The sequence below is a fragment of the Phasianus colchicus genome, chromosome 13, assembly GCF_987193195.1.
Source record: "Phasianus colchicus chromosome 13, bPhaCol1.hap1.1, whole genome shotgun sequence".
Classification (NCBI taxonomy): Eukaryota; Metazoa; Chordata; class Aves; order Galliformes; family Phasianidae; genus Phasianus; species Phasianus colchicus.
In genome coordinates this window covers 50,574-189,410 of record NC_143448.1, presented here as the reverse complement: position 1 = coordinate 189,410, position 138,837 = coordinate 50,574, and the positions used below count along the sequence as shown (strand labels likewise).

Here is a 138,837-nt window from a genome sequence, read left to right as displayed (position 1 = left end):
CTACTTTTCTATCCTTCAGAGATGGGTCCATAGAGTTAGAATCACAGAGCTCATGCTGATATGCTGGGAAAGGGAGAGAGAGATGCTCATGAGATCAGCACTGAACGAAACCTCTTCACATTTTGCGATTTTGATACGGGAAAAACCTGACTTCAAATCAATTTGCAGAATGCAGATTCTTCAAATTCTATATGAGTAATAGGATGAAAAACCTTTGTTGTGTGCAGTCTCCAAATGATTAAACTTCACACCTGTTTTTGGATTAGGATTCCCCACAAAATAAATTGTGAAATTGTTAAATCAGTTTGCTTTCCAGGTGTAAGCATAAGTCAGTGCACAGATGTAAAACCCCCTCACTGTCACTAAGAGAAGAGTCAAGCTGCTCTGTCCATCAGGCTTGTTCCTACCTGCCCCGTGCTGCCCCTTGCTCAGCTGGAGGATGGCTGCACACACAGGTTGCTCTGGAGAAGAGCCCGGGCTGTGCAGAGGGCCAGTGCCAAACTGCTGTCTCTCAGCTCAGCTCTGTGGGGGAGGAGGAAAGGGAGATGGTGAGGCTTCTGATTCACATCATAGGAGCAAAGGCTCTCAGACTGGAGGATGGGAACACAGGAGCTGTGCCCATCTTGGGGCTTGCGGCAGCTTTCCAGGGCACCGCCACAGTGGTAGCCTCGAGCTGATGTCTCCTGCGGAGAACAAGCTCATTCCTTAATCAGAAAAAATCTCACTGCACCAATCGTCAGAAGTGTTAAGGGGAGGGGCAACATGGTCTTAAGACAACTCCCCTAGGACAGGATCTGTAGCAGAACTGGAGCTTAACATCCCCCATCAGCAGTGCGGTTACAGGGGGCACTCCAGGAAGCCTGCTCCTTACCCAGCTGCACACACACCTCCCAAGCAGCACAGTCCAAAACCGCATTGCAGAGCCTTACTTCAAAAGTTCCCTATCTGTCTGTGCCCATATTTACATTCTGAAGCTGTTCCTTACAGGAGCTGCTTCAAGTATCTCCTTCTTGATGCAAGAGCCTCGGTGATTAATTCAAACACATTTGTGCTTTCATTTAGGTGAAAAATAAAACTCATACTCTGCAAGGTCCTTATGTGAAAGATGGATACATGGAAAGTCTCCACAGAAGTGTCAAGAGCCCCTACCTCAGGCAGCAGCTGTGGCAGCAGAAGGCTCCTGCCCTGCCCTGCCCTGCCGGGGGCTCCTTCCCCCCCACGTCTCCCCACAGCACCCTGGGCAGCTCCCCGGGCAGGCTGAGTGCTGAGTGCTGAGTGCTGAGTGCTGAGTGCTGAGCCTGGCAGGCGGCAGAGTCCCTGCCCCGGCACACAGTCCCTGGGGCACAGCAGGGACCTGCTCTGCAGGACAGCCCTGGGCACCCGGCTGCAGCCCCGGCTGCACAGCCTGCAGCCGTCCTGGGACACGCAGCCCTCAGGGCTGTGCTCTGATGCTGCAGCACCGAAGCCCTCAGCTGGGCAGGTCCTGCTCTGCAATAAAGAAGCATGGAGTGCCTCCTGACTGATATGCTGGTCTAACAGGACCAGGAGAGATTGCATGGTCTTGTGTACTTTGCCCTGCCAATGTAGACTTACTGTGTTAAGGTCTGCGAGCATTGATCCTTCCGTGAACTCAGCCTTCTCCCTTCTACACAGCGTGTTGCATTTCTCTCCCTTCTGTCTCCTCATTGTCACCTACAGGTCATGTCTTCAAAGTCCTGCACTGTGCAGAGAAGCTGCTCCTGTACCAGCAGCTGTATGAGCTCCCTGTGTCCCAGAAGCCCAGCCCAGCTCAGCAGCAGAGGCATAAGGGATCCCTTTCTCCATCCCTGTGGGCTCCCTGCAGATGTCCCTAGGGCTCCACAGGATGATATGTGGAAAAATACTGAAGGAGTCCTTGATGTTCCTTTCCTCTGTGTGGGAGAACACTTTCCTTCCCAGCAGTGTCACTGCTCCTGTCAGAGACAGAGTTAAGTGGAAAAGCCACCTTCCCTTGTCCCAACACAGACAGGACACCTGGGCAGTGACAGGCAGGGATCACAGGTGCCCAAGCAGAAGAAAATTACTCAGATGAGTTGACTGAGGTACCTCGTTCTGAATCTGGAGATATTCTTTTGGTGGGAAATCTCTATAAGTTAAGTGAAAGATACCTATGTGGAGTCAATTGAACCTCTTCTCTACTCATTTTGTGCAAAACAGCACCCAGAAATACAGAGCTGAGAAAATGGATTCATGTGCCATAAGGAGAACTACGTCTCTCTCTCTCTTCAGCCCAAGCTGTATTCCCCAGCTGCCCTGGGGGTAAAATGGTCTCTGTCTCATGTACATCCTTCATTGCCTAGCCATATTCAGGGTGGCTGAGTATAACACACATGCCTAAATACTGTTCCATATTGCCCCTCTGACTAAAAGCCAAATATGGCCTGCACTCTACTGCCAGACGGGTGGAGAAAAATGCACTGCCATTGTCATTGTGACATATCACTTGGCTGCCTTTGACTCCAGTTCATACTGGAATTCTAGCATGCCTGGCACAGCAGTGCTTAGCAAGGGCGTGACTTCATTCCGGCCATGATAGTCCTCTCATCCTCTACTACCCATTAGACTTTTGGGCCAAATAGGACATTAGTGAGTCTAGAGGACCAAATGGGTGAGTGAATCTTGCTGATTACTCCTTGATTCTGCAGTTGGTGAATCAGATGATGAATGAGAAACAGGGAGTCCCTGTTGATGCAATATTGACGTCAATATGCCATTTCAGCAGCGATCAGCACCTGCTGTTTTTCTGCTCTTAGCAATCCTGCAACAGAAGGGTCCTCTGAGAGACCAGACAAGCTATACAGCTGTTTAATGCCCTCCATCTCCAAGGCAGCTGTACTGAAAGCCCACCAATACTCTTTTTGGGTCCTTGAAGTGCTATCTCCCAAAGCAATCTGGAGCAGGGATGCACAGAGCCTCTGGGCCAGTCACAATGGTAATCATAAACATTCTTTTGCCACTCATTTAGTTAGGCTCACTTTGGCCTCTAGCAGAGTTAACTCTTGTGTTCCCCTGTCACTCCTGAAATACAAATCGGTTTTGTTCCTTTATAACTTGATGGCATTAGAGTACATTGTGCACCAGTGTCAGCTGGAGCCTCCTATTTCCGTGGCCCTGATGTGCCAGGCCATTGAATCCATGCAGTCCAATAAACCCAATTGCCCCTTTCCTCTACCTAGCCGCAGGCAGGGCTCCTCGAGTTCTGATTTATGTATTCATAACTCATCTTTTGTGTGTAGAAACCAGAAGGCGCACTGACAACCTCAGAGATAAGATCAGTCCATCAGGCTCACTGGAAAGTGGAGCTGCCATTTTCCTGGAAGGAGCCTTTCTTGTGATTGTTTTCCTTTGCACTTCACATACCCATGCCTGTAGGGCTGAGGTGGGTTTTGCCATCCCACATCCTCATACCCTCTCCATGGTCACGCAGGTAAAACCACAGGATGGTACATAGCTGTTACCTTGAAGCATGGGGCGAGTGACACTCTGCACAGTTCCAACGCCATTTGTGCTATCCTTTTTTTTTTTTTTTTTTTTGTCAATCATGAAATCCCAAGCTGTGAGGTGTGGTTGACACGACCATGGATGGGAAGCTGGACGTGAGCCAGCAATGTGCCCTCACAGCCCAGAAAGCCAGCCGTACTCTGGGTTGCTTCAGAAGAAGCGTGGCCAGCAGGGTAAGATAGGTGATCCTGCACCTCTACTGTGTGCTGCTGAGAATTTACCTGGAGTACTGCATCCAGATGTGGAGTCCTCAGTACAGGGGAGACATGGAGCTGTTGCAGCACATACAAAGAAGGGCCACAAAACTGATCCACAGAATGGAACACCTCTCTTACGAGGACAGGCAGAGAGGTGAGGCTGTGCAGCCTGTAGAAGAGAAGGCTGCAAGGCAACCTGAGAGCAGCCTGTCAGTATCTAAAGGGGAGCTACAGGAAAGAAGGGGACACAATCCTTAGTAGCTTCTGTGGCAAGGGCAAAGGGAAATGGCTTCAAACTCAAAGAGGGTAGATTTAGGTTAGATATAAGGAAGAAGTATTTTACAGTGAGGCTGGTGAGGCACAGGCAGACATGGACCACTGATGTGGTTGATGCCCTGCCCCTGGAGATTTTCCAAGTGAGGCTGGATCAGGCCCTGGGCAGCCTGATGGAGCTGTGGTGACCTTGTGCACTGCAGGGGAGTTGGGCTAGATGACCTTCAGAGGTCCCTTCCAACTCTAAGGATTCTATGATTCTACAATTCTAAGACTGGGCCAAGTAGGAAGGGGTTTGTTGGGTATGCCACACTCCCTGCTATTCTCAGGCTAAGGGCATCGCTGAACACACCAACTAGTTGGTTAAGTTTCTTTCAGAAATACTTGAATCTGGGTGGTGTTTGCAATTGTATAATGCTGCCAACCAATTAACTAATAGATGAAGTAGGGGTGGCTGCCTCAACATGAAAGCCATTTGTCTATCTGTGAATACAACCATCCTAGAAGTTCATACCAAGCCAGGAAAAGATCCTATGGGATTTTGCAACAACCTGTACTGCTGAAAATGCCTCAGATTGGAGCAATATCAGTGGTACTATCTATACCCAAAAATCGCTAAGTGTGAGAAGCAAGAAAGTGTTTGGTAAAGTTATCCTGAATAAGCACCTGATAGATGTCACCTTTTTAATGCTTGCAATCAAATGTGACTGAGTGCATTTTCTTTCCTTTTGTGTCTACAGGAGACTTGAATTACCCACATGTGGACAGACGGACCTAGATTTCAGGATGACCCAGCAGGTTGAATAATGATATTAATAATCATAATAATGATACTATGTTTTACCATGGTGCAAATACAATCCTCTTTCATTTGTGTCCAGAAGGGCCCAGAATGGCCATGGGCCTGTGAGAGGCAGTTTGTTTTTTTTTGCGGTGGAAGTTTCAGTATTTTCAGTATATAGCATAGGATAAGAAACCTTTTACAAAGAAAACTCCTGAACAGAGTCAAGTTGTGTACCAATTCTTCCTAGGTCGAAACGCCCCAGTCTCAACTTGACTCTGTTCAGGAGTCAATGGCCATGAATGGCCATGGGCCTGTGAGAGGCAGTTTGTTTTTTTTTGCGGGACTCCTGAACAGAGTCAAGTTGAGACTGGGGCGTTTCGACCTAGGAAGAATTGGTACACAACTTGACTCTGTTCAGGAGTTTTCTTTGTAAAAGGTTTCTTATCCTATGCTATATACTGAAAATACTGAAACTTCCACCGCAAAAAAAAACAAACTGCCTCTCACAGGCCCATGGCCATTCTGGGCCCTTCTGGACACAAATGAAAGAGGATTGTATTTGCACCATGGTAAAACATAGTATCATTATTATGATTATTAATATCATTATTCAACCTGCTGGGTCATCCTGAAATCTAGGTCCGTCTGTCCACATGTGGGTAATTCAAGTCTCCTGTAGACACAAAAGGAAAGAAAATGCACTCAGTCACATTTGATTGCAAGCATTAAAAAGGTGACATCTATCAGGTGCTTATTCAGGATAACTTTACCAAACACTTTCTTGCTTCTCACACTTAGCGATTTTTGGGTATAGATAGTACCACTGATATTGCTCCAATCTGAGGCATTTTCAGCAGTACAGGTTGTTGCAAAATCCCATAGGATCTTTTCCTGGCTTGGTATGAACTTCTAGGATGGTTGTATTCACAGATAGACAAATGGCTTTCATGTTGAGGCAGCCACCCCTACTTCATCTATTAGTTAATTGGTTGGCAGCATTATACAATTGCAAACACCACCCAGATTCAAGTATTTCTGAAAGAAACTTAACCAACTAGTTGGTGTGTTCAGCGATGCCCTTAGCCTGAGAATAGCAGGGAGTGTGGCATACCCAACAAACCCCTTCCTACTTGGCCCAGTCTTAGAATTGTAGAATCATAGAATCCTTAGAGTTGGAAGGGACCTCTGAAGGTCATCTAGCCCAACTCCCCTGCAGTGCACAAGGTCACCACAGCTCCATCAGGCTGCCCAGGGCCTGATCCAGCCTCACTTGGAAAATCTCCAGGGGCAGGGCATCAACCACATCAGTGGTCCATGTCTGCCTGTGCCTCACCAGCCTCACTGTAAAATACTTCTTCCTTATATCTAACCTAAATCTACCCTCTTTGAGTTTGAAGCCATTTCCCTTTGCCCTTGCCACAGAAGCTACTAAGGATTGTGTCCCCTTCTTTCCTGTAGCTCCCCTTTAGATACTGACAGGCTGCTCTCAGGTTGCCTTGCAGCCTTCTCTTCTACAGGCTGCACAGCCTCACCTCTCTGCCTGTCCTCGTAAGAGAGGTGTTCCATTCTGTGGATCAGTTTTGTGGCCCTTCTTTGTATGTGCTGCAACAGCTCCATGTCTCCCCTGTACTGAGGACTCCACATCTGGATGCAGTACTCCAGGTAAATTCTCAGCAGCACACAGTAGAGGTGCAGGATCACCTATCTTACCCTGCTGGCCACGCTTCTTCTGAAGCAACCCAGAGTACGGCTGGCTTTCTGGGCTGTGAGGGCACATTGCTGGCTCACGTCCAGCTTCCCATCCATGGTCGTGTCAACCACACCTCACAGCTTGGGATTTCATGATTGACAAAAAAAAAAAAAAAAAAGGATAGCACAAATGGCGTTGGAACTGTGCAGAGTGTCACTCGCCCCATGCTTCAAGGTAACAGCTATGTACCATCCTGTGGTTTTACCTGCGTGACCATGGAGAGGGTATGAGGATGTGGGATGGCAAAACCCACCTCAGCCCTACAGGCATGGGTATGTGAAGTGCAAAGGAAAACAATCACAAGAAAGGCTCCTTCCAGGAAAATGGCAGCTCCACTTTCCAGTGAGCCTGATGGACTGATCTTATCTCTGAGGTTGTCAGTGCGCCTTCTGGTTTCTACACACAAAAGATGAGTTATGAATACATAAATCAGAACTCGAGGAGCCCTGCCTGCGGCTAGGTAGAGGAAAGGGGCAATTGGGTTTATTGGACTGCATGGATTCAATGGCCTGGCACATCAGGGCCACGGAAATAGGAGGCTCCAGCTGACACTGGTGCACAATGTACTCTAATGCCATCAAGTTATAAAGGAACAAAACCGATTTGTATTTCAGGAGTGACAGGGGAACACAAGAGTTAACTCTGCTAGAGGCCAAAGTGAGCCTAACTAAATGAGTGGCAAAAGAATGTTTATGATTACCATTGTGACTGGCCCAGAGGCTCTGTGCATCCCTGCTCCAGATTGCTTTGGGAGATAGCACTTCAAGGACCCAAAAAGAGTATTGGTGGGCTTTCAGTACAGCTGCCTTGGAGATGGAGGGCATTAAACAGCTGTATAGCTTGTCTGGTCTCTCAGAGGACCCTTCTGTTGCAGGATTGCTAAGAGCAGAAAAACAGCAGGTGCTGATCGCTGCTGAAATGGCATATTGACGTCAATATTGCATCAACAGGGACTCCCTGTTTCTCATTCATCATCTGATTCACCAACTGCAGAATCAAGGAGTAATCAGCAAGATTCACTCACCCATTTGGTCCTCTAGACTCACTAATGTCCTATTTGGCCCAAAAGTCTAATGGGTAGTAGAGGATGAGAGGACTATCATGGCCGGAATGAAGTCACGCCCTTGCTAAGCACTGCTGTGCCAGGCATGCTAGAATTCCAGTATGAACTGGAGTCAAAGGCAGCCAAGTGATATGTCACAATGACAATGGCAGTGCATTTTTCTCCACCCGTCTGGCAGTAGAGTGCAGGCCATATTTGGCTTTTAGTCAGAGGGGCAATATGGAACAGTATTTAGGCATGTGTGTTATACTCAGCCACCCTGAATATGGCTAGGCAATGAAGGATGTACATGAGACAGAGACCATTTTACCCCCAGGGCAGCTGGGGAATACAGCTTGGGCTGAAGAGAGAGAGAGACGTAGTTCTCCTTATGGCACATGAATCCATTTTCTCAGCTCTGTATTTCTGGGTGCTGTTTTGCACAAAATGAGTAGAGAAGAGGTTCAATTGACTCCACATAGGTATCTTTCACTTAACTTATAGAGATTTCCCACCAAAAGAATATCTCCAGATTCAGAACGAGGTACCTCAGTCAACTCATCTGAGTAATTTTCTTCTGCTTGGGCACCTGTGATCCCTGCCTGTCACTGCCCAGGTGTCCTGTCTGTGTTGGGACAAGGGAAGGTGGCTTTTCCACTTAACTCTGTCTCTGACAGGAGCAGTGACACTGCTGGGAAGGAAAGTGTTCTCCCACACAGAGGAAAGGAACATCAAGGACTCCTTCAGTATTTTTCCACATATCATCCTGTGGAGCCCTAGGGACATCTGCAGGGAGCCCACAGGGATGGAGAAAGGGATCCCTTATGCCTCTGCTGCTGAGCTGGGCTGGGCTTCTGGGACACAGGGAGCTCATACAGCTGCTGGTACAGGAGCAGCTTCTCTGCACAGTGCAGGACTTTGAAGACATGACCTGTAGGTGACAATGAGGAGACAGAAGGGAGAGAAATGCAACACGCTGTGTAGAAGGGAGAAGGCTGAGTTCACGGAAGGATCAATGCTCGCAGACCTTAACACAGTAAGTCTACATTGGCAGGGCAAAGTACACAAGACCATGCAATCTCTCCTGGTCCTGTTAGACCAGCATATCAGTCAGGAGGCACTCCATGCTTCTTTATTGCAGAGCAGGACCTGCCCAGCTGAGGGCTTCGGTGCTGCAGCATCAGAGCACAGCCCTGAGGGCTGCGTGTCCCAGGACGGCTGCAGGCTGTGCAGCCGGGGCTGCAGCCGGGTGCCCAGGGCTGTCCTGCAGAGCAGGTCCCTGCTGTGCCCCAGGGACTGTGTGCCGGGGCAGGGACTCTGCCGCCTGCCAGGCTCAGCACTCAGCACTCAGCACTCAGCACTCAGCACTCAGCCTGCCCGGGGAGCTGCCCAGGGTGCTGTGGGGAGACGTGGGGGGGAAGGAGCCCCCGGCAGGGCAGGGCAGGGCAGGAGCCTTCTGCTGCCACAGCTGCTGCCTGAGGTAGGGGCTCTTGACACTTCTGTGGAGACTTTCCATGTATCCATCTTTCACATAAGGACCTTGCAGAGTATGAGTTTTATTTTTCACCTAAATGAAAGCACAAATGTGTTTGAATTAATCACCGAGGCTCTTGCATCAAGAAGGAGATACTTGAAGCAGCTCCTGTAAGGAACAGCTTCAGAATGTAAATATGGGCACAGACAGATAGGGAACTTTTGAAGTAAGGCTCTGCAATGCGGTTTTGGACTGTGCTGCTTGGGAGGTGTGTGTGCAGCTGGGTAAGGAGCAGGCTTCCTGGAGTGCCCCCTGTAACCGCACTGCTGATGGGGGATGTTAAGCTCCAGTTCTGCTACAGATCCTGTCCTAGGGGAGTTGTCTTAAGACCATGTTGCCCCTCCCCTTAACACTTCTGACGATTGGTGCAGTGAGATTTTTTCTGATTAAGGAATGAGCTTGTTCTCCGCAGGAGACATCAGCTCGAGGCTACCACTGTGGCGGTGCCCTGGAAAGCTGCCGCAAGCCCCAAGATGGGCACAGCTCCTGTGTTCCCATCCTCCAGTCTGAGAGCCTTTGCTCCTATGATGTGAATCAGAAGCCTCACCATCTCCCTTTCCTCCTCCCCCACAGAGCTGAGCTGAGAGACAGCAGTTTGGCACTGGCCCTCTGCACAGCCCGGGCTCTTCTCCAGAGCAACCTGTGTGTGCAGCCATCCTCCAGCTGAGCAAGGGGCAGCACGGGGCAGGTAGGAACAAGCCTGATGGACAGAGCAGCTTGACTCTTCTCTTAGTGACAGTGAGGGGGTTTTACATCTGTGCACTGACTTATGCTTACACCTGGAAAGCAAACTGATTTAACAATTTCACAATTTATTTTGTGGGGAATCCTAATCCAAAAACAGGTGTGAAGTTTAATCATTTGGAGACTGCACACAACAAAGGTTTTTCATCCTATTACTCATATAGAATTTGAAGAATCTGCATTCTGCAAATTGATTTGAAGTCAGGTTTTTCCCGTATCAAAATCGCAAAATGTGAAGAGGTTTCGTTCAGTGCTGATCTCATGAGCATCTCTCTCTCCCTTTCCCAGACTATCAGCATGAGCTCTGTGATTCTAACTCTATGGACCCATCTCTGAAGGATAGAAAAGTAGGATAAGAAGAATCCCATCTCATTTTCTTACGCAGACTGATGGACAATGTGCCAATTTCATGACTCGTGATAAACAGAGCCACTGGAGAGAAACTGAATAATTCAAAGCAGGGATCCAGGTGCAGAAAACATCCCCTTCAAATCTAGAAGACTCTGGTGGAAACCTCCAGGTCCCGAGAGATTTAGAAAAGAGTGACTCTTCTGAAGACTTTTTCCACAATCTTCATGTCTTATCCTTGCACAGAACTACATCCCAAGAGGCAGCAGATGCCGAACAGCAGCTCCATCAGTGAATTCCTCCTGCTGGCATTGGCAGACACGCGGCAGCTGCAGCTCCTGCACTTCTGACTCTTGCTGGGCATCTACCTGGCTGCCCTCCTGGGCAACGGCCTCATCAGCACAGCTGTAGCCTGCCACCACCGCCTGCACACCCCCATGGACTTCTTCCTCGTCAACCTTGCCCTCCTCGACCTGGGCTGCATCTCCACCACTCTGCCCAAAGCCATGGCCAATGCCCTCTGGGACACCAGACACATCTCCTATGCTGGATGTGCTACACAGACCTTTATGTTTGTCTTTCTGATATCGGCAGAATACTGCATTCTCACCATCATGTCCTATGACCGCTACGTTGCCATCTGCAAGCCCCTGCACTACGGGACCTTGATGGACAGCAGAGCTTGTGCCACCTTGACAGCAGCTACCTGGGGCACTGGGGTTCTCTATTCCCTGCTGCACACTGCCAATACATTTTCCCTGCCTCTTTGCCAAGGCAGTGCCATCAATCAGTTCTTCTGTGAAATCCCCCAGATTCTCAAGCTCTCCTGCTCAGAATCAGACATCCTCAGGGAAACTGGGATTCTTGCTTTTATTTTTTCTGTAGTCCTTGAATGTTTTGTTTTTATTGTTGTGTCATATGCACAGATCTTCAGAGTTGTGCTGAGGATGCCCTCTGAGCAGGGACGGCACAAAGCCTTCTCCATGTGCCTCCCTCACCTGGCTGTTGTCACCTTGTTTGTCAGCACTGTGATTTTTGCCTACCTAAAGCCCTCTTCTATTTCCTCCCAATCCCTTGACCTGATGGTTTCATTTCTGTACTCAGTGTTACCTCCCACTGTGAATCCCTTCATCTACAGCATGAGGAACCAGGAGTTCAAGGACGCTTTGCGGACTCTTAGAAGAATCCCACAGTAGCTCAGAAACTATTATAACAATATTTTGTTATTTTTCTTTGTTGCTATTTCTTAAAACTTGGATTTTGAATTTAAGCCTCCCACTTGTTAGTTGTTTATTTTGACCCAGTCATCTCATGTACCTACAGAGGTAGGGTTCCTCTGTAGATAAACACTATAACTGAGAGTGTGGAGACTCAGACTGAGGCCCCAACGCGAGATGCTAGTACACAGGTCGCTGGCTGTCATGAGTGCCAGAGCCTGGCCTTTGCAGTGCTGGGTGATGACAGTGGTATGTATAAGATATGACCAGATGTATAAGACAGATGTATAAGATGTGACCAACTGCATGACTTACTCAGCCTTGTGGTTGACCTGAAAGAGGAGGTAGAGAGGCTGAGGACCATAAAAGAGTGTGAGAAGGAGATTGACTGGTGGTGCCAGTCCCTATCGGCCCCGAGATCTGGGTGCATAACTGAGGCATCATGTGGAGCACGTCACCCCCCCCTGCCTCGTAAACAGGTGGGAGAGGGGAAGCGGCACATGGGTGAGGGGAGCCGGCGGGCTGACGGTGCTGCAGTGAGCCTCCTGTCCTCTCCTCCTCCTATGAACAATTCAAGAAAGGGGGAGGAGTGGAAACATATACCGGCTCGACAAAGTAGGCATCCCCCATCCCGACCATCCTCGGCTCCCCAGGTGCCTCTGAGTAATAGGTTTGAGGCCCTGGAACTCGAGGGAGAGGTGAGTGGGGATGTAGGGGGAGGTCAACCTGTGAGGTTGCCTTGGGAAAAGCACTTGACCCCACACCTCAAGACTGCCTCTGCCCGGAAGGACAGAAGGGTGGTTGTTGTAGGAGACTCCCTGCTGAGAGGAACGGAAGGTCCTATATGTCGGCCGCAGGGAGGTGTGCTGCCTCCCTGGGGCACGGGTCAGAGACATTTCTAGGAGACTTCCTGGTCTGATTCGCCCTTCCGATTATTACCCGTTATTGATAATCCAGGCTGGCAGTGACGAAGTTGCAGAGAGAAGTCTCAGAGCTATCAAGAAAGACTTCAGGGGACTGGGGCGGGTAGTCGAGGGAGCGAGTGTGCAGGTCGTGTTTTCTTCCATACCTTCAGTGGCAGGGCGGGATACCGAGAGATACCAAAAAACACACCTCATAAATAAATGGCTCAAAAGTTGGTGCAAATCCAGGGATTTTGGGTTTTTCGACCATGGGGAAACTTACTCAGCACCTGGCATGATGGCAGCAAATGAAAGTAGTCTGTCTCTGAGGGGGAGGAGGATCTTAGCTGAGGAACTAGCAGGACTCATTGACAGGTCTTTAAACTAGGTATGAAGGGGGAAGGGAGCAAAATCAGGGATGTCGAGCTTGAGCGGGTCATTCCAGGGCTCGTACCGAACCTGCTGGGCGACGACAGTCAAGTACGAAGGGATGGACTGGGGCAGGGGGGTGTTGGGGATGCTGCTGTTCTAGGGGAACCTAGACCATCTATAAAGGCAGTGCGACAGAAAGCCGAGCTGAAGTGCCTTTATACTAATGCACGCAGCCTGGGAAACAAGCAGGATGAGTTGGAAACCGTGATGTGCTTAGAAAATTACGACCTTGTTGCTATCACGGAAACGTGGTGGGATGATTCCCATAACTGGAATACCACCATTGAGGGCTATCAGCTCTTTAGAAGAGAGAGGCTAGGTAGGAAGGGTGGGGGAGTAGCCCTCTATGTCAAAGAGTGGATAGACTGTGAGGAGCTTCCTCTGAGAAACAGTCATGATCAGGTTGAGAGCCTGTGGGTTAGAATTAGGAATGGGTCTAACAAAGGCCAGCTGGTGATAGGAGTATACTATAGGCCACCTGATCAAGGGGAGACTGTTGACGAGGCTTTCTTTCTTCAGATGCGGGAGGCTTCGTGCTCACGGGCTCTTGTCCTGATGGGGGACTTCAACCATCCGGATATCTCCTGGATAGATCACACGGCGAGTTGCAAGAGGTCCAGGAGGCTCCTGGAATGTGTTGATGATAACTTTCTGGTCCAGGTGTTGGACAGACCGACCAGAGGTGAAGCGCTGCTGGACCTGCTGCTCACCAATGTGGAGGAAATAATTAATGGTGTTAAGGTTGGAGGCAGCCTGGGTTGCAGTGACCACGCTCTGGTTGAGTTTGTGATCTCGAGAACTGTGGGCCTGGTGAAGAGTGGCATCAGGACCCTGAACTTTGGGAGAGCAAACTTTAAGCTGTTCAATAGACTGTTGGCCGAGATCCCCTGGGATGCTCTCTTTAAAAACAAAAATGCTGAAGAGAGCTGGTTACTCTTCAAGGACGCCTTCCTAAGAGCGCAAGAACTCTCTGTCCCACTGAACAAGAAAGCGGGCAGAGGAGGGAGGATGCCGGTGTGGCTCAGTAAGGACCTGGTGAGGGAGCTGAGGGCGAAGAAAGGTGTGTACAAACTCTGGAAACAAGGGCATGCCACCTGGGAAGAATACAGGGATGTTGTCCGGACTTGCAGATGTGGGATCAGGAAAGCCAAGGCGCAGGTGGAACTGAACTTGGCGAGGGACGTGAAAAACAACAGGAAGACTTTCTATAGGTACATTAGCCAGAAGAGACAGGCCAAAGCGAGTGTACCTCCTTTGGTAAATGTAAAAGGAGAACTGGTTTCAACGGACGAAGAGAAGGCCGAGGTACTGAATGAGTTCTTTGCCTCGGTCTTCACTGGCAGCCAGGACTCCAGTACTCCTTCCGTCCCTGAGCCCTGCATCCCTACACCTCTGGGTGGGGACTGGGGTGGTAAATCCCCCCCCGCTGTGTTTATTTTGACCCAGTCATCTCATGTACCTACAGAGGTAGGGTTCCTCTGTAGATAAACACTATAACTGAGCCAGAAGAAGTTCATTTCTTCCAGCAGCCATTTCTCTCCTTCTGCTCTGGACCTGGTGGAACAAAGTTGTTATGCAGGAGGATTTCAGGGACCAGAAGCCCAGCTGCCAAATGGAACAGCAGCCCTGGTGTCCCTGGGTGATGCTCCTCACTGCCTGGTTGTCTCCCGCTATCTGTGCCCACTGAGCTGGGGCTGCTTCTTTGCTGGGGCCATGGCGATGGGCAGGGGCAGGAGGTGGTCTTTTGAGTGCTGCTCTTTCCACTCCCATGCTTTCCTACACTCCTGTACCCATGCTGTACCTCTACACTCCTGGTAGCCCTCGGGTCTCATGTCATTTCACAACAGTCCTGTTGCATCTCACAGTGGCAGTCCTGTGGTTGCAGAGTTGCTCTTTTCTTTTTTATTTGCTGGCGTTCTCCACAGACTGAAGGACACAGGCTGAGAGGCCCAGGTGATCTGGAAGTGATTGAGTGCTGAACCAAGAGCTCCTTTCTTGGTGGCATTTATTCTGGTATTATAAAACCATAGAATGTCTTGGGTTGAAAGGGGCCTTAACAATTCCTTCCTAACTACCCGTCAAGAGAAGGGTTGCCTCCCACTAGATCAGGTTGCCCAGGGCTGAATCCAGCCGGGCCTTGAGGACCTCCAGATTGCCCTCTTTCTCTGTACCAGTGCCTTCCCACTCCCTGAGTAACTACGTTCCTGCTATTGTATAATCCAAATGTCTTGTCTCTTGGTTTAAAATGTTGCCCCATTTTGTATCACGTTCTTCCTAAGCAAAAAGTTGGTCTCTCTCCTGTTTATAAGCTCTCTTTAATTATTTAAATGCTGCAGTGAGGCTTCTCTAGAACTCTCTCCAGACTGACCTCAACCTATCTTCACATGAGAGGTGCTCCAGCACTCTGGTGGTGCTGCTCTGGACCCACTCCAACAGTTTCACATCCTTCTTGTGCTGGCAACCTCAGAGCTGGATGCACTACTCCAGCTGGGGCATTACAAGGGCAGAGTAGAGGGGGACAATTCCTTCCCTCCACTGCTGGGCACTCCTATCTGATGCAGCCTGGAACACAGTTGACCTTCTGGGCTGCGAGAGCACATTGCTGACTCACGTCCAGCTTTTCACTCATCAGGATTCCCAAGTCCTTCTCTGCAGGGCTGCTCTCTACGAGATCTTCTCCCACTCTGTACAAATATCTGAGATTGCCCTGACCCATGTGCAGTGCATTGTGCTTGACGTTGTTGAATCTTATTAGGTTCACGTGGGCCACCTTCTCAAATCCAACCAGGTCTCTCTGAATGGTGTCCCTTCCTTCTGCTGTGTCAATTGCACCCTTCAGCTTGGTGTGATCACCAAACTTGCTAAGGGAACACTTGATCCCATTGTCTATGCCATTCATAAAGATGTTACAGATCACCTGTCCCAAGGACAACATTCGTCACAGGCCTCCATCTGGACATAGGGCTGTAGATTTGACTTGAATATCCAGGAGTGTGTCTACACATCTTTTGGTTACATCTTTTGATTTTGATTTTCATTGCAGGGAAAGAAATTCTCTGGGCAGCCAGTTCCAGTGATCAGCAGCCTCCAGTAAATAAATTCTTCCCTGGACTTGGACGAAATGTTATGTGTTTCATCTGGATCCATTTGCCCCTTGTCCTTTTGCTAGGCATCACTGAGAAGAGCCTGGCTCCCACTTCTTCTGGCCTCCCCTCAGATGTTTATATACACTGTCAAGGTACGTCTCCTTGGAGCTTCTCATCTCCAGGCTGGACATGCCCTGCTCTCATAGCCTCACCTGTTAGGAAGGTGAACCCAGTCCACTTTTTGAAGCTCTTTGTTGGTCCTGTTTCATTAAGCCAGTGCTCCATGTGTACTGGTGAGTGAGTGATGTTAGCAGTGCTGAACAGAGAGGAACAATCCCCTGCCTTGATCTGCTGGCTATGTTAGCCCTACTGCTGCCCAGCAGCTTTCAACCTCCTTTGCAGAAACAGCACATTGCTAGCTCATGGTGAGCTCGTTGTCCACAAGGAGCCCAAGTTCCTTCTGACAAAGCTGCAGGGAAGATCACAGTCAATCAATCCCCCTCCTGCACTGATGCAGGGTGTTTGTTCTCCCTGTGTACTGAGTCTCCTGTTCCCATAAAATAAAGCCCTGTTGCTGATAACCGCTGCACAAACAATAGCTGACATGCAGGACCTGTCCAGTGCCCAAGCCACTCCTCCTTACCAGCAGGACTGAGAAGAATATGACACTGGTCACTGTGATGTTTGGAATCAAACTCTGTAACCCAAGTAAGATTACAAAGCAGGTCTGGTTTATTCAGCGGTGTGTGTACACTGGGTGCAAGGGGGATAGATCCACATAACTTGCACACCATCTGGAAAAATTGTGCTACAGATATAGGTCAAACTAATACATAATCAATTGTTTTCCCGGAATTTGCATGCGTACTCGTTACACCCTCAAGAGTTCATTAGCATGCAGACCCACCCCTGTTGTGCGCATGCGGTGGGTTGTGGGATGAAGATTTGTTGTCTTCCTCATGAAGGCTTCTGACCTTTCTTGCTGTAAACTTCTGACCTTTCGGGGGGAATCCCTCCAAAGTGGTTTCTTCTAGCTCTGTGGACATCTCATCACCTCCCTGACAAATGTCTCTGTGTTGTACTCAAACCTTATCGGTGTGGCTTCATCCCCCTCACTATCCCAGACCCAGTGTCTGCCATCCCTTATTTTTCTAACAAGCTCTACATTCTTACTTCTATAAACTATCTCTAACTATTGTCCCTTCATCCCCCCTTGTTCTCAGTCACTGTGAAGCTTTCTTACATTTTTATGTTCACTTATGGGGCCCTTCTCACCTTTCAGGACCTGCCCAGGAAATTCCATTCCTAGATGGATATTGTCACATCCCGACAGATGTGATCAACAAAATCTCCATGTTTCTGTCCATGTCTAAGAAAGAGACACAGTCTTTTCTGGGTGTAGTGGTTTTTTGGAGAATGCATGTTCCAGACTGTAGCCTCACTGTAAGCCCCCTGTAGCAGGTGACTCCGAAGAAGAATAATTTTGCATGGGGTCCTGAGCAGCAGCAGGCTTTTGAACAGATAAAAGAGAAGATTGTGGTAAATCCCCCCTCGCTGTGAGGACAGAGCAGGTCCGAGACCGCCTCATGAGACTGAATGTGTACAAGTCTATGGGGCCGGATGGCGTGCATCCCAGGGTTCTGAAGGAGCTGGCTGAGGTGGTTGCCGAGCCGCTCTCCATCATATTTGAGAAGTCGTGGCTGTCTGGTGTGGTCCCGGATGACTGGAGGAAGGGTCACGTCACTCCCATTTACAAGAAAGGGAGCAAGGAGGACCCCGGGAACTACAGGCCGGTGAGTCTCAGCTCTGTGCCTGGGAAGATCATGGAACAGATCATCCTAGATGACATGCTTGATCACATGAGGAAAGGGCGTGTGATCCGTGACAGCCAGCACGGCTTCACCAGAGGAAGGTCATGCTTGACCAATCTGGTGGCCTTTTATGATGGAGTGACGGCATCGGTGGACAAGGGAAAGGCGACCAATGTCATTTACCTGGACTTGAGCAAGGCCTTTGACATGGTCCCCCACCACATCCTTCTCTCCAAACTGGAGGGATGTGGATTTGATGGGTGGACCACTCGATGGATAAGAAACTGGTTGAAAGGCCGCAGACAGAGGGTGGTCATCAATGGCTCTATGTCCAGGTGGAGGCCAGTAACGAGCGGCGTCCCCCAGGGGTCTGTCTTGGGACCGGTGCTCTTTAACATCTTTATCAATGACATCGATGACGGAATCGAGTGCACCCTCAGCAAGTTTGCTGACGACACCAAGCTGAGTGGTGTGGTCGACACGGTTGAAGGATGGGATGCCATTCAGAGGGACCTTGAGAGGCTAGAAAGGTGGGCCCGGGTGAACCTGATGAGGTTCAACTCAGCAAAGTGCAGAGTTTTGCACTTGGGCCGGAAGAATCCCAAGCATCCCTACAGATTGGAAGGAGCGGTCCTTGAGAGCAGCCCTGTGGAGAAGGACCTGGGGGTCTTGATAGATGAAAAACTTAACATGAGCCAGCAGTGTGCCCTTGCGGCTCGGAAGGCAAATGGGATCCTGGGCTCCATCAGAAGAGGGGTGGCCAGCAGGGACAGAGAGGTGATTGTTCCCCTCTACTCTGCTCTTGTGAGGCCCCATCTGGAATACTGCGTCCAGGTCTGGAGCCCCCAGTACAAGAAAGACAGGGAGCTGTTGGAGAGGGTCCAGAGGAGGGCCACGAAGATGATCAGGGGACTGGAGCACCTCCCCTACGAGGACAGGCTGAAAGAGCTGGGCTTGTTCAGCCTGGAGAAAAGAAGGTTGCGGGGTGACCTCATTGCAGCCTTTCAGTACCTAAAGGGAGCCTACAAAGAGGAGGGGAATCAACTCTTTGAAAGGGTGAGTGACAGCAGGACAAGGGGAAATGGTTTTAAGCTGAGGGAAGGGAGATTTAGGTTGGACGTCAGGGGGAAATTCTTTACGGAGAGAGTGGTGAGGTACTGGAACAGGCTGCCCAGAGAGGTTGTGGATGCCCCGTCCCTGGAGGTGTTCAAAGCCAGATTGGATGGGGCCCTGGGCAGCCTGTTCTAGCATTAGGTGGAATGGTTGGTGGCCCTGCGTGTGGCAGGGGGGTTGGAGATTCATGATCCTTGAGGTCCCTTCCAACCCTGGCAATTCTGTGATTCTGTGAAATCGCTAAATGGTGCTGCAAAAGAAGGCTGCAACTAGGGGCACAGCAATGGAGGGGTTGTGCACGAAGGAAGCAAAGCCTCATGCAAACTGGAGGGCTGCGGGGGGTGGCACGCTACTGGGGCCAAAGCAATGGGGGGGCGGGGTGGGGAAGGTGAAGCAGGAATGGGATCTGGTGGGGGGAGGAGGAGGAAAGCCATGTGGCTGAAGTGTGCAAGATGGGATGGTGCGTTTGCATGGCAGGTGGAAGGGTGGTGGGCTGCACTCGTGTGTGTGGCACAGGGGGTGGAGCAGAGTGCAGTGGCCAAGTCCTCCCTAGGCAACGTCAGGTGTCAGCAACAGCAGGAGAACCTCCAAGTTCCACTGCCTCCAAGAAGAACAATGCCAGGATGGCAGCTTGGTGGTCCGAAGCTGCATAGTTTCTACTCTGGACCAGCAGTAGTGCAGCAGCTCATGGAATGCCACTGGACAAATCAGGCCGTGCGCTCTTTGTCAATCTCTAATTGTGACTATTTTTTATTGACTACAACCAAACATGGAGTGCCAAGTTGGGTGGCACTCAGAACGCTGCCCTGTAACTCTGCGTGCTGCAGCCGCTGCCTTCTGATGCTCTTCCTCTCAGTCCTTCAGCTGCAGCTTCTGCATCATCTCCACAAGGGTGTTCATTGCGGATGACTGGAAAGAAATAAGGCAAGTATAGAGATAGGACAGAAACAATCTAGGGCGATCTCATTAAGAAAGTCTGATCAGTAAACCTTCCAGAACGGCCCCATGCAGCACAGCACGTTCCTGCCATTCAGGTCACTGACATTCCTTCCCATAACACTCTGCCTATGGTAAGATTCATGCTCTGCTGGGGGAACGAGGTCCCAAAGGTCGCAGTGCCCGACATGGCAAGGCTCTTTATCACAGAAAAACCCTCCAGCCGTTACCAACAGTGTCCTTCTCAAGCCAGAGGAAGGCATCCAAGCTCCCCTAGGCAGCTGTCACTGACAGTGTGATTTCCTTAAACATACAGCTGGGTGTTTTTCTATTACATTGCTTGCCTTGGGATTCTGCAATATCTTTCATGTCTGACAGGCAGAGGCACTGAGAACAACAAGAGCCGTGTCTGTGCTCACCAAGGACTCACCTCTGCACGTGCAGCGGCAGCTCTCAGAGAAGCCTTCTTCAATTCCACTCTTCTCTCTTTTCGTTGTCTTCTTGCTATAAAGCAAGAATAAAACTGAATTCGTTCTGTCAGCAGCAAAACTGCAGAAACATGGGTACCATAAAAACAGATGGCAGAAAAAAGACAAAGGAAATTGGAAGCCTCTCAGTGAATGACATTTCCAGTGGAAAGGTGCAGAAGACTACCATGGAGTTAATGGAGTCGGGGTTACATACTGTGGCACCTCACCGCCTTTGGACTTTGTAGGCTTCAACTCTTTTCCCCTCTGCAGAGAAGGAAAAAGCAAAGCAAACCCTATGCAACTTCAGTGTGCTTGATAAGGGCAGCACCTACCCTACAGGGTGGGTACCACAGCACCTTCTTACCTCTTAGCTTGGAGCTCCGTGCTGCAGCAGGCCCAGGCTGTGCTGCTGGAGCCGGCACGCTGTCTCCGCTCTGACCCCTCGCTCTTTTGGTAGCAGGCAACTGCGCTGCTGTTTGCTGCTCTTCTTCCAAGCCCTTGCGTTTACATCCAGCCAGGGACTTGGAGACAGAGCGGGGGCACGCTGCAGGGGAAGGTCTTCTCCCTGAGCTGGGACCTGCTGTTGTAGGAAGCCCTCCAGCCTGGAGATGAGCTCTCTCAGAAAGGACTTCCTGCACCGCTTTCGTGTAGATCTTTCCATTGGGCTCAGCACCTATCTCTGGCAAGAAAGAAGAAGCAAGAAGATATAACAAGAGTCCAATACTACTTTCGGTCTGCAAAATGGGTCACAATGCTAGCACATCTCATCTGCAGTGTTCACAGTCACGGATCTTAGGATCGTGGATGAACTGTGGGTTTGTATTTCAAATCAGCACAGGAAAGGTAACTATAAGTCCTGGGGATTAAGACCCCAAGCAACACGCAGTGAGAACAGTCCCAGGAAGAACAGACAGAAAGCCTAGTTAGAAAGACAGTGCACCAAACCCAGATGCCTGTTGTGCGTCTGTACCTCTCGTGGTTGCCATGTCATGGTCTGTAGCTTCCCCCTGCCTTTCTGCAAGGCTGCGCTTCAGAGGAAGGTCACTGGCATCAGCTTCTGACAGAAAGGAAACAAGAAAGACATGAAGAGCATCTCTTTGGAGGAAGACTTTAGCACAGTCAGACACAAATTTCTGGTCTTCAAGCATAGTTTCTTCCATTTGCCTTTCTGCTGATTCAACACTGTGCCATTTCTGCAGTCAACACAGATCTGCAGTGTCCTTTCCTCTCCATCACACACAGCCCTGCATGCAGCCCTATTTAGAGGCAGATACGCACACCACAGCTCACAAGAGCTGCTTACCTGCGGAGGCTTTCCGCTTTCCCCCTTGCCCAGCACCATTCCACAGACGCGCAGGCTCCGTCCCTACAACAAAATACAATTTGCTGATTTAACAGAAACCAGTAGCCTGTAGAAGTATTGTCCTGTCAGACCAAATCCACCCCCAAAACAACAAAAAAACAAAAGTCTCATTCTTGCTCAGATGACAGCAGAAGAACCCCAGCCTCCCTGACAGCTCTACATTTGACAGAGCAGAGGTGCATCACCAAACAAAACAGTATCAGGTGCAAAAGTTGAGACACATTTTGTGGCTCTAAAAGGAATTCACTCGACATTTATATGCAGACTTCTGCCTCACTGCTGCCACCAACTGCCGCTGTCGGTCTCTCCAACACTTCCACAGTGGCTTATTTGACATCCCCTGCAGCACTGCACCCACTCAGAAGTAATACTCAAAATTCATTCCTCCATCCTTCATAACAGAGGCCTCAAGAAACTCACTTTTGCGTGGCAGTAAGGACGCTCTGTTCCCATCGCGTCCCTCTGCGCGCTGCAAGATGCGGTTGGATCTCCGGCAGCCTGCTGGCTGCTGCTCCCAAACACGGGGAATCGTGCCACGCTGCTTCTGGGGAGAGAAAGGAAGAAACGTCAGTGGGAACGGGCAGCCAAGGTTTGCAGAGAGGTTCCAGATTGTGCCAGAGATAGATTATCAGAGTGCTGAGAGATTAATTATCACTAAGGGAAAATACAGCCTAAGCCATGTCCATGTCATTAGCCCAGACTGTCAGCAGGGAGCGCAAAATCCAAGTGGTTTTTGAGGTGACAAAGGACCAGTAGGGCTCCTCCTGCTCCACCCCTTCCCTTAAACATGGGAAAAAGAAAGAAACATCAAGCAAAGGAAACCCAGCCATACCTTTCCTCTCACAGAGCAGGAATTAGAACCACGGTCATCTCCTTGCTGAGCCATGATGGCTGAAGTGTCAGAGGAAGACTTGCAAGGTCTGAGGGTTCTCTCCACAGGAACCTCCTTCGCTCTTAGAAGGAGCTGGCTTCACTCGTTCTTCAACTGCCTTGATCTCCGAGTTCTCCTTTTGGACAGGAACCCTTACAGAAAGTATCAGCAAGTGAAAAATCATGAGGAAGAAGCATTTTCCCAGCTTTCTTCTGCTACGCAATGTAGTCTCTTGAGGAGGGCAATGCATGGACATCAGCTGTCTGCAAGAATTGCCCATCACTAGCTGCAGCTTGTGTCTGACTGCCATGGCTTCTGTCAGCAAGTGCCCCCAGGTCCCCTTTTCCCCCACAGGTGTGCTGACCGTCCATGTGCCCAGCTGAGCACCCGGCTCTCTGCCGTGACTTCAGCGCGGTTTGCTGAAACACCTGCTGGGTATGGCACACCAAGCAATCCATGGAGCAGCAATGCCTGGCAGCAATTTTCCAGGGGAGGAATGACATTTCGTCATCCTCACCGAAACATGGGATGGAATCTCAAGAAGAACATGTTTCCTCTGGAAACAGCCATTCAGAAGGGCAGCGCTGGAGCTGAGAACTCCTCCCCAGCCCAGCTTTTCTGCTGAGATACCACTGGCAACCACCCAGCACCAAACCCAGCTCACCTGGTCAGCCTGCTCAGTCTGTGCTGTGCTCAGCTCACACACACCGCAGTGGTGCTTCCAATGGGCTCTCACAGGGTGATCTCTCTCAAGAAAAGCACAGAGCTCAGTCTCCGTGTGCAGCACGCTCACGAGAGCACCAGCTCTGCTCACCAGCTGTGGCACAAACGCTCCCACCCCAGAAACCATTGTGACCTCAGAGAGTGTCTGCATCACTTCTGTGCTTTCATCATAAGCAAAGGGAGTGGTCACCTCCTAGATCCAAATTTTAGGAAATCAACACCAGGGTCACCCAGTGGGGTGAATGGGGTTAACTGAATGGGGGTTAATTGAAGTAAAGCAACAGAGAAGTGAACATGACTCTTATGCAGCCCAATAAAAACTCAATATGGCCTCGTTGTGGTCAGTAGAGTCCCAGAGGAACTAGTAGGAACTGGGAGGAGTGCACACCAGTATAGACCAGAAAAGTCCAGTATGGCTAAGTAAAAACCAGTAAGGACCAGTATGGCCTCAGAGTAGTCAATGGAGTCCTATAGGAATCAGTAGAAACCAATAGGAAGGCACATCTGTGTGCCCTGGGGCCGGAGCTGGCCTGTGCCTCTGGCTTTGGGCCCCAGGGCTGGTGCCGGCCTCTCGGGCTGCAGATGTGGCTTTAGGCCCTTGGCCTGGTTCCGGCCTCTCGGGCTGTGGCTGCACCTTCAGGCCCCGGGGCCGGCGTAGGCCTTTGTGGCTGTGGTTTAGACCCGAAGCTGGTGCTGGCCTCTTGTGCCTGGCTTTAGGCCCTGGAGCCGGTGTCAGCCTTTCAGGCTGTGGATTGAAGTCCTGGGGACAGTGCCGGCTTCTCCAGCTTCGGCTTTAGGCCACAGCAGTGGTGCCAGCCTCTCTGGCTGTGGTTGTGGCTTTAGGACCTGGGGCCAGTGCAGGCCTCTCCAGCTGTGGCTTTGTCTTTAGGCCCTTGGCCTGGTTCCGGCTTCTCTGGCTGTGCTTCAGGCGCAGGGGCTGGTGCCGACCTTTCAGGATTTGGCTTTAGGCTCCACAGCTGGTGCCAGCCTGTTCGGCTGTAGATGTGGCTTTAAGCCCCATCTGGTCTGGTGCTGGCCTCTGTGGCTATAACTGTGGCATTATGGCCCAGGGCTGGTGCTGGGCTCTCTGGCTGGAGCTTCAGACTTCAGGGCCAGCGCAGACCTCTCTGGCTGTGGCTTTATACCCCAGGACTTGTGCCAGCCTCTCTGGCTGGGGCTGTGGCTTTATGCCCCAGAGTTGGTGCTGGCCACTCTGGCTGTGGCTTCAGGTCCTGTGGCCACTGCCAGTCTCTCTGGCTCTGTTTTTAGGCCTCAGGGCCAGTCCTGGCTTCTCTAGCAGCATCTTTAGGCCCCAGGACGTGTGTCAGCCTCTCTAACTGGACTGTGGCTTTAAGCATTTGGACTGGAAAGCACTCTATGGCCAGGCGCTGCTCAAATACTGGGCCTCCATTTCCTCCTGGGCATCCACACGTGCTCTGAGTCTCCTGCAGCTTTCTGCAGGGTTTGTAGCTTCCTGCTGAGGAGCTCCTCGTGTTCTTCTGCAACTGCCCCCCAACATCACTACTGCCTCCCCTGGTACCGTACTGGGAGATGCTTCAGAGTCCATTAGCCTGCACTTCCTTCCTCCCATCAGCAGCTGCTCCTACACAAACCTTCATTCACACTGGGATGCCGTCCACTTCTAGCACCAGCTGACCTGCAAGACAGAGGATTAGCACAAATGCAGAAGCCCAAGGCTGTGCCACCACCATGTGCTGCAGCCTTGGGAAGTCAGCTGCAACTGCAAACTTTGTTAAAATTAAAACAGGCACCGTAAATTAAGTATGACTTCTGAACTGAAGTAATTGCCACAATCAGAAATAAATACTGAAATCGCTTACTTAACTGTAGGTGGTTACTTTTGAATTCTTTTGTTTTGGGGAAAATATGAACTTGGAATTGAAGGATACAAGAAAAATGAGGAGCACTTGGCAACTCAGGCAAACTGAGCAGTGCAGGGAAGATTGTTGCATTTCTTCTTCTCCTGGCCCAGAAATGAATTTTCCTAGCTTAAAATGAAAAGAGAAGAAGAGCCTGACATAGAGTAGACACAATACAGTCTCACATCACAGGTAGAAACTGGAGAGCTCTTGTGGCACAAAGCTCAGGACTGTAGAAATTAAGGTTGCCTCTAAGCTTTAAAAGAAGATGAAAGACAAGGTTAAATGCAAAACATTAGCAATTCCTGCAGAGCACATCACACAGCTGTAGGCACCACCTGAGAGGTAACAGTCAGGTGAGAAAGGAAAACCTTACTATGTGAACACAGGGACAAGCTACTCTCTTCTTCTGGGCCTTTGTTCCCAGTGAGGATTTCCCTCAAGAGCGCTGCTCAAGCTGCTGCTGTCTCCAGCTGTTGGTCACTTCTACCTGCTGGACGCTGTGCCCACAGGTCATTCTGCTTTGGGCAAAGCCTGCTGGCTTAACTCCAAACCAAGGTCACAGGCCACGTTAATCCAGCTGGTTTATCTGAAAGGGCTCAGAAGCCATGCATGGGATCCTTTCTGCTGGTGGTTCTTTCCAGGCAAGAACCTCCGCTCTCAGATCAACAGCCAAGAGCTGGAAGGCAGAAAAAGCTTTCCAATCCCCATGGATGTGGCTGTCTGCAAAGACAACAGCTGCCTACTCTTCAGCAGGGTGATGCCCACCCAGCAAAGCACTCAGCCAGCAGATGCCTTTCCTTACACTGACAGAACTGTCCCACATTTGTGCAGTCCTTGGTATTGCATTTCCAATCCAAGTTCACATATACCTCAACCATTCCTGCTGTGTTACTTTACTTGGATCCCCAGTTGGGGCTGCAGCTCAAGAGTTCAACGCAACAGAAATAACACAACATGCAACTGGAAAACACATCTCAAAGCCGAGAAGAGCCAACTCTCTGACCTTGGGCACAACTGGGCACCAAGAGCCAGGCCTTGCAAACTTGGCTGATCTGAGCATGCGGGAGGGGGCTGGCAATCAGACCAGGAGTCTCCATTTCAATTGCAGTTCCATGTAGAGAAGAACACCAAACAGTAACAGGTGTGAATGAATTCATTCAAAAGCTGCACAATGAGTTTGTTCTTTATTAAAAAAAGCATGCATTCCAAGTCAAAAAGTAACCGCGGGAGTTGATATCAATGGAAGCTGTTCTTATTCCTACACCTCATCCTCTTACCACAACTTTCCTTGCCTCATCCCTTACCCCAGCTCCTGGAAAATGCCCACAGACTTAAAGTCAACTCTCAAATCCATAGGACTCCCTTCACATTACTCCATTAATAAAAGATTGCAGACTTGTTTCATGCACTCAAACTGATCGAGCAGTGGTATCACCATCACTCGTAATACACGGAAGCATCCAAACCCTGAGGATTTTTTTCCCCTCCACCACCAGGTTCTTCTTAGCACACAAGACTTCTCTTGCTCCTATCAAACAACAGCCAGCAGTACAAAGCAAGCAGCCACCGAGGACTTTAAAAACAAAGCCTGATCCACATAGCACATCTGAACCTCACAAGAGGCCGACTGTAGGCAGACCTGGAGGGGTGACAAAGGACAGCAAGAGGCTCAGTGACAGCATGGTGACAACGCAGGGCTTGCGGGGCCGGATGACAGTCGAGTCCCACCCTCTGTGTGGTGCTCAGTGTACAGGGAATAGTGTCATCCAAGAGATGGTGACACACAAGTGATGGTGACACCAGATGACGATAACAACAGTGACAGCCAGCGATGGGGACACTGCGTCATGGCTGTTCCACATCGAGGTCACCTTGTGTCATGGTGTCACCTGAAGACAGTGACACTCAGTGACATCCAATGGCATCCAGTGAAGGTGACACCCAATGATAGTACCACCGATGATACCACCAACCCCATGTCACACCCCATGTGTCCCCCCACTGTCCCCAGCTCCCTCCCTGTAATCCTCCTCGTCACCTCTTCAATGAGGATGTCACCATGCTGCAGTTGTGCCACCAAGGCAGGGGGGACAGCTTGGGACAGTCATGGACAGCCAGGGTGACAGCGTCACCAGGCTCCAGGAGCTGTAGGACGCTGATGGGGCTCTCGAGGTAGACGGGTTGGTATGGCCCCAGGTTCCACGGTTACAGTGACAGTGAGAACTTCGGGGACAGGTGGTTGTCCCGGTGCTGACACTGCTGACGGTTGTCCTGGTGTCACCTGGTGGCCTGTGGGGAGTTGTTTCTTTGGAGCTTTGCACGGAGATTAGGCGAGAACCATCCATTTCTGAAAGGAAGTGGCGAAAAAAATACAACAAAATTGACATAGTATTTATTTTAATGGAAACAGATATTTTTGGGGACAATCCCATGGGGACAGAGCAGCATAAGAACGTGTCACTATGTGAGGTAGTCCTCAAAATCCCCATTCGAGAACTCTGGAGCACTCCAGGAAACCCTGGGCACCCTCTGGTCACCCCAACAAACCCTCTGGGACATCTCCAGACCCTTCTGGATGAGTCCAGGATCCACTAGACACCCCAAGACACTTCAGGAACATTTCCAGACCCTTCCAGAAGACTACAGGACCATCTGAACCCACCTGAGGATGCCCCCAAAGCGTGTTCCAAGAAGGGCAACACAGCTGGTGAGGGGTCTGGAGCACAGGCCTGATGGGGGGGGGCTGAAGGAGCTGGGAGTGTTCATTGTGGAGAAGAGGAGGCTCAGGGCAGACCATATTGCTCTCTATAACTACCTGAAGGGAGGCTGTAGTGAGCTGGGCTTCGGCCTCTTCTCTCATGTAACTGGTGACAGAACTAGAGGGAATGGCTTCAAGCTGCACCAGGGGAGATTTAGGCTGGACATTAGGAAATACTACTTCTCTCAAAGAGTGGTCAGGCAGTGGAATGGGCTGCCCAGGGAGGTAGTAGAGTCACCAACCCTGGAGTTGTTCAAGGAACGTTCGGATTTTGTGTTGAGGGATATGGTTTAGTGAGAACTATTGGTGATAGGTGGATGATTGGACTGGATGATCTTGTAGGTCTTCTCTAACCTTGGTTTTTCTGTGATCTTCTGTGATCTTCCCAGTCCCCAGTCCTGCCCTGTGCTGGTGTTCTGCAACAAACAGCAATCCAACACACTGTGTCCCTGTAGAATCACAGAATCGCTCACGTTGGAAAAGACCTTCAAAAGCATCGAGTCCAACCACAACCTGAAGTACCCCAACTCTAACAACCCTCCTCTAAATCATGTCCCGGAGCACCACATCCAAACGGTTTTTAAACACGTTTGGGGATGGTGAGTCAACCACCTCCCTGGGCAGCCCATTCCAGTGCTTAAGAACCTTCCTGTAGAGAAGTTTGTCCTGATATCCAACCTAAACTTACCCCATGTCTGTGTGTTCTGTGGAACCCCACAGATGTGACAGTGGAGTCTGGTTCTGCACTGGCTTCTCAAAGAAAACCAGCGCACGGTATCAGGAGCGGAGGAGGAAGCAGATGATTCTGCCACTGATGTTGTCATTGTGCATCCCCCCCGAGGACTCCCACAGCTTCCTCTCCCCAGCCCAGCTCAGCTCCTCGCGGGCTGCAGACGCTGCTGAGACTCTCGCACTCCACGGCCATCATCTTCTTCTCGTGCTGCCGGACCGCTCTCTGCAGGGCTGCGCTGAGTTCCTGCCGCTGCAGCCAGAACCGCAGCTCCCGTGCTGACGGATGGAGGAGCTCTGTGCCGGCACCCACAGCACGTGGTCCCCGGGCTGCCGGTGGCAGGGCAGGATGCTCCCCTCCCTGTCTCCCATCGCCCCTCAGCTACGGCATCCTCCTATAATCTGCCTAAGGACCCTGCAGAGGGCTACAGACAGGCCGATCGATGGCTGATGCCAACGGCACGAGGTTCAACACCACTCAATGCCGGGTCCCGCACTTTGTTCACAACAAGCCCAGGCACCGCTGCAGGCTTGGGGCAGAGCGGCCGGAAGGCCGCGTGGAGTAAAAGGCTCTGGAGCTGCGGGCCGACGCTCGGCTGAACGCGAGCCAGCAGCGCGCCTTGTGCAGGCGGCCGAGAAGCCTGCTTTACCGGCAGCAGCGAAGGCAGCAGGAGCAGGAGGTGATCACCCCGCGCTCAGCCCCGCCCCGCACAGCGCCGGCCTCGGGCCGGCACCGCGACCGCCTGGAGCGGAACGTCAAGGTGCCCGCGGAGCCGCTCGTCTCCAGCGGGTTCCCCAGCGCCACCGCCGGGCCGCGCCGCCCGCCCGGACGCCCCGCTCCCCCACCTGCCGGCGGCCGCCAGCCCGCGCTCGCCGCTCTCCAGCAAGGCCCGCACGGAGCGGGGCGGGGCGGCGCGGGTCCAGCCCCGCTGAGGTCCCCCACATCCCCGCCCTTCTCCTCCCGCAGCCGCAGCCGGGGCCCCGGAAGCGGAGCGGGCGCACGACGGCAGGCATCGCCGAGGGCAGCGGGGCCGGGGCCACGGGGACGCGCGCGGTGATGTCGCAATGACGGCGCGCCCGCGGACAGAAAGGACCCCGCGCGGAGCGCCCGCCCCACTCGGCGAACCGACCAATGACAGAGCGGAGGAGGCGGGGCCGAGCGCGAGCTCTCCGCCAATGGCGGCTGCGGACGCGGGGCCGCCGCCATGGAGATGCTGATGGCGACGGCGGGATGGCGGAGCCACGGGGCTCCGCGCGGGGAAAGCGGCGGTCCGCCGCCCCGCGTCGCCGCCGCCGCCCTCCCCGTGCCTCAGGGACGCCGGGCGGTCAGGGGAAGGCGGCGCGGGGGCACCGTCCCGTCCGTCCCCCGTCAGAATCCGGCTGCCCTCGGAGGAGGAACCGAGCCGTCCTCCGTCGTTGCGGCGAGGCGCTGCCGGGCTGCGAGAAGCGGCGGCTGACCGCGAGAGGTGGGACCCGCCCGGTGTCCGGGAGCGGCTCCTGGCTGAGCCGGGCAGCCCCAAAATAGAGGGAGCGATCGCGCGGATCGAGGCGCGTTCGAGCCCGGCACGGAGTCCGGCCAGCGCCTTCGCTTCTCGCTCGGCTCCAGTCATCGGCAGCGCTGTGCTGAGCTGCTGCCCCGCAGCTGCAGTCTCCAAGCGCCGTTTTCCATCTGATGCCGTGGCGACGGTGCGCCCTCCCTCGTTGCAGCGCGTGAAGCCATCCTCGTGACGACAGCGCATGCGTGATGGCGTCCCCATGGCGACAGCGCCTCAGCGCGCCTGCGCCGCTCCGTCGCTGTGGCGCCGCGCCGTCCCCGCTGGGTGACGTCACCAGCCCCGCGACTGAGGAGGAGGCGGAAGTGGGGCGGGGCACCCCGGGGCTCCGAGCGCCGCCTCAGCTTCTACAGGTGGGTGTTCCGGGGGGGGGCCCGGGGTTAAGGGGGCTGGGGGCCACGTGCCGCTCTGCGTTGGCCCCGCGGGGTCTCTGTGGCGCTCGGGGCTTCCGCTCGGCGGGGGCAGCTGCCCTGTGTCTCCCCGCCTCCCCCGCCCCGTGTATTTCACTGCTCTCCTCCCCTCCTCCTGCCACTGGTCGCCCACAACCTCCCCCGTCGCTCTGTGTGACCCCTGGGGTTGCGCCTCCCCTCCCCTTTTTCCCCCTTTCAGTTCCTCCATTCTGATCACTGTAGTCCTCTTCCACCCCTCCTGTCTGTGCCTCCCCCGTTCTGACCCCCGGGGTCCACCTGTCTGCCCCCTCCCCCTCCCGATCCCTCATTGCCATGTGAGCTCAGGTGCATCACCAACTGCCCCAGTACTTTACCATCACCCAGACCCGCAGTCACTGCGGAGCCCCGTTTGCAATGAGGATCTGGAGAACCTCTCCCAGCCATGGGCAAGTTGCACAGCAATGCATCCATCCCACGGTGAGGCGTCCAGAGCCGCTGCAAGCAGCTCCAGCCTTTCTCGCACGGAATAAACCAACGTACGGAGCGGTGCGGGGGGACAGCCGCTGCCCTCTTTCTCCTCGTGGCTTTCTCCCCGCAGCCTGGCCAGGGCTCAAGGGGAACGAAAGGAGTCGTGCTGTCAATCCTGCTGTAGCACGGGCCTCTTTAGCAAGACTGTCTGCCCAGCCCCTCTGCGTCGGGCTTCATCGGGTAACGAACACAGCAGCAAAGCCGCCCTCGGCTCCTCGGGGAGGGCCCGCCGTCCTCATGGAAACGCAGCGTGACAGCACGCGGGTTCCAGCAGCACCGGCGCTGTGACTTCCTCTGCCCGCCCTGGAGCCGCAGCCCGCGAGCTTTCCCGGCCTCGCACACTGAGCAGCCGAACTTGCCGTGCTGCACGCGGTCCCTCCGGGCAGAGGCCTGCCAGCTCTGAGCCTCGCCCGGCCGCCGCTTCAGCCGTGGGGAACGGCGGCACACAGGCTGAGCCGGCCGCCATCGGCGCGGGGCGACGGCGAAGACCCGGCCTCTCATTGGTCAGCGCCGGCGCCGCCCCGCCACCGGCCTCCCTCTCATTGGTCAGTGCCGGCACCGCCGGCTCTCTTCTCGCTCCCCTTCCCTTCAGCTCCCTTGCGGCGTCTCTCCCCTGCCCCGTTCCCGTCCCCTGCCGTTACCTTGCAGCATCTCCCACCAGTTTCCTTCCCTTCCCCTCCCTTGCGGCGTTTCCCCCCAGTCCCCTTCCCTTCCCGCATCTCCCTCTGGTCTCCTTCCCTTCCCTTGCATCATCACCACGGTTTCCTTCCCTTCTCTTCCCTTGCGGCATCTCATACCGGTCCCCTTCCCTTTCGTTCCAGCCTTTCCCCCTGGTCCCCTTCCCTTGTAATGTCTCACCCTGGTTTCCTTCTCTTCCCTTCCCATGTGGCAAATTCTCCCAGTCCCAATCCCATTCCCTTCTCTTCCCTTACACAATTTCCCCTGTCCCCCTCCCTTCCTATACGGCATTTCCCCACAGTTGCCTTCCCATGCCTTTCCTTCCCTTATGTCATCTCTCCCATTTCCATCCTTTCCCTTCCCTTCCCATGGGGTGTCTCCTCCTGGTCTCCTTTCTCTTCCATTACCTTGTGGCATCTCCCACCAGTTTCTTTCTCTTCCCTTCCCTTCCCGTTGCCCCTTGTGCAAGTCATGGAATCGTGCACCACTAAGTTTCATTATTACCATCAGAACACGCTGGATGTGAGAGTCACCTTTTTTGCCCCGTTAGTAGGCCATGACAGAATTGGATCTCCTCTGAAAGGACTCTGGGTTCCTACTGCTGCTGTGTGTGTGTCCCTGCATGATCCCTGCTGGATCACAGAACCCACAGGGTAGGAGGAGAGAAGCTTCAGACAAGACAAGGGGCATCGAGGTCAGCTCCTGGACATCAAATCACGTGCCTCAGAGCGTATTCCTCCAGCATCTCTGGATGCTGCCTTCTGACTGAGAGAACCACCAGGGAGTGTGTCATCAGTGACAAAAAATACAAAATGAATGTCTTCTGGTATTGCTGGAATACAAAAAAAGCCAGAAGAGGCAAGACAAGAAGCGAGACGAGGTAAGGGGAGGCCAGAAGAGGATGGCAAAAGAGGTGAGGTGAGATGAGGGGATGCCAGAAGGAGAATCCAAAAGAGGTGAGACAAAAGGCTAGAGGAGACAAAGGGGGATGAGAAGGGGATGGGAGAAGGGGGTGCCAGAATGGGACACCAGAAGGGGGTCAATAAGAAGTGAGATGAGATGACACCAGATAGGGATTCCAGAAGGGGACACCAGATAGGGCAAGATGAAAGGTGAGATGTGATGAGGGGAGGACAGAAGGGGGCGCCAGAAGGGGCGAAACAAAAGGCAAGACAAGACAGGAGGTGAGGCGAGATGAGGGGACTCGAGAAGAGGAGTTGGCAGCAAGGCTCAGCTTGAAAAAAGGACCATGAGCCCAGGTCCTTTTTTCAGCCGTAGTTAATTAACTCTTGAATAACTTCCCAAATGCCCCTGGGCTTGGCAGAGTCCCCTGGCACAGGCTGAGCCTGGTTTGCAGCCAGCTCGTACTTCGGCCCCAGGGCATGGGAAGGAGCCGTGGATCAGGGGACAGGCACTGAGTGCTGGGAACCCAATGGCACCAAGCCCCAAGCCACCAAATCAAGCATCTGGTACTTGCCTTCTGTCTTCCAGGACCACCTGGAGATGGTCCCTATATCAGGGATTTGTCCAAGTAGGTATGCCAGAGTCCTCTTAAGTCCTGTGAGGCACCAAGGTGAGAGACCGATCCCTTGGGGCCCTAGGAACATGACATCTGGAGACACTGAGAAGTGAGAGGCCAATGGGGACATGGACAGTGGGGACATCATGGTGATACGGGGACATCGTGGTGACATGAGGACAGGGGGACACATAGAAGCAGGTGGGTGACAGGGACATCAGAATACAGGGCAACAAAGACACGCGTCCCTGGCAGTGTCCACTCAGCGCCCTTGTTGCCAAGCAGGAGATCAGGAGTGAATAAAAATCTGGCAGTGGCAGCTGGGTTTCCTTGTCATTTACTGCTGCAAAACCCAAAGACCATGACTTTTAGATCTTTGAAATCTCAGAATCGTGGGGTCTTAGACTCATAGAATGAACAAATCATGGAACCACAGAATCACAGAATCACAGTATTGTAGAACTATAAAGTCAAGGAGTCACTTGGGTGTGACAAGACCCCTACAGTCTCATCAGGAGACACGTCATGTATTTTCTGCTCATAACCAACATCAGGAGTCACCACGTTACATCCAGAAATCTGCATCGTGAATCTGAAACGGCAGTAGTGCTGCCTCTGTCCATGAGGACAATTTGTCCTTAGGACACGCAGTCAGGCAACCAAAAATTTGTGTTGGGGTTTGGAGTCACTGGGCCGTGTGCCTGAGTTTCAGCAGAACAAAAGGTGTCCTACTGGTTTTGTTCCCGTGATGGTCCAGCCTCCTGTCATGGCTTCAAAGAAAGTGACTCTTGTTTTATCCAGATGAAAAGAAATAATAAAACACTGATAAATGGCTCAGAACTGTAAATGGCTCAACGGTTCCTCAAGGAAAAGCGGTGTGCTAATTTTAAGTGTTATGTCTGGCAGAATGGATAGCTGGTCACGGCCTTGTGGGACGTTTCCCATAGATAAGAGAGCTGCTGTGCTCTGAAAAGATCACTTGAATGTCTGCTTTGGAAATTGCCCAGAGAGCAGTCAGCTGGAAGAGTTTCCTTTGGGCTGCTTCTGCTCTTCAGCGTTTGTCAGGGAGCTTATCAGTGCTGTGTTATTTGCTGTATTTAAATACAGACTGACATCACACTTAGGTGAGGTGAAGACTGTTTTTAAGATAAAGGCAAAGCAGGTGGGTGATACTTGGTAGTAACTTCACATTAAAGGTTCCACTCAGGAAAACCCTCTTTGCTGGTTTGATGATATCTAAAAAGGAATCCTAAGTTCTTTGTGACTGTACAATGCTGAAACGTAAAGTGTGATGGGGTCCGAGGTTCTCAGGCTGCTCAGCCAGCAGCTGAGCATGGAATCATGGCTTCTTTTAACTTGGAAAAGACCTCTCAGGTCATCCAACCATTAACTCAGTGCTGCCAATTCCACCGCTAAACCCACAACCTGTGACATGTCACCATATCTGCATCATGTCACCCTGCTGGGCCCCGGGCTTGTGGTGCTGGGGAGTAGGTGCGGGGACAATGGCATGGCACATCCTTGGTTGGGCTTGATGTTCTTAGAGGTCTTCTCCAACTTAGTTCTTCTGGGATTCTAGGACAATAGGACTCTGGGATTCGGGCATGATATTAGGATTCCCCCCTTTGGGGCTCGGTGCCATTGGGTTCCCAGCACTTAGTGCCCTTCCCCTGATCCCTGGCTCCTTCCCATGCCCTGGAGCCAAGGTACGGGCTGGCTGCATGCCAGGCTCAGCCTGTGCCAGGGGACTCTGCCAAGCCCAGGGGCATTTTGGAACGTGAGGGGGGTCCCAAGAGAATAAATGCAGTCCTGGCTTCTTGCAGCCTCACCCAGCTCCCAGCGTACAGTGGAAGATGAAAGCAGTTGCTGTCATCCTGCTCCTGCTCCTCGCCTCCATGTGCCTCCAGGCACAGGCTAGGGTGTGCAGACGGGTTCTTGGTAACGGGCTGGCTTGCAACCACTTTCTCCTTGGGTTCCCTTGCTTCCTGCTCTTTGGGTCCCCTCTGTCCCCTTGGTTTCCTCACTTTGGGTTCCTTTGGTTCCTTCTCTTTGGGTCCCTGGGTTCACTTGGTTTCCTCTTTGTGAGTCCTATTGATTCCCTTTCTTTGGGTCTTCTTGGTTTCTTCTCTTTGGGTTTCCTCTTTAGGTCCCCTCTGTCCCCTCTCCTTGGATCCTCTCGGCCCCCCTTCTTGGGTCCCCTTGTTTCCTTCTTTGGATCTCCACCTTCTGGTCTCCACCCCCAGCCGATCCCCACATTCCAGGGACTCCAGATGACATGTGGAAGCAATTGGGTCTGTGGGAACCAGTAGGGATTTTCCCTTTAAGACCAAGGGGAGGCCATATGGGGTTGTTGCGAAGGCATCACCTGCTGCCATATGCTTTCCTATTAACTCCAACCCAAACTGTCCCTCATCCTCCTTCCTCAGCTCCTGGATGACTTCGAGGTGGGAGCAAGCGGAGCTTTTGATTTAGGAGTGAGTACTACGGTGCCCTCAGGAGGTGCCTCCCATTTGGGGAGCCCCAGGTCCTCAGTGGTTTTTGAGGAGGTTCTGGTGCCCACTGGGATCTCCTCATTTCTCCCACTGCAGCTTAAGTTGCTACGAGGAAAGTGGAACTCCCATTCCCTTCCCCCTCTGCTGGCGCTCCCAGATCCCGTGGTTGTGAATCTTCCTATCAAGGTGAGTGACACTGGGGGACCCCTGTATCCTGCAGGGTCCTGGGCTGTGGGGGGACCCCAAATCCCTCTGGACTGGGAGGTGTGGAGGAGATCAAAAAGGATCCAAGAAGAACAGTGCCATCCCTGTAAGGTGCAGGTGATCGTCGTGGTACCATAAGGACCCCATAAGGTCACCCAAAGAACACAAAGGGTTCTGGTGCCATACAGACCAAATAAAGTGACCATAAGGTCACCGCCTGCACTTTGACTTTCAGGATGAAACACTGGTGCTGTCCCCACCATGTTCCATAAGGACTTGATCATCCCTGCATATCGCCACCAGATCTTTGAAAGAACACAGTCCGTTTTCCCATAAAGAAACACCAATAAACACCCCCAGCAAAGCTCCTGCGTCTGTGTGTCCCTCTATTCTTGCATCCATCAGTCCCTTTGTCCTTTTGTCCATGTGTACCCATTATCACTGCAGTAACTCCATTATTCCACGATTCTGTGATATCCAGTGGGTTGAACACAGTACTGAAGTCAAGGAGATGGCACTGAGTGACGCTGGGGGGGACAGCCCACCAGAGGTAGCACCCAGTGTCCTCTGGAGCCCTCAGCACAATTTCTGACTCCTTTTGGTGCCGTTTGGATGCATTCTGTCCCTCCTGCACTCTCCCTGTGGGGCAGCTGCAGCCCCTGCCCTCTGCTTCCCTCTCCCTCCATCTCTTCTTCCCTCCATCCCTCCCTCCATTCTTCCTTCAATTCCTCCTCACTTGGCCTTGCCTTCTACCCGCCCTCCCAGCCAGTGGCAGGGCACCCAGTGCATTTGAATTGAAGCCATAAGAGGGTGCTGTAGTCCTGGTGCTTTATAATCCTAACAAAGCTTTTTCATTTTCCCCTTGATGTAGCCCACCAAAATCTTTCTCCATTGCAATTAATGATCCCTTTAAAGGCTGTGATCTGGGGAGGTCAGCCAAAATTTCCTGGTGTATCCGTTGTTTCATACCTACAGAAAAGGAGCACCTTTTACTAAGTCAAGCTTATGCAAAAAATAAAGAAGTGTTTTTGAGGTTGCTTACATTCATTTTCTTCCCGACTAATATATATATTCTATATATTATCTATATTATCTATCTATATTATCTATATTATCTATATTATCTATCTATATCTATATATTATCTATCTATCTATATATTCTATATATTCTAATATATTTAGCTTTTTATTCCCTTCAATCCTTTCTACAATATGGCAATCAATGCAGAAGAGAGAAAAAAACACATTTGAAATAAACAGAGAAAGACAAGCTCATTGTCACTGATGTGTCGTTTTGCTGTTGTGGCATGCCTTCTGGTATTCTGCCTTCTCTGTTATCTGTCTATACTATTAGCTTTTTGGATCAAAGCCATTTTCTCTACACATAGAGTTATATGAACGATATTGTAGAGCCTTTGGTTTCTCAGCACTGGCATTTGTGAAGGGATAAATGGCTACTGCCCCGTTGCAAAAAGGAACTACTAATACCAAGATGCATTTGTTGCTCTGAGCTGTCGTGGGCTGGAGTCCTGCAAAGTCAATCTGCAGTCATTCCCCTGGGCCTTCAGTACACTGGTGCTGGCCTGAGGCTTTTACTCCAGCATAATCAGCACTGGTCAGGGCACAAGCATGACAGTTCTTACATCAGCAATCTACTGTCTTCCTCATGTTACGTCACAAATCAGTGTCCTTCACTCCGCTTAGACCATTTGTTTTTGCTCATGGGTTAAGTGGATTAGACAGCTTTTAGTAAATTGAGGCACAGTCCAATAATGTTTGCCTTCTGCCACTATAGCACAATACATTTGATTTTCCCTTACTCAGAGGATTGGCCGGATGGATCTTTTCACACTGTTCCACTTAACTTCCCTAGCTGGAAGGAGATGTTCTCCCCAAATAATGGATTCTACCACAGTTACTTGGCGTGACCTGCACTCGACTCTTTCAGTCTGAGTTTGCCACAGATAATCCAGGACGTTTCGTGGATATCTGGATATCTACTAAGAACCAGGAAGAGTTTCTTGGATTCCAGTGGCCACTTCAACTGTGGATCATCCCCAACGATCCACTGTCTTATTGTGGGGGGGAGGATTTAGTGTGCTGGGCTGGGCTGCAGTACAGGGACAAAGACAACTGCTAGCAATCAGATCCCTTGGGGCTCTCCTTCCAGGCTCCATCTGCAGTCCCAAAGGGCTCTGGTCTCCTGCAGGTTCTCTCTGACAACTGTTAGTCCCAGGCAGGTACCTCAGGAACACCAGGGCCTCTCGAGATGGCACCGGCTGCTTGTGGTCACACGGTGGAGCTCTGCTTGAAAACCTGAAGTCATCTTCAGTGTTTTTCAAACACTCAGCACCTCCTCATGAGCTGCCCTGGTTCAATCCTGTCAGTGAAACACGCGCACAATAAGTGGAATTTCTATCATGAGAAAACGTGACCTTTCAGGATGGATATTCACTGTATGGAAAGAAATACCAATCTTCCGCTGTTCTTGCAATGACAACATTCTCATTCTGTGCATGTAACTGCCCTCATTTTACAGGTATTTCCACCTGTCCTGATTAGGCTGACCACGTTGGAAGCCACTTTTCCAGCTGCCTGTCTCAACCTTTGCAGTTTCTATTGTTATCCCAATTTCCTCTCCCCTTAATCTCTGATCATTTATAGCCCTTTTAATGAGTGCAGTTCTTTGAGTTTCAGGGAGCTAATGTTTGTCCCTCCTTAGCAGTTTGTCTCACTGTGTCCTTAGCCAGCTTACTGTTTAATTAATATGCCTTTCATATTAATATTTATCATTTCCTATCTATGTACGTGACATATTTCTTGTACAGTCATCTTTTGGGAAGGAGAACTTCAGTGGAGGCATACAGCTGAGGAGTACGTTCTATTTCTTGGTAACCTGTGTTACGCTTTGTTACGCTTACTGTTCTTTGTTTAAACGTAAGAGAAACCCTTCTGCACCCGTGTTCTCTGAGGAGAGCAGGTGGCAGCTGCTACAAAGGATCTGAAACATTCAGTGCAGACTTTAGAAGAGAAGTCTGATATAAGGAAAAGCAAGGCAAGTGCCAGGTGGCATTAAGCAGACAGGGCTGGGGAGATGGGCAGTCACGTTGTCCATGCAGTGTCAGATTAAGCAACTGCTCTTCCTGCCTATGCAGGTCTCCTTAAGGGACACCCTGGATCCACCCTGGATCCACATCAATTGGAGAACGATGCTCCAGAGCCAATGGAAGAACATTATGGAACAGACACAGCTCACTGTAACCTTCTGCACTTTAGAAAGATCCACAGTATATTTAGTGCTACTTCTGCGAACGTAAGGTACTGAGAGGAGAATCACGGAATCATTAAGGTTGGAAAGCTCATCCAGTCTAACCATCCACCTGCCACCAACACTGCCCAACAAACCCTGTCCTGAAGTACCACAGCTACCCTTTCCTTACGCACCTCCAGAGACTCCACCGCTTCCCTGGGCAGCCTGTGCCAATGCCTCGCCACCCCTTCTGGGAGAAACTTTTCTTAATATCCAATCTGAACCTCCCATGGTGCAATGTGAGGCCATTCCCCGTAGTCCTATTGCTATTTACCTGGGAGAAGAGGTCCCATCTCACTGTAACCTCCCTCCAGGTAGCTGGACGGAGCGATAAGGTCTGCCCTGAGCCTCCTCTTCTCCACACGGAACCATCCCAGCTCCCTCTCCCATTCCCCGTTGAGTCTTGCGCTCCAGACCCCTCCCAGCTTTGGTGCCCCTCTGTGGATACACTCCAGGGCCGCCATGTCTTCTTGTAGGGAGCGGCTGGGCTGGGCTGGGCTGCAGTTGATGGGACAAGGACAACCGCTAGCAATTTAGATCCCCTGGGGCCACTGGCAAATCACAGCGACGATCGCATCCCCGCTCGTGACTGCCCCATTTCAGGCTGCCATTGGGCTCCTAGGCCACTGGAGGGCACTGCCGGCTGTCACCAGCACCCCAGACCCTTTTCGTCCGTGCAGCCTTACAGCCGCTCTGCCCCAAGTCTGTAGTGACGGTGCCTGGGGTTTCTGTAGCCGAAAAGCAGCACTCAGCTCTTGACGTTCTTAAAGCTCATGCAGTTGCAGTCAGCCCAGTCATTCAGCTTATCTCAGTCCGTCTGTGGGACGCTTCCTCCTAACTTGGTGTCATCTGCAAACTTACTGAGGGTGCACCCAATTCCCTCATCCGACTCGTCAGTGAATACACTGAACAGGACAGGCTGCAGCGCCGACCCCTGAGGAACGCCTCTCAGAACTGGACTCCATCTGGATCTCTCTGGGCCTGGCCCTCCTAGCAGTTTTTTACTCAGCAAAGAGTGTACCCATCCCAGCCATGGACTGCCAGCTTCTCCAGGAGAATGCTACAGGAGGCGGTGTCAGAGGCTTTGCTCCAGTCCAGGTAGCTTCCACCCACAGCATCTCATCCACCAGGTGGGCATGTAGTCATAGGAGGACATCAGGATGATCCTTCTCGTAGATGGGCACCACATTAGCAAGTATTCAGTCACCTGGGAACTCCCTGATTGATTAGGGCTGCTAGGATGCCACGTCCACCAACTCCCTCAGTACCCTCAGGTGGATCCAGTCCAATCCCACGGATGTGTGACAGCCCGGGTGGAGCAGCAGGTCACGTGCTGTTTTATTCTGAATTGTGGAGGGTTTATTCTGCTCCCCACCCTGTCTTCCAGTTCAGGGGGCTGAGTACCCTGAGAATAACAGGCCTGACTATTAAAGACAGATGTAAAAAAGGCGTTGAGAACCTGTCTGCTTTTCCTCATCCTTTCTCCTTGCACTGGGGTGGAAGGGGATCCATCCTGTGCCAGCCACGTGCACTTGTGTTAGGCTGTTTGGGTGACTTGGCATGTTTATACAGATATTTATTTGGGTCCCAGATTGACCAACTGAACCGAGTTAGATTCAGAGAATCATAGACTGGTTTAGGTTGGAGCGATATTAAAGATCATACAGTTCCAACCCCTCTGCCATGGGAAGGGTTGTCATGCAGTAGATCAGGTTGCCCAGAGCCACATCCACCCTGGCCCTGAATGCCTCAAAGGATGGGGCAATCCAAAACCTTTCTGGGGGACCTCTTCCTGTGCCTGACAGCCCCCACAGTGAAGAATTTATTTGATCACCAACAAAGATATTAAAAACAGCAGTCCCAAGATGGAACCCTGAGGGATTCCGTAATATAACCACTTATTGTTAGCCTCCACCTGGACACAGAGCTGCTGACCACAACCCTCAGGCTGCAATCATACAGCCAGCTACTAATCCACTTTTCAAATCCACGTATCTCCAAATCAGAGATAAGGATGTGGAGTGAGACCATATCAAAGCCTTGCACAAGTCCAGGTAGATTACTTCAGTGTATGGGAACTGCTGAGTCACGGCCTGAACCTCTGATTAGTCACCTGAGGCGAGTAATGAGGCAGCCCTGGGAGCACAGGTGAAAGCAATTCACCTGTGCTGCAGGAAGGGGTGGAGCCTGGCTGCACCTCTCCTAGACCCATTTAAGAGCTGACTACCAGTGGGGAAGGATCTCTCTCTCTCTCTTCGGAAGATCCACTCCACTGGTCTTTCCTGAGCGAGCCCACGACACGGGTGAGCCTTCTATTTATTCTCTTTGTCTCGCTGTGCCTAACTCTCTTGCTTATTTCATTACTATAACATCTTAATATTATTAAATTATATAATATTCCTTTATATAACTTTCATTGATTATACACTTGGCAAGCCAGGCAGGCAAGCCGAATATACTGTCCTTTCTTTGGAATTTCTGTAAATGGTTCAAGGGGGAGAACACTACCCCCCTAGATAAGATAATTCCAGGGCAGATCCCAGGATTTGCGGGATTCCCTTATTATGAATTGGCAACTATCATTGAAAAATGGGGTCCCCTAAGTGTTGTGGGAAACGTTTCCCCATATCGCCTAGCGGATTACTTTCAGGGACTAGGCAAAGATATATTAGTCACTAGAGAAAGACAATTAGCTGCTTCTACAGTGGCATGGCCACTATTAAATGCTTTAAACAATGCCGAAATAAGGAATAATACTTCAGTGAATGAAAATGAACTTTTAAAAGATCGTATTGAAAAGTTAGAACAGGAACTTGGCCTATTAACAGGAAAAAAAAACAATTCTACGTCTTCCAATAGGTCAAGTTTGTAGTATTTCAATAAACAATGACCAGGCTCCTGAATCAACGGACTGTGTTGATCAGGAAAATAAACCATCTAAATCGGATCTTGAATCCCCAATTTTGACGGACGCACTAGAAGTCCGTCCTGTTATATCTCAAAAAACAAAAAAGGTACAGGACAGACCAGCAGGGGTGCCGCCTGATCAGTGGCCCCCCGCTCAAACCCACTTGCACGTAACAGCCCAACCGTACACGGCAACAGAACTGATGGACCTAGTCCAATGATTCAGGCAGAAACCTAGAGAAAGTGTGCCGGCTTGGTTATTAAGACTATGGGATTCTGGGGCAGAAAGTGTTCTGGTGAATGGCCTGGAAATAGCCAAATTGGCCACAATGACCGTCCATCCTGCTCTTAGACAGAGATTATATGCAGGTAATCAATATAATGATGAAAACCGTTCAATAATAGAATGGTTAATGGCGGCCTGCCGTATGGTATGGCCCAATAAATCTGATGTTCCTTTACATACAGGGATGTGGTCCTCCATAAAACCAGGTAACGGTCACAGGATGTGCATTTTCAGTAGCCTAAGCGTAGCCTAAGTTGCTTAAATATTGCAACATATTGGCATTGTGTGTTTATTGTTGTCTGTTTTTCAGGGCTTGCAAGAGTCAAAATGGAGCATGAAAACTGTAGTTAGAGAGTTTATTCTGCTAGGATTGTCTCAATCCCACAAAGTCCAGTCAATTCCCTTCTTCTTCTTCCTCCTGTTCTACATCATAATTCTCCCAAGCAACATCCTTATCATTCTCACAATTCAGGGGGATTCCCAGCTGGGATCACCCATGCATTTTTTTCCTGGCTAATCTGGCATTCTTGGATATCTGCTACTGTTCTGTGACCCCACCCAAAATGCTGGCTGACTTTTTCTCAAATCCTAAGATCAACTCCTACAAGGCCTGATTGACCCAGCCTTTGTTTCTTCACTTCCTGGGAGCAGCAGCAGCTTTCCTGCTGTTGGCCATAGCCTGTGACCGTTACGTTGCTATTTGCAAGCCTCTCCACTACACCATGCATGTGAACAGGACTGTATGCTGTGCCCTGGCTGGAGCTTCGTGGGGCGGTGGCTTCATTCATGGCATCATTCTATTTGCTCTCACCATCAAGCTCCCCTTCTGTGGCCCCAACGTCCTGGACGACTTTGTCTGTGATGTGCGTCAGTTGGCAAACATGGCCTGTGCTGACCTTACACGGCGGAACTTCTGATGTTCCTCAACAATGGAGTTGTCATTGTCATGTGCTTTGCACTTCTCCTCATCTCCTACATAATCCTCTTGCTGAAGCTCCAGACACACCAAAACAAAGAACAAAATAACCTCCACCTGCATTTCCCACATCATCGTAGTTTTTGTCATGCTTGGCCCAGCTGTCTACATATATGTCCTACCCTCTGAGGCTGTCCCAATGGAAAAGGTTTCCATTGGGAAACCTTTCTTTTCCATACTGTTGTCTTCCCTTGACTAATCCCATGATCTACATGCTGTAACAAGGAGATCAAAAGCTCCGTGTGGAAGTTGGTCGGCAAATACATATTTAAAAAAAAAAAATTTGAAAGAAATAAATGAAAGTTTATTTGTTCCTCGTTTTGTTCATGCAATTTTCTTAGGAACAAATCCACACTGTACGTTATGTAAAAGCATAATGTACAAGTGATAACCTTCAAGAAGTCCTTTTCTATCAAAAAAAATCCCTAGAGTGATACTAAAACCTGTATGGAATAAGTTAAGGAAGAACCAACCTGTGTAAAGGAACCAACTCATGCAGTATGAAGTTAGCATTAAGAATCTTTTAAATTCATTAGAAAGTATCTGGTAGGTGTTGAGACTTCATAGAACTATTACTGGACTACTGGTTCAGCTTCAACCATGGTAATTCATTATTTCAGTTTATAGTCAAACTTTCACTGTTGATGCTGCCTTCTCATTGGACTCATTCATGATCCCACTATTGAATGAGTTGATTACATTTCCGCAAAGGGAGAGTGTGAAAGCTGCTGGATGATCCAGCTTGCAGGCAAGCTTTGCAATTCATATAGCATAGGTAAGACATTGCAATCTTTTAAGTAAAAATCAAAGACAATGTAGCTATAGCTTTACAGGACGTGCAGATCATAAACTTCATCCATACAGTTACAGACATTTGCAGCACAGATGTCTGTCTGAATTAGTCACTAAGGATTCCAGCAAAACTAACAGGCATTTCTAGGGAGAAGTTCAGCTAACCCTTTCTTAATTTCTACTTTGAGAAGTAATAAACCATGCCTTAGGCGTTTTTGTCTCGCCCCTTGTACTTGCCCTGTAATCCGCTTTATAGTTTGACCCCAAGGTGGTCAGCCAAATAATTCTTCTCAATGGGAAACTGTGCTTTCAGAAAGCATGGTTTTCTTACTGCAGTGTAACTTCCTTAGGCAGTGTAGATGATGCAGAGTGAGCTAAACACGTCTCCGTCCACAAAGTCCTCCAATAATCTCTCAGAAGACATTGCATCCTACAGGTCACGGAGTTCTTGGTTCTCACATAACGCTCTAGCATGCTGTAAATATCCAAATGCAGTTGCCCTTGCAGTAGGGTATTTTTGTTCTTGTTGCTCCTTTCTTCACTAACTTTCTACATATCACTAGGTGAAAGAAAACGCCATAAAGTCAAGAGTGCCTTTCTCAGGAATGCACTCAGCTCTGAGCACCACCACTTATACACGGCCTTCTGTCACACTGCTGCCATCAGCTGCCGCTGTCGGCCTCCCCAGTGCTTCCACCATGGTTACCTGACATCCCTACAGTCCTGCACCCGCTCAGAAGTAATACTTAAAATGCATTCTTCCATACTTCATGACAGAGGACTGAAGAGACTCACTTTTGCGTGGTGCTAAGGATGGTCCATCCCCAACACGTCCCTTTGCGCGCTGCAAGGCCCAGCTGGCATTCTGGCAGCCTGCTGGCTGCTGCTCCCTAACGCAGGAACCGCACTGTGCTGCTTCTGAGGAGAGAAAGAAAGGAGGGTCCATGGAAATGGGCACCCAACATCTGCAAAGAGATGCAGCGTTCCAGATCGTGCCAGAGACAGGATATCACAGTGCTGAGTCATTAGCTACCACTAAAGGAAACAAACATTTGGGAGAGTATTCACAGCAACTGCTGCAATTTCTGGGCATATCCCAGCTTTCTTACTGTTCAGGTGGAGAAGACTGGCGCTCACAGACATCAGTTCAGTGGGTTAAACCAACACACCTGCAAAATGCCAGCATTATTCAGGAAACAGTCTTCAGGTGCCACAGTTCAATCCACGCAAAGTTATTGTGCAGAGCCTTAGCTCTTGACTTCCATTTCTTCCCTAAATTTTACTACTGCAAGCAGCTAGAACACCTTTCAGGTGAAATTCAGGGCAGCAGGGACCTGGCAAACCATAACTAGGTGCAGCTGGCAGGAGGGCAGTTCACGCTCTTTGCTCCCACCCTGCCCCAGAAGGTTAAGGAGCCTGGCAATGCTGTCCTGTTGCAGCACATGCAGAATCCAACCAGTTATGGAGGTAACAAAGGACCAGTAGTGCTCCCCCTGCTCCAGCTTTTCCCCTTCAAAATGAGAGAAAGGAAGAAAACCCAAACAAATAAATCCAGCCATACTTTTCCATATGCAGAGCAGGAATGGGAACTGCGTCTGTCTTCTCATTGAGACAGTGGTGGGGAAGCTCAGTTCCTGGGGTCCTCTCCACAGGGACTGCCCCCTGGCTTCACTCTTTCTTCAACTGCCTCAATCCCCAAAATCTCCTTTTGGAAAGAATCCCTAAAGAAAGAACCTGCAAGTGAAAAATAGTAAGGAGAAGCATTTTCCCAGCTTTCTTCTATCATGCACTTTAGACTCTTGAGTAGGACAGCGTCTTAAAATCAACTGGTTACAAGAACCATCCCCAAAATACAACTAGATTCTGTACAGCTGCCATGATTTCTGACAGCAAGTGTTCTCCATCTCCTCAACATTTATACACCTTGAAGCAAGTGGCTGGTGTTGCTGTCATGAAGAAAACTCCCTTTGTCTTCCACTCCTACTGGTATATAGCTGCACTGGTACGATCCACGTGTTCAACAGACCTCAGCTCTGCCTCAGCCAGGCACAGTGGCTGTCCTTCTCCCTCCCAGCTCACACACCAGAGCACTGCTGTGCCACATGGTAAGAGCAGCAGTGACAGTGGGCAGCACCCATCAGCCTCCACCCTGCTCTCACCACCAGCTGGGACAAGGGCTGACACAGCGGGCCCACCCCAGCCCAGCTTTTCTTCTGAGACACCTCCCAGCAACCACCCAGCACCAAACCCAGTTCACCCACTCGGCCTGCTCAGCCTGAGCTGTGCCCAGCTCATGCACGTGCTGCAGCAGTGCTTCTGACGGGTTCTCACAGGGCAATCTCTCTCAAGGAAGGCCCAGAGCCCAGTCTCTGCGTGCAGCACCAGCTCTGCTCACCAGCTGTGGGACAAACGCTCCCACCCCAGCAACAGTTGTGACCTCTGTGAGTGCCCACATCACTTCTGGGCCTCCATCAGACGTAATCCAAATTTTAAGAAACCAACAGCAGGGTCACCCAATGGAGTTATCTGAAGTAAAATAACAAAGAAGTTAAGATGACTCTTGTGTAGCCAGCTCAGGTCCCCCTCTTGCTCAGGTGCTGCATGATCGGACAAAGGAGATGTTGCCTCTGAGGTGGAGGCTGGAAGGGTCTGGGCTTTCAAACTGTCAGCAAGCATTTGGATGAGCCACCTTCCTGCTGAGGAGCTCCTTAACAGCATTCCTGCCTCCTCCGGTACCGTACTGGGAGATGCTCCAGAGTTCATTAGCCTGGACTCCCATCAACAGCTGCTCCTGCACTGACCTTCACTCACACTCTGATACTGTCCACTTCCAGCACAAGCTGACCTGCAAGGAAATGTGGGATTAATGCAAATGCAGGAGCCCACGGCTGTGTCACCACCACGTATTGCAGCCTTGGGAAGTCAGCTACAACTACAACCTTGGTCAGAATTAAAACAGGCACAGTACATTAACTGTGACCTCTAAACTGAAGTAATTGTCACGATCAGAAATACATACTGAAATCACTCACTTAACTATTGGTGGTTACCTCCAAACTCTTTTGCTTTTGGGAGAATATGGACTCAGAATTGAAGGATACAAGAAAAATGACATCTGCTTCACTGGAGGTGGTTAAGCTTGGAAGTAGGATTCCAAAATGAAAAGGTTTTCAACTCCTTATAAGGCAGAAAGCGATGGGATGATTGCTGACGCCTGCAGAAAGCCTGATCTGCTCTGCCACAGGTGGCTGAATGACACAAAAGCTGTGCTGCTCATTCAGAAGTGCGTGGGGCATGGGGTGGGCATGGGGCACCAACACACGGGATGTCAACACTCCTCGGGCACTTTCCCATCAGAAGGGAATTCCCTTCTCCCTGCCATGCCATGTCCACACCACTCCTAAGGGCTGTACTGACACAGTCAGCACAGAATCCATGCAAACGTTCTTTTCTCATCGTGGTGGTTTTTAACAGACGCAAGCAATGAGACATCAGGTCACTGTGTGGGCTGCTGGGTGACACTGCCATCATTTCCAAGCCATTGCTTCCTAGGGGCAAATAAAGTAAAATACTTTAAGAAAATTTCACACAGAGATTGCATACTATACTATTCTTTTACACAAAGCAGAAGGACAAAACAGGAGATACGTGCAGCTGCATCAACACCCCAGTTGCTGAAGGAATGGAAAGACAGATCAAATGACAATACATTATTCTCATACAAGGACTGCTCATCAGCACCCACTGCCCAAGGAGCAATGCAGGGAAGACTTGCATTTCTTCTTCTCCTAGCCAGAAACTGTTTTTCCTACCTTAAAAAGGAAAGGAAAAAAAGCCTGACATAGTGCTGACAGGGCAGGCAGATGTGGCACACCAAGGCATACTGAATCTGCAGAACATTTGAAACTTTCACCTTTCCTCCAAGAGCAGTCTAAACCTTCCATACCCACTCCTACTTTCACCACTATTCTTACCAAAGCTGCTTTTTCAGCTGGGGCTCCTCTCTGTCCTCAGCAGTATGACTCAGCACACAGATGCACCTCAGCTCCATTTCGTTTCCACGCCCACTTTGTGGGACTGTGGGTTTCCCATCAGAAGGCTTCACACACACCGTGCGTTCAGCTCAGTGAAAGGAGACACAACTGATACAGGCTTGTTCTGCAAGAGAAATTCAGGTTCTCTTCTCATTCCCACAATCCTTCCAGTAGTTCAGTCCATTTGGTACATTACCATGTCCCGGATTCTCAGCTGTGTTTTCCACACACTAGTCTGTCTACCAACAATGCATACACAGGAACCAAGAAACCAATAGCTACACTCAATCATAACCCAGGGCAAGGAAATCTCAGAGCAATCCTAAGTGAAATCACCACTTTTCTGAAACTCTGCCTCAAGCTCCTCATGCTCCCCCTCAACTCTTTTCTCAGAAGCCCACTCCTCTGCTTTTTCCTTTTCCTCTGAATGCTTGCATTTTTGTGCAGCCAGGACTTGGGAGAAAGCTGGGATGCAAACTGCAGAGAACTGTCCCAGCAATGAACAAACAGAAAGCCTGGGCAGAAAGACAGTGCATCAAGTCCAGATGCCTGTTATGTTTCTGTACCTCTCTTTGGTGCTTTCTCCAGCTCTGTCTTCTTCTCCAGCCTTTCCACACGGCCATGCTGCAGTGGAAGGCCACTGGCGTCAGTTTCTCGCAGAGAGAAAGCAGGAAATACTTGAAGAGCAACTCTTTGGAAGAAGATTTTAGCACAGCCAGCCACTAACTTCAAGTTTTCAAGCACAGTTTCTTAAATTTGCCTTTCCACTGCTCTAACATTATGCCTTCCTTACAGTCAACACGAGGCACTTTTCTCTCCTCCATCACACACACCCTTTCACACAGTCCTATTTAGATGAAAGTACCCAAACTACAGCTCACAAAACATTCTTACCCACAGAGGCTTTCCATTTCCCCCTTTCTCAATAAGAGTCAATAGAATCCCATGCTCCATCCCTAAAATAAAGTACAGCCTTTCCATGTCACAGAAAGCAGTTGCCAATAGAATCCTTGTCCTGTTAGCCCACATCCACCAAAATCCCTCCAATACACCATTTCTACACCCAAAACAAACTCATTTTTTCAACTGAAATGCATTTACAGAAAGTATTACTAGTCTCATTCCTGCTGAGTGAGTGGCAAATGAATCCACATCTGTCAGACAGCTCTACAATGCACAAAGCAAAGCTGCACAAGCAAACACAACACTGTCAGGTGCATGAGCTGAGAAACACTTCATTCCTAAGTCAAACAACTGTGAGTACAAGTACCTCCACACTGTTTGGCCTTTCCAAGGAACAGACACAGCTCTAAGAACCATTTAGACACAGACTCGGATCGCTCTACTGCCACCGACAGCCACTGTCAGCCTCTCTATTGCTTCCAGTACAGCGCTGCCATCAGTCACTCTTTCTTCTCAAGACTCTCTTGTTTTCTCACTTACCTCCTTAGTTGCACTAAGGAAATGGTTTTGTCATTAGCTACGGCATCCACCCCCAACCAAACCAACACATCTATCAGTCAGCAGGGTTGTGCCCCATGAGGCCAGGCCTCATGCCATGACAGGAGAGGAGCAAGGTCCAAGGCTGCAGCAAGGGAGAATTTGCTCAAAGGCAACAGCCGTGGGCACAGAAATCAAGGCAAGAAGCTGCTTATCTTCAGAAGGATTCAGGTAGGCAGGGATCTCCTTTGCCTACACTGCCAACCCTTCAATGAGGGCTGGGAAGAGGTGGATCCTGGCTCCACCCCTTCTGTCATTCTGGAACATTGCATGCTCTGGGTTGGCCCTGCCTTTCTACCAGGTGAAAAATCAGGTTTCAAGCCATGTCTCAGCATTTACACTACAGCATCCCTTAGCATTAACTCCACAGGACAACCCTTAACCCTTTACCTTAACCTAAAACGCTAATCCTTAACACTCACCCCAAAAGATACTCCTCAGCCCTAATCCAAAATGCTAACGCTTAACCCTCATTCCCATCTCAAAAGTGCTGCTGTTGTCCCTAACAAAAAGGACAAGCCATAAACCCCCAACCAGGTGGGCACACCCCCACCATCACTAACATCAAGTGTTAAGCCTTAACCTTTAAACCTAACAGAAAACAGTAACATGAAACCCTAACCCCAAAGGGTTACCCTCAGCACTTAGCTCTAGCACTAAACACTAACACTTCATCACAATCCACAAGTGTAAACCTTAGGATCATAGGATCACCACGGTTGGAAACAACATCTAAGATCATCTAGTCCAACATTTCCCACTAAATCACATCCCTCGGTACAACACCTAAACACTCCTTGAACACCTCTGGGGATGGTGATTCCACCATTTCCTCTTCCATAAAAACCTAACCCAAAAGGGTATATCCCATCACCATCACCCACAAGGGTAACTGCAGACAAAGGCAATAGCAAATACAGCTGCTTTAAACCAGTCCTAAATTACCCAAGAAAAGTAAAGGACACAAACCTGTAAATACAGAATGAGCCAGCAGGATGAGGAAATGAGCAGAGATTTCAGAAACGCGTCTGCTGTCAGGGAGGGGAGTTCAGGCCTGCCCCAGCACCACAGATCTCCATGACACGACACAACATGGGGAGGTGGCAAAGGTGACAGGGCTAGGAGGAGAGCTGGTGGAGGAGGAAGGTTGGATGCCTGGCAGTTTGAGAGGGACTGAGGTAGCCTCACCCATCACAGACATGGTCAGCGCAGACACTTTGGTGTCTGACATGATGTAAAGTGTCTTCGTAGGGCTGGACATGGTCACTGCAGAGAAGGAAAGAACGTGGTCAGCAGTTGTGGGGACAGGGTGCCTACCCTGGGCTGCAGCCCTGGCAGCAGAGTTGCAGGGCTTCAAACTGCACAGAAAACACCCTTGTCTCATTTTGTTTTCAGACTGACTCCAAAATAAACCCCAGCACTGCCACAGCCTGCGCAGAGCACAGCAAGGGAGCCCCAAACCTTTCAGCTCCCTTTCTAGACCCCTCAGAGTCTAAGAATCCTCCCTCCCTTTAGTGATCTCACTCTCTCCCCAGGGGGCTAGGACCATAGGCTTCTTCCTTGGCCATCCCACTCTCAGAGCTGTCACACAGCTCGTGCATCTTCAACTCTGACCCACCAGCACTGAAGCGCACACACCACCTGACATGGCTTCACAAGCAACCATCTGCCTTCGCATCACATGCCTCTACCTGCCTTTGCTAAGCAAGCACGCACCTACCTGCCTTTGCTTTGGAAGCATGCACACGCTTCCCTTTGCTAAGCAAGACCACAGTCCCTTTTAATCTCAGGAGGGAATAAAACAGCCCGAACAAAAAGGGTATGGCGAGGCTCTCTCTAGGATGCCTGTTGTCTCAGCAGAGTTGACAGTTACTTAAAATGCACAAAGTACCTACAAAACCATCACGCTCAAACAAGGAAAGTAAACAAGTCCAGGATGCCGTGAAGGGTTCCTAGCTCTTTGTAGGTAATACCTGCTCCGTGGGCACAGGATGCGCACAAATTGCCCCTCATCTCTTCCCCATCCCCTTGCCCTCCCCACCCCCCCGTGATTTCCACAGGCATTTAGAGACTCTGTGGAAAGGCAACATAAGGCTCATGGAGAAGACTGGATGTACATGAGGTTTTTCCCTTCCCTGGTGCTAGAGCACTGCTTGTCTAGATGATGAATGTTTTTCATACAAGCACCAACCAAGCGTGGCAACAAACAGCTGAAATGGCATTTCCCCTGCAAAACAACCAGCCTGTCTAAAGACCTCACCTCAGAGACTTGCCAAAAAGGCCAGAACTCCCTTTTGGCAGGCTTACTCACAGAACAGCAGGCTTCTCTTCACCGTGCATCACATGGACACAAACAGGCTGTTTGTGCAAGGAGGGCAATTTCACCCGAGCACCTCACCATATCCACCCTGCTTTTCTGCAGAGATACAAGGATAAAAACCTCAGTTCCTCTGAGCAACGACTGGAAGGAACTCTGGAAAATTCTCCATTCAAAAGCAGCTCCTTTGTGGTCCTGGTTCCTGAGGGCTCCTTTGGATCACCTTTCAGGCAAAGTGTAAGAGGTTCTACTGTACAAACCTATGTATCTGGGTACCTTTTTCCACCCCAAAACTAATTCTGACAGAGTTGTGATGCAGACATTGGACACGGAGAAGAAGAGAAAAAGAACAGAAGAGAGGATAAAATTAAGGATACCGGTAAGGAAGAAGCGCAGAAGATGAAAAGCACAATAGGATACAGGCAAGACAGCAAAAGAGATGAGCAGTAGCGGAGAGAATAAAGGGAAGACACGCTGAGAAGGATAAGAGCAGAAGGAGAACAGACAAGAAAGAAAGAAGAGCAGAGAAGAAGAAAAAGGATGTAGGTAAGAAAAACAAGCAGACAAGGAGAAAAGCAAAAGAGGTATTAGCGTATACAGAGCGTATACAGAGAAGACAAAAGCAGAAGTGGAGAGAAGCTGAAGAGGAAAAGCGAGAAAGGAAGTCTGGCAGAAGTACAAGAGACAGTAAGAGAGGAAAGTGGCAAATGAGAAGAGCAGAAGAGAAGTGAGTACAGAAGAGCAGAAAACGAAAAGAGCAGTAAAGAAGAGCAGTAAAGAAGAGCAGATCGTGCTATGAAGAGAACAGTAAAAGGAGAGCACATGAAGAAAGAGGAGAGAGGACAGTGAAGAAGGAACTGCAGAAGAGGACAGTAGAAGAAGGTGTGAGGACTGGAAAGAAACAAAGTGAGTGTAGTAACAGGACACCATTTCCCTTGGGACTCTGCAATCTCTTTCACTTCTGACAGACGGAGGCGCTGAGAAGAACAAGAGCCATGTCTGTGTTCACCAAGGACTCACCTCTGCACGTGCAGCGGCAGCTCTCAGAGAAGCCTTCTTTAGTCCCACTTTCCTCTCTTCAGGTCCTGGCAGGCATGGGGAGGAGCCTGACCACCAATGAAGACCGAGGCAAGACACTTACTGAGCACCTCAGCTCAGCTTTTTCCATGTCTGAGGAAGCCAGTTGTCTGTCCTCATTTATCAGAGGGGGAACGCTCTCCTTGGCCTGTCTTCTGCCTGCGTACCTGTAGAACCCCTTCTTGTTATTTTTCACATCCCACACCAAGTTCAGCTCCACCTGTGCCTTGGCTTTCCTAATCCTATCCCTGCACACAGACAGCAGCCCTGGCAGGAACGCAGCGCTGTGGCAATTTGCAGAGCTTAACATGCAGTTCCATCAGCGCATTGTGTTTTCGCACTCAGACGTTACTGGCTGCCGAGCAGAGTGGCTGATAAGGCCATAGTGAGCCACTTTTTCCTAGCAGTGTATGTGGGACCCGAGGAAAATGTCCTCGCGCGTGTTGAGGCAAAAGATAAAAGTATTCTACTGGGACTCTGGTGCTTCTCGTGAGGCACAGTCATGGAGGCAGAAGGTAGAAGTATTCATTTGTGGAAAGTTATTGAGGAGGAACGAGGCTGTTCTCCCACTAAAGCTGAAATGAAAGTTTGAGAACGATCACTCATGGATTCCTTTTGCTAAACTCATACACTGGTTCTTAAACTGATGTGCTAATCCCTACTGCTGAACAGAGCACCCCACATCAATCCCCCCTTTTCCTTTGAGGATTACGATGTTCACATCCTAATCCTCACCACCTTTGACCTTTCATACTTAGAGATACATCTCCACAGTCCAATCACACTACAAGGAAGGATGCATACATACAGCGATTACACACACCATCCCCACAAATAACTTCTTAAACCAGTGCAATTTGGGAAGCCAGGAAGTCACGTTGGTTTCAGCTCACATCGTCTTATGTTGTGCAGTATTTCACTTTGGTGCCATATCTTATCTCCATCTGCTTCAATTCTACCACTGTGACCTACATGAACACAACAATATCATTTATTGCTGCATGAACTCCTTCTTGTGCACCTAACAAGATACCTGAAGCCCTTCTACATTGCAATACCACCCAGACCAAGCTCTGGACTTTTTCCCTTTTCTTCTTCCTTTCTGCCCCTCTTCCCCTCTCTCCTTCTTCCTTTCCTTTCCTTCTTTTCCCTTGTCCCCTTTTTTTCCCCTTTTTCCATTTCCCTCCCTCCCTCCCTCCCTTTCTTCCCATTCCTCCCTCCCTCGCTCCCTCCCTATCAGCCTGGCTCTAACGCTGTTGTCCAGATGCCCGTCTTCCTTTTCCCACACCTCCATGCTCTGCCCACATCCCCCTGTTTGGCTGCATCTCCCTGCGGATGTCCCACCCCACAGCCCCACTCACAGCCGCCATCCCCGGAGCTCTGCCCTCCCCCAGTCGCTCCCCCACCTCCCCAGGAGATCCCTGAGGGCTCTCCGTTCCCCCCCCACCCTTCTTCGCCCCCCGCTGCCCCTCGAGCCCCACTCGGGCTTCAGGCCGTGCGTGCAGGCCGCGCTGCCACGGCGACAGCGCGCCCTCCCTCCTTGCGGCGCGGGAAGCCGTCCCCGCGGCGACAGCGCATGCGCGGCGGCGTCTCCATAGCGACAGCGCCCCGGCGCCGTCCCCGCTCCCCGCGGGGGGACGCAGACTTGACTCTAGGTTTTACGCTTTACTCTGTTTTTTTTTTCTGACACTTTACTTAGGGTTTATTCACACTTTACTCAGTGTTTACCCCAAATTTACAACTTTTACTGACTCTTTACTCCGGGCTTTACTTGCACTTCACTCCTGGTCTACTCACACTTTCATGCAGATTTCTTTTCCCCGCGGTCAGTGGTGGGGTCGGAGCTGCGGACCGAATGCGGAATGCGGACCAGGGCTGCTTTCTGCACCGAGGGGTAGCGACGGGGGTGGGAGGGAGGGCGATGGGGAATAATCGGAAGAAATTCTTCCTTGTCGAATTTGTTTAAGCCCTTCCATTATTTGGTTCCAAACAGATAAAAGTTTAGCAGCTGTGCTGTCATAGTAATAAAAACCTCCCGGAGTTTTGCACCAATTTTGCCCCAAAACTCTCCATAGAAAGAGAATCCAGTTTTCGGAAATTCAGGAACATTTTTGCTTTACCATTTGAGAAAAGTAACTAATGCTAAGGTAACTACAGGCTGATTCTGAAACGTCAACTAACAGTAACGCTGCAAGATTTACCGGCTGCTCCCTCACCAGTGATGAACTCCGCACAGATCCCGACCGCTCAGCCCCTGTCCCGCAGAACGGTGCGGGCGCGCGCGAAACGAGCTCTCCGTAGTTCAGTCGGGCGGCGCTGCCGGATGAGTCGGTGGAGCAAAAGGCACTGTCGGTAGGTCAGGACCCGTAGAAGGCACTAGTTGAGAGCCTCGGTCAGGCCCCGTATCTTTTTTTTGCCACATACAGATTTCCAGATTACATAATCGCTCTGTTAATATTTTAACCTTGCAATCCAGTTTTTCTAATCCCTCACCCTCACCGACGCTCTCTGATTCGGCAGGAGGCTGCTCCTGGCAGTGTCCATCAGGGGTGATGTCAGATATAGTCCTTTTTTCCTGCTGCACTACTGCAGATGACTCAGTAGCAGTGTCATTTGAAAGATCAGGAGCTGCAGCCCCTACCAATGCTTTTACTTGACCCGCCGAGGAACACACAGGGTGTGTGATACCCCGAACAGGCACGTCAAACTCTGAAGCCAAATTAGTTGTTGTACCGGCCAGTGCCTGCATAGCTGCAGCGGCTGTCTGTCGCTTGGCTTGCATAGCTTTCAAAGAGTTAATAACAGACCTCCACAAGGGGTCAAGGGGCCGCAATAGTTTTTCTTCCTTTCCACCATTAATGACTGATTCCCACATGCAGTCCCCAATATCACACCATTTGTCGACGCTGAATATCAGCGCCACTTCTGACAAATGTCCCTTCTTCCGAGCCCAGTGCACCAGGGTCTCGGCCATGCCTTTAGGAGATGACTGCTCCCCTCTCTTAGAGAGAATATTTAACGGCAGTTTCTCCGCAGCTTCCCACTCCATCGTGGATACAGAGGGCGGGTCGCGACCCCGCTTCCAGCTAACCGCAGCACTTACGTCGGCGCCTAACCCAGCTACCGCAACACGGTGCCAACCTCTGTCGCGACCGTCCTGCCGTTGTCCATTTCCCCGAATCGTCCCACGAAGGGTCCCTGTTCGGGCGCCAAATGTGGGGAAATCTCAGGACTCTCAGGACGCGCTAGAGACATAACAGCACACCAATGTGGTTAAAGGCTATTAGTCTGCTTTATTGTTAAGCACTACTCTATTTATACATGTTAACAGAGCATTCTGCAAAACACTCCTCAACCGTTCACACAGGTGCTTAGCCAATCAGAGCTGTGAGATGTTCTTTCTTCTGGTGTCCTTGGTTCTCATGCCACTTATCTTGCTCCGCAGCTGCTGCTCCGTGCAGTTTTTTTCTTACATTCCCACACGCAGACGCTTCGGGGGGGACGTCAGAGGGGGGGTTGACTCACCCTTCCTAGCAGCAGCCTGGAGAAGGGAGAGGTGAGCCGAGGAACGCATCTCTCGCACCGCTCCAGGCACTCGTGCTCACTTACTGGTTCCTTGCTGTGCCACTACAGCAAGGAATAAGAGCTGCAAGCCACAGTAACTCAGCAGTTGGGGTGGAGAATATTATAACTTCTTGGAACCAGTGAATATCTCCTCCTATACTAAGGGTAATATCAGAATAATCTACACCTCCTTTCTTAGAATCAATCGTAATATCCTCTCCTATTCTTGCATATGTGTAACTGATCTCCATAAATGTCCTTAAACTGTCCTTTTACGGTGTGCATGTTAGGAGAGGCTACTCCCTCAGTACCCAGCGTGTGTGTGCAGTGCTGTAACTCAAAATATACCTGCTTTATAACCACTTTGTGCTTATGGAGTTTGATTTTCCACAAGTCATCCTGTTCAGGCCATGATCTGTGTTCTTCCACACACATGGAAGTTCTGTTTAGCCTTGAGTGAGACAGAAGTGAGAACACTTGGAAGAATCTGGTGAACCATGTCCCAGACTAGACTAGGGTGGGCTTCTTTGTTAGCTTCCTTGTTTGTTTTCTTTTTCTTTTTCTTTTTTCTTCTCAAGAGCAGAGTCAGAAGAGGATGTGTTGACCTCCTCTGCCATAGGGATACTGGCCCTTTTGTTACAAAACCATTGCTTTCTAGAAGACTTTGATGTGAGCGGAGGAAATAATTTTGCTCATGTGTGCAGCTGGGTTATCAGCACAAAGGAAAGAGATGCGGCTGTGATCATGGCAAAGTTCAGAGGAACATCCCCTGCAGAAAGATGCGTAGAGTTTAAACATTGCCAAGTGAAACTTGGAGCCACTTTTGCCCCACAGAAAATGCAATAGAAAAAGAAGCAGTCTTCTCCGGACACAAACCCTGTTTACCTACACTAAGTTGTTAAGGGTTAAGAAAGTAAACTTCCTCACTTTTGCCAGTGTCTTCCCTTACGGTTACAAATTCACCACTCACTGGAGTATTTAACACCCAATTAGATGCTCCAGTTACTACAAATTCCACACTTTGCTGCAATTCCTTCCTCAGCTTAATCTTCTCTACCCTTGACTGTTACTGCATCTGTTACCAAATCCAGCACCTCTTTTTGCACTAACTGCTTTCCCGTTCAATGGGGGCAGAACCCTCTTGGGCCCTTCCAGCTCTCCCCCTTCAGCTCTTCCTGAGGAGATCTCTGGGTCCTAGAGCCCTGCTCTCAGCTCCTCCCTTCCTAAGGCTTCCCATGCTAACACTGGGATATCAAGTTTCCCAGGTCTCTGCAGATGAAGGCTATTCACTCCCAGCATCTCATCTCCTGCCTTCGCAAAAACAATATTAACTGCTAAATGGTCATCGCTTTCCAACCACCACTGATTACAATTTTTAATTAAAGTTTTCTTGCTCACGGGGCCCCCAGGCTCTCCAGCAACATCTCAGGTGGAATTTGCCTGGGAACTTCCTTTCCCCGTGTTCCTCCATACTAAATTTCATTGATTCTTTATTGTTCCCCAAAGTCCACACCTTATAGCTAGTAAGTTACTGTGACCAAATACATATTCCTCTTTAAACCCCAGTCCACAACGCCAACCAAAATGCCAGTTTCCTCTATTCCACTGTAATTCCTGGACAGTACTACAGGTCAAGGCTCTGACAAATACAGGGTTAAACAAATATCCAACTAAACTCGATTCCCACGTTCACACCACTCACACCTTGGATCCAAAGGTTAGCATTCACACTAGATAGCAGCCGCTTATAAAGTCTCGTTGCTGGGTAATGGAGTCTGCCTACTTCCCCAGGGCACAGGAACACCAAATTCCCTGGGCACGAGCTATAACCAATGTCTCCCAGCAACAAGAGCACTTGTATTGTAAATGGAATTCCACAAGCAATAATTTTATAACAGAAACACTTAACAATCACAAAGATAACGACAATGAAAAACCAGTTTGGACATTTACTCGTTACATGATCCTACCAGGCCCCTTCCTGGCAGCTAACTGCAAATGCCCCCCAGCGCATTTTTGCTGCGATGATTTCTCCAAAGTATTACAAAGCTTACATTCCCGAGCGCATTATAGCCTCAATCTCAGGGTGCCTTGCAAGATTTCACCTCAGAGATACCTCCCCAAGTGGGACCCTGCTCTCAAGGGTTGTGCTCCCACACCGATCTGCATCACACAGCCTATAGCTGTGGATCCACCCTCTGGGGGAGCACCCTCGCTCCTTCACCCAAATGGAGGACATCTCCTTAAGACATACGGGTCCCTGTACCTGTAATGTACCTGGTGCATACCAGGGCTTTCTCTGCCCCACAGTGGATGATGTGTGGGCCTCGAGAGTTATAGCATAGCCAGCCCTCGTAAAACAGAGAGCTTAACCATGCTCATGCCTTGCGGAGAAGACCGAATTGAGAAAGCAGGATAGGAAGTTGTTAGCAATAGAAGTCACTCGCTCAGTGAGGAGAAACGTGCCATGAGTGCCATGGGCAGCGCTCAGTGAGGAAGTGAGCCAGCTGCAGGGAGATGCTGGCCTCGAGAGCAGGGCAGCCGGAGATTGCCTCTTCTGGGACCTGCTCACGGGTGAGAGGAGTTAAAGGAGCGCCAGGACAGCAACGTGGGGATGTGCGACCGCAAGGATGTGCGAATGTCCCCAGCAAAGGAAGCAAAGGGACGGAGCAGAGAGCGACGCTTCATTAGCGTGACAAAACACAGCCCCCATCCTCCCCTCTCTCCCACGGGTGCAGATGTGCCACGAGAACGAGCTGTGAAACTGCCCACGGCCTGGCAGCCGGCTCGGGGCGTGCTCGCTGTGGGAATTGCTGCCCGGCACCTGAGGCTGTGCCGAAGCGGCCAGAGCCTGGCTGGAAGCCATCCGGGCAGCACCGCGGCGGCAGGAGGTGCAGCAAGGCCGTCCTGCGGCCAGCTCCGGGCTGCGGGCACTCGGCATCCCCTGCTCTCCCAGGAGCGACTCCCAGGAGCCCGGTTGCCTGCACCAGAGGTGGGAGCAGCCTGCTCCGCACCCAAGGTAGGAGCCCTTCGTGCCTCGTGCAGAGGAGCGCACGCTTCCTGCCCCCTGCCAGCAGCGGCGGGAGGGCAGCGGGGAGCGGCACCGGGCGGGGCGGAACCGGCGCTGCTGTAGCCCAGGCGGGAGCCCGGTCCCGGCCCCAGCTCCTGCCCAGCACGGCAGGTTTGCTGGGCCAGACGGGCTGCAACGAGGGGAGCAGCGGTTGCCAGGCGTGTTGCAGCCCGGCTTGGGCTCCGAGAGGCACAGGAAGGGGTTGGAGCTGGGACAGTGAGGAAGTGAGCAGAGGAGCTCAGCGTGCTCTGCTGCCCGGTTGGCTCTGTGTAACGCAGCCCAGCCGGGAGTGCGTTTCTCCCTCTGGGCCACGGCAGACACGAGATGATCCCGCTCCACAGCTCTGCACGCATGGATTGATGGCAGCTTTCAACTCCTCCTCTGGAGTGTCTGAATGTGAAGCCTCCAACGGGGGAATTTCCACTCCCCTCTCTCTCCCCGGCAGCCCGCAGTTTCCCTTCGGGGACCCAGCAGGCAACATCTGCCTCTAGCGGCCCTTCCAGCGTTCCCTTCTGTGCGCTTAGCGCCGGGCTGACGGCTCACCTGGGGTCGTGCAAACCCCTCCCGAGGCTTTTCTTCAGGCTGTCCCGGCAGCTGCAGGTGCCTTTAGCGCACACCAGCTCCGGCACTGGGCTGTGTAATAGACGCTGAAAAGCCGACAGCCTGCGGGCTGACTGGAGCACACGTTGTGAACGCGGCCGAGCAGCACGTCAGTAAAGCGCAGCCCGGGCTGCCCGGTGCAAAGGGCGCACGCTGCTGAGAACGCCCCCTGGAAGTGAGCGCAGGGTGCGTGCTGAGCTGGATGGGGAGCAGCGCCCCCTGGTGGGGGACGAGGGAAATGCAGCCGCCGAGGTCCAGCCCAGTCCCCAAGTGTGGGGAAAGCGCATTTCTGGAACGTAGGTTTCACCCTATATGACTACATGACCCACATGACTATGAGCTACTTTATGGCTCCTTTTGTATACCAGAGGCTTCCTCCCGCTTTGAGAATGGATTTGGCCTAGGTGAGGCTAAGACGTGTATTACAGTGTTAGGTGAGGGAGCTGTAGAGCTAGGGACAAAATAACGTGGCATGACGCACGTGAAATGATTTGCCTTAGGGCATTTCATCATTGATGACAGTCCAAAAAGCCCACCAAACAATCTCTCCTCCTCAAAATTAAGACACTTGCACTTATGCCTTTGCAGGACAGATCTTTCCAGGTACAATCCCTTCCTGGTTTTGTGCAATTATCATCAGCCTCTGTTTTCAAAAGACAGGTGCCTGTGACAGATAGGTGAATATCTCCAAGAACCAAACTGAAACAATAGAAGCTAGGCACTTAATAAAAAATAATCCCTCACAAAGCCCACCTAAATTGTTCAGTATCTAAATATTTTACAAATCTGGGTCATGGATCCCTAAGTTCATTTGGGGAGATGCCTATGTGGTCACCCTCACAGCGGTATGTGTCCCTTTTTAAAGCCGGTGGGGCAGGAAGCCTCCTCTGCATCTCCCAGCATCTCTGGCCTTTGGTTATTACTAAAAGGTTTCTCTTTAGCTCCTGTTTCATCTTCCATCATCACAAAATAGCTGCTGTAAGCTCTTCTGCCCATTTGGCCTCTGACTAATCACATCTATCCTGATGTCTGATAGAGAGAATGCCTCTTTGCAGTCTAATGGGAGCAGTGAGGGATTCAACAAAGGACCTTCCTTCCACTTTTAGAAAGAACTTTCATCAAAACGTAACTAAGCTAAGAAAACAGCTAGAGAACTGCTTACCATCTCCTTCAATCACGACTGCAGTGGAAACAAAACAGCTGAAGAGGAAGGAGAAACAACAAAGTTTTCAAGCAATGACTTTATTGACGGTAATTTCTCAAATGTATCTCAATAGCTTTCCTGTTTTATTTAAACTGAAATAAAAGGAGAAGGATGGCAAGTCTGATTTGGGTTTCCAATTGAATCTTGCGTCATCTAATTACAAATGTCTTCATGATATTAAAAATGAAAATATTTCTCTACATCTGCTCCACCCTCTACAAATATGGTTTTGTTTTGCTGCTTCCCTAATCCTGAACATCTGAGCATTTGAAATCCAGCAATGAAGAGTCACATACGCATTTTTAGTAAACATCCAGCTGAACATCTGTACATCCACTCAACACACAACTCTTCCCTGGTGTATGTTCTTGCTCTATCCTGACTGCAATACTGTTGCTAATCATGTCATGGCATTTATTGTCTGCAGGGATGCCAGCATATTTCAATCACCTGCCCTTCATCGCTGACAAATTTAGGATCCACCTGCAAATTTGCAGAACTCCCAAATGTAATCCTCCTTTATTTATCCAAGCAGAGATGTGTACACAACACCTTGCACCTGGCTTCTAAAGAATAAAGGTCTATCCATTATGGTGCTGGACTGCACAGTCAAGGGAGTCTGGAGGGAAACGGTACAACTACATATACCTCTTCTTTAAATGCTAGGTGCTGTCCTCTGACAAATTTAGTCTTTGTTAGTCTTCAGCAACCGGATGAAAGAGCTGCTTGATGCAGCTTATCTTAACACACAGTCATCTTAGAATTGCAGCTGTAAGGAAGACCACGCCATTCAAAAGCTGTGTGTTAAACCACTACTCCTGAGTGGCAAGTCGTCTTTATGTTCTTCGGGAAAACTGGGTGTCATTAGCTGCTCTCATTTAAACATCTGTAAAAGCTTGAAACAGCTCAACATAAGCAACACAAAGCTTGAAGAGCAACTAGATTCTGATTAGCCCAGCTATCCTGAAAATAAGAATTACAACTATTGTTTTGTACTTTTAGATCACTAAAATAACATTCCTTTTACTGTCTTTAACATTTCAACCCAAAAGTTACAAAAAAAATGCACTGAAGTGATTCTGATACGTTATTAATGACAAAGACTACATTTTCAGCACCACTGCATCTTGTGAAGAAAGTACATGCTACAGGATATTTTCACAACAAAAGGACTAGACTGCTTATCTTTATAACTTAAATGGAAGATAAAGAAGTAAATCTTGTACAGAGACTTGAAATATGAACTGTCACCCAAACTGCTTTAGAGATACTTACGTGGCAAGTAACTGGAAGCCATAGAAACGTTATAATGCCCACTAGCACTACGTTTGTCACAGAACTTTACTGCCTTTCCATATATCCTGCTTCTCACTTGGTGACATTTTCTTCTGCAAGGACCTCGCAATGCTTCCTGGGACATCTCCTGATTTTAGCTCCGCAGGCAGAGGTCTTTTCTCAGTGGAAGATCAGGCACATCAAGGTTGAAAATGGGATTAGGAGATGCATTTGCTGATCACTGCTGCACACTTTTCTAACCCTTTCATGGAAGCTGATCAGCGATATTCCAGGTAAGTACGTTAACCTTTACACTTGTGAAAGACAACGTGTCAGCTGATGCTTACCTCCACGTGCCACTGTTTGCCCATAGCGTTCACCACACGTCCTTCAACTGGTCTTCTATGTGCTCCACAGATGGGGACGCCCATTTTGTCACAGCAGGTAAACCATGTAATTATTCTCTCTTTGGTTTGTGAGCATCAGCAGTGAGTTCCTTCCTGTTCAAAAATTCATTAATTGAGAGCATGAATAGAACAATTTCAACTTCAGAGCTTCCGTAGAGATCATTTAATTTTTAGCACTTGTTTCAGTAACAGGATTTATACTATAATAATGTCTTTAGCAGCAACAAATACGACAGTTCAATATGATTATTTTTTTAAACAAGCTTGATTGATTCTGAGAAAAGCCTGCTAAGTAGGATGCATCAAATCTCTATGAAAATAGCTACGGAGCTTGTCTCAAACAGGTTAGAAAGCTGTAGTCATGCCTGGCTTACATTCTGGCTCTCTTAGCACAGGTTTCTTTTAGATTTACTTAAATGTAATTGAAGGAAAGAAAAATGCACTCCTCTGCATTTTCCCCGTGATATCAAACATCAGAGAAAGAAAAATATAAGCTGACAATACCGCTGACACAACACTACAGGTTGTTCTTCAAATCAGCCTCTGCCATAATAATGAAATGATAGCTTCCTTTGTACTAAAAAGCAAACAACTAGTAACGTGTGTTATATCCTACAATGCCCCCTCATCCATGCATCACTGGGGGATGTAAAAACATGCAGCTATGTATTCTGCAGCTGCAGAAGCTGATGAAACGAGATGAAGGAAATCTGAAAAGAAAAACACACTTTGTGCAACTCAACTAAAAGCAAAGAACATAGGCAAGATAATGACTGAAGCAGCTGAAGACAACCAATTTTCTGCCCTTTGTATTAGAAAAATAATGTCAATCATTTTGCTGCTATAAGCAAGTTTGCACCCAGATTTCCTATTTCCTATGGTACCACCCTGTGCTGCAAATTGCCCCACTCCCATGCTTTACCCTCAGACTCTTCAGAAATTTACATTGGAAGCTGGATGGCAAAACGGGCCCTAACTCTCTACATAACCACGTGTATTGCATTAAAAGCATGAAATCAATGGCTACAGAGTTTACTTAAAAAAAAAAAAAACGTGAAGGATCCCACTGAAATGAGCGCATTTATTAGTGAAAAAGGTGATAAACTGGACTCAAATTGGGGAACCCATGTTGGGAAAATAAAAACCTATTTAAAAATGACAAAACTTCTGCATCTGATTTGTTTTTAAGTGTCTACCACAGTGTATCCTACTGATCTTGAAACATCACCAGGTACAAAACACACTTGACAGGAAATCTGGTGTCAAAGTAGACAAGTAGTTAATATTTTATGCACACATTTTAAGATATCCACTCTCAGTTTTGTGATGCATTCTTAGACCTTTTTCTCATAAAAGACACTTTGGTTACTCCATCTCAGCAGGAAAGCCTTAGGAACCATAACCATCCCTCCCAACTGTCATTCCATTTTCATCATTATCGGTGATAGAAGGAAGGGTGAAGACCCACCTGCCGTCATTCTTGACGAATCCAACTCCTGCCAATATTTGTTGGCAGATATCACAGCAGAAACACTTCCAGTGGTTGTTCACAGCTTTAGTAACGCAACCAATAACGAACTCACCTGTAGGAAACATAGTAACAGGATGTAAAATGCCATGCTACACAAAGTTAAAAGAAGCCTGCAACTGAATCGCTAGAATTACATCACCGTTTTTGCCTTGCTCCTCTTCTAGAAAAGGACACTTTTCAACTGTTGTTCACACAGTGTTGGCTTCTACTCCACTAGGCCTAGAATCAAGGCTTGAAAGAGCTCCATACTCAAAGCACAACAGAACTGAGTTTGGATGGCCCTGACCCTCCTGCGAGAAAACTCCTGCAGTCAAAGTACAGTAGAATACAAAGACACACAGAGATACAGCAGGAGAATGCACTTGCTAAACAGCAAATCCAACACGCACAGCAATTTCTGATCTACCACAGAGTCCTGTGCTGGGAGGCACTGAGGAAGTGAGAAAACTACCATTTCATATTCTCTGCTGCACAGCCATGCCAAACACTCACGCTGTTCTCTGCACGCACGCTGCAGCCAAGGCCCTGAGCAGCGCAAACGCTGCCTGCAATACGTCGGGAGCTCCGCCTCCTGCTGCTGCCAAAGGCTGACACCCGGCTCTGAAGAGCCTACAGATCAAACAGCTGCCAAAGAGAAGTGATCAGGCAGATAACAGGTATGAACAAAACGAAGTCTAACATGCAAGTCTGTGGCATTCCCATGAAGTCATAGCTTTCCAAGAATAAAATGCGATGGTCTCTAGAAGTGTCGGGAAAGCTTGAGGCATCGCTGCTGACTGCAGCCCTGCTGATTTCGGCTACTCTCACCACATTCAAGAACTGGAAAAGCCCACTTTCAGGCAGGATTCATGGAGTGCTGCAGCCCAGATGGGTTTTTTCTCTCAATGAAAAGCCTTCACATTAAGCTTACCTGACATCGAAGTCACTAACTATTCTGTGAAATGTGGTATTCTTGAACCCACAAGCCTTTCTCCCCTGTGCACAGGGCCCTGAAATTTTCAGCTGTTCGAGGGACAATATTTGAAAGCAGCTCCGTGGTTGTGTGTCCTACAGGTTCGTCACTGGCAGAAACAAAATACACAACAACAGGGTTGGTGTGCTTTGACAGCTCTGCTGCCAGAGAGAGGTGGCCCTTCTGCAGCTCTGACAAGCTTTGCTGGCATTCTTCAAATCTCCTTTCAAAAGAATTAGCCAGTTCTTGAACTTTAGCTCTGACCCCAAATTGCTCTACTTTCACTTCACCATCTGAAAACAAATCCGAGATTTCCTTAGCTCTAGTCACTGCAGCCAGAGATCAGCAGCTTTTGTTCTGTATAATCTCCAGGGTAAAACAAAGCCAAACAAACTACAGAAGATACTGAAAAGAACTGTAAAAACCACTCAACCGACTAACCAGCATCACCTGTAGCTGTCCAAATTAAAACACTGTTTGATGTTTCAGAGGGCACTAAGTTCATTTCTTTAGCGATGACATGCTTTGCACACACCTCAAGAACTTGGTCCCTTCTCATAAGGATCCTGTAACACTTCTTCTGTGTATGGAAGAGGACCCTGAGCTCTCCAACACCGCGTTCCTTCCACTGAGCAGCATCTCTGGCCCAATTGTAAAATTTCGCCCTCTCTTTGAAGGGAATTCCTTCATCTTCTTCTCCAGACTACCTCCACCTAAAACACAGCACAGTAATGTGTGATTTCCCCAGAAGTTGTTGTCACCAACAACACTGTTACAATTCTGACATCATAATCCAAAATTATTCAATGTTTTCCTTTCTTCAGTGGCTTTGTACCCACAGCTCTATACTCATCATGCACTGAAGTGACCGAACAGCCCTGCCTTCTCAAAAGGAGAGAGCCCAACAGATTTCAGCCTTTGAAATTCATTTTTAAGCTATAAAGTGTGCCGGCATATTTCCCAGTGAAATTTCAGGTCTGCTGAATGATGTGCTGAGTGATAACCCAGCACTGTTAGCATTCCAGGTGTTCCCCTTATGAAGGCTGCTAAGTAACTTAATACTGGCATTTGATCAGAATAAGAATCAACTGAAAATAATAAATGGAGGCCTCACAGCTGCGTATCCTCCTCACTTTATATGTGCACATTACTGCCTTTTAACATCCTTCAATTAACACATCTTCCACAGTTAAAGAAAAGCTTGAAAGAACTGGAGAAACATGTGACAGACAAGCATTTCTGAAGGAGAAAAAGAGCAGGCAAGGCAAGAAAGAAAACAACAGACGTCGTAATATGATTAACGGATGAGGAAAGGCAGACAAGATATTGCAGAAAGAGGAAGACAACATTTTGCAGACTTCATCAGATTAACTGTTCCAATTAAAGGACACTACATACTGTTTTTTTGTGCTCTATCAGTCTTGCTTAGTCATTATACTAACCTGCAATTAAGTTCTATTCTTTACAGGAAGCCAAACTAGAAGACTACAGTCATTGCAAGCTTCTCCTCTTATTAGGCATACTAAGGTTAAACACGAAATCCAGACATGAACAACTGAGTTAAGCCTTACAAAGCTACATCAGGCTTCTTCAAGCAAGTTGTTCTACTTCCTAAAAAGCTGTATCACCACCTCCTGGTAAATTCTCTGACACACGAGCAGTTTCTGTGGATTCTGCTTCTCCGCTGCTGGCAGCTGACTGCACAAATACTGTTGCTGTTGCTTCACTGGTTGATGGAGTATGTAATTCTTCCTTACTTGTAGAGACTGAGTCAGTACGATTAATAAAACAGTAAGCAAATAAGCCATAAGAGCCTAAAATACGAACTCCAAACTACATTAAGTCTGGACACTAAGAATAACGACTCCCTCCAAAAAAGCCACATTTTCTCTCTCCCCTCCCTCCCTTCCAGAAATTGATAAATTTCTTCATTTAATTACAACAGCAGTACAGTAAAAACATGATAGTAAGTTCTCAGTCTCCAACTTTCCTATAGTGCTACTAATGTTTCAGAACAGCTAACTAACAGGGATTAAGGGAAGTGAACAACTGGGGAAAAACAAAAAAAACAAACAAGAATTGTTGTTGGAAGGTTTCAGACATTCTTCATCACTCTCAAAACACACACAGCTTTGACTCAACAAGAGACTGAAGTACCTTTGAAGCAGTACGATTCCAAAACAAGCACCATTTCCCTTGGAAACTGCTCTGAAATCACTTAACTCTTACATACCTGCTAGGAGGAATTCTACTAGCCAAAGCTGTTTCTACTTTAGGAGGCAAAGCTGTTTCCTTTCTCTCCCGGAGAAACTTAAGTTCTTAGTAGTACCATAGTTCCAGTGCCAGAACAGACTTGAGACACAGTCAAACAAGCCAAGTAGTTTTTAATCTGCTGGACGCTTTATTTCTCACTAAGTGAAAATAGTCTAAGAATAATACTGCAAATTTATTGCCTAAACTTTCGTAAAGACTTGACTCATACTTTTTCTTTGAGTTTTTACTTCTTTCTGAGAGCCTTCTGGACTGGCATCCTCCGCACTGCTACTAAAGCCACAGACAGACGTAGAAGGGACCTGTGGAGTTTCTCCTTTAGCCTTCTGCTCAGAAGATTTAGTTTCCCAAGCAGTAACACATTCACGTTTGACTGGGGGGTCTGCTGCAAAGCACAAAAATTAGTGGAAAACAGCTGATAAGACAGCTAAATACCGTGATCATTTTTGGCACATACATTATAAAGTAACCTAACGATACTCAGAACATCTTAATGTAGAGCTTTTGAAATAACATCATTATGTAAAAAGACACTCATTCAGGATAACCAAGGAACTGTAAATCCGTCATACTTGGGTTTTCTGCTGCTATCAAAGAACCTCCATGCAATAATGAAGACTTCAATCTTGCAACTGCCACTACAAATACTAGCTTCCTTTGACATTTACTTATACTTCTGGAAGCTCAATACATGCCACCTTTTATTAGTACACAGGCACTCACAGCCTCAGAAAGAGTGACTGGCCAAATGGAAGATGACAGTTTTTCTCAATTTAAATACTGTAAACATATTGTAAATGTTGTCTGCTGGTTCTAGTAGCACTATACACTTTCCTTTTGAAATTCAAGTCTCAGACCAAGAACAGGTCAGCATTTTCATATTGTTACAAGAATTATTGATGGCCATACGCCAAACAAAATACAACTACACAGAAGAGCCATATGGGTATCATCTACAGAGGAAAAGCAAAACCAAGGACTGAAAAAGAAAGTAAGAAACGGAAAGCAGTCAGCAGCAGCATGTGCTACCGATGAACTTTGAGCATTTGGAACTCCAGATGATATTAACCAGAGACTGAATAGAGCTTATTTCACAATACTTCTGGGAAGTACAAGAAGAAAAACCATGACAAACAAAGGCTCCAGCTAAAGATGAGAAGTTACTGGAAAGGAATGGAAGCAGACAAGAAGGATGCCTCCTAGTTGAAGGGATAATTCGAGTTGAAGCTTAAGCACAAGTGCTGTTTTCGGAGTTTACCAGTCAGAGCGAGGCCTGAGCACAAACACTGCCAGTTCAACACAAAAAATGCACTGTCAGCACTTCACCCTGACATTTTAAACAACGCCTTGTTGTTTAAACAATATTAGCATCTCCTGGTTCTAGCAGTACCATACTCCTTCTCTACAAAAAAAAGCAACACTAAGATCAACTCTGATGCCCCGGACAGATTCCAAAATCCTACCTGCAACTCCCTTTCTCACTACAGAGTTGCACTGAGTCCTGCATAAGGCACACTTCTGTTCTTACGTGCAAAGAACTACAACTTCATATTTACTCAAGTTGAACATCTAGGATTTGAAGATTCACAGACGTGCATTAGAACTGAAAGAAACAACATACTATTAAGACAGAAGAAGTAATACACAATGACCAGCATTAACAAGTGACTGACTAATGAGCTGCACACTTGAATAAATTACTGGTTCAATTAACACTCACCTTTCTCCAGGATTTTAAACGAGAAGTTGGAGGGCCCACCCTGTGCCGAAGGAGCCGGCTGGGATGCCTCGCTCTCCCAAGGTTTCTGAGCAGCACTACAGCTTTTGGGGGGTTCAGCTACTCCCGCTTTTTCCTGCTCTGCTTTCCGAGATGCTGAAGTTCCTTCATCGCTCTTTCTTGGACGATTCAAGCTGAATCCAAAGAGGGAGCCGGGGGCTGAAGTATTCCCAAACGGGAATGTCTCTTTGTTACTGAAAACGCTCCTGACAGATTCAGATCTAAATACAAACTTTGGAGCAGAAACCTCCGTTTTTGCTGGCGTTTCAGAGGTGCTTGATACCTCTAAAGCTTCTACGGTGGCATCAGAAGCATCACCACCATGGCCGAGGTCGCTTCTCACCCTGGTAGCTTCCTCCAGCACAGCTACAGCGTTGTTACCACAAGGAGATGCTTTGGCTGCATTCATACAAGAAACATGAGATGTTACCAACGTGCCTTTCTCACGGGTGTGCTCACTCTTGTCCCTGTCTGCTGTTTCTTCAGACTGGAGTGTAACTCCACTACTTGAAGGCAGTTCGTTTTTGTCTTTTTCATCCATGTTTGTCAAGTCAGTTGTACACTCTTTGGATGGATCATCTTTCTTAGCAGTATTTTTACTGGACTCCTGTATACCAAATTTAAATCCAACGAGAGGCATCCACATTGAAAAATTACATCCTTCCTCTGCAGGCTTTGCTTCACCATCTGCAAGATTCTGAGAGGTACATGCTGATGTTTTCCCTTCAAGTTTCAAGGAAAATTCTTGTAGAGATACTTCTGAATTAGTTTTGCTTGTATTCTGGCAAGTAACAAATTTTGGGGCAGTGGGTTCATTTCTTACTAAACAGATGTCACAGTTCCACTGGCCTTCCTTTTTAGCAAAGGCAGATCCCAATTTGTCCTGTGCGGCACTAACACTGGATTCTAGAGGTTTTAAAACCACACGTTTTGTGAAATAGCCTGGTTCAGGCAGTGGTGGATTTGTGGTTGCCTGTGGAAGGCTGTAGTTGTAGCAATCATCACCACCACGAGGCGAAATGATTCCAGCAGATGAAGCATCAAAATGCAAAGGTGCACCATACATGTCTTGAGGAAACACAGCAGCACAAGTGTTTCGCAGAGGTGGCGTGCGGATTGCTTGTTGATGAGCATATCTACGCTGCTGAGGTGCAAGTCCATCCATGCCACAGACAGGTGCCTAAAGAAAAAGCACCGTTACTTCCTTGTGGAAAAGGAGGAAAAGGGATTAGGGTGCTAAAGCCCATGCAACACGTACTCTTAATAGCAAGGCGTACCGTAAAATTACATTTCAACTCTAATCAGTTTTAACTAAAATCATACGTTCAAAACTTGAGTGGTATCTGAAAACACAGACTGGGGAGAAGCGTAAGCTGAATAGACTCATTTTTCTTTAGTATTAAAAAAAAAAAAAAAAAAATCAAGCCCCCATACTATTTTGGGGAAAAGAACATTGCAGACAACGAGCAGAGGACATATGTTAGCAGGTTAAAAACATGCTTTGCTGGCTGTTTCTCCCAAACCCAATATCCCAAAGCTTAGCTGATTACGGAACTTTCTGCCTGTCTCCAGCAGACCTCAAGTTTAGTAAACGCTCTCTAGGGAACCGCAGTTATATCCTGCTACACACAGAATCAAAACCAGTTCAACACATCAGTAGAAATGGCTTGAGCAGATTCGTACGTCCTCACCTTTGTTGGTGTTACACTGGTTGCAGCAGTTCTTTGAAGATACTGCGAGTTACAAGCAGGTGACTGGCTACAGTGAACAGATGGGCCAGAGGTAGCAAATGAAAAGGAACACCAAGAAAAGAGTTTATATCCAGTTTTTGTGATTACTGACTTGAGTGAACTTTCCCAGGGGACCAGTTTTACTCATTCATCTCAGAACACTACAGAAACATTTTAAGAAGTCTTACTCTGTTTAGCTAAGTGTTCAATTAAAAATTCAGCATCAACTTACCCCTTAAAGGAGCTTCATGAAGATTTTGTGCTCTCCGATAACCATCTGACACTGTACCTGTTTCATAGCTTCCAGCAGGCCAGCAGTGAGATGATACATTTACATTGGAACTATTACGTTTCATTTCCCGTATTTCATTCTATTAAAGACAGTGTTTCAATTAAGAGCATGTAAACGTATTACATCGGTATTTGGAGGAAACCTAAGGAATGATCCCTACGCTCCTCTGCTATTTAAAAGCATGTTCAAGGTCTGAGACACACACAAAAAAAAGATGAGTTAAGTGCTGCAATAATCTATGATCTTCCTATGCTTTACGAAACTGAGACTGTTCCCTGAAGCTAGAAATAAACCCAGAACAAAGTAGCTAAGCTGAAGAAAGCACAACTTTCTGCACGCACAATCCTCAGGATTACTTCCCATATCTGAGTACCAAATCAGAGTTTGTAGGCAACAAAGTTTTACTCTTGAACTCAGTTTAAGCAGGTGTTTATAGCAGTTCTCTTCACTGAGTTAAGAGGTAGCCTGGTAAGTGATGTTCAATGCTTGGGTCACAAAGTACTTACCAGAACAAAAAGATCAACTGTTCTGCATCGAATATAGTGACTCAAGTTGTTTACCGTTAAAGCTTCCACTTGCTGACACAGCTTTTGAAGTAAGGACTTGTGATCTTCTGCCCACTGAGAGTCAGTCTTAGGAGAAAACTGGAAAGAAAAGAAAAAAACTAATTGAACTTGGATTTTTTTTATACAAATGTAACACTTCCCTAGAAGAGTAACCGGCTAATGTACCTGGTAGGTATTTGTTGGCAAGAAAGAGAACTTCTTGGGTGATGGAATTGAATATTTTACTTCCACATGTGCAGCTGGTGAGATATTTCCGGAGGCAAGACTTCCCTCTTCACCATTCTCTCCAAGCTCCTGGATCACTGCATTCAGCATTTCCATTACAGCTTTAACAGATACCGGCAGCTAGAAATGTATTTGAAATGCAAGTCATGATCGCAATTCTTCCTCAGAGCAAGAGGCTGTGCTCTGATCTACGGCTGAACAGTTTGCAAGGCTTTCTGCACAGAAATTCTGGGTGTTTTTTGTTGTTTTTGTTCCCCCAGGAAAGCCCTATATCTGTTAACATTAACGTAAGACGACAACTCACACAAGCATTAATTCTTTTACTTACTTTGTCAGCTACTGACGGGTCAGAGGAGCTTTAGTCAATGATCTTCATCAGGTAATGCTTTCTTTTAACAAGATAGGCTTTGCGTTCTTCTGGTAACGTATCATCACTCTCAACCTCTTCTGCCTTTCTTTGATAAAGCTAAGTAACAGCATATGGATTAGGAATAATCAGTCAGAATGTAAGTAATAGAAAAGCATTTTGAGGTAATGCAATTTACAAACTTACAATGGCAAGATTCCAGTACGAAACCACTTTCTTAATAGCTTCAAACGCTAGTAAAGCATCATCAATTTTGCCTTCAGCTGCATCCAGCATTGCAAAAACTACACGTGCCTCTTCTTCATAGGCTGCAACCTGGAAGACCTACAACCAAAGCAAAAGACATGTCACACATGACACAGTGTGGACACTTGGAACAGTCAGTGACTGTAAGCATCTAGTAAGTAGTTGTATAATCAATGAAAATTATATAAAGGAATATTATATAATCAAATAATATTAAGATGTTATAACAATGAAATAAGCAAGAGAGTTAGGCACAGTGAGACAAAGAGAATAAATAGGAGGCTTACCCATATCGTGGGCTCACTCAGGAAACTCCAGTGGAGTGGATCTTCTGAAGAGAGAGAGAGAGAGAGAGAGCGCCTTCCCCACTGGTAGTCAGCTCTTAAATGGGTCTAGGAGAGGTGGAGCCAGGCTCCACCCCTTCCTGCAGCACAGCTGAATTGCTTTCACCTGTGCTCCCAGGGCTGACTCATTGCTCACCTCAGGTGATTAATCAGAGGTTCAGGCCGTGACTCAGCAGTTCCCATACAGTAGTCAAATAGGAGGAGGTACTAAGGCAGTTCAGTATCTTCCAATCAGAGTTTTAAAACTCAGAAGTTCAACAGAAAGATACTACCAAATCTCAGTAGTAGCAGTACAATGACAAAAACAAAAAAACAAAAAAAATAAAACCAACCACAACCCATCAACACACAAAGCCAACTGAAACAAAAAACAAACCAACCAGCTAACAATTCATATGTAAGCCTCTGACATACAACCCCTCTTACTCTCATCTTTGAATAATCCATCAGTACCTGGATGTCCACACTATGGAAATGTCTGAAGAGAGGATACGCAGGTTCGGGAATACTTCTGTGCTTTTTGATAGTTCTCAAGCTAAGCAAAATTTTCTTCCAGTAGTAGACGCTTCTTCCAATATATTCTTTCTGGTCGTGGGAGTTAAGGCTAACGCCCTGTTGAAGAAAGAGAAATTCAAACTATCGCAGAATATTTAAATAGAGTGTTATTCATACTTATTCTTCTCTGATGCAGTTGAGAGTAGTGAGGTAAGAGTATTTGACTAGAGCAACTGCCTTGCATGACATCCCATCAAAATTAGTAGCAGCAGTTCTCAATACTACATTCTCATCTGATTTTATTTAGTCTATTAAGTTTGCAAAATTAGAGAAAAACAGATGATACTTATTTACAGATAATCTTAACGTACTGTTTTTTGCAGACTTCTTGCCCAATGTATAATTAAGGCAGGCTGAAGGCCGTGTTTCTCCAGGGCTCGCACAGTACTTAATCCGTGCTGTACAAGAAGCTTCAGTTTGGTTGCCGAGTCTGGTCTGAATATCAAAAGAAATATTCCTCAATTAGTATTCCCTCTTTTTCATCTGTTCACACGTCATTTGTTTGATGAACATAACAAGCAGCTTCAGTCCTAAGCTAGCTCTTCTTTACAAATGCACTGTCAGAAATGTAAAGCCCATTTTTATAACGTTCTTCAGCATCTCACACCCCTACAGCAAAAAACATTTAACATTTAAAGGACGTCAAACAAAAGGAACTAGTTTTACGCAACCTATGGGAATCAATTCAGAAGCCATCTAGAAGGTTGGTTCCAATATTTCCAAACTGAAGAAGCCTTGCTTTGTTTTTTTCTGCATAATAGCACAAACAGCATCCCACCAGGATCTTTGCTTCTCAGTACAGAACTGTTTGCACAGCAGCAATGGTAAGAACAGAGGTTGATGTGTGCCACGCTGAGTATTAAACTTCTCTTGCAGTTCTAAGTTGCTAGTGAACACCATCCCGAGTAAAAAAACCTGTTTTGGTGAAAATAAACAAACAGAAGGTATTAGGTAGCAAAAAACAGGCATTTAAATGCATTTAAGAACTTAGGAAGCTTGCTTACTTCAAGGTCCAACAGGCAAATGGACTCAGGAGCATCTGTTTCCAGTCTCGATGTCCCTTGGGGCAAGTGGAAAAGTTGTTGTAATGATCTGCGCAGCGGGAATAACAATGACATGGAATTCCACTGCAAGCCAAGCCATGCAAGGTGCTGGAGACTACCACTGTGCATCCGAACAGCACCTATGCAAAAACAAGGGTTGCAAGAAGCTAGGATCTGCGTCCTCGTTAGGAAAGGTATCATTCTATTCCTGTTATGCTCAAATTCAAAGCCAGACTTCATCATCAAGTTAAGCCTAAAAAATGGGAAGATATCATTAGTTCACAATTCATCCTGGAATTATTTCATTTTTATGCCTGTCACCTGTGTTCATAGATTACACATAAATAATGTGGGCCTTCCTATCAGCACTCACCAGCATACAAGCACTTTCCAGCTTCAATTGGAAATGAGTCAGAGCAGACCAGAAGACAACAGTGTGGAAGCAGGAAGTATGTGAGAAATTCTTCAGAACCTGGCATGATGATACTGCCCCTCAGCTACAGCTGAAAGTGAAACTTCTTGCAAAGCACCCTCTGAGTAGGGCAACCACAAGCAGCTATTACAGATACTTGTCTTTTGTTGCAGATGAAGCACTTGTAGAAGAACCTCTAATACAGAGTCATGCTTACGTTGAGTTTAAGTAGCATCTCTTACCAATATCGTATTTACTCAGTTCTCCCTGCTCTGGTGCTTGGGGACTGACATCTCCCATATCATCTGTGCTGAGAAAAGACCTCTCTTTAGAAGCTCCACTCCCAAACAGGCTTTCAAACAATGTAAATAAACCACTTCTGTTTGCAAAAGTTTCCACAATCTCTCAAGAAGTCTTCCTTGCCGTGGCTTAAGTTCAGCAACATATGACCTAGAAAAACGTAATGTCACATAAGAACACTCAACTTAAACAAGGACTACAATATTTGATGCAGTGGGCTGTTCCTGCTGCTTTAGGCTGGGAATCTAGATTTCCCCTTATGATATTTACAAATCAAATTTACAAATACAAATTTCTAACTTACACTCTCCCTATAATTAAGTCACCCTTTTAGCATATGGGCTGACAGCAGTCCCAAGGCATTTTCAAATCCAGTTCTCCAGAATTACTGTGTATTTTTATTATAATGACACTGCAATTGTCTTCAAAATAAGTAGCTGTCAGTCTCATCTATTCAGGAACAATTCAGCCTGATGCCTGGTGTTTTCTTTGTTTTCATCTAGAGCCCACAGGATAGTGAAGACTGAAAACAACTACCTCGGCTTCACCAAAAAAATTTTTAAAAAAAATGCACCAAACCAAACCTGTTGGAACAAAGAAGGGAACAAAAGTGACAGGAAAGGAGCAATATTTTCTTTTATACTTGGGACTAGCAATGCTTACAAATAGTATATTAGTAGGCAGAAACCAGCAGACTAGGAGACACTGAAAGTTAAATTCTATCTTAATGTCCTGGAGATAAAAAGAAAAAGCCCGTTACGTGTCAGGATCAAACCGCTCTTTTGTATTTCATACGTAGCCAAAATACAGAACGTTTGATAGCATGTTCCAAGACGCCAAGTGTGCTCTTTAACAAGCCATTAACTCTGACATTAACTGCTCATAAAATGGAACTACGGAACATTTATAATTCTTAGTTTTTATTACCAGACTGGCTTTTTCGGTCACAGGCCAACATTTCCAGCGCATCTTGCCCAGCACGATCTCCTCTTATTAGTTTTGACTTTGGTTTAGGAATCTGGCAAAGAAAGAAAAGAATTGCTACAGCTTCTTCTCAACAAAAAACAACTCACCCTCATTTAGTCTTAAAAGTTAGGAAACAAGCTTGTTTCTTTCCTGAAAAGGACACAAGGTGAGTAACTGAACAATTGCAAATAGCTGTAAGAGCGCACAAGAGAAAGCAATGTTTTGAACGCAAGCACTTGTGCAAAAGGGAAAACTGATTTTATTCCATAAAGCAAAGAATTAAGCTTGATCAAGCTCTGCTGCTTACGCAATTAGTATGTGAGAGCTACTCAGGTCATTCCCCTCCCCCCCATACCACTAACCTTAATATTAGTTATTTTAGCTGCACTACAGAGAAGGGAATAGTCTACAGGAAACACACTCATTAGCCCTTAAGAGTCATTTTACTTCTGACAAGTGAAACAGATGAGATTTTCTTCACAATACTTGAAATCTTTTAAACAAGTATGGAAGGGTAAGATTTGGCCAGGAGACAGCCTTAAAAACAGTAGTTAGTTTTTGGAATGCAGGCGTTCAGTGCGCATACAGTGAGAGCATTCAAGAACTGCAACAATTACAGGCACAAACTGAAGAGTGACTTACATGGAAACTTTTCAGACAACACAATGCTGCGAGTTGACAATGAAGCACAGCATCTCTTAATCTATTATTTGAACAGTAGAGAGCAACCAGTCTGATGTTAAGGTAGGGATCGTCTGGTCTCGCATAGAGCTCGGTTTGAGTCATATCAAAGAGCTGATTCCAGCCATCTTCGCCTTTACACTCCAGTAACTGCTCCTATCGCATACGAAGGCAACACGTTAAAATTTCATTCTCTACGAGAGCCTCTTCAGCAACTACGTTACCTGACTGTTTTCTCATTGCCATTACAGACTACATTACTCAAACTGCTCTGGAAAGCTGGTAGGTGCTACAGAGAGTTTGACAAACATTTTAGAAGTGAGGGGAAAAAAAAAAAACAAAACCAAAACCCAAAGCTTTAGAGTTTGCATCTTGTAGATGCTAAGTTAGATGCTAAGTTAAGACTGTCAAACCATCTGGTTCAAAGATGCCACACGTCAATACAGAACAGCTTGTCTAAAAAAATAAAATAAAATAACATAACCACACAAAAAATCCCAAAGCACAAGCCTCTCAAGACTTCAATTTCATTGCAGTTGTGCTCCAGAAAACTAACACCTGTACAAAAGTGAGATTGTATGACTGAAAGCATTTACACAGTATTAGGGAATAACAGCATCTCCTACACTTGACAGTTTTCAACTCAAATTAAAAAAAACTAGAAAGCAGTGTAGTCATGTAATAGAGACAATACTTAACCTATCTAATCTTGACCTCTTGGATAATATTACTACCATGGTTTTCCCATCGCTTGACGCAACTGAAGTTTCTTCTAGGCACAGAACAGAGATCAGAAGCTGGAATTTACCTTCAATCTGTAAGCAGCAGGATTCCCAGGGAAGAGCCTGGCAGCTTTCTCAACCCAGTACTCTGCTCTTCCATCAGCGATGTCGTTACTGCATAGTAACTCTGCAATCTTCAGTACAAGATCTTTCTGCATTGGATTCAGCTCCACAGAACGCTGGTTTTCCCCATGCATACACATAAGAAAAAAGGTTACTAGTAACTTGATCTTGCAGTCAACATAGAACAAGAAAGAAAACATGTCAAACATGTCCCCCATTAAACAGACCCAGCAAGTCAAATTAGAACTATCAATAAATACTTTCTCACTGCTTTAAGAAAAGCCTCCCTTTTGAAAGGCCACCATTGGTTTGTAACACCCAGACAACTGCTGGAATTCAGAACACCGTAAGAGAAACAATGTCAAAACCAGCTCCTCTACCACCCGCTGCTGCTCTACTCAGACAGACAGACCAGGGGTATCTCTAGCCTAACCTAATACGGAGGCTTCCGGAAAACAGAATTAAGTCACAAAGGCTGATGGCACTCAGTCACTGTGCTGGCAACAAGACTTTTGTGTGTATCCTCTCCCTCCCCGGTGCCCGAATAATGAAACACAGACTGTGAAGTTCACATTTATGCGCTTACCTAATCGGAACTGTATTTGCCCCGTTCCCTCTACCTCTGAGGAAACAAACAAACAAAAAGCCCACCGCTAACAAGAAAACAAACAATGCAACTGAAAAACACTCTCAGCCCAGTCTTTCAGTAGCAGCCGGATTACTGCTGTCACCATAATCCCTACTGCAGAATTCTACAGGGCTCACATATTCTTAGTCCAAAGGGCAGCGGGAAGAAGACTATCAGAGCAGGAAGCACAAAGATCAAGTCCATTTACAAAGGAATAAAGCAGGACATCAGGGAGGTGAGTGAGGTGCTTACCTTGTAACACCCAAAAGCTTTTTCCGTGTTATCCTGAGCCTCGTAGATCTGTGAGCTTTGGGATCTCTCTCTCGGACACTGAGATAAATAGATGTATATCTACAGAGTAAATAAATAAAGAAAGAAAAACCAGAAGGATCAGTATTCCTCAGTATTACAAGTCCCCCCACACCTTGCAGCTAACGTGGGACTTTAATCTGTCACACAGGACAGTTAGCTGTATTTAGTTCAAGGGGCTTGATCTAGATCTTCAAGTGAGGCACAACATTATTGCTACACGTACAGATGTTGCATATTTGCCTGCAAGCACTGGCCTTCATTAAATAAAGCAGTAGCTCACAGAAACTGTAGGAAGGACGTAACACGATGGCATACAAGACATTTCTACCGGATGGGTTTTTACAGCACCACGTAACTACCCATGCTTTAAGTTGCTGTTTTAGGAAGATTTAAATGGCACCACATTCTCCCATTTGCTGCTACCTTAAAACAGCATGACAACGGTCTTCATTTCTCCACTCTACTTCATTTAGCTTTCCCATCACACTTTAAAGAACAGAACAACATACGTAACGTTTATTACCTCTTAGCAAGTTCGTATTCTTTTATCTCAAAGTACAGCTTAGCAAAAAAGAATCCTTTTAACGATCTCTGAAGAAAAAAAAACAAAAGGTACATTTTAAATATACAGTACTTTTGAAGTAATTGAGTAGGGAGACCCTTCTTTCCAGGGGTGCATAATACTTCCAAAAGTGTCTTCACAGTTATCAGCTCCAGTTCACTCCTTGTACTCTGGGCTTTGTTTTTGAAAGACACAGGAGTAAGAAAATAACATTTCTTCCCAGTAACTGGCAAAGGCTACCAAAGCGAAACTGAGGTTAGTAGCAAAGCAAGTCCTCACACTTGTTACTTTTCACAAGCACACTTCCGACTAAAGAGAGGAGAATGGGGTCAGCTACATACAAGCTGTTTCTCTTGCAACCTATCTACGTTGCAGAAGAAAACAAATGCCACAAATCAAGCTCCTCCTGTCCATGCTTCTGTCACCTTCCTCTCTCGCCTGCCCCGCCTCCTCGTAAACGGGGCTGGAAAGGAACTTCAAAAGAAACGCCGGCAGCCTCGCACAACCCTCCTCTCCAAAATCAACGCAACAGGAAGACCAGCAGCTACTTCCATCACCGACCGCGCTCCACAGCCAGTCGTTCCAGAGAGCAGGGGATCACCCGGCTGCCCAGCCACCAACGCAGGCAGCAGAGCTATTTCCCCCCGCCTCTCCCTCTCTTCCTGCCGGCGTTTCACAACGCCGTCGCACCCACGGCAACAGCAGCCGCACAGCGGCCAAACGAGCCCAAAGCCGAACGGCACGCGTTCCCTATTCCGGCTCCTCGAGAGAGGGAAGGCCGGAAGCCCGGGGACCGTGCCCACGGAACGGGAGGGAGCCGAACTCCGCCCCGCCGCCGGGCTCCTTCCGAAGCCGCCGAGGGCTCAGCGGCTTTCCGAGGCGCGCAGCTGCGGCGAACCGCGTTTCCGAGGAGGCGACTCCGCGCCCGCCCGCCGGCAGCCTCCCTCGGCTTCGACTCCCCGCCGGAGGAGCCCGCCCTCGGGCCCGGCACCCGCGGGAGGGGCGGAGGGACGGGGCGGGCGGGGAGCGGCCCCCACCGCGGCCCGGGGAAGGCCGAGTGAGCGGCGCCGGCCGGGCCGCAGCACTCACCGCTCTGGGAGAGGAGGCGGCGGCCTGCACGGAGGCGACGTACCGCTCCACCTCGGGCCTCGTGCGCCGTGCCATGGCCGGGAGAGGGAGCGAGGGAGAGGGAGCGGCGGAAGGCCGGCGCTCGCGCGCCGCTAAGGGAGCTCCCCGCCGCACGCGGCGGAACGCCCTCCCTGCCGACCGCGGCGACGCGCGACGTCACAGCGCGGGGCGGGGCGGGGCGGCGCATGCGCGGCGCCGAGCGGCCGGTTCGCGCTTCGCGCGGCGGCGCTTTGAGCCGCGGGACGTCGGGCCGCTCGGCGCGGGCTGCCGGGCGCCGCGAGGGGCTGCGCGCGCCGCCGGTCCCGTCCTCGGCCGGCCTGCCCTCGCGCGTCTTACGGAGCTCGGCGCGGTGAGGCGTACCGAGCCGCTCTCCTCACCCGTAGCGACGCGCCGCGGAGAGCGGAAGCGTCGTTTCTGCGTCGGGTATTGGAAAGGGCGGTTGATCTGAAGAAGCGCGCTGTGGCGCATCCTTAGAAACAGCTGATGTGAAAAGTAGAAGTTCCGTGCGCACATTAGTAACGTGTTTTAGAAACGCAGTTACCGAGTTACGTGAGAAATCCTTTCTCACAAAGCTGCGGTAGGCTCTAGATGTCCTAAGCGATGTGGGTGTAGTGTTCTGAACCGGGAAACCCGCTGTGAGGTGGTTCGTTAGGCCAGCAGAAGTGAAACACATTGAACACGCTTTCAAGGAGCCAGGGCCTTTGCACGAAGCAGAGCTGTCCCACTCTGTGGGAACCTCAGGGTGCCGCAGGCGGGCTCCAAGACACTCCCCTCTGTCCTCCTTCCCAGCTTATCTCTGTGCGAGGACAGAGGGATGACCAGAACAGTGACCAGTGTAAAGGGCACAAATGCTAGGGGTAATTAAACAACTAAGAGCTTATGTTTCTGTGCTATCTCGGTGCCTGCCTGTCACGTCCCAACTCCTCACGGAGTGAGACAGTCCGGCCTTGTGTAGAGGCCCTGGCTTCTCTGATGTTTGCTACATCTGTTTTTCTCTTGCTGGCAGTTTCTTATCTAACAGAACAACTCTACAGTATGTTTTCTAATCCCTAACATGCTATACTCGCATTGTTTGGACCATTTAACAACTATTCAGTTTTGCAAGAAAGAATTAATCACATAATTCAGTAATAATGTTTTAAAACATACCGCTAACATATACAGAATTTTACTTCTTAGATCACTATTTCTAAGGATAAGTTACAGAATACAAATGCATGATGTTCTACTTCTTCAAACCAGTTGCTCTTTGTAATGTCAAATGCAGAAACAACATTCCATTCCTACACAAGCGTCAGTTATTTTATGCAAAATCTTGTTCAGGAGCAATAAGGAGATGTTCAAATTGCTTCAACTCCACGAACCGATCCGAGCACAACAGAAGAACACGGACCCGGTTCTTCCATCCGAAAGGACGGCACTCGTGCCGCCCTGCAGACGCGGGTCAGTGCAGCACGTGTCAGCGCGACAGCTGCTGTGCATCACTGCCCGAATCGCCGCAGCGCTGCTGGCAGTTACTGGCAGACACAAGCCGTTCCACTCCTCAGTACCAGCACAGACTTTATCGTAACGTGACCGTGCACATAACAGACGGCGGTGAGAGCCAATGAGAGGGCCGGATGGGGCAGGGCTGGCCAATAGGAGAGCCGGAGGGGTGGGGTGTGCGGGCCGCGATGCCGGGTTGGAGCCGGGGCCCGCCTGGTACCGCGGTGCCGCCCGGTGAGCGCAGCTCCTCGAGGCCCGTGCACTCGCACGCATCCCTGTGTGCGTGTAAATGTGAGCAGTACCACGCGGCCGCATGCAAAGACCTCAGTGCACACGGCCGTGTTCAGGGCTACCCGTGTAAAGCTCACAGAGTGACGTCAGGCTGCAGCTCAGCAGCTGTCACCTACATCAATGCTCTCAGCTCCCTGGGGTCACCCGAGCTGAGAACTGACACTGCCCTGATGGTGCAGCCTCCCAAAACCCTGGATTGCAACCGCTCTTCCTCTCCTAACCCCAGAGCTGTGCAGTCACCACCGTCTGTGACACCAAAATGCATCCTCAGACACACTGTGGATCTTGCCCCTCAGTCCCCAGCCCTCAGAATGCCTTGCATGCTGACCTCTACCTCTGTGTGCTCCAGCACCCAATAGAAGAGACTCCAGGACTAAACACTGCTCACCTCTGCATGTCTCCAGGTCAGGACAACCCTATTGAGCCAGCTTTTCAATTAACTTGGCCCTTCGCACATCCTTCTGCCACCAACCACCCCAAGGCTATCCCTCTCCTTGCCCTTGTTGGAAATATACGAATAATTTATCAGGACAGTATCTCTGATAAAGCAGATTTTATTTGCAATTGCAATGGCGGGCTTCTTGCAAGCAGGAGAGTGCCCAGAAAAACAGCGTTACATCCTTTATGCCCTATTATTCAATGCTTATCTCTTTCTCCCCTGGTTCCTCATTGGCTGAGTACTTCAGGTTCACAATTTTCCTAATGCTCAACTAAACATATGGATACTGGATAAACATAAATTGCTGCTAGCTAAGCATATATCGCTAATTAGTTAACTTCTCACACTTGCTCACTCAACACTTGGTCACTGTTTCTGCACATCTGCTCGTCCTTGCATAGAGATAAGCTTGGAAGGAGGACAGGGGGGAGTATCTTGATGCCTGCCTGTTGCATCCCAACCTACCCACAGAGCAAGGCAAGCCAGTCTTGTGTGGAGGCCCTGCCTGCTTTGATGTTTGTTAAGTTTGTTTTTCTTTTGCTGAGGGTCTCTTATCCAAACAGAACAGCCCTACAATATGCTTTCTAGTCCATAATACTATATCTATACTATTTGGAACATTTAAAAACTATTGCAGTTTTGCAAGCAAAAATTAAACACACAATTCAGCAATTATATTTCCAAAGCATGTTACTAACAATACGGTATTTCTACTTTTTTACATCAGCTATTTCTAAGGACAAGTTGCAAAATACAAATACATTGTGCTCTACTTCTTCAGATCAATTCCCCCTTTTTCACATCTAATGCAGAAACAACATTCCATTCCTACACACCCACAAACACACAGCTACCCCAGCTCTGTACCCTGTTCCTGCAGCAGGACAAGTCTTCAAACCCCGCAGCTGCTCCGAGGCTTCAGGAGCTCGGCATGTGCCCGGTGCCCAGAGACACCGCCCAGCTCCGGGGAGCTGCAGCCCCGCACCCCTGCAGTGAGCCGAGTAACCACGGCTCCGAGAGCTGCTGCCACCTACAGCTGCTGCCACGGCACGGCCACGGTGTCTCGAAGCTGGGCCGCCACCTGCTCCCTGCTCCCTGCCCGGTGGGTGTGCTTCCTTCGTGCGACTGAAGCAAACCGCAGCGAGTCCAATCTGTTTAACTCCAAAAAGAGCAATTCCAATATCCCTCCAAAGCCACAGGAGAGCTTTGATCCCGCTGGGGGACAGGGCAAGGGCTTTTGCCCTGGGCCAGCTGCTAAATCATAGGTATTATTTCACATCCTTATTACTGTTTCGCGTTGAGGACCAGCGGAGCTCCCAGCGCCAGCATCCATACATGCATCCACCCATCCCTTTATAAAAAGAAAACGAATCACAGCACTCACCGGGCACCTCCGGAGGCTGGGACCAGGACGGGAGCGTCGGTGCCGGGGCCGCTCTCCCGGGACACCCAGGGACAGCCGGAGCCCAACGTCGGACACGGCCCCTCGCAGGGAGAGAGCAGCGCGGCGGCAGCGAGGACCGGGGCTGCAGCTCCGCGCTTTCCGTGCCTTCGCGGAGGCTCCCAGAGCTCAGCCTAATATTACACAGTGGGCAGATATCGCGGCGGACGGGCCGGAGAAGTGCAAGCGGGGCGCGGCGGGGGGGAGCGCTGCCATCCCCGGCACCGACCGAAGACGAGCGGGGGCACAAAGTCAACCCCGCACACGTCGTGCGGAGCGGGATCCTCGCTACGAGGAGAGGGGAGAAACAAAACGGCACACTGCCAACATACGCGAAGAGCGGATCGGCTGCGGGATGCGAAAGCCCTGGGAAAGGAGAGAAGCGGGAGAAAGGGGAGAACGCAGGGAGCGATGGGGAAAGGGGCGACCGGGGCAGGGGCGCGCAGCACCCCTCCCGCCGGGGCTGCCCCGCTCGGCGCAGTGGGGAAGGGAACCCGGGGGGACGGCGGAGCGGAGCGGCTCTTCGTCTGCCGCTGCCGGGGACGGGAAGAAGCGCGGCGCGCAGCGCGGGACGGGCTGAGCCGCTCCGCCGCTCCCGGCTCCGCCGCCGTTACGTAAAGCCCCGAGAGGCGCCCGGCGACGGGCACGGCGCGCCGTCGCTCTCCCGAACGCCGCCAAATCTCCGCACCGCGGCACCCCGCAACTTCCTCGCGGCTCCCCGCAGCTCCGGAGCCGCCCTCCCCTCGCGCCACCGCGGCTCCCGCTCCAACTTCCCGGCCCGCCCAGCCGCGCACCCACCCGCCGCATCGCACTGCCGCCGCGCGGCCCAATGGGGCGGCCGCAGGGAGCGGAGCGGAGCGCCGAGCTCCAGCGGCGTCGGCCGGAGGAGCGGCGGGAGGTGGGCCCACCCCCCCGTCCTACCTCTGCTGAGAGGGGGAGGGAAAAAGCACAGCAGAAGGGGCCGCGCCGGCTTCGGAAAGTCCGCGTGGGACCGCGCGTGCGTCCGCCGTGCTGGCAGGAAGCGGCTCGTCGGGGGCGGGTGTGTGGGGCGCGCGTGGCTGCGTGCCGAGAGCAAACTTTCCCCGCACGGACGCCTCCGAGTGCTGGAGGGGCGCCTCCTGGGGGTGAGGGCGGCGCAAAGGCACCGACGTCGCCTCACGCGGTGCGAGGCCCCGAAGTCAGAGCGGAAAGCGGCGGAGCGCCGCGGGGCTGCGGCGCGCTGAGAGCCCGGCGCGGCGGGAGGGCCCGCGCAGCGCATCTCGCTGGGAGCGGAGCGCTGCGGGGATCTGCCCGGCACCGCTGCCCTCCCGGCCCCCCAGCGCTCGCGGTGCGATGTGACACTGAGCAACGGTGACAGCCGGCGGCTGGTGGGTGCGTGTCGAGCACCGCTCCTGCGCTTTTAGGACCTTGCCGTCCCCCAGACTCGCACGTTCCTGCCTGGAACATCTCTCTCCCCCCGCCTCCCTCCCTAAATACATCCCCCTTATGGCACAGCTGTCGCTTTTACTAATTGTTTGTGGGATTCAATTTTTTCCCGAAGTCTTATTTCCCCTGAGAAGATGAATTAGAAACGATTATGAATTATAAACGGTTTCCAAGACGAATTAATAAAAACAGAAGCACTAATTGGGCAATACATTTCAATACATGTGCCTGTCCAGCCCCGTATTTCTCTGAGAGCAGCCAGCTTCTCTATTCCCCAGAAAAGCAGCAGGGTGGTAGGCAAAGAACGGGATGGGGAAACTTCAGCACGTGCACAAAGGTGTGGTGGGAGGGCAGAGCTCACTGCTGCCCACGCTGTTCTCAGCTCTGGGGGCAGGCGGGCACCTCGCTCCTTCATGCCCACAGAACACCCTTGAGCCCTAACCCAATTAGTGCCCAGCTAATTGCCTCTGTGTCAGGCAGCTGTTGAGGGACAAAGCACGGCTTTCCCTCGCTCCTGCCCCAGTGCTTTGCCGGTGAGCACTCACGCAGGATGCTGCCTTTAGACAGTATTGTATTTTCTACCTATTATTTTTGAAATTTCACGTGTATAGCCTAATTTTAAGCAGTTATTAAATAACTGTATTAAAGGCCGCAGTATTAAATAAGCAGTTATTGCGAGCACAGAGACCCACCATCAAGATAACAAACACGGAAGGGTTGAGGAGGGAGAGAAGGATAAGTGAGAGGTCTGGCTGAGCAGACATTGTGTGTGGATGCTGCATTAGACTCTGGTGCAAAGAAACACCTACACACCTGCCTTTCTGTACAAGGACAAGGAAAAATATTGCTGCATCTTATATGGAGGTGAGGAGCAGGGAGACCCAGGAGAGAGCTGTGGGATGTGGGTGAGGCCCTTGGAAAGGCAGGGTGCCCGAGGGGTCAGTAAATGCAGGGGCACTAAAGGTGCCTAAATTGGAGAGGACCTCACAGCCCCACGCCGGGTCTTCTTAAGGTGAGAGCACTTCAATGTTTTTGTTATGAGTGAGACACAAACCGCACTGAAAATCAAGCATGGCCTAAAAGGCTTTCCTGAGCTGAGCCCTTAGTTCCAGAAAATACGGTTATGAATTTATTCGGTTATGAATTTATACGGTTATTGTATTTTCTACCTATTATTTTTGAAATTTCACGTGTATAGCCTAATTTTTAAAACAGCCTAAGAGGCTGGACTCATTCAGGTTCCCATAACACACTTCATGTTCTAGGGGAATTTTTCTTCCCCCCCCCAAGCAATAACTGCTTATTTAATACTGCGGCCTTTAATACAGTTATTTAATAACTGCTTAAAATTAGGCTATACACGTGAAATTTCAAAAATAATAGGTAGAAAATACAATACTGTCTAAAGGCAGCATCCTGCGTGAGTGCTCACCGGCAAAGCACTGGGGCAGGAGCGAGGGAAAGCCGTGCTTTGTCCCTCAACAGCTGCCTGACACAGAGGCAATTAGCTGGGCACTAATTGGGTTAGGGCTCAAGGGTGTTCTGTGGGCATGAAGGAGCGAGGTGCCCGCCTGCCCCCAGAGCTGAGAACAGCGTGGGCAGCAGTGAGCTCTGCCCTCCCACCACACCTTTGTGCACGTGCTGAAGTTTCCCCATCCCGTTCTTTGCCTACCACCCTGCTGCTTTTCTGGGGAATAGAGAAGCTGGCTGCTCTCAGAGAAATACGGGGCTGGACAGGCACATGTATTGAAATGTATTGCCCAATTAGTGCTTCTGTTTTTATTAATTCGTCTTGGAAACCGTTTATAATTCATAATCGTTTCTAATTCATCTTCTCAGGGGAAATAAGACTTCGGGAAAAAATTGAATCCCACAAACAATTAGTAAAAGCGACAGCTGTGCCATAAGGGGGATGTATTTAGGGAGGGAGGCGGGGGGAGAGAGATGTTCCAGGCAGGAACGTGCGAGTCTGGGGGACGGCAAGGTCCTAAAAGCGCAGGAGCGGTGCTCGACACGCACCCACCAGCCGCCGGCTGTCACCGTTGCTCAGTGTCACATCGCACCGCGAGCGCTGGGGGGCCGGGAGGGCAGCGGTGCCGGGCAGATCCCCGCAGCGCTCCGCTCCCAGCGAGATGCGCTGCGCGGGCCCTCCCGCCGCGCCGGGCTCTCAGCGCGCCGCAGCCCCGCGGCGCTCCGCCGCTTTCCGCTCTGACTTCGGGGCCTCGCACCGCGTGAGGCGACGTCGGTGCCTTTGCGCCGCCCTCACCCCCAGGAGGCGCCCCTCCAGCACTCGGAGGCGTCCGTGCGGGGAAAGTTTGCTCTCGGCACGCAGCCACGCGCGCCCCACACACCCGCCCCCGACGAGCCGCTTCCTGCCAGCACGGCGGACGCACGCGCGGTCCCACGCGGACTTTCCGAAGCCGGCGCGGCCCCTTCTGCTGTGCTTTTTCCCTCCCCCTCTCAGCAGAGGTAGGACGGGGGGGTGGGCCCACCTCCCGCCGCTCCTCCGGCCGACGCCGCTGGAGCTCGGCGCTCCGCTCCGCTCCCTGCGGCCGCCCCATTGGGCCGCGCGGCGGCAGCGCGATGCGGCGGGTGGGTGCGCGGCTGGGCGGGCCGGGAAGTTGGAGCGGGAGCCGCGGTGGCGCGAGGGGAGGGCGGCTCCGGAGCTGCGGGGAGCCGCGAGGAAGTTGCGGGGTGCCGCGGTGTGGAGATTTGGCGGCGTTCGGGAGAGCGACGGCGCGCCGTGCCCGTCGCCGGGCGCCTCTCAGGGCTTTACGTAACGGCGGCGGAGCCGGGAGCGGCGGAGCGGCTCAGCCCGTCCCGCGCTGCGCGCCGCGCTTCTTCCCGTCCCCGGCAGTGGCAGACGAAGAGCCGCTCCGCTCCGCCGTCCCCCCGGGTTCCCTTCCCCACTGCGCCGAGCGGGGCAGCCCCGGCGGGAGGGGTGCTGCGCGCCCCTGCCCCGGTCGCCCCTTTCCCCATCGCTCCCTGCGTTCTCCCCTTTCTCCCGCTTCTCTCCTTTCCCAGGGCTTTCGCATCCCGCAGCCGATCCGCTCTTCGCGTATGTTGGCAGTGTGCCGTTTTGTTTCTCCCCTCTCCTCGTAGCGAGGATCCCGCTCCGCACGACGTGTGCGGGGTTGACTTTGTGCCCCCGCTCGTCTTCGGTCGGTGCCGGGGATGGCAGCGCTCCCCCCCGCCGCGCCCCGCTTGCACTTCTCCGGCCCGTCCGCCGCGATATCTGCCCACTGTGTAATATTAGGCTGAGCTCTGGGAGCCTCCGCGAAGGCACGGAAAGCGCGGAGCTGCAGCCCCGGTCCTCGCTGCCGCCGCGCTGCTCTCTCCCTGCGAGGGGCCGTGTCCGACGTTGGGCTCCGGCTGTCCCTGGGTGTCCCGGGAGAGCGGCCCCGGCACCGACGCTCCCGTCCTGGTCCCAGCCTCCGGAGGTGCCCGGTGAGTGCTGTGATTCGTTTTCTTTTTATAAAGGGATGGGTGGATGCATGTATGGATGCTGGCGCTGGGAGCTCCGCTGGTCCTCAACGCGAAACAGTAATAAGGATGTGAAATAATACCTATGATTTAGCAGCTGGCCCAGGGCAAAAGCCCTTGCCCTGTCCCCCAGCGGGATCAAAGCTCTCCTGTGGCTTTGGAGGGATATTGGAATTGCTCTTTTTGGAGTTAAACAGATTGGACTCGCTGCGGTTTGCTTCAGTCGCACGAAGGAAGCACACCCACCGGGCAGGGAGCAGGGAGCAGGTGGCGGCCCAGCTTCGAGACACCGTGGCTGTGCCGTGGCAGCAGCTGTAGGTGGCAGCAGCTCTCGGAGCCGTGGTTACTCGGCTCACTGCAGGGGTGCGGGGCTGCAGCTCCCCGGAGCTGGGCGGTGTCTCTGGGCACCGGGCACATGCCGAGCTCCTGAAGCCTCGGAGCAGCTGCGGGGTTTGAAGACTTGTCCTGCTGCAGGAACAGGGTACAGAGCTGGGGTAGCTGTGTGTTTGTGGGTGTGTAGGAATGGAATGTTGTTTCTGCATTAGATGTGAAAAAGGGGGAATTGATCTGAAGAAGTAGAGCACAATGTATTTGTATTTTGCAACTTGTCCTTAGAAATAGCTGATGTAAAAAAGTAGAAATACCGTATTGTTAGTAACATGCTTTGGAAATATAATTGCTGAATTGTGTGTTTAATTTTTGCTTGCAAAACTGCAATAGTTTTTAAATGTTCCAAATAGTATAGATATAGTATTATGGACTAGAAAGCATATTGTAGGGCTGTTCTGTTTGGATAAGAGACCCTCAGCAAAAGAAAAACAAACTTAACAAACATCAAAGCAGGCAGGGCCTCCACACAAGACTGGCTTGCCTTGCTCTGTGGGTAGGTTGGGATGCAACAGGCAGGCATCAAGATACTCCCCCCTGTCCTCCTTCCAAGCTTATCTCTATGCAAGGACGAGCAGATGTGCAGAAACAGTGACCAAGTGTTGAGTGAGCAAGTGTGAGAAGTTAACTAATTAGCGATATATGCTTAGCTAGCAGCAATTTATGTTTATCCAGTATCCATATGTTTAGTTGAGCATTAGGAAAATTGTGAACCTGAAGTACTCAGCCAATGAGGAACCAGGGGAGAAAGAGATAAGCATTGAATAATAGGGCATAAAGGATGTAACGCTGTTTTTCTGGGCACTCTCCTGCTTGCAAGAAGCCCGCCATTGCAATTGCAAATAAAATCTGCTTTATCAGAGATACTGTCCTGATAAATTATTCGTATATTTCCAACAAGGGCAAGGAGAGGGATAGCCTTGGGGTGGTTGGTGGCAGAAGGATGTGCGAAGGGCCAAGTTAATTGAAAAGCTGGCTCAATAGGGTTGTCCTGACCTGGAGACATGCAGAGGTGAGCAGTGTTTAGTCCTGGAGTCTCTTCTATTGGGTGCTGGAGCACACAGAGGTAGAGGTCAGCATGCAAGGCATTCTGAGGGCTGGGGACTGAGGGGCAAGATCCACAGTGTGTCTGAGGATGCATTTTGGTGTCACAGACGGTGGTGACTGCACAGCTCTGGGGTTAGGAGAGGAAGAGCGGTTGCAATCCAGGGTTTTGGGAGGCTGCACCATCAGGGCAGTGTCAGTTCTCAGCTCGGGTGACCCCAGGGAGCTGAGAGCATTGATGTAGGTGACAGCTGCTGAGCTGCAGCCTGACGTCACTCTGTGAGCTTTACACGGGTAGCCCTGAACACGGCCGTGTGCACTGAGGTCTTTGCATGCGGCCGCGTGGTACTGCTCACATTTACACGCACACAGGGATGCGTGCGAGTGCACGGGCCTCGAGGAGCTGCGCTCACCGGGCGGCACCGCGGTACCAGGCGGGCCCCGGCTCCAACCCGGCATCGCGGCCCGCACACCCCACCCCTCCGGCTCTCCTATTGGCCAGCCCTGCCCCATCCGGCCCTCTCATTGGCTCTCACCGCCGTCTGTTATGTGCACGGTCACGTTACGATAAAGTCTGTGCTGGTACTGAGGAGTGGAACGGCTTGTGTCTGCCGGTAACTGCCAGCAGCGCTGCGGCGATTCGGGCAGTGATGCACAGCAGCTGTCGCGCTGACACGTGCTGCACTGACCCGCGTCTGCAGGGCGGCACGAGTGCCGTCCGTTCGGATGGAAGAACCGGGTCCGTGTTCTTCTGTTGTGCTCGGATCGGTTCGTGGAGTTGAAGCAATTTGAACATCTCCTTATTGCTCCTGAACAAGATTTTGCATAAAATAACTGACGCTTGTGTAGGAATGGAATGTTGTTTCTGCATTTGACATTACAAAGAGCAACTGGTTTGAAGAAGTAGAACATCATGCATTTGTATTCTGTAACTTATCCTTAGAAATAGTGATCTAAGAAGTAAAATTCTGTATATGTTAGCGGTATGTTTTAAAACATTATTACTGAATTATGTGATTAATTCTTTCTTGCAAAACTGAATAGTTGTTAAATGGTCCAAACAATGCGAGTATAGCATGTTAGGGATTAGAAAACATACTGTAGAGTTGTTCTGTTAGATAAGAAACTGCCAGCAAGAGAAAAACAGATGTAGCAAACATCAGAGAAGCCAGGGCCTCTACACAAGGCCGGACTGTCTCACTCCGTGAGGAGTTGGGACGTGACAGGCAGGCACCGAGATAGCACAGAAACATAAGCTCTTAGTTGTTTAATTACCCCTAGCATTTGTGCCCTTTACACTGGTCACTGTTCTGGTCATCCCTCTGTCCTCGCACAGAGATAAGCTGGGAAGGAGGACAGAGGGGAGTGTCTTGGAGCCCGCCTGCGGCACCCTGAGGTTCCCACAGAGTGGGACAGCTCTGCTTCGTGCAAAGGCCCTGGCTCCTTGAAAGCGTGTTCAATGTGTTTCACTTCTGCTGGCCTAACGAACCACCTCACAGCGGGTTTCCCGGTTCAGAACACTACACCCACATCGCTTAGGACATCTAGAGCCTACCGCAGCTTTGTGAGAAAGGATTTCTCACGTAACTCGGTAACTGCGTTTCTAAAACACGTTACTAATGTGCGCACGGAACTTCTACTTTTCACATCAGCTGTTTCTAAGGATGCGCCACAGCGCGCTTCTTCAGATCAACCGCCCTTTCCAATACCCGACGCAGAAACGACGCTTCCGCTCTCCGCGGCGCGTCGCTACGGGTGAGGAGAGCGGCTCGGTACGCCTCACCGCGCCGAGCTCCGTAAGACGCGCGAGGGCAGGCCGGCCGAGGACGGGACCGGCGGCGCGCGCAGCCCCTCGCGGCGCCCGGCAGCCCGCGCCGAGCGGCCCGACGTCCCGCGGCTCAAAGCGCCGCCGCGCGAAGCGCGAACCGGCCGCTCGGCGCCGCGCATGCGCCGCCCCGCCCCGCCCCGCGCTGTGACGTCGCGCGTCGCCGCGGTCGGCAGGGAGGGCGTTCCGCCGCGTGCGGCGGGGAGCTCCCTTAGCGGCGCGCGAGCGCCGGCCTTCCGCCGCTCCCTCTCCCTCGCTCCCTCTCCCGGCCATGGCACGGCGCACGAGGCCCGAGGTGGAGCGGTACGTCGCCTCCGTGCAGGCCGCCGCCTCCTCTCCCAGAGCGGTGAGTGCTGCGGCCCGGCCGGCGCCGCTCACTCGGCCTTCCCCGGGCCGCGGTGGGGGCCGCTCCCCGCCCGCCCCGTCCCTCCGCCCCTCCCGCGGGTGCCGGGCCCGAGGGCGGGCTCCTCCGGCGGGGAGTCGAAGCCGAGGGAGGCTGCCGGCGGGCGGGCGCGGAGTCGCCTCCTCGGAAACGCGGTTCGCCGCAGCTGCGCGCCTCGGAAAGCCGCTGAGCCCTCGGCGGCTTCGGAAGGAGCCCGGCGGCGGGGCGGAGTTCGGCTCCCTCCCGTTCCGTGGGCACGGTCCCCGGGCTTCCGGCCTTCCCTCTCTCGAGGAGCCGGAATAGGGAACGCGTGCCGTTCGGCTTTGGGCTCGTTTGGCCGCTGTGCGGCTGCTGTTGCCGTGGGTGCGACGGCGTTGTGAAACGCCGGCAGGAAGAGAGGGAGAGGCGGGGGGAAATAGCTCTGCTGCCTGCGTTGGTGGCTGGGCAGCCGGGTGATCCCCTGCTCTCTGGAACGACTGGCTGTGGAGCGCGGTCGGTGATGGAAGTAGCTGCTGGTCTTCCTGTTGCGTTGATTTTGGAGAGGAGGGTTGTGCGAGGCTGCCGGCGTTTCTTTTGAAGTTCCTTTCCAGCCCCGTTTACGAGGAGGCGGGGCAGGCGAGAGAGGAAGGTGACAGAAGCATGGACAGGAGGAGCTTGATTTGTGGCATTTGTTTTCTTCTGCAACGTAGATAGGTTGCAAGAGAAACAGCTTGTATGTAGCTGACCCCATTCTCCTCTCTTTAGTCGGAAGTGTGCTTGTGAAAAGTAACAAGTGTGAGGACTTGCTTTGCTACTAACCTCAGTTTCGCTTTGGTAGCCTTTGCCAGTTACTGGGAAGAAATGTTATTTTCTTACTCCTGTGTCTTTCAAAAACAAAGCCCAGAGTACAAGGAGTGAACTGGAGCTGATAACTGTGAAGACACTTTTGGAAGTATTATGCACCCCTGGAAAGAAGGGTCTCCCTACTCAATTACTTCAAAAGTACTGTATATTTAAAATGTACCTTTTGTTTTTTTTTCTTCAGAGATCGTTAAAAGGATTCTTTTTTGCTAAGCTGTACTTTGAGATAAAAGAATACGAACTTGCTAAGAGGTAATAAACGTTACGTATGTTGTTCTGTTCTTTAAAGTGTGATGGGAAAGCTAAATGAAGTAGAGTGGAGAAATGAAGACCGTTGTCATGCTGTTTTAAGGTAGCAGCAAATGGGAGAATGTGGTGCCATTTAAATCTTCCTAAAACAGCAACTTAAAGCATGGGTAGTTACGTGGTGCTGTAAAAACCCATCCGGTAGAAATGTCTTGTATGCCATCGTGTTACGTCCTTCCTACAGTTTCTGTGAGCTACTGCTTTATTTAATGAAGGCCAGTGCTTGCAGGCAAATATGCAACATCTGTACGTGTAGCAATAATGTTGTGCCTCACTTGAAGATCTAGATCAAGCCCCTTGAACTAAATACAGCTAACTGTCCTGTGTGACAGATTAAAGTCCCACGTTAGCTGCAAGGTGTGGGGGGACTTGTAATACTGAGGAATACTGATCCTTCTGGTTTTTCTTTCTTTATTTATTTACTCTGTAGATATACATCTATTTATCTCAGTGTCCGAGAGAGAGATCCCAAAGCTCACAGATCTACGAGGCTCAGGATAACACGGAAAAAGCTTTTGGGTGTTACAAGGTAAGCACCTCACTCACCTCCCTGATGTCCTGCTTTATTCCTTTGTAAATGGACTTGATCTTTGTGCTTCCTGCTCTGATAGTCTTCTTCCCGCTGCCCTTTGGACTAAGAATATGTGAGCCCTGTAGAATTCTGCAGTAGGGATTATGGTGACAGCAGTAATCCGGCTGCTACTGAAAGACTGGGCTGAGAGTGTTTTTCAGTTGCATTGTTTGTTTTCTTGTTAGCGGTGGGCTTTTTGTTTGTTTGTTTCCTCAGAGGTAGAGGGAACGGGGCAAATACAGTTCCGATTAGGTAAGCGCATAAATGTGAACTTCACAGTCTGTGTTTCATTATTCGGGCACCGGGGAGGGAGAGGATACACACAAAAGTCTTGTTGCCAGCACAGTGACTGAGTGCCATCAGCCTTTGTGACTTAATTCTGTTTTCCGGAAGCCTCCGTATTAGGTTAGGCTAGAGATACCCCTGGTCTGTCTGTCTGAGTAGAGCAGCAGCGGGTGGTAGAGGAGCTGGTTTTGACATTGTTTCTCTTACGGTGTTCTGAATTCCAGCAGTTGTCTGGGTGTTACAAACCAATGGTGGCCTTTCAAAAGGGAGGCTTTTCTTAAAGCAGTGAGAAAGTATTTATTGATAGTTCTAATTTGACTTGCTGGGTCTGTTTAATGGGGGACATGTTTGACATGTTTTCTTTCTTGTTCTATGTTGACTGCAAGATCAAGTTACTAGTAACCTTTTTTCTTATGTGTATGCATGGGGAAAACCAGCGTTCTGTGGAGCTGAATCCAATGCAGAAAGATCTTGTACTGAAGATTGCAGAGTTACTATGCAGTAACGACATCGCTGATGGAAGAGCAGAGTACTGGGTTGAGAAAGCTGCCAGGCTCTTCCCTGGGAATCCTGCTGCTTACAGATTGAAGGTAAATTCCAGCTTCTGATCTCTGTTCTGTGCCTAGAAGAAACTTCAGTTGCGTCAAGCGATGGGAAAACCATGGTAGTAATATTATCCAAGAGGTCAAGATTAGATAGGTTAAGTATTGTCTCTATTACATGACTACACTGCTTTCTAGTTTTTTTTAATTTGAGTTGAAAACTGTCAAGTGTAGGAGATGCTGTTATTCCCTAATACTGTGTAAATGCTTTCAGTCATACAATCTCACTTTTGTACAGGTGTTAGTTTTCTGGAGCACAACTGCAATGAAATTGAAGTCTTGAGAGGCTTGTGCTTTGGGATTTTTTGTGTGGTTATGTTATTTTATTTTATTTTTTTAGACAAGCTGTTCTGTATTGACGTGTGGCATCTTTGAACCAGATGGTTTGACAGTCTTAACTTAGCATCTAACTTAGCATCTACAAGATGCAAACTCTAAAGCTTTGGGTTTTGGTTTTGTTTTTTTTTTTTCCCCTCACTTCTAAAATGTTTGTCAAACTCTCTGTAGCACCTACCAGCTTTCCAGAGCAGTTTGAGTAATGTAGTCTGTAATGGCAATGAGAAAACAGTCAGGTAACGTAGTTGCTGAAGAGGCTCTCGTAGAGAATGAAATTTTAACGTGTTGCCTTCGTATGCGATAGGAGCAGTTACTGGAGTGTAAAGGCGAAGATGGCTGGAATCAGCTCTTTGATATGACTCAAACCGAGCTCTATGCGAGACCAGACGATCCCTACCTTAACATCAGACTGGTTGCTCTCTACTGTTCAAATAATAGATTAAGAGATGCTGTGCTTCATTGTCAACTCGCAGCATTGTGTTGTCTGAAAAGTTTCCATGTAAGTCACTCTTCAGTTTGTGCCTGTAATTGTTGCAGTTCTTGAATGCTCTCACTGTATGCGCACTGAACGCCTGCATTCCAAAAACTAACTACTGTTTTTAAGGCTGTCTCCTGGCCAAATCTTACCCTTCCATACTTGTTTAAAAGATTTCAAGTATTGTGAAGAAAATCTCATCTGTTTCACTTGTCAGAAGTAAAATGACTCTTAAGGGCTAATGAGTGTGTTTCCTGTAGACTATTCCCTTCTCTGTAGTGCAGCTAAAATAACTAATATTAAGGTTAGTGGTATGGGGGGGAGGGGAATGACCTGAGTAGCTCTCACATACTAATTGCGTAAGCAGCAGAGCTTGATCAAGCTTAATTCTTTGCTTTATGGAATAAAATCAGTTTTCCCTTTTGCACAAGTGCTTGCGTTCAAAACATTGCTTTCTCTTGTGCGCTCTTACAGCTATTTGCAATTGTTCAGTTACTCACCTTGTGTCCTTTTCAGGAAAGAAACAAGCTTGTTTCCTAACTTTTAAGACTAAATGAGGGTGAGTTGTTTTTTGTTGAGAAGAAGCTGTAGCAATTCTTTTCTTTCTTTGCCAGATTCCTAAACCAAAGTCAAAACTAATAAGAGGAGATCGTGCTGGGCAAGATGCGCTGGAAATGTTGGCCTGTGACCGAAAAAGCCAGTCTGGTAATAAAAACTAAGAATTATAAATGTTCCGTAGTTCCATTTTATGAGCAGTTAATGTCAGAGTTAATGGCTTGTTAAAGAGCACACTTGGCGTCTTGGAACATGCTATCAAACGTTCTGTATTTTGGCTACGTATGAAATACAAAAGAGCGGTTTGATCCTGACACGTAACGGGCTTTTTCTTTTTATCTCCAGGACATTAAGATAGAATTTAACTTTCAGTGTCTCCTAGTCTGCTGGTTTCTGCCTACTAATATACTATTTGTAAGCATTGCTAGTCCCAAGTATAAAAGAAAATATTGCTCCTTTCCTGTCACTTTTGTTCCCTTCTTTGTTCCAACAGGTTTGGTTTGGTGCATTTTTTTTTAAAATTTTTTTGGTGAAGCCGAGGTAGTTGTTTTCAGTCTTCACTATCCTGTGGGCTCTAGATGAAAACAAAGAAAACACCAGGCATCAGGCTGAATTGTTCCTGAATAGATGAGACTGACAGCTACTTATTTTGAAGACAATTGCAGTGTCATTATAATAAAAATACACAGTAATTCTGGAGAACTGGATTTGAAAATGCCTTGGGACTGCTGTCAGCCCATATGCTAAAAGGGTGACTTAATTATAGGGAGAGTGTAAGTTAGAAATTTGTATTTGTAAATTTGATTTGTAAATATCATAAGGGGAAATCTAGATTCCCAGCCTAAAGCAGCAGGAACAGCCCACTGCATCAAATATTGTAGTCCTTGTTTAAGTTGAGTGTTCTTATGTGACATTACGTTTTTCTAGGTCATATGTTGCTGAACTTAAGCCACGGCAAGGAAGACTTCTTGAGAGATTGTGGAAACTTTTGCAAACAGAAGTGGTTTATTTACATTGTTTGAAAGCCTGTTTGGGAGTGGAGCTTCTAAAGAGAGGTCTTTTCTCAGCACAGATGATATGGGAGATGTCAGTCCCCAAGCACCAGAGCAGGGAGAACTGAGTAAATACGATATTGGTAAGAGATGCTACTTAAACTCAACGTAAGCATGACTCTGTATTAGAGGTTCTTCTACAAGTGCTTCATCTGCAACAAAAGACAAGTATCTGTAATAGCTGCTTGTGGTTGCCCTACTCAGAGGGTGCTTTGCAAGAAGTTTCACTTTCAGCTGTAGCTGAGGGGCAGTATCATCATGCCAGGTTCTGAAGAATTTCTCACATACTTCCTGCTTCCACACTGTTGTCTTCTGGTCTGCTCTGACTCATTTCCAATTGAAGCTGGAAAGTGCTTGTATGCTGGTGAGTGCTGATAGGAAGGCCCACATTATTTATGTGTAATCTATGAACACAGGTGACAGGCATAAAAATGAAATAATTCCAGGATGAATTGTGAACTAATGATATCTTCCCATTTTTTAGGCTTAACTTGATGATGAAGTCTGGCTTTGAATTTGAGCATAACAGGAATAGAATGATACCTTTCCTAACGAGGACGCAGATCCTAGCTTCTTGCAACCCTTGTTTTTGCATAGGTGCTGTTCGGATGCACAGTGGTAGTCTCCAGCACCTTGCATGGCTTGGCTTGCAGTGGAATTCCATGTCATTGTTATTCCCGCTGCGCAGATCATTACAACAACTTTTCCACTTGCCCCAAGGGACATCGAGACTGGAAACAGATGCTCCTGAGTCCATTTGCCTGTTGGACCTTGAAGTAAGCAAGCTTCCTAAGTTCTTAAATGCATTTAAATGCCTGTTTTTTGCTACCTAATACCTTCTGTTTGTTTATTTTCACCAAAACAGGTTTTTTTACTCGGGATGGTGTTCACTAGCAACTTAGAACTGCAAGAGAAGTTTAATACTCAGCGTGGCACACATCAACCTCTGTTCTTACCATTGCTGCTGTGCAAACAGTTCTGTACTGAGAAGCAAAGATCCTGGTGGGATGCTGTTTGTGCTATTATGCAGAAAAAAACAAAGCAAGGCTTCTTCAGTTTGGAAATATTGGAACCAACCTTCTAGATGGCTTCTGAATTGATTCCCATAGGTTGCGTAAAACTAGTTCCTTTTGTTTGACGTCCTTTAAATGTTAAATGTTTTTTGCTGTAGGGGTGTGAGATGCTGAAGAACGTTATAAAAATGGGCTTTACATTTCTGACAGTGCATTTGTAAAGAAGAGCTAGCTTAGGACTGAAGCTGCTTGTTATGTTCATCAAACAAATGACGTGTGAACAGATGAAAAAGAGGGAATACTAATTGAGGAATATTTCTTTTGATATTCAGACCAGACTCGGCAACCAAACTGAAGCTTCTTGTACAGCACGGATTAAGTACTGTGCGAGCCCTGGAGAAACACGGCCTTCAGCCTGCCTTAATTATACATTGGGCAAGAAGTCTGCAAAAAACAGTACGTTAAGATTATCTGTAAATAAGTATCATCTGTTTTTCTCTAATTTTGCAAACTTAATAGACTAAATAAAATCAGATGAGAATGTAGTATTGAGAACTGCTGCTACTAATTTTGATGGGATGTCATGCAAGGCAGTTGCTCTAGTCAAATACTCTTACCTCACTACTCTCAACTGCATCAGAGAAGAATAAGTATGAATAACACTCTATTTAAATATTCTGCGATAGTTTGAATTTCTCTTTCTTCAACAGGGCGTTAGCCTTAACTCCCACGACCAGAAAGAATATATTGGAAGAAGCGTCTACTACTGGAAGAAAATTTTGCTTAGCTTGAGAACTATCAAAAAGCACAGAAGTATTCCCGAACCTGCGTATCCTCTCTTCAGACATTTCCATAGTGTGGACATCCAGGTACTGATGGATTATTCAAAGATGAGAGTAAGAGGGGTTGTATGTCAGAGGCTTACATATGAATTGTTAGCTGGTTGGTTTGTTTTTTGTTTCAGTTGGCTTTGTGTGTTGATGGGTTGTGGTTGGTTTTATTTTTTTTGTTTTTTTGTTTTTGTCATTGTACTGCTACTACTGAGATTTGGTAGTATCTTTCTGTTGAACTTCTGAGTTTTAAAACTCTGATTGGAAGATACTGAACTGCCTTAGTACCTCCTCCTATTTGACTACTGTATGGGAACTGCTGAGTCACGGCCTGAACCTCTGATTAATCACCTGAGGTGAGCAATGAGTCAGCCCTGGGAGCACAGGTGAAAGCAATTCAGCTGTGCTGCAGGAAGGGGTGGAGCCTGGCTCCACCTCTCCTAGACCCATTTAAGAGCTGACTACCAGTGGGGAAGGCGCTCTCTCTCTCTCTCTCTCTTCAGAAGATCCACTCCACTGGAGTTTCCTGAGTGAGCCCACGATATGGGTAAGCCTCCTATTTATTCTCTTTGTCTCACTGTGCCTAACTCTCTTGCTTATTTCATTGTTATAACATCTTAATATTATTTGATTATATAATATTCCTTTATATAATTTTCATTGATTATACAACTACTTACTAGATGCTTACAGTCACTGACTGTTCCAAGTGTCCACACTGTGTCATGTGTGACATGTCTTTTGCTTTGGTTGTAGGTCTTCCAGGTTGCAGCCTATGAAGAAGAGGCACGTGTAGTTTTTGCAATGCTGGATGCAGCTGAAGGCAAAATTGATGATGCTTTACTAGCGTTTGAAGCTATTAAGAAAGTGGTTTCGTACTGGAATCTTGCCATTGTAAGTTTGTAAATTGCATTACCTCAAAATGCTTTTCTATTACTTACATTCTGACTGATTATTCCTAATCCATATGCTGTTACTTAGCTTTATCAAAGAAAGGCAGAAGAGGTTGAGAGTGATGATACGTTACCAGAAGAACGCAAAGCCTATCTTGTTAAAAGAAAGCATTACCTGATGAAGATCATTGACTAAAGCTCCTCTGACCCGTCAGTAGCTGACAAAGTAAGTAAAAGAATTAATGCTTGTGTGAGTTGTCGTCTTACGTTAATGTTAACAGATATAGGGCTTTCCTGGGGGAACAAAAACAACAAAAAACACCCAGAATTTCTGTGCAGAAAGCCTTGCAAACTGTTCAGCCGTAGATCAGAGCACAGCCTCTTGCTCTGAGGAAGAATTGCGATCATGACTTGCATTTCAAATACATTTCTAGCTGCCGGTATCTGTTAAAGCTGTAATGGAAATGCTGAATGCAGTGATCCAGGAGCTTGGAGAGAATGGTGAAGAGGGAAGTCTTGCCTCCGGAAATATCTCACCAGCTGCACATGTGGAAGTAAAATATTCAATTCCATCACCCAAGAAGTTCTCTTTCTTGCCAACAAATACCTACCAGGTACATTAGCCGGTTACTCTTCTAGGGAAGTGTTACATTTGTATAAAAAAAATCCAAGTTCAATTAGTTTTTTTCTTTTCTTTCCAGTTTTCTCCTAAGACTGACTCTCAGTGGGCAGAAGATCACAAGTCCTTACTTCAAAAGCTGTGTCAGCAAGTGGAAGCTTTAACGGTAAACAACTTGAGTCACTATATTCGATGCAGAACAGTTGATCTTTTTGTTCTGGTAAGTACTTTGTGACCCAAGCATTGAACATCACTTACCAGGCTACCTCTTAACTCAGTGAAGAGAACTGCTATAAACACCTGCTTAAACTGAGTTCAAGAGTAAAACTTTGTTGCCTACAAACTCTGATTTGGTACTCAGATATGGGAAGTAATCCTGAGGATTGTGCGTGCAGAAAGTTGTGCTTTCTTCAGCTTAGCTACTTTGTTCTGGGTTTATTTCTAGCTTCAGGGAACAGTCTCAGTTTCGTAAAGCATAGGAAGATCATAGATTATTGCAGCACTTAACTCATCTTTTTTTTGTGTGTGTCTCAGACCTTGAACATGCTTTTAAATAGCAGAGGAGCGTAGGGATCATTCCTTAGGTTTCCTCCAAATACCGATGTAATACGTTTACATGCTCTTAATTGAAACACTGTCTTTAATAGAATGAAATACGGGAAATGAAACGTAATAGTTCCAATGTAAATGTATCATCTCACTGCTGGCCTGCTGGAAGCTATGAAACAGGTACAGTGTCAGATGGTTATCGGAGAGCACAAAATCTTCATGAAGCTCCTTTAAGGGGTAAGTTGATGCTGAATTTTTAATTGAACACTTAGCTAAACAGAGTAAGACTTCTTAAAATGTTTCTGTAGTGTTCTGAGATGAATGAGTAAAACTGGTCCCCTGGGAAAGTTCACTCAAGTCAGTAATCACAAAAACTGGATATAAACTCTTTTCTTGGTGTTCCTTTTCATTTGCTACCTCTGGCCCATCTGTTCACTGTAGCCAGTCACCTGCTTGTAACTCGCAGTATCTTCAAAGAACTGCTGCAACCAGTGTAACACCAACAAAGGTGAGGACGTACGAATCTGCTCAAGCCATTTCTACTGATGTGTTGAACTGGTTTTGATTCTGTGTGTAGCAGGATATAACTGCGGTTCCCTAGAGAGCGTTTACTAAACTTGAGGTCTGCTGGAGACAGGCAGAAAGTTCCGTAATCAGCTAAGCTTTGGGATATTGGGTTTGGGAGAAACAGCCAGCAAAGCATGTTTTTAACCTGCTAACATATGTCCTCTGCTCGTTGTCTGCAATGTTCTTTTCCCCAAAATAGTATGGGGGCTTGATTTTTTTTTTTTTTTTTTTAATACTAAAGAAAAATGAGTCTATTCAGCTTACGCTTCTCCCCAGTCTGTGTTTTCAGATACCACTCAAGTTTTGAACGTATGATTTTAGTTAAAACTGATTAGAGTTGAAATGTAATTTTACGGTACGCCTTGCTATTAAGAGTACGTGTTGCATGGGCTTTAGCACCCTAATCCCTTTTCCTCCTTTTCCACAAGGAAGTAACGGTGCTTTTTCTTTAGGCACCTGTCTGTGGCATGGATGGACTTGCACCTCAGCAGCGTAGATATGCTCATCAACAAGCAATCCGCACGCCACCTCTGCGAAACACTTGTGCTGCTGTGTTTCCTCAAGACATGTATGGTGCACCTTTGCATTTTGATGCTTCATCTGCTGGAATCATTTCGCCTCGTGGTGGTGATGATTGCTACAACTACAGCCTTCCACAGGCAACCACAAATCCACCACTGCCTGAACCAGGCTATTTCACAAAACGTGTGGTTTTAAAACCTCTAGAATCCAGTGTTAGTGCCGCACAGGACAAATTGGGATCTGCCTTTGCTAAAAAGGAAGGCCAGTGGAACTGTGACATCTGTTTAGTAAGAAATGAACCCACTGCCCCAAAATTTGTTACTTGCCAGAATACAAGCAAAACTAATTCAGAAGTATCTCTACAAGAATTTTCCTTGAAACTTGAAGGGAAAACATCAGCATGTACCTCTCAGAATCTTGCAGATGGTGAAGCAAAGCCTGCAGAGGAAGGATGTAATTTTTCAATGTGGATGCCTCTCGTTGGATTTAAATTTGGTATACAGGAGTCCAGTAAAAATACTGCTAAGAAAGATGATCCATCCAAAGAGTGTACAACTGACTTGACAAACATGGATGAAAAAGACAAAAACGAACTGCCTTCAAGTAGTGGAGTTACACTCCAGTCTGAAGAAACAGCAGACAGGGACAAGAGTGAGCACACCCGTGAGAAAGGCACGTTGGTAACATCTCATGTTTCTTGTATGAATGCAGCCAAAGCATCTCCTTGTGGTAACAACGCTGTAGCTGTGCTGGAGGAAGCTACCAGGGTGAGAAGCGACCTCGGCCATGGTGGTGATGCTTCTGATGCCACCGTAGAAGCTTTAGAGGTATCAAGCACCTCTGAAACGCCAGCAAAAACGGAGGTTTCTGCTCCAAAGTTTGTATTTAGATCTGAATCTGTCAGGAGCGTTTTCAGTAACAAAGAGACATTCCCGTTTGGGAATACTTCAGCCCCCGGCTCCCTCTTTGGATTCAGCTTGAATCGTCCAAGAAAGAGCGATGAAGGAACTTCAGCATCTCGGAAAGCAGAGCAGGAAAAAGCGGGAGTAGCTGAACCCCCCAAAAGCTATAGTGCTGCTCAGAAACCTTGGGAGAGCGAGGCATCCCAGCCGGCTCCTTCGGCACAGGGTGGGCCCTCCAACTTCTCGTTTAAAATCCTGGAGAAAGGTGAGTGTTAATTGAACCAGTAATTTATTCAAGTGTGCAGCTCATTAGTCAGTCACTTGTTAATGCTGGTCATTGTGTATTACTTCTTCTGTCTTAATAGTATGTTGTTTCTTTCAGTTCTAATGCACGTCTGTGAATCTTCAAATCCTAGATGTTCAACTTGAGTAAATATGAAGTTGTAGTTCTTTGCACGTAAGAACAGAAGTGTGCCTTATGCAGGACTCAGTGCAACTCTGTAGTGAGAAAGGGAGTTGCAGGTAGGATTTTGGAATCTGTCCGGGGCATCAGAGTTGATCTTAGTGTTGCTTTTTTTTGTAGAGAAGGAGTATGGTACTGCTAGAACCAGGAGATGCTAATATTGTTTAAACAACAAGGCGTTGTTTAAAATGTCAGGGTGAAGTGCTGACAGTGCATTTTTTGTGTTGAACTGGCAGTGTTTGTGCTCAGGCCTCGCTCTGACTGGTAAACTCCGAAAACAGCACTTGTGCTTAAGCTTCAACTCGAATTATCCCTTCAACTAGGAGGCATCCTTCTTGTCTGCTTCCATTCCTTTCCAGTAACTTCTCATCTTTAGCTGGAGCCTTTGTTTGTCGTGGTTTTTCTTCTTGTACTTCCCAGAAGTATTGTGAAATAAGCTCTATTCAGTCTCTGGTTAATATCATCTGGAGTTCCAAATGCTCAAAGTTCATCGGTAGCACATGCTGCTGCTGACTGCTTTCCGTTTCTTACTTTCTTTTTCAGTCCTTGGTTTTGCTTTTCCTCTGTAGATGATACCCATATGGCTCTTCTGTGTAGTTGTATTTTGTTTGGCGTATGGCCATCAATAATTCTTGTAACAATATGAAAATGCTGACCTGTTCTTGGTCTGAGACTTGAATTTCAAAAGGAAAGTGTATAGTGCTACTAGAACCAGCAGACAACATTTACAATATGTTTACAGTATTTAAATTGAGAAAAACTGTCATCTTCCATTTGGCCAGTCACTCTTTCTGAGGCTGTGAGTGCCTGTGTACTAATAAAAGGTGGCATGTATTGAGCTTCCAGAAGTATAAGTAAATGTCAAAGGAAGCTAGTATTTGTAGTGGCAGTTGCAAGATTGAAGTCTTCATTATTGCATGGAGGTTCTTTGATAGCAGCAGAAAACCCAAGTATGACGGATTTACAGTTCCTTGGTTATCCTGAATGAGTGTCTTTTTACATAATGATGTTATTTCAAAAGCTCTACATTAAGATGTTCTGAGTATCGTTAGGTTACTTTATAATGTATGTGCCAAAAATGATCACGGTATTTAGCTGTCTTATCAGCTGTTTTCCACTAATTTTTGTGCTTTGCAGCAGACCCCCCAGTCAAACGTGAATGTGTTACTGCTTGGGAAACTAAATCTTCTGAGCAGAAGGCTAAAGGAGAAACTCCACAGGTCCCTTCTACGTCTGTCTGTGGCTTTAGTAGCAGTGCGGAGGATGCCAGTCCAGAAGGCTCTCAGAAAGAAGTAAAAACTCAAAGAAAAAGTATGAGTCAAGTCTTTACGAAAGTTTAGGCAATAAATTTGCAGTATTATTCTTAGACTATTTTCACTTAGTGAGAAATAAAGCGTCCAGCAGATTAAAAACTACTTGGCTTGTTTGACTTTGTCTCAAGTCTGTTCTGGCACTGGAACTATGGTACTACTAAGAACTTAAGTTTCTCCGGGAGAGAAAGGAAACAGCTTTGCCTCCTAAAGTAGAAACAGCTTTGGCTAGTAGAATTCCTCCTAGCAGGTATGTAAGAGTTAAGTGATTTCAGAGCAGTTTCCAAGGGAAATGGTGCTTGTTTTGGAATCGTACTGCTTCAAAGGTACTTCAGTCTCTTGTTGAGTCAAAGCTGTGTGTGTTTTGAGAGTGATGAAGAATGTCTGAAACCTTCCAACAACAATTCTTGTTTGTTTTTTTTGTTTTTCCCCAGTTGTTCACTTCCCTTAATCCCTGTTAGTTAGCTGTTCTGAAACATTAGTAGCACTATAGGAAAGTTGGAGACTGAGAACTTACTATCATGTTTTTACTGTACTGCTGTTGTAATTAAATGAAGAAATTTATCAATTTCTGGAAGGGAGGGAGGGGAGAGAGAAAATGTGGCTTTTTTGGAGGGAGTCGTTATTCTTAGTGTCCAGACTTAATGTAGTTTGGAGTTCGTATTTTAGGCTCTTATGGCTTATTTGCTTACTGTTTTATTAATCGTACTGACTCAGTCTCTACAAGTAAGGAAGAATTACATACTCCATCAACCAGTGAAGCAACAGCAACAGTATTTGTGCAGTCAGCTGCCAGCAGCGGAGAAGCAGAATCCACAGAAACTGCTCGTGTGTCAGAGAATTTACCAGGAGGTGGTGATACAGCTTTTTAGGAAGTAGAACAACTTGCTTGAAGAAGCCTGATGTAGCTTTGTAAGGCTTAACTCAGTTGTTCATGTCTGGATTTCGTGTTTAACCTTAGTATGCCTAATAAGAGGAGAAGCTTGCAATGACTGTAGTCTTCTAGTTTGGCTTCCTGTAAAGAATAGAACTTAATTGCAGGTTAGTATAATGACTAAGCAAGACTGATAGAGCACAAAAAAACAGTATGTAGTGTCCTTTAATTGGAACAGTTAATCTGATGAAGTCTGCAAAATGTTGTCTTCCTCTTTCTGCAATATCTTGTCTGCCTTTCCTCATCCGTTAATCATATTACGACGTCTGTTGTTTTCTTTCTTGCCTTGCCTGCTCTTTTTCTCCTTCAGAAATGCTTGTCTGTCACATGTTTCTCCAGTTCTTTCAAGCTTTTCTTTAACTGTGGAAGATGTGTTAATTGAAGGATGTTAAAAGGCAGTAATGTGCACATATAAAGTGAGGAGGATACGCAGCTGTGAGGCCTCCATTTATTATTTTCAGTTGATTCTTATTCTGATCAAATGCCAGTATTAAGTTACTTAGCAGCCTTCATAAGGGGAACACCTGGAATGCTAACAGTGCTGGGTTATCACTCAGCACATCATTCAGCAGACCTGAAATTTCACTGGGAAATATGCCGGCACACTTTATAGCTTAAAAATGAATTTCAAAGGCTGAAATCTGTTGGGCTCTCTCCTTTTGAGAAGGCAGGGCTGTTCGGTCACTTCAGTGCATGATGAGTATAGAGCTGTGGGTACAAAGCCACTGAAGAAAGGAAAACATTGAATAATTTTGGATTATGATGTCAGAATTGTAACAGTGTTGTTGGTGACAACAACTTCTGGGGAAATCACACATTACTGTGCTGTGTTTTAGGTGGAGGTAGTCTGGAGAAGAAGATGAAGGAATTCCCTTCAAAGAGAGGGCGAAATTTTACAATTGGGCCAGAGATGCTGCTCAGTGGAAGGAACGCGGTGTTGGAGAGCTCAGGGTCCTCTTCCATACACAGAAGAAGTGTTACAGGATCCTTATGAGAAGGGACCAAGTTCTTGAGGTGTGTGCAAAGCATGTCATCGCTAAAGAAATGAACTTAGTGCCCTCTGAAACATCAAACAGTGTTTTAATTTGGACAGCTACAGGTGATGCTGGTTAGTCGGTTGAGTGGTTTTTACAGTTCTTTTCAGTATCTTCTGTAGTTTGTTTGGCTTTGTTTTACCCTGGAGATTATACAGAACAAAAGCTGCTGATCTCTGGCTGCAGTGACTAGAGCTAAGGAAATCTCGGATTTGTTTTCAGATGGTGAAGTGAAAGTAGAGCAATTTGGGGTCAGAGCTAAAGTTCAAGAACTGGCTAATTCTTTTGAAAGGAGATTTGAAGAATGCCAGCAAAGCTTGTCAGAGCTGCAGAAGGGCCACCTCTCTCTGGCAGCAGAGCTGTCAAAGCACACCAACCCTGTTGTTGTGTATTTTGTTTCTGCCAGTGACGAACCTGTAGGACACACAACCACGGAGCTGCTTTCAAATATTGTCCCTCGAACAGCTGAAAATTTCAGGGCCCTGTGCACAGGGGAGAAAGGCTTGTGGGTTCAAGAATACCACATTTCACAGAATAGTTAGTGACTTCGATGTCAGGTAAGCTTAATGTGAAGGCTTTTCATTGAGAGAAAAAACCCATCTGGGCTGCAGCACTCCATGAATCCTGCCTGAAAGTGGGCTTTTCCAGTTCTTGAATGTGGTGAGAGTAGCCGAAATCAGCAGGGCTGCAGTCAGCAGCGATGCCTCAAGCTTTCCCGACACTTCTAGAGACCATCGCATTTTATTCTTGGAAAGCTATGACTTCATGGGAATGCCACAGACTTGCATGTTAGACTTCGTTTTGTTCATACCTGTTATCTGCCTGATCACTTCTCTTTGGCAGCTGTTTGATCTGTAGGCTCTTCAGAGCCGGGTGTCAGCCTTTGGCAGCAGCAGGAGGCGGAGCTCCCGACGTATTGCAGGCAGCGTTTGCGCTGCTCAGGGCCTTGGCTGCAGCGTGCGTGCAGAGAACAGCGTGAGTGTTTGGCATGGCTGTGCAGCAGAGAATATGAAATGGTAGTTTTCTCACTTCCTCAGTGCCTCCCAGCACAGGACTCTGTGGTAGATCAGAAATTGCTGTGCGTGTTGGATTTGCTGTTTAGCAAGTGCATTCTCCTGCTGTATCTCTGTGTGTCTTTGTATTCTACTGTACTTTGACTGCAGGAGTTTTCTCGCAGGAGGGTCAGGGCCATCCAAACTCAGTTCTGTTGTGCTTTGAGTATGGAGCTCTTTCAAGCCTTGATTCTAGGCCTAGTGGAGTAGAAGCCAACACTGTGTGAACAACAGTTGAAAAGTGTCCTTTTCTAGAAGAGGAGCAAGGCAAAAACGGTGATGTAATTCTAGCGATTCAGTTGCAGGCTTCTTTTAACTTTGTGTAGCATGGCATTTTACATCCTGTTACTATGTTTCCTACAGGTGAGTTCGTTATTGGTTGCGTTACTAAAGCTGTGAACAACCACTGGAAGTGTTTCTGCTGTGATATCTGCCAACAAATATTGGCAGGAGTTGGATTCGTCAAGAATGACGGCAGGTGGGTCTTCACCCTTCCTTCTATCACCGATAATGATGAAAATGGAATGACAGTTGGGAGGGATGGTTATGGTTCCTAAGGCTTTCCTGCTGAGATGGAGTAACCAAAGTGTCTTTTATGAGAAAAAGGTCTAAGAATGCATCACAAAACTGAGAGTGGATATCTTAAAATGTGTGCATAAAATATTAACTACTTGTCTACTTTGACACCAGATTTCCTGTCAAGTGTGTTTTGTACCTGGTGATGTTTCAAGATCAGTAGGATACACTGTGGTAGACACTTAAAAACAAATCAGATGCAGAAGTTTTGTCATTTTTAAATAGGTTTTTATTTTCCCAACATGGGTTCCCCAATTTGAGTCCAGTTTATCACCTTTTTCACTAATAAATGCGCTCATTTCAGTGGGATCCTTCACGTTTTTTTTTTTTTTTAAGTAAACTCTGTAGCCATTGATTTCATGCTTTTAATGCAATACACGTGGTTATGTAGAGAGTTAGGGCCCGTTTTGCCATCCAGCTTCCAATGTAAATTTCTGAAGAGTCTGAGGGTAAAGCATGGGAGTGGGGCAATTTGCAGCACAGGGTGGTACCATAGGAAATAGGAAATCTGGGTGCAAACTTGCTTATAGCAGCAAAATGATTGACATTATTTTTCTAATACAAAGGGCAGAAAATTGGTTGTCTTCAGCTGCTTCAGTCATTATCTTGCCTATGTTCTTTGCTTTTAGTTGAGTTGCACAAAGTGTGTTTTTCTTTTCAGATTTCCTTCATCTCGTTTCATCAGCTTCTGCAGCTGCAGAATACATAGCTGCATGTTTTTACATCCCCCAGTGATGCATGGATGAGGGGGCATTGTAGGATATAACACACGTTACTAGTTGTTTGCTTTTTAGTACAAAGGAAGCTATCATTTCATTATTATGGCAGAGGCTGATTTGAAGAACAACCTGTAGTGTTGTGTCAGCGGTATTGTCAGCTTATATTTTTCTTTCTCTGATGTTTGATATCACGGGGAAAATGCAGAGGAGTGCATTTTTCTTTCCTTCAATTACATTTAAGTAAATCTAAAAGAAACCTGTGCTAAGAGAGCCAGAATGTAAGCCAGGCATGACTACAGCTTTCTAACCTGTTTGAGACAAGCTCCGTAGCTATTTTCATAGAGATTTGATGCATCCTACTTAGCAGGCTTTTCTCAGAATCAATCAAGCTTGTTTAAAAAAATAATCATATTGAACTGTCGTATTTGTTGCTGCTAAAGACATTATTATAGTATAAATCCTGTTACTGAAACAAGTGCTAAAAATTAAATGATCTCTACGGAAGCTCTGAAGTTGAAATTGTTCTATTCATGCTCTCAATTAATGAATTTTTGAACAGGAAGGAACTCACTGCTGATGCTCACAAACCAAAGAGAGAATAATTACATGGTTTACCTGCTGTGACAAAATGGGCGTCCCCATCTGTGGAGCACATAGAAGACCAGTTGAAGGACGTGTGGTGAACGCTATGGGCAAACAGTGGCACGTGGAGGTAAGCATCAGCTGACACGTTGTCTTTCACAAGTGTAAAGGTTAACGTACTTACCTGGAATATCGCTGATCAGCTTCCATGAAAGGGTTAGAAAAGTGTGCAGCAGTGATCAGCAAATGCATCTCCTAATCCCATTTTCAACCTTGATGTGCCTGATCTTCCACTGAGAAAAGACCTCTGCCTGCGGAGCTAAAATCAGGAGATGTCCCAGGAAGCATTGCGAGGTCCTTGCAGAAGAAAATGTCACCAAGTGAGAAGCAGGATATATGGAAAGGCAGTAAAGTTCTGTGACAAACGTAGTGCTAGTGGGCATTATAACGTTTCTATGGCTTCCAGTTACTTGCCACGTAAGTATCTCTAAAGCAGTTTAGGTGACAGTTCATATTTCAAGTCTCTGTACAAGATTTACTTCTTTATCTTCCATTTAAGTTATAAAGATAAGCAGTCTAGTCCTTTTGTTGTGAAAATATCCTGTAGCATGTACTTTCTTCACAAGATGCAGTGGTGCTGAAAATGTAGTCTTTGTCATTAATAACGTATCAGAATCACTTCAGTGCATTTTTTTTGTAACTTTTGGGTTGAAATGTTAAAGACAGTAAAAGGAATGTTATTTTAGTGATCTAAAAGTACAAAACAATAGTTGTAATTCTTATTTTCAGGATAGCTGGGCTAATCAGAATCTAGTTGCTCTTCAAGCTTTGTGTTGCTTATGTTGAGCTGTTTCAAGCTTTTACAGATGTTTAAATGAGAGCAGCTAATGACACCCAGTTTTCCCGAAGAACATAAAGACGACTTGCCACTCAGGAGTAGTGGTTTAACACACAGCTTTTGAATGGCGTGGTCTTCCTTACAGCTGCAATTCTAAGATGACTGTGTGTTAAGATAAGCTGCATCAAGCAGCTCTTTCATCCGGTTGCTGAAGACTAACAAAGACTAAATTTGTCAGAGGACAGCACCTAGCATTTAAAGAAGAGGTATATGTAGTTGTACCGTTTCCCTCCAGACTCCCTTGACTGTGCAGTCCAGCACCATAATGGATAGACCTTTATTCTTTAGAAGCCAGGTGCAAGGTGTTGTGTACACATCTCTGCTTGGATAAATAAAGGAGGATTACATTTGGGAGTTCTGCAAATTTGCAGGTGGATCCTAAATTTGTCAGCGATGAAGGGCAGGTGATTGAAATATGCTGGCATCCCTGCAGACAATAAATGCCATGACATGATTAGCAACAGTATTGCAGTCAGGATAGAGCAAGAACATACACCAGGGAAGAGTTGTGTGTTGAGTGGATGTACAGATGTTCAGCTGGATGTTTACTAAAAATGCGTATGTGACTCTTCATTGCTGGATTTCAAATGCTCAGATGTTCAGGATTAGGGAAGCAGCAAAACAAAACCATATTTGTAGAGGGTGGAGCAGATGTAGAGAAATATTTTCATTTTTAATATCATGAAGACATTTGTAATTAGATGACGCAAGATTCAATTGGAAACCCAAATCAGACTTGCCATCCTTCTCCTTTTATTTCAGTTTAAATAAAACAGGAAAGCTATTGAGATACATTTGAGAAATTACCGTCAATAAAGTCATTGCTTGAAAACTTTGTTGTTTCTCCTTCCTCTTCAGCTGTTTTGTTTCCACTGCAGTCGTGATTGAAGGAGATGGTAAGCAGTTCTCTAGCTGTTTTCTTAGCTTAGTTACGTTTTGATGAAAGTTCTTTCTAAAAGTGGAAGGAAGGTCCTTTGTTGAATCCCTCACTGCTCCCATTAGACTGCAAAGAGGCATTCTCTCTATCAGACATCAGGATAGATGTGATTAGTCAGAGGCCAAATGGGCAGAAGAGCTTACAGCAGCTATTTTGTGATGATGGAAGATGAAACAGGAGCTAAAGAGAAACCTTTTAGTAATAACCAAAGGCCAGAGATGCTGGGAGATGCAGAGGAGGCTTCCTGCCCCACCGGCTTTAAAAAGGGACACATACCGCTGTGAGGGTGACCACATAGGCATCTCCCCAAATGAACTTAGGGATCCATGACCCAGATTTGTAAAATATTTAGATACTGAACAATTTAGGTGGGCTTTGTGAGGGATTATTTTTTATTAAGTGCCTAGCTTCTATTGTTTCAGTTTGGTTCTTGGAGATATTCACCTATCTGTCACAGGCACCTGTCTTTTGAAAACAGAGGCTGATGATAATTGCACAAAACCAGGAAGGGATTGTACCTGGAAAGATCTGTCCTGCAAAGGCATAAGTGCAAGTGTCTTAATTTTGAGGAGGAGAGATTGTTTGGTGGGCTTTTTGGACTGTCATCAATGATGAAATGCCCTAAGGCAAATCATTTCACGTGCGTCATGCCACGTTATTTTGTCCCTAGCTCTACAGCTCCCTCACCTAACACTGTAATACACGTCTTAGCCTCACCTAGGCCAAATCCATTCTCAAAGCGGGAGGAAGCCTCTGGTATACAAAAGGAGCCATAAAGTAGCTCATAGTCATGTGGGTCATGTAGTCATATAGGGTGAAACCTACGTTCCAGAAATGCGCTTTCCCCACACTTGGGGACTGGGCTGGACCTCGGCGGCTGCATTTCCCTCGTCCCCCACCAGGGGGCGCTGCTCCCCATCCAGCTCAGCACGCACCCTGCGCTCACTTCCAGGGGGCGTTCTCAGCAGCGTGCGCCCTTTGCACCGGGCAGCCCGGGCTGCGCTTTACTGACGTGCTGCTCGGCCGCGTTCACAACGTGTGCTCCAGTCAGCCCGCAGGCTGTCGGCTTTTCAGCGTCTATTACACAGCCCAGTGCCGGAGCTGGTGTGCGCTAAAGGCACCTGCAGCTGCCGGGACAGCCTGAAGAAAAGCCTCGGGAGGGGTTTGCACGACCCCAGGTGAGCCGTCAGCCCGGCGCTAAGCGCACAGAAGGGAACGCTGGAAGGGCCGCTAGAGGCAGATGTTGCCTGCTGGGTCCCCGAAGGGAAACTGCGGGCTGCCGGGGAGAGAGAGGGGAGTGGAAATTCCCCCGTTGGAGGCTTCACATTCAGACACTCCAGAGGAGGAGTTGAAAGCTGCCATCAATCCATGCGTGCAGAGCTGTGGAGCGGGATCATCTCGTGTCTGCCGTGGCCCAGAGGGAGAAACGCACTCCCGGCTGGGCTGCGTTACACAGAGCCAACCGGGCAGCAGAGCACGCTGAGCTCCTCTGCTCACTTCCTCACTGTCCCAGCTCCAACCCCTTCCTGTGCCTCTCGGAGCCCAAGCCGGGCTGCAACACGCCTGGCAACCGCTGCTCCCCTCGTTGCAGCCCGTCTGGCCCAGCAAACCTGCCGTGCTGGGCAGGAGCTGGGGCCGGGACCGGGCTCCCGCCTGGGCTACAGCAGCGCCGGTTCCGCCCCGCCCGGTGCCGCTCCCCGCTGCCCTCCCGCCGCTGCTGGCAGGGGGCAGGAAGCGTGCGCTCCTCTGCACGAGGCACGAAGGGCTCCTACCTTGGGTGCGGAGCAGGCTGCTCCCACCTCTGGTGCAGGCAACCGGGCTCCTGGGAGTCGCTCCTGGGAGAGCAGGGGATGCCGAGTGCCCGCAGCCCGGAGCTGGCCGCAGGACGGCCTTGCTGCACCTCCTGCCGCCGCGGTGCTGCCCGGATGGCTTCCAGCCAGGCTCTGGCCGCTTCGGCACAGCCTCAGGTGCCGGGCAGCAATTCCCACAGCGAGCACGCCCCGAGCCGGCTGCCAGGCCGTGGGCAGTTTCACAGCTCGTTCTCGTGGCACATCTGCACCCGTGGGAGAGAGGGGAGGATGGGGGCTGTGTTTTGTCACGCTAATGAAGCGTCGCTCTCTGCTCCGTCCCTTTGCTTCCTTTGCTGGGGACATTCGCACATCCTTGCGGTCGCACATCCCCACGTTGCTGTCCTGGCGCTCCTTTAACTCCTCTCACCCGTGAGCAGGTCCCAGAAGAGGCAATCTCCGGCTGCCCTGCTCTCGAGGCCAGCATCTCCCTGCAGCTGGCTCACTTCCTCACTGAGCGCTGCCCATGGCACTCATGGCACGTTTCTCCTCACTGAGCGAGTGACTTCTATTGCTAACAACTTCCTATCCTGCTTTCTCAATTCGGTCTTCTCCGCAAGGCATGAGCATGGTTAAGCTCTCTGTTTTACGAGGGCTGGCTATGCTATAACTCTCGAGGCCCACACATCATCCACTGTGGGGCAGAGAAAGCCCTGGTATGCACCAGGTACATTACAGGTACAGGGACCCGTATGTCTTAAGGAGATGTCCTCCATTTGGGTGAAGGAGCGAGGGTGCTCCCCCAGAGGGTGGATCCACAGCTATAGGCTGTGTGATGCAGATCGGTGTGGGAGCACAACCCTTGAGAGCAGGGTCCCACTTGGGGAGGTATCTCTGAGGTGAAATCTTGCAAGGCACCCTGAGATTGAGGCTATAATGCGCTCGGGAATGTAAGCTTTGTAATACTTTGGAGAAATCATCGCAGCAAAAATGCGCTGGGGGGCATTTGCAGTTAGCTGCCAGGAAGGGGCCTGGTAGGATCATGTAACGAGTAAATGTCCAAACTGGTTTTTCATTGTCGTTATCTTTGTGATTGTTAAGTGTTTCTGTTATAAAATTATTGCTTGTGGAATTCCATTTACAATACAAGTGCTCTTGTTGCTGGGAGACATTGGTTATAGCTCGTGCCCAGGGAATTTGGTGTTCCTGTGCCCTGGGGAAGTAGGCAGACTCCATTACCCAGCAACGAGACTTTATAAGCGGCTGCTATCTAGTGTGAATGCTAACCTTTGGATCCAAGGTGTGAGTGGTGTGAACGTGGGAATCGAGTTTAGTTGGATATTTGTTTAACCCTGTATTTGTCAGAGCCTTGACCTGTAGTACTGTCCAGGAATTACAGTGGAATAGAGGAAACTGGCATTTTGGTTGGCGTTGTGGACTGGGGTTTAAAGAGGAATATGTATTTGGTCACAGTAACTTACTAGCTATAAGGTGTGGACTTTGGGGAACAATAAAGAATCAATGAAATTTAGTATGGAGGAACACGGGGAAAGGAAGTTCCCAGGCAAATTCCACCTGAGATGTTGCTGGAGAGCCTGGGGGCCCCGTGAGCAAGAAAACTTTAATTAAAAATTGTAATCAGTGGTGGTTGGAAAGCGATGACCATTTAGCAGTTAATATTGTTTTTGCGAAGGCAGGAGATGAGATGCTGGGAGTGAATAGCCTTCATCTGCAGAGACCTGGGAAACTTGATATCCCAGTGTTAGCATGGGAAGCCTTAGGAAGGGAGGAGCTGAGAGCAGGGCTCTAGGACCCAGAGATCTCCTCAGGAAGAGCTGAAGGGGGAGAGCTGGAAGGGCCCAAGAGGGTTCTGCCCCCATTGAACGGGAAAGCAGTTAGTGCAAAAAGAGGTGCTGGATTTGGTAACAGATGCAGTAACAGTCAAGGGTAGAGAAGATTAAGCTGAGGAAGGAATTGCAGCAAAGTGTGGAATTTGTAGTAACTGGAGCATCTAATTGGGTGTTAAATACTCCAGTGAGTGGTGAATTTGTAACCGTAAGGGAAGACACTGGCAAAAGTGAGGAAGTTTACTTTCTTAACCCTTAACAACTTAGTGTAGGTAAACAGGGTTTGTGTCCGGAGAAGACTGCTTCTTTTTCTATTGCATTTTCTGTGGGGCAAAAGTGGCTCCAAGTTTCACTTGGCAATGTTTAAACTCTACGCATCTTTCTGCAGGGGATGTTCCTCTGAACTTTGCCATGATCACAGCCGCATCTCTTTCCTTTGTGCTGATAACCCAGCTGCACACATGAGCAAAATTATTTCCTCCGCTCACATCAAAGTCTTCTAGAAAGCAATGGTTTTGTAACAAAAGGGCCAGTATCCCTATGGCAGAGGAGGTCAACACATCCTCTTCTGACTCTGCTCTTGAGAAGAAAAAAGAAAAAGAAAAAGAAAACAAACAAGGAAGCTAACAAAGAAGCCCACCCTAGTCTAGTCTGGGACATGGTTCACCAGATTCTTCCAAGTGTTCTCACTTCTGTCTCACTCAAGGCTAAACAGAACTTCCATGTGTGTGGAAGAACACAGATCATGGCCTGAACAGGATGACTTGTGGAAAATCAAACTCCATAAGCACAAAGTGGTTATAAAGCAGGTATATTTTGAGTTACAGCACTGCACACACACGCTGGGTACTGAGGGAGTAGCCTCTCCTAACATGCACACCGTAAAAGGACAGTTTAAGGACATTTATGGAGATCAGTTACACATATGCAAGAATAGGAGAGGATATTACGATTGATTCTAAGAAAGGAGGTGTAGATTATTCTGATATTACCCTTAGTATAGGAGGAGATATTCACTGGTTCCAAGAAGTTATAATATTCTCCACCCCAACTGCTGAGTTACTGTGGCTTGCAGCTCTTATTCCTTGCTGTAGTGGCACAGCAAGGAACCAGTAAGTGAGCACGAGTGCCTGGAGCGGTGCGAGAGATGCGTTCCTCGGCTCACCTCTCCCTTCTCCAGGCTGCTGCTAGGAAGGGTGAGTCAACCCCCCCTCTGACGTCCCCCCCGAAGCGTCTGCGTGTGGGAATGTAAGAAAAAAACTGCACGGAGCAGCAGCTGCGGAGCAAGATAAGTGGCATGAGAACCAAGGACACCAGAAGAAAGAACATCTCACAGCTCTGATTGGCTAAGCACCTGTGTGAACGGTTGAGGAGTGTTTTGCAGAATGCTCTGTTAACATGTATAAATAGAGTAGTGCTTAACAATAAAGCAGACTAATAGCCTTTAACCACATTGGTGTGCTGTTATGTCTCTAGCGCGTCCTGAGAGTCCTGAGATTTCCCCACATTTGGCGCCCGAACAGGGACCCTTCGTGGGACGATTCGGGGAAATGGACAACGGCAGGACGGTCGCGACAGAGGTTGGCACCGTGTTGCGGTAGCTGGGTTAGGCGCCGACGTAAGTGCTGCGGTTAGCTGGAAGCGGGGTCGCGACCCGCCCTCTGTATCCACGATGGAGTGGGAAGCTGCGGAGAAACTGCCGTTAAATATTCTCTCTAAGAGAGGGGAGCAGTCATCTCCTAAAGGCATGGCCGAGACCCTGGTGCACTGGGCTCGGAAGAAGGGACATTTGTCAGAAGTGGCGCTGATATTCAGCGTCGACAAATGGTGTGATATTGGGGACTGCATGTGGGAATCAGTCATTAATGGTGGAAAGGAAGAAAAACTATTGCGGCCCCTTGACCCCTTGTGGAGGTCTGTTATTAACTCTTTGAAAGCTATGCAAGCCAAGCGACAGACAGCCGCTGCAGCTATGCAGGCACTGGCCGGTACAACAACTAATTTGGCTTCAGAGTTTGACGTGCCTGTTCGGGGTATCACACACCCTGTGTGTTCCTCGGCGGGTCAAGTAAAAGCATTGGTAGGGGCTGCAGCTCCTGATCTTTCAAATGACACTGCTACTGAGTCATCTGCAGTAGTGCAGCAGGAAAAAAGGACTATATCTGACATCACCCCTGATGGACACTGCCAGGAGCAGCCTCCTGCCGAATCAGAGAGCGTCGGTGAGGGTGAGGGATTAGAAAAACTGGATTGCAAGGTTAAAATATTAACAGAGCGATTATGTAATCTGGAAATCTGTATGTGGCAAAAAAAAGATACGGGGCCTGACCGAGGCTCTCAACTAGTGCCTTCTACGGGTCCTGACCTACCGACAGTGCCTTTTGCTCCACCGACTCATCCGGCAGCGCCACCCGACTGAACTACGGAGAGCTCGTTTCGCGCGCGCCCGCACCGTTCTGCGGGACAGGGGCTGAGCGGTCGGGATCTGTGCGGAGTTCATCACTGGTGAGGGAGCAGCCGGTAAATCTTGCAGCGTTACTGTTAGTTGACGTTTCAGAATCAGCCTGTAGTTACCTTAGCATTAGTTACTTTTCTCAAATGGTAAAGCAAAAATGTTCCTGAATTTCCGAAAACTGGATTCTCTTTCTATGGAGAGTTTTGGGGCAAAATTGGTGCAAAACTCCGGGAGGTTTTTATTACTATGACAGCACAGCTGCTAAACTTTTATCTGTTTGGAACCAAATAATGGAAGGGCTTAAACAAATTCGACAAGGAAGAATTTCTTCCGATTATTCCCCATCGCCCTCCCTCCCACCCCCGTCACTACCCCTCGGTGCAGAAAGCAGCCCTGGTCCGCATTCCGCATTCGGTCCGCAGCTCCGACCCCACCACTGACCGCGGGGAAAAGAAATCTGCATGAAAGTGTGAGTAGACCAGGAGTGAAGTGCAAGTAAAGCCCGGAGTAAAGAGTCAGTAAAAGTTGTAAATTTGGGGTAAACACTGAGTAAAGTGTGAATAAACCCTAAGTAAAGTGTCAGAAAAAAAAAACAGAGTAAAGCGTAAAACCTAGAGTCAAGTCTGCGTCCCCCCGCGGGGAGCGGGGACGGCGCCGGGGCGCTGTCGCTATGGAGACGCCGCCGCGCATGCGCTGTCGCCGCGGGGACGGCTTCCCGCGCCGCAAGGAGGGAGGGCGCGCTGTCGCCGTGGCAGCGCGGCCTGCACGCACGGCCTGAAGCCCGAGTGGGGCTCGAGGGGCAGCGGGGGGCGAAGAAGGGTGGGGGGGGAACGGAGAGCCCTCAGGGATCTCCTGGGGAGGTGGGGGAGCGACTGGGGGAGGGCAGAGCTCCGGGGATGGCGGCTGTGAGTGGGGCTGTGGGGTGGGACATCCGCAGGGAGATGCAGCCAAACAGGGGGATGTGGGCAGAGCATGGAGGTGTGGGAAAAGGAAGACGGGCATCTGGACAACAGCGTTAGAGCCAGGCTGATAGGGAGGGAGCGAGGGAGGGAGGAATGGGAAGAAAGGGAGGAAGGGAGGGAGGGAGGGAGGGAAATGGAAAAAGGGGAAAAAAAGGGGACAAGGGAAAAGAAGGAAAGGAAAGGAAGAAGGAGAGAGGGGAAGAGGGGCAGAAAGGAAGAAGAAAAGGGAAAAAGTCCAGAGCTTGGTCTGGGTGGTATTGCAATGTAGAAGGGCTTCAGGTATCTTGTTAGGTGCACAAGAAGGAGTTCATGCAGCAATAAATGATATTGTTGTGTTCATGTAGGTCACAGTGGTAGAATTGAAGCAGATGGAGATAAGATATGGCACCAAAGTGAAATACTGCACAACATAAGACGATGTGAGCTGAAACCAACGTGACTTCCTGGCTTCCCAAATTGCACTGGTTTAAGAAGTTATTTGTGGGGATGGTGTGTGTAATCGCTGTATGTATGCATCCTTCCTTGTAGTGTGATTGGACTGTGGAGATGTATCTCTAAGTATGAAAGGTCAAAGGTGGTGAGGATTAGGATGTGAACATCGTAATCCTCAAAGGAAAAGGGGGGATTGATGTGGGGTGCTCTGTTCAGCAGTAGGGATTAGCACATCAGTTTAAGAACCAGTGTATGAGTTTAGCAAAAGGAATCCATGAGTGATCGTTCTCAAACTTTCATTTCAGCTTTAGTGGGAGAACAGCCTCGTTCCTCCTCAATAACTTTCCACAAATGAATACTTCTACCTTCTGCCTCCATGACTGTGCCTCACGAGAAGCACCAGAGTCCCAGTAGAATACTTTTATCTTTTGCCTCAACACGCGCGAGGACATTTTCCTCGGGTCCCACATACACTGCTAGGAAAAAGTGGCTCACTATGGCCTTATCAGCCACTCTGCTCGGCAGCCAGTAACGTCTGAGTGCGAAAACACAATGCGCTGATGGAACTGCATGTTAAGCTCTGCAAATTGCCACAGCGCTGCGTTCCTGCCAGGGCTGCTGTCTGTGTGCAGGGATAGGATTAGGAAAGCCAAGGCACAGGTGGAGCTGAACTTGGTGTGGGATGTGAAAAATAACAAGAAGGGGTTCTACAGGTACGCAGGCAGAAGACAGGCCAAGGAGAGCGTTCCCCCTCTGATAAATGAGGACAGACAACTGGCTTCCTCAGACATGGAAAAAGCTGAGCTGAGGTGCTCAGTAAGTGTCTTGCCTCGGTCTTCATTGGTGGTCAGGCTCCTCCCCATGCCTGCCAGGACCTGAAGAGAGGAAAGTGGGACTAAAGAAGGCTTCTCTGAGAGCTGCCGCTGCACGTGCAGAGGTGAGTCCTTGGTGAACACAGACATGGCTCTTGTTCTTCTCAGCGCCTCCGTCTGTCAGAAGTGAAAGAGATTGCAGAGTCCCAAGGGAAATGGTGTCCTGTTACTACACTCACTTTGTTTCTTTCCAGTCCTCACACCTTCTTCTACTGTCCTCTTCTGCAGTTCCTTCTTCACTGTCCTCTCTCCTCTTTCTTCATGTGCTCTCCTTTTACTGTTCTCTTCATAGCACGATCTGCTCTTCTTTACTGCTCTTCTTTACTGCTCTTTTCGTTTTCTGCTCTTCTGTACTCACTTCTCTTCTGCTCTTCTCATTTGCCACTTTCCTCTCTTACTGTCTCTTGTACTTCTGCCAGACTTCCTTTCTCGCTTTTCCTCTTCAGCTTCTCTCCACTTCTGCTTTTGTCTTCTCTGTATACGCTCTGTATACGCTAATACCTCTTTTGCTTTTCTCCTTGTCTGCTTGTTTTTCTTACCTACATCCTTTTTCTTCTTCTCTGCTCTTCTTTCTTTCTTGTCTGTTCTCCTTCTGCTCTTATCCTTCTCAGCGTGTCTGAGAAGGTTAGGGTTAGGGTTAGGGTTAGGGTTAGGGTTAGGGTTAGGGTTAGGGTTAGGGTTAGGGTTAGGGTTAGGGTTAGGGTTAGGGTTAGGGTTAGGGTTAGGGTTAGGGTTAGGGTAGGGTTAGGGTTAGGGTTAGGGTTAGGGTTAGGGTTAGGGTTAGGGTTAGGGTTAGGGTTAGGGTTAGGGTTAGGGTTAGGGTTAGGGTTAGGGTAGGGTTAGGGTTAGGGTTAGGGTTAGGGTTAGGGTTAGGGTTAGGGTTAGGGTTAGGGTTAGGGTTAGGGTTAGGGTTAGGGTTAGGGTTAGGGTTAGGGTAAGGGTTAGGGTTAGGGTTAGGGTTAGGGTTAGGGTTAGGGTTAGGGTTAGGGTTAGGGTTAGGGTTAGGGTTAGGGTTAGGGTTAGGGTTAGGGTAGGGTTAGGGTTAGGGTTAGGGTTAGGGTTAGGGTTAGGGTTAGGGTTAGGGTTAGGGTTAGGGTTAGGGTTAGGGTTAGGGTTAGGGTTAGGGTAGGGTTAGGGTTAGGGTTAGGGTTAGGGTTAGGGTTAGGGTTAGGGTTAGGGTTAGGGTTAGGGTTAGGGTTAGGGTTAGGGTTAGGGTTAGGGTTAGGGTTAGGGTTAGGGTTAGGGTTAGGGTAGGGTTAGGGTTAGGGTTAGGGTTAGGGTTAGGGTTAGGGTTAGGGTTAGGGTTAGGGTTAGGGTAGGGTTAGGGTTAGGGTTAGGGTTAGGGTTAGGGTTAGGGTTAGGGTTAGGGTTAGGGTTAGGGTTAGGGTTAGGGTTAGGGTTAGGGTTAGGGTTAGGGTTAGGGTTAGGGTTAGGGTTAGGGTTAGGGTTAGGGTTAGGGTTAGGGTTAGGGTTAGGGTTAGGGTTAGGGTTAGGGTTAGGGTTAGGGTTAGGGTTAGGGTTAGGGTTAGGGTTAGGGTTAGGGTTAGGGTTAGGGTTAGGGTTAGGGTTAGGGTTAGGGTTAGGGTTAGGGTTAGGGTTAGGGTTAGGGTTAGGGTTAGGGTTAGGGTTAGGGTTAGGCACATCAATTAGGGTTAGGGTTAGGGTTAGGGTTAGGGTTAGGGTTAGGGTTAGGGTTAGGGTTAGGGTTAGGGTTAGGGTTAGGGTTAGGGTTAGGGTTAGGGTTAGGGTTAGGGTTAGGGTTAGGGTTAGGGTTAGGGTTAGGGTTAGGGTTAGGGTTAGGGTTAGGGTTAGGGTTAGGGTTAGGGTTAGGGTTAGGGTTAGGGTTAGGGTTAGGGTTAGGGTTAGGGTTAGGGTTAGGGTTAGGGTTAGGGTTAGGGTTAGGGTTAGGGTTAGGGTTAGGGTTAGGGTTAGGGTTAGGGTTAGGGTTAGGGTTAGGGTTAGGGTTAGGGTTAGGGTTAGGGTTAGGGTTAGGGTTAGGGTTAGGGTTAGGGTTAGGGTTAGGGTTAGGGTTAGGGTTAGGGTTAGGGTTAGGGTTAGGGTTAGGGTTAGGGTTAGGGTTAGGGTTAGGGTTAGGGTTAGGGTTAGGGTTAGGGTTAGGGTTAGGGTTAGGGTTAGGGTTAGGGTTAGGGTTAGGGTTAGGGTTAGGGTTAGGGTTAGGGTTAGGGTTAGGGTTAGGGTTAGGGTTAGGGTTAGGGTTAGGGTTAGGGTTAGGGTTAGGGTTAGGGTTAGGGTTAGGGTTAGGGTTAGGGTTAGGGTTAGGGTTAGGGTTAGGGTTAGGGTTAGGGTTAGGGTTAGGGTTAGGGTTAGGGTTAGGGTTAGGGTTAGGGTTAGGGTTAGGGTTAGGGTTAGGGTTAGGGTTAGGGTTAGGGTTAGGGTTAGGGTTAGGGTTAGGGTTAGGGTTAGGGTTAGGGTTAGGGTTAGGGTTAGGGTTAGGGTTAGGGTTAGGGTTAGGGTTAGGGTTAGGGTTAGGGTTAGGGTTAGGGTTAGGGTTAGGGTTAGGGTTAGGGTTAGGGTTAGGGTTAGGGTTAGGGTTAGGGTTAGGGTTAGGGTTAGGGTTAGGGTTAGGGTTAGGGTTAGGGTTAGGGTTAGGGTTAGGGTTAGGGTTAGGGTTAGGGTTAGGGTTAGGGTTAGGGTTAGGGTTAGGGTTAGGGTTAGGGTTAGGGTTAGGGTTAGGGTTAGGGTTAGGGTTAGGGTTAGGGTTAGGGTTAGGGTTAGGGTTAGGGTTAGGGTTAGGGTTAGGGTTAGGGTTAGGGTTAGGGTTAGGGTTAGGGTTAGGGTTAGGGTTAGGGTTAGGGTTAGGGTTAGGGTTAGGGTTAGGGTTAGGGTTAGGGTTAGGGTTAGGGTTAGGGTTAGGGTTAGGGTTAGGGTTAGGGTTAGGGTTAGGGTTAGGGTTAGGGTTAGGGTTAGGGTTAGGGTTAGGGTTAGGGTTAGGGTTAGGGTTAGGGTTAGGGTTAGGGTTAGGGTTAGGGTTAGGGTTAGGGTTAGGGTTAGGGTTAGGGTTAGGGTTAGGGTTAGGGTTAGGGTTAGGGTTAGGGTTAGGGTTAGGGTTAGGGTTAGGGTTAGGGTTAGGGTTAGGGTTAGGGTTAGGGTTAGGGTTAGGGTTAGGGTTAGGGTTAGGGTTAGGGTTAGGGTTAGGGTTAGGGTTAGGGTTAGGGTTAGGGTTAGGGTTAGGGTTAGGGTTAGGGTTAGGGTTAGGGTTAGGGTTAGGGTTAGGGTTAGGGTTAGGGTTAGGGTTAGGGTTAGGGTTAGGGTTAGGGTTAGGGTTAGGGTTAGGGTTAGGGTTAGGGTTAGGGTTAGGGTTAGGGTTAGGGTTAGGGTTAGGGTTAGGGTTAGGGTTAGGGTTAGGGTTAGGGTTAGGGTTAGGGTTAGGGTTAGGGTTAGGGTTAGGGTTAGGGTTAGGGTTAGGGTTAGGGTTAGGGTTAGGGTTAGGGTTAGGGTTAGGGTTAGGGTTAGGGTTAGGGTTAGGGTTAGGGTTAGGGTTAGGGTTAGGGTTAGGGTTAGGGTTAGGGTTAGGGTTAGGGTTAGGGTTAGGGTTAGGGTTAGGGTTAGGGTTAGGGTTAGGGTTAGGGTTAGGGTTAGGGTTAGGGTTAGGGTTAGGGTTAGGGTTAGGGTTAGGGTTAGGGTTAGGGTTAGGGTTAGGGTTAGGGTTAGGGTTAGGGTTAGGGTTAGGGTTAGGGTTAGGGTTAGGGTTAGGGTTAGGGTTAGGGTTAGGGTTAGGGTTAGGGTTAGGGTTAGGGTTAGGGTTAGGGTTAGGGTTAGGGTTAGGGTTAGGGTTAGGGTTAGGGTTAGGGTTAGGGTTAGGGTTAGGGTTAGGGTTAGGGTTAGGGTTAGGGTTAGGGTTAGGGTTAGGGTTAGGGTTAGGGTTAGGGTTAGGGTTAGGGTTAGGGTTAGGGTTAGGGTTAGGGTTAGGGTTAGGGTTAGGGTTAGGGTTAGGGTTAGGGTTAGGGTTAGGGTTAGGGTTAGGGTTAGGGTTAGGGTTAGGGTTAGGGTTAGGGTTAGGGTTAGGGTTAGGGTTAGGGTTAGGGTTAGGGTTAGGGTTAGGGTTAGGGTTAGGGTTAGGGTTAGGGTTAGGGTTAGGGTTAGGGTTAGGGTTAGGGTTAGGGTTAGGGTTAGGGTTAGGGTTAGGGTTAGGGTTAGGGTTAGGGTTAGGGTTAGGGTTAGGGTTAGGGTTAGGGTTAGGGTTAGGGTTAGGGTTAGGGTTAGGGTTAGGGTTAGGGTTAGGGTTAGGGTTAGGGTTAGGGTTAGGGTTAGGGTTAGGGTTAGGGTTAGGGTTAGGGTTAGGGTTAGGGTTAGGGTTAGGGTTAGGGTTAGGGTTAGGGTTAGGGTTAGGGTTAGGGTTAGGGTTAGGGTTAGGGTTAGGGTTAGGGTTAGGGTTAGGGTTAGGGTTAGGGTTAGGGTTAGGGTTAGGGTTAGGGTTAGGGTTAGGGTTAGGGTTAGGGTTAGGGTTAGGGTTAGGGTTAGGGTTAGGGTTAGGGTTAGGGTTAGGGTTAGGGTTAGGGTTAGGGTTAGGGTTAGGGTTAGGGTTAGGGTTAGGGTTAGGGTTAGGGTTAGGGTTAGGGTTAGGGTTAGGGTTAGGGTTAGGGTTAGGGTTAGGGTTAGGGTTAGGGTTAGGGTTAGGGTTAGGGTTAGGGTTAGGGTTAGGGTTAGGGTTAGGGTTAGGGTTAGGGTTAGGGTTAGGGTTAGGGTTAGGGTTAGGGTTAGGGTTAGGGTTAGGGTTAGGGTTAGGGTTAGGGTTAGGGTTAGGGTTAGGGTTAGGGTTAGGGTTAGGGTTAGGGTTAGGGTTAGGGTTAGGGTTAGGGTTAGGGTTAGGGTTAGGGTTAGGGTTAGGGTTAGGGTTAGGGTTAGGGTTAGGGTTAGGGTTAGGGTTAGGGTTAGGGTTAGGGTTAGGGTTAGGGTTAGGGTTAGGGTTAGGGTTAGGGTTAGGGTTAGGGTTAGGGTTAGGGTTAGGGTTAGGGTTAGGGTTAGGGTTAGGGTTAGGGTTAGGGTTAGGGTTAGGGTTAGGGTTAGGGTTAGGGTTAGGGTTAGGGTTAGGGTTAGGGTTAGGGTTAGGGTTAGGGTTAGGGTTAGGGTTAGGGTTAGGGTTAGGGTTAGGGTTAGGGTTAGGGTTAGGGTTAGGGTTAGGGTTAGGGTTAGGGTTAGGGTTAGGGTTAGGGTTAGGGTTAGGGTTAGGGTTAGGGTTAGGGTTAGGGTTAGGGTTAGGGTTAGGGTTAGGGTTAGGGTTAGGGTTAGGGTTAGGGTTAGGGTTAGGGTTAGGGTTAGGGTTAGGGTTAGGGTTAGGGTTAGGGTTAGGGTTAGGGTTAGGGTTAGGGTTAGGGTTAGGGTTAGGGTTAGGGTTAGGGTTAGGGTTAGGGTTAGGGTTAGGGTTAGGGTTAGGGTTAGGGTTAGGGTTAGGGTTAGGGTTAGGGTTAGGGTTAGGGTTAGGGTTAGGGTTAGGGTTAGGGTTAGGGTTAGGGTTAGGGTTAGGGTTAGGGTTAGGGTTAGGGTTAGGGTTAGGGTTAGGGTTAGGGTTAGGGTTAGGGTTAGGGTTAGGGTTAGGGTTAGGGTTAGGGTTAGGGTTAGGGTTAGGGTTAGGGTTAGGGTTAGGGTTAGGGTTAGGGTTAGGGTTAGGGTTAGGGTTAGGGTTAGGGTTAGGGTTAGGGTTAGGGTTAGGGTTAGGGTTAGGGTTAGGGTTAGGGTTAGGGTTAGGGTTAGGGTTAGGGTTAGGGTTAGGGTTAGGGTTAGGGTTAGGGTTAGGGTTAGGGTTAGGGTTAGGGTTAGGGTTAGGGTTAGGGTTAGGGTTAGGGTTAGGGTTAGGGTTAGGGTTAGGGTTAGGGTTAGGGTTAGGGTTAGGGTTAGGGTTAGGGTTAGGGTTAGGGTTAGGGTTAGGGTTAGGGTTAGGGTTAGGGTTAGGGTTAGGGTTAGGGTTAGGGTTAGGGTTAGGGTTAGGGTTAGGGTTAGGGTTAGGGTTAGGGTTAGGGTTAGGGTTAGGGTTAGGGTTAGGGTTAGGGTTAGGGTTAGGGTTAGGGTTAGGGTTAGGGTTAGGGTTAGGGTTAGGGTTAGGGTTAGGGTTAGGGTTAGGGTTAGGGTTAGGGTTAGGGTTAGGGTTAGGGTTAGGGTTAGGGTTAGGGTTAGGGTTAGGGTTAGGGTTAGGGTTAGGGTTAGGGTTAGGGTTAGGGTTAGGGTTAGGGTTAGGGTTAGGGTTAGGGTTAGGGTTAGGGTTAGGGTTAGGGTTAGGGTTAGGGTTAGGGTTAGGGTTAGGGTTAGGGTTAGGGTTAGGGTTAGGGTTAGGGTTAGGGTTAGGGTTAGGGTTAGGGTTAGGGTTAGGGTTAGGGTTAGGGTTAGGGTTAGGGTTAGGGTTAGGGTTAGGGTTAGGGTTAGGGTTAGGGTTAGGGTTAGGGTTAGGGTTAGGGTTAGGGTTAGGGTTAGGGTTAGGGTTAGGGTTAGGGTTAGGGTTAGGGTTAGGGTTAGGGTTAGGGTTAGGGTTAGGGTTAGGGTTAGGGTTAGGGTTAGGGTTAGGGTTAGGGTTAGGGTTAGGGTTAGGGTTAGGGTTAGGGTTAGGGTTAGGGTTAGGGTTAGGGTTAGGGTTAGGGTTAGGGTTAGGGTTAGGGTTAGGGTTAGGGTTAGGGTTAGGGTTAGGGTTAGGGTTAGGGTTAGGGTTAGGGTTAGGGTTAGGGTTAGGGTTAGGGTTAGGGTTAGGGTTAGGGTTAGGGTTAGGGTTAGGGTTAGGGTTAGGGTTAGGGTTAGGGTTAGGGTTAGGGTTAGGGTTAGGGTTAGGGTTAGGGTTAGGGTTAGGGTTAGGGTTAGGGTTAGGGTTAGGGTTAGGGTTAGGGTTAGGGTTAGGGTTAGGGTTAGGGTTAGGGTTAGGGTTAGGGTTAGGGTTAGGGTTAGGGTTAGGGTTAGGGTTAGGGTTAGGGTTAGGGTTAGGGTTAGGGTTAGGGTTAGGGTTAGGGTTAGGGTTAGGGTTAGGGTTAGGGTTAGGGTTAGGGTTAGGGTTAGGGTTAGGGTTAGGGTTAGGGTTAGGGTTAAGGGTTAGGGTTAGGGTTAGGGTTAGGGTTAGGGTTAGGGTTAGGGTTAGGGTTAGGGTTAGGGTTAGGGTTAGGGTTAGGGTTAGGGTTAGGGTTAGGGTTAGGGTTAGGGTTAGGGTTAGGGTTAGGGTTAGGGTTAGGGTTAGGGTTAGGGTTAGGGTTAGGGTTAGGGTTAGGGTTAGGGTTAGGGTTAGGGTTAGGGTTAGGGTTAGGGTTAGGGTTAGGGTTAGGGTTAGGGTTAGGGTTAGGGTTAGGGTTAGGGTTAGGGTTAGGGTTAGGGTTAGGGTTAGGGTTAGGGTTAGGGTTAGGGTTAGGGTTAGGGTTAGGGTTAGGGTTAGGGTTAGGGTTAGGGTTAGGGTTAGGGTTAGGGTTAGGGTTAGGGTTAGGGTTAGGGTTAGGGTTAGGGTTAGGGTTAGGGTTAGGGTTAGGGTTAGGGTTAGGGTTAGGGTTAGGGTTAGGGTTAGGGTTAGGGTTAGGGTTAGGGTTAGGGTTAGGGTTAGGGTTAGGGTTAGGGTTAGGGTTAGGGTTAGGGTTAGGGTTAGGGTTAGGGTTAGGGTTAGGGTTAGGGTTAGGGTTAGGGTTAGGGTTAGGGTTAGGGTTAGGGTTAGGGTTAGGGTTAGGGTTAGGGTTAGGGTTAGGGTTAGGGTTAGGGTTAGGGTTAGGGTTAGGGTTAGGGTTAGGGTTAGGGTTAGGGTTAGGGTTAGGGTTAGGGTTAGGGTTAGGGTTAGGGTTAGGGTTAGGGTTAGGGTTAGGGTTAGGGTTAGGGTTAGGGTTAGGGTTAGGGTTAGGGTTAGGGTTAGGGTTAGGGTTAGGGTTAGGGTTAGGGTTAGGGTTAGGGTTAGGGTTAGGGTTAGGGTTAGGGTTAGGGTTAGGGTTAGGGTTAGGGTTAGGGTTAGGGTTAGGGTTAGGGTTAGGGTTAGGGTTAGGGTTAGGGTTAGGGTTAGGGTTAGGGTTAGGGTTAGGGTTAGGGTTAGGGTTAGGGTTAGGGTTAGGGTTAGGGTTAGGGTTAGGGTTAGGGTTAGGGTTAGGGTTAGGGTTAGGGTTAGGGTTAGGGTTAGGGTTAGGGTTAGGGTTAGGGTTAGGGTTAGGGTTAGGGTTAGGGTTAGGGTTAGGGTTAGGGTTAGGGTTAGGGTTAGGGTTAGGGTTAGGGTTAGGGTTAGGGTTAGGGTTAGGGTTAGGGTTAGGGTTAGGGTTAGGGTTAGGGTTAGGGTTAGGGTTAGGGTTAGGGTTAGGGTTAGGGTTAGGGTTAGGGTTAGGGTTAGGGTTAGGGTTAGGGTTAGGGTTAGGGTTAGGGTTAGGGTTAGGGTTAGGGTTAGGGTTAGGGTTAGGGTTAGGGTTAGGGTTAGGGTTAGGGTTAGGGTTAGGGTTAGGGTTAGGGTTAGGGTTAGGGTTAGGGTTAGGGTTAGGGTTAGGGTTAGGGTTAGGGTTAGGGTTAGGGTTAGGGTTAGGGTTAGGGTTAGGGTTAGGGTTAGGGTTAGGGTTAGGGTTAGGGTTAGGGTTAGGGTTAGGGTTAGGGTTAGGGTTAGGGTTAGGGTTAGGGTTAGGGTTAGGGTTAGGGTTAGGGTTAGGGTTAGGGTTAGGGTTAGGGTTAGGGTTAGGGTTAGGGTTAGGGTTAGGGTTAGGGTTAGGGTTAGGGTTAGGGTTAGGGTTAGGGTTAGGGTTAGGGTTAGGGTTAGGGTTAGGGTTAGGGTTAGGGTTAGGGTTAGGGTTAGGGTTAGGGTTAGGGTTAGGGTTAGGGTTAGGGTTAGGGTTAGGGTTAGGGTTAGGGTTAGGGTTAGGGTTAGGGTTAGGGTTAGGGTTAGGGTTAGGGTTAGGGTTAGGGTTAGGGTTAGGGTTAGGGTTAGGGTTAGGGTTAGGGTTAGGGTTAGGGTTAGGGTTAGGGTTAGGGTTAGGGTTAGGGTTAGGGTTAGGGTTAGGGTTAGGGTTAGGGTTAGGGTTAGGGTTAGGGTTAGGGTTAGGGTTAGGGTTAGGGTTAGGGTTAGGGTTAGGGTTAGGGTTAGGGTTAGGGTTAGGGTTAGGGTTAGGGTTAGGGTTAGGGTTAGGGTTAGGGTTAGGGTTAGGGTTAGGGTTAGGGTTAGGGTTAGGGTTAGGGTTAGGGTTAGGGTTAGGGTTAGGGTTAGGGTTAGGGTTAGGGTTAGGGTTAGGGTTAGGGTTAGGGTTAGGGTTAGGGTTAGGGTTAGGGTTAGGGTTAGGGTTAGGGTTAGGGTTAGGGTTAGGGTTAGGGTTAGGGTTAGGGTTAGGGTTAGGGTTAGGGTTAGGGTTAGGGTTAGGGTTAGGGTTAGGGTTAGGGTTAGGGTTAGGGTTAGGGTTAGGGTTAGGGTTAGGGTTAGGGTTAGGGTTAGGGTTAGGGTTAGGGTTAGGGTTAGGGTTAGGGTTAGGGTTAGGGTTAGGGTTAGGGTTAGGGTTAGGGTTAGGGTTAGGGTTAGGGTTAGGGTTAGGGTTAGGGTTAGGGTTAGGGTTAGGGTTAGGGTTAGGGTTAGGGTTAGGGTTAGGGTTAGGGTTAGGGTTAGGGTTAGGGTTAGGGTTAGGGTTAGGGTTAGGGTTAGGGTTAGGGTTAGGGTTAGGGTTAGGGTTAGGGTTAGGGTTAGGGTTAGGGTTAGGGTTAGGGTTAGGGTTAGGGTTAGGGTTAGGGTTAGGGTTAGGGTTAGGGTTAGGGTTAGGGTTAGGGTTAGGGTTAGGGTTAGGGTTAGGGTTAGGGTTAGGGTTAGGGTTAGGGTTAGGGTTAGGGTTAGGGTTAGGGTTAGGGTTAGGGTTAGGGTTAGGGTTAGGGTTAGGGTTAGGGTTAGGGTTAGGGTTAGGGTTAGGGTTAGGGTTAGGGTTAGGGTTAGGGTTAGGGTTAGGGTTAGGGTTAGGGTTAGGGTTAGGGTTAGGGTTAGGGTTAGGGTTAGGGTTAGGGTTAGGGTTAGGGTTAGGGTTAGGGTTAGGGTTAGGGTTAGGGTTAGGGTTAGGGTTAGGGTTAGGGTTAGGGTTAGGGTTAGGGTTAGGGTTAGGGTTAGGGTTAGGGTTAGGGTTAGGGTTAGGGTTAGGGTTAGGGTTAGGGTTAGGGTTAGGGTTAGGGTTAGGGTTAGGGTTAGGGTTAGGGTTAGGGTTAGGGTTAGGGTTAGGGTTAGGGTTAGGGTTAGGGTTAGGGTTAGGGTTAGGGTTAGGGTTAGGGTTAGGGTTAGGGTTAGGGTTAGGGTTAGGGTTAGGGTTAGGGTTAGGGTTAGGGTTAGGGTTAGGGTTAGGGTTAGGGTTAGGGTTAGGGTTAGGGTTAGGGTTAGGGTTAGGGTTAGGGTTAGGGTTAGGGTTAGGGTTAGGGTTAGGGTTAGGGTTAGGGTTAGGGTTAGGGTTAGGGTTAGGGTTAGGGTTAGGGTTAGGGTTAGGGTTAGGGTTAGGGTTAGGGTTAGGGTTAGGGTTAGGGTTAGGGTTAGGGTTAGGGTTAGGGTTAGGGTTAGGGTTAGGGTTAGGGTTAGGGTTAGGGTTAGGGTTAGGGTTAGGGTTAGGGTTAGGGTTAGGGTTAGGGTTAGGGTTAGGGTTAGGGTTAGGGTTAGGGTTAGGGTTAGGGTTAGGGTTAGGGTTAGGGTTAGGGTTAGGGTTAGGGTTAGGGTTAGGGTTAGGGTTAGGGTTAGGGTTAGGGTTAGGGTTAGGGTTAGGGTTAGGGTTAGGGTTAGGGTTAGGGTTAGGGTTAGGGTTAGGGTTAGGGTTAGGGTTAGGGTTAGGGTTAGGGTTAGGGTTAGGGTTAGGGTTAGGGTTAGGGTTAGGGTTAGGGTTAGGGTTAGGGTTAGGGTTAGGGTTAGGGTTAGGGTTAGGGTTAGGGTTAGGGTTAGGGTTAGGGTTAGGGTTAGGGTTAGGGTTAGGGTTAGGGTTAGGGTTAGGGTTAGGGTTAGGGTTAGGGTTAGGGTTAGGGTTAGGGTTAGGGTTAGGGTTAGGGTTAGGGTTAGGGTTAGGGTTAGGGTTAGGGTTAGGGTTAGGGTTAGGGTTAGGGTTAGGGTTAGGGTTAGGGTTAGGGTTAGGGTTAGGGTTAGGGTTAGGGTTAGGGTTAGGGTTAGGGTTAGGGTTAGGGTTAGGGTTAGGGTTAGGGTTAGGGTTAGGGTTAGGGTTAGGGTTAGGGTTAGGGTTAGGGTTAGGGTTAGGGTTAGGGTTAGGGTTAGGGTTAGGGTTAGGGTTAGGGTTAGGGTTAGGGTTAGGGTTAGGGTTAGGGTTAGGGTTAGGGTTAGGGTTAGGGTTAGGGTTAGGGTTAGGGTTAGGGTTAGGGTTAGGGTTAGGGTTAGGGTTAGGGTTAGGGTTAGGGTTAGGGTTAGGGTTAGGGTTAGGGTTAGGGTTAGGGTTAGGGTTAGGGTTAGGGTTAGGGTTAGGGTTAGGGTTAGGGTTAGGGTTAGGGTTAGGGTTAGGGTTAGGGTTAGGGTTAGGGTTAGGGTTAGGGTTAGGGTTAGGGTTAGGGTTAGGGTTAGGGTTAGGGTTAGGGTTAGGGTTAGGGTTAGGGTTAGGGTTAGGGTTAGGGTTAGGGTTAGGGTTAGGGTTAGGGTTAGGGTTAGGGTTAGGGTTAGGGTTAGGGTTAGGGTTAGGGTTAGGGTTAGGGTTAGGGTTAGGGTTAGGGTTAGGGTTAGGGTTAGGGTTAGGGTTAGGGTTAGGGTTAGGGTTAGGGTTAGGGTTAGGGTTAGGGTTAGGGTTAGGGTTAGGGTTAGGGTTAGGGTTAGGGTTAGGGTTAGGGTTAGGGTTAGGGTTAGGGTTAGGGTTAGGGTTAGGGTTAGGGTTAGGGTTAGGGTTAGGGTTAGGGTTAGGGTTAGGGTTAGGGTTAGGGTTAGGGTTAGGGTTAGGGTTAGGGTTAGGGTTAGGGTTAGGGTTAGGGTTAGGGTTAGGGTTAGGGTTAGGGTTAGGGTTAGGGTTAGGGTTAGGGTTAGGGTTAGGGTTAGGGTTAGGGTTAGGGTTAGGGTTAGGGTTAGGGTTAGGGTTAGGGTTAGGGTTAGGGTTAGGGTTAGGGTTAGGGTTAGGGTTAGGGTTAGGGTTAGGGTTAGGGTTAGGGTTAGGGTTAGGGTTAGGGTTAGGGTTAGGGTTAGGGTTAGGGTTAGGGTTAGGGTTAGGGTTAGGGTTAGGGTTAGGGTTAGGGTTAGGGTTAGGGTTAGGGTTAGGGTTAGGGTTAGGGTTAGGGTTAGGGTTAGGGTTAGGGTTAGGGTTAGGGTTAGGGTTAGGGTTAGGGTTAGGGTTAGGGTTAGGGTTAGGGTTAGGGTTAGGGTTAGGGTTAGGGTTAGGGTTAGGGTTAGGGTTAGGGTTAGGGTTAGGGTTAGGGTTAGGGTTAGGGTTAGGGTTAGGGTTAGGGTTAGGGTTAGGGTTAGGGTTAGGGTTAGGGTTAGGGTTAGGGTTAGGGTTAGGGTTAGGGTTAGGGTTAGGGTTAGGGTTAGGGTTAGGGTTAGGGTTAGGGTTAGGGTTAGGGTTAGGGTTAGGGTTAGGGTTAGGGTTAGGGTTAGGGTTAGGGTTAGGGTTAGGGTTAGGGTTAGGGTTAGGGTTAGGGTTAGGGTTAGGGTTAGGGTTAGGGTTAGGGTTAGGGTTAGGGTTAGGGTTAGGGTTAGGGTTAGGGTTAGGGTTAGGGTTAGGGTTAGGGTTAGGGTTAGGGTTAGGGTTAGGGTTAGGGTTAGGGTTAGGGTTAGGGTTAGGGTTAGGGTTAGGGTTAGGGTTAGGGTTAGGGTTAGGGTTAGGGTTAGGGTTAGGGTTAGGGTTAGGGTTAGGGTTAGGGTTAGGGTTAGGGTTAGGGTTAGGGTTAGGGTTAGGGTTAGGGTTAGGGTTAGGGTTAGGGTTAGGGTTAGGGTTAGGGTTAGGGTTAGGGTTAGGGTTAGGGTTAGGGTTAGGGTTAGGGTTAGGGTTAGGGTTAGGGTTAGGGTTAGGGTTAGGGTTAGGGTTAGGGTTAGGGTTAGGGTTAGGGTTAGGGTTAGGGTTAGGGTTAGGGTTAGGGTTAGGGTTAGGGTTAGGGTTAGGGTTAGGGTTAGGGTTAGGGTTAGGGTTAGGGTTAGGGTTAGGGTTAGGGTTAGGGTTAGGGTTAGGGTTAGGGTTAGGGTTAGGGTTAGGGTTAGGGTTAGGGTTAGGGTTAGGGTTAGGGTTAGGGTTAGGGTTAGGGTTAGGGTTAGGGTTAGGGTTAGGGTTAGGGTTAGGGTTAGGGTTAGGGTTAGGGTTAGGGTTAGGGTTAGGGTTAGGGTTAGGGTTAGGGTTAGGGTTAGGGTTAGGGTTAGGGTTAGGGTTAGGGTTAGGGTTAGGGTTAGGGTTAGGGTTAGGGTTAGGGTTAGGGTTAGGGTTAGGGTTAGGGTTAGGGTTAGGGTTAGGGTTAGGGTTAGGGTTAGGGTTAGGGTTAGGGTTAGGGTTAGGGTTAGGGTTAGGGTTAGGGTTAGGGTTAGGGTTAGGGTTAGGGTTAGGGTTAGGGTTAGGGTTAGGGTTAGGGTTAGGGTTAGGGTTAGGGTTAGGGTTAGGGTTAGGGTTAGGGTTAGGGTTAGGGTTAGGGTTAGGGTTAGGGTTAGGGTTAGGGTTAGGGTTAGGGTTAGGGTTAGGGTTAGGGTTAGGGTTAGGGTTAGGGTTAGGGTTAGGGTTAGGGTTAGGGTTAGGGTTAGGGTTAGGGTTAGGGTTAGGGTTAGGGTTAGGGTTAGGGTTAGGGTTAGGGTTAGGGTTAGGGTTAGGGTTAGGGTTAGGGTTAGGGTTAGGGTTAGGGTTAGGGTTAGGGTTAGGGTTAGGGTTAGGGTTAGGGTTAGGGTTAGGGTTAGGGTTAGGGTTAGGGTTAGGGTTAGGGTTAGGGTTAGGGTTAGGGTTAGGGTTAGGGTTAGGGTTAGGGTTAGGGTTAGGGTTAGGGTTAGGGTTAGGGTTAGGGTTAGGGTTAGGGTTAGGGTTAGGGTTAGGGTTAGGGTTAGGGTTAGGGTTAGGGTTAGGGTTAGGGTTAGGGTTAGGGTTAGGGTTAGGGTTAGGGTTAGGGTTAGGGTTAGGGTTAGGGTTAGGGTTAGGGTTAGGGTTAGGGTTAGGGTTAGGGTTAGGGTTAGGGTTAGGGTTAGGGTTAGGGTTAGGGTTAGGGTTAGGGTTAGGGTTAGGGTTAGGGTTAGGGTTAGGGTTAGGGTTAGGGTTAGGGTTAGGGTTAGGGTTAGGGTTAGGGTTAGGGTTAGGGTTAGGGTTAGGGTTAGGGTTAGGGTTAGGGTTAGGGTTAGGGTTAGGGTTAGGGTTAGGGTTAGGGTTAGGGTTAGGGTTAGGGTTAGGGTTAGGGTTAGGGTTAGGGTTAGGGTTAGGGTTAGGGTTAGGGTTAGGGTTAGGGTTAGGGTTAGGGTTAGGGTTAGGGTTAGGGTTAGGGTTAGGGTTAGGGTTAGGGTTAGGGTTAGGGTTAGGGTTAGGGTTAGGGTTAGGGTTAGGGTTAGGGTTAGGGTTAGGGTTAGGGTTAGGGTTAGGGTTAGGGTTAGGGTTAGGGTTAGGGTTAGGGTTAGGGTTAGGGTTAGGGTTAGGGTTAGGGTTAGGGTTAGGGTTAGGGTTAGGGTTAGGGTTAGGGTTAGGGTTAGGGTTAGGGTTAGGGTTAGGGTTAGGGTTAGGGTTAGGGTTAGGGTTAGGGTTAGGGTTAGGGTTAGGGTTAGGGTTAGGGTTAGGGTTAGGGTTAGGGTTAGGGTTAGGGTTAGGGTTAGGGTTAGGGTTAGGGTTAGGGTTAGGGTTAGGGTTAGGGTTAGGGTTAGGGTTAGGGTTAGGGTTAGGGTTAGGGTTAGGGTTAGGGTTAGGGTTAGGGTTAGGGTTAGGGTTAGGGTTAGGGTTAGGGTTAGGGTTAGGGTTAGGGTTAGGGTTAGGGTTAGGGTTAGGGTTAGGGTTAGGGTTAGGGTTAGGGTTAGGGTTAGGGTTAGGGTTAGGGTTAGGGTTAGGGTTAGGGTTAGGGTTAGGGTTAGGGTTAGGGTTAGGGTTAGGGTTAGGGTTAGGGTTAGGGTTAGGGTTAGGGTTAGGGTTAGGGTTAGGGTTAGGGTTAGGGTTAGGGTTAGGGTTAGGGTTAGGGTTAGGGTTAGGGTTAGGGTTAGGGTTAGGGTTAGGGTTAGGGTTAGGGTTAGGGTTAGGGTTAGGGTTAGGGTTAGGGTTAGGGTTAGGGTTAGGGTTAGGGTTAGGGTTAGGGTTAGGGTTAGGGTTAGGGTTAGGGTTAGGGTTAGGGTTAGGGTTAGGGTTAGGGTTAGGGTTAGGGTTAGGGTTAGGGTTAGGGTTAGGGTTAGGGTTAGGGTTAGGGTTAGGGTTAGGGTTAGGGTTAGGGTTAGGGTTAGGGTTAGGGTTAGGGTTAGGGTTAGGGTTAGGGTTAGGGTTAGGGTTAGGGTTAGGGTTAGGGTTAGGGTTAGGGTTAGGGTTAGGGTTAGGGTTAGGGTTAGGGTTAGGGTTAGGGTTAGGGTTAGGGTTAGGGTTAGGGTTAGGGTTAGGGTTAGGGTTAGGGTTAGGGTTAGGGTTAGGGTTAGGGTTAGGGTTAGGGTTAGGGTTAGGGTTAGGGTTAGGGTTAGGGTTAGGGTTAGGGTTAGGGTTAGGGTTAGGGTTAGGGTTAGGGTTAGGGTTAGGGTTAGGGTTAGGGTTAGGGTTAGGGTTAGGGTTAGGGTTAGGGTTAGGGTTAGGGTTAGGGTTAGGGTTAGGGTTAGGGTTAGGGTTAGGGTTAGGGTTAGGGTTAGGGTTAGGGTTAGGGTTAGGGTTAGGGTTAGGGTTAGGGTTAGGGTTAGGGTTAGGGTTAGGGTTAGGGTTAGGGTTAGGGTTAGGGTTAGGGTTAGGGTTAGGGTTAGGGTTAGGGTTAGGGTTAGGGTTAGGGTTAGGGTTAGGGTTAGGGTTAGGGTTAGGGTTAGGGTTAGGGTTAGGGTTAGGGTTAGGGTTAGGGTTAGGGTTAGGGTTAGGGTTAGGGTTAGGGTTAGGGTTAGGGTTAGGGTTAGGGTTAGGGTTAGGGTTAGGGTTAGGGTTAGGGTTAGGGTTAGGGTTAGGGTTAGGGTTAGGGTTAGGGTTAGGGTTAGGGTTAGGGTTAGGGTTAGGGTTAGGGTTAGGGTTAGGGTTAGGGTTAGGGTTAGGGTTAGGGTTAGGGTTAGGGTTAGGGTTAGGGTTAGGGTTAGGGTTAGGGTTAGGGTTAGGGTTAGGGTTAGGGTTAGGGTTAGGGTTAGGGTTAGGGTTAGGGGTTAGGGTTAGGGTTAGGGTTAGGGTTAGGGTTAGGGTTAGGGTTAGGGTTAGGGTTAGGGTTAGGGTTAGGGTTAGGGTTAGGGTTAGGGTTAGGGTTAGGGTTAGGGTTAGGGTTAGGGTTAGGGTTAGGGTTAGGGTTAGGGTTAGGGTTAGGGTTAGGGTTAGGGTTAGGGTTAGGGTTAGGGTTAGGGTTAGGGTTAGGGTTAGGGTTAGGGTTAGGGTTAGGGTTAGGGTTAGGGTTAGGGTTAGGGTTAGGGTTAGGGTTAGGGTTAGGGTTAGGGTTAGGGTTAGGGTTAGGGTTAGGGTTAGGGTTAGGGTTAGGGTTAGGGTTAGGGTTAGGGTTAGGGTTAGGGTTAGGGTTAGGGTTAGGGTTAGGGTTAGGGTTAGGGTTAGGGTTAGGGTTAGGGTTAGGGTTAGGGTTAGGGTTAGGGTTAGGGTTAGGGTTAGGGTTAGGGTTAGGGTTAGGGTTAGGGTTAGGGTTAGGGTTAGGGTTAGGGTTAGGGTTAGGGTTAGGGTTAGGGTTAGGGTTAGGGTTAGGGTTAGGGTTAGGGTTAGGGTTAGGGTTAGGGTTAGGGTTAGGGTTAGGGTTAGGGTTAGGGTTAGGGTTAGGGTTAGGGTTAGGGTTAGGGTTAGGGTTAGGGTTAGGGTTAGGGTTAGGGTTAGGGTTAGGGTTAGGGTTAGGGTTAGGGTTAGGGTTAGGGTTAGGGTTAGGGTTAGGGTTAGGGTTAGGGTTAGGGTTAGGGTTAGGGTTAGGGTTAGGGTTAGGGTTAGGGTTAGGGTTAGGGTTAGGGTTAGGGTTAGGGTTAGGGTTAGGGTTAGGGTTAGGGTTAGGGTTAGGGTTAGGGTTAGGGTTAGGGTTAGGGTTAGGGTTAGGGTTAGGGTTAGGGTTAGGGTTAGGGTTAGGGTTAGGGTTAGGGTTAGGGTTAGGGTTAGGGTTAGGGTTAGGGTTAGGGTTAGGGTTAGGGTTAGGGTTAGGGTTAGGGTTAGGGTTAGGGTTAGGGTTAGGGTTAGGGTTAGGGTTAGGGTTAGGGTTAGGGTTAGGGTTAGGGTTAGGGTTAGGGTTAGGGTTAGGGTTAGGGTTAGGGTTAGGGTTAGGGTTAGGGTTAGGGTTAGGGTTAGGGTTAGGGTTAGGGTTAGGGTTAGGGTTAGGGTTAGGGTTAGGGTTAGGGTTAGGGTTAGGGTTAGGGTTAGGGTTAGGGTTAGGGTTAGGGTTAGGGTTAGGGTTAGGGTTAGGGTTAGGGTTAGGGTTAGGGTTAGGGTTAGGGTTAGGGTTAGGGTTAGGGTTAGGGTTAGGGTTAGGGTTAGGGTTAGGGTTAGGGTTAGGGTTAGGGTTAGGGTTAGGGTTAGGGTTAGGGTTAGGGTTAGGGTTAGGGTTAGGGTTAGGGTTAGGGTTAGGGTTAGGGTTAGGGTTAGGGTTAGGGTTAGGGTTAGGGTTAGGGTTAGGGTTAGGGTTAGGGTTAGGGTTAGGGTTAGGGTTAGGGTTAGGGTTAGGGTTAGGGTTAGGGTTAGGGTTAGGGTTAGGGTTAGGGTTAGGGTTAGGGTTAGGGTTAGGGTTAGGGTTAGGGTTAGGGTTAGGGTTAGGGTTAGGGTTAGGGTTAGGGTTAGGGTTAGGGTTAGGGTTAGGGTTAGGGTTAGGGTTAGGGTTAGGGTTAGGGTTAGGGTTAGGGTTAGGGTTAGGGTTAGGGTTAGGGTTAGGGTTAGGGTTAGGGTTAGGGTTAGGGTTAGGGTTAGGGTTAGGGTTAGGGTTAGGGTTAGGGTTAGGGTTAGGGTTAGGGTTAGGGTTAGGGTTAGGGTTAGGGTTA

At 48.8% G+C, this 138,837-nt stretch overlaps 4 protein-coding genes, 2 long non-coding RNA genes and 2 pseudogenes across 11 annotated transcripts; 3 read left to right on the top strand and 5 right to left on the bottom strand.

Moving 5' to 3' along the window:
• Positions 1-19,173: 19,173 nt before the first annotated feature.
• On the bottom strand, positions 19,174-27,345 carry LOC149916073 (zinc finger CCCH domain-containing protein 11A-like). 4 transcript variants are annotated; one of them, XM_090149620.1, is made up of 9 exons: positions 27,058-27,345; positions 23,327-24,793; positions 22,375-22,537; positions 21,963-22,086; positions 21,483-21,545; positions 21,150-21,236; positions 20,544-20,858; positions 20,140-20,213; positions 19,183-19,682 (listed from the first exon to the last, which is right to left on the bottom strand). In XM_090149620.1, exons 3-9 carry the CDS (start codon positions 22,426-22,428, stop codon positions 19,626-19,628), a joined length of 774 nt encoding a protein of 257 aa, XP_090005746.1. In that variant the 5' UTR covers positions 22,429-22,537; positions 23,327-24,793; positions 27,058-27,345; the 3' UTR covers positions 19,183-19,625. The 4 variants fall into 4 exon arrangements, with proteins under 4 accessions (XP_090005748.1, XP_090005746.1, XP_090005747.1 ...); XM_090149622.1 differs by lacking the exon at positions 27,058-27,345 and having other exon boundaries at positions 19,174-19,682; positions 20,129-20,213; positions 23,327-24,987; XM_090149621.1 differs by lacking the exons at positions 23,327-24,793; positions 27,058-27,345 and adding an exon at positions 23,078-23,253 and having other exon boundaries at positions 22,375-22,565.
• Positions 27,346-29,815: 2,470 nt separating this feature from the next.
• Positions 29,816-36,838, top strand: LOC149916072 (uncharacterized). Its single transcript, XM_090149618.1, has 4 exons — positions 29,816-30,412; positions 35,600-35,647; positions 35,762-35,851; positions 36,105-36,838. Exons 1-4 carry the CDS (start codon positions 30,251-30,253, stop codon positions 36,147-36,149), a joined length of 345 nt encoding a protein of 114 aa, XP_090005744.1. The 5' UTR covers positions 29,816-30,250; the 3' UTR covers positions 36,150-36,838.
• A 279-nt stretch (positions 36,839-37,117) lies between these two features.
• LOC149916071 (uncharacterized) lies at positions 37,118-45,036 on the bottom strand. The gene is made up of 2 exons (XR_016470794.1): positions 44,474-45,036; positions 37,118-38,251 (listed from the first exon to the last, which is right to left on the bottom strand). It is a non-coding gene; the product is annotated as an uncharacterized LOC149916071 (long non-coding RNA).
• Positions 45,037-45,046: 10 nt separating this feature from the next.
• LOC149916070 (uncharacterized) lies at positions 45,047-50,942 on the bottom strand. Of its 3 annotated transcripts, XR_016470791.1 has the most exons (5): positions 50,646-50,942; positions 48,743-48,800; positions 47,193-48,300; positions 46,404-46,987; positions 45,047-45,863 (listed from the first exon to the last, which is right to left on the bottom strand). It is a non-coding gene; the product is annotated as an uncharacterized LOC149916070 (long non-coding RNA). The 3 variants fall into 3 exon arrangements; XR_016470790.1 differs by lacking the exon at positions 48,743-48,800 and having other exon boundaries at positions 47,193-47,690; XR_016470792.1 differs by lacking the exon at positions 48,743-48,800 and having other exon boundaries at positions 46,538-46,987; positions 47,193-47,690.
• A 10,475-nt stretch (positions 50,943-61,417) lies between these two features.
• On the bottom strand, positions 61,418-81,070 carry LOC149916069 (ranBP2-like and GRIP domain-containing protein 3; annotated as a pseudogene).
• A 1,203-nt stretch (positions 81,071-82,273) lies between these two features.
• On the bottom strand, positions 82,274-86,673 carry LOC149916068 (uncharacterized). The gene is made up of 3 exons (XM_090149600.1): positions 85,501-86,673; positions 84,523-84,945; positions 82,274-82,683 (listed from the first exon to the last, which is right to left on the bottom strand). Exons 1-3 carry the CDS (start codon positions 85,835-85,837, stop codon positions 82,274-82,276), a joined length of 1,170 nt encoding a protein of 389 aa, XP_090005726.1. The 5' UTR covers positions 85,838-86,673.
• Positions 86,674-86,691: 18 nt separating this feature from the next.
• Positions 86,692-92,798, top strand: LOC149916067 (uncharacterized). Its single transcript, XM_090149617.1, has 3 exons — positions 86,692-88,473; positions 89,029-89,451; positions 91,291-92,798. The coding sequence occupies exons 1-3, from the start codon at positions 88,137-88,139 to the stop codon at positions 91,698-91,700; spliced, it is 1,170 nt and encodes a 389-aa protein (XP_090005743.1). The 5' UTR covers positions 86,692-88,136; the 3' UTR covers positions 91,701-92,798.
• A 105-nt stretch (positions 92,799-92,903) lies between these two features.
• LOC149916066 (ranBP2-like and GRIP domain-containing protein 3) lies at positions 92,904-111,554 on the top strand (annotated as a pseudogene).
• Positions 111,555-138,837: the final 27,283 nt, after the last annotated feature.

Bases quoted from the DNA above. Each gene is read 5' to 3' on its own strand.
- LOC149916072 (XM_090149618.1), top strand. From the start codon at position 30,251: ATGGCGTCCCCATGGCGACAGCGCCTCAGCGCGCCTGCGCCGCTCCGT. The intron at 30,413-35,599 runs GTGGGTGTTCCG...CTCCTTCCTCAG, and splicing joins CGCCGCCTCAGCTTCTACAG to CTCCTGGATGACTTCGAGGT. The intron at 35,852-36,104 runs GTGAGTGACACT...TTTGACTTTCAG, and splicing joins TTGTGAATCTTCCTATCAAG to GATGAAACACTGGTGCTGTC.
- LOC149916068 (XM_090149600.1), bottom strand. From the start codon at position 85,837: ATGCGCTGCGCGGGCCCTCCCGCCGCGCCGGGCTCTCAGCGCGCCGCA. The intron at 84,946-85,500 runs GTAGGACGGGGG...CTCCTTTCCCAG, and splicing joins CCCTCCCCCTCTCAGCAGAG to GGCTTTCGCATCCCGCAGCC. The intron at 82,684-84,522 runs GTGAGTGCTGTG...ACACGCACACAG, and splicing joins CCAGCCTCCGGAGGTGCCCG to GGATGCGTGCGAGTGCACGG.
- LOC149916073 (XM_090149620.1), bottom strand. From the start codon at position 22,428: ATGGCTCAGCAAGGAGATGACCGTGGTTCTAATTCCTGCTCTGTGAGA. The intron at 20,859-21,149 runs GTACAGACGCAC...CTTTCTTGCCAG, and splicing joins TGACATGGCAACCACGAGAG to AGATAGGTGCTGAGCCCAAT. The intron at 19,683-20,139 runs GTGAGTCCTTGG...ATTTCTTTCCAG, and splicing joins CTGCCGCTGCACGTGCAGAG to TCATCCGCAATGAACACCCT.
- LOC149916067 (XM_090149617.1), top strand. From the start codon at position 88,137: ATGCGCTGCGCGGGCCCTCCCGCCGCGCCGGGCTCTCAGCGCGCCGCA. The intron at 88,474-89,028 runs GTAGGACGGGGG...CTCCTTTCCCAG, and splicing joins CCCTCCCCCTCTCAGCAGAG to GGCTTTCGCATCCCGCAGCC. The intron at 89,452-91,290 runs GTGAGTGCTGTG...ACACGCACACAG, and splicing joins CCAGCCTCCGGAGGTGCCCG to GGATGCGTGCGAGTGCACGG.